At 39.7% G+C, this 105017-nt stretch overlaps 8 protein-coding genes and 1 long non-coding RNA gene across 20 annotated transcripts in view; 2 read left to right on the forward strand and 7 right to left on the reverse strand.

The window, feature by feature from the left end:
- Window positions 1-2497: 2497 nt before the first annotated feature.
- LOC113128586 (keratin, type I cytoskeletal 50 kDa-like) lies at window positions 2498-4851 on the reverse strand. The gene is made up of 7 exons (XM_026304028.2): window positions 4281-4851; window positions 4016-4098; window positions 3727-3883; window positions 3445-3606; window positions 3217-3342; window positions 2873-3090; window positions 2498-2723 (listed from the first exon to the last, which is right to left on the reverse strand). The coding sequence occupies exons 1-7, from the start codon at window positions 4740-4742 to the stop codon at window positions 2615-2617; spliced, it is 1317 nt and encodes a 438-aa protein (XP_026159813.1). The 5' UTR covers window positions 4743-4851; the 3' UTR covers window positions 2498-2614.
- Window positions 4852-9574: 4723 nt separating this feature from the next.
- LOC113128589 (keratin, type I cytoskeletal 19-like) lies at window positions 9575-14187 on the reverse strand. The gene is made up of 9 exons (XM_026304030.1): window positions 13838-14187; window positions 12333-12461; window positions 11650-11732; window positions 11191-11347; window positions 10844-11005; window positions 10606-10731; window positions 10218-10444; window positions 10020-10129; window positions 9575-9931 (listed from the first exon to the last, which is right to left on the reverse strand). Exons 1-9 carry the CDS (start codon window positions 14126-14128, stop codon window positions 9825-9827), a joined length of 1392 nt encoding a protein of 463 aa, XP_026159815.1. The 5' UTR covers window positions 14129-14187; the 3' UTR covers window positions 9575-9824.
- On the forward strand, window positions 11317-17265 carry LOC113128601 (gastrin/cholecystokinin-like peptide). The gene is made up of 3 exons (XM_026304047.2): window positions 11317-11367; window positions 16782-17051; window positions 17189-17265. The coding sequence occupies exons 2-3, from the start codon at window positions 16784-16786 to the stop codon at window positions 17263-17265; spliced, it is 345 nt and encodes a 114-aa protein (XP_026159832.1). The 5' UTR covers window positions 11317-11367; window positions 16782-16783.
- A 158-nt stretch (window positions 17266-17423) lies between these two features.
- On the reverse strand, window positions 17424-35290 carry hap1 (huntingtin associated protein 1). Its single transcript, XM_026303181.1, has 16 exons — window positions 35276-35290; window positions 34950-35193; window positions 34466-34654; window positions 27068-27144; window positions 26702-26818; window positions 26510-26604; window positions 25927-26035; window positions 25357-25435; window positions 25139-25269; window positions 24876-24950; window positions 24358-24569; window positions 21330-21548; window positions 20777-21114; window positions 20238-20426; window positions 19929-20031; window positions 17424-19068 (listed from the first exon to the last, which is right to left on the reverse strand). Exons 1-16 carry the CDS (start codon window positions 35288-35290, stop codon window positions 18666-18668), a joined length of 2595 nt encoding a protein of 864 aa, XP_026158966.1. The 3' UTR covers window positions 17424-18665.
- A 1229-nt stretch (window positions 35291-36519) lies between these two features.
- LOC113128603 (uncharacterized) lies at window positions 36520-44129 on the reverse strand. The gene is made up of 3 exons (XR_003295524.1): window positions 43913-44129; window positions 40988-41133; window positions 36520-36894 (listed from the first exon to the last, which is right to left on the reverse strand). It is a non-coding gene; the product is annotated as an uncharacterized LOC113128603 (long non-coding RNA).
- A 3259-nt stretch (window positions 44130-47388) lies between these two features.
- On the forward strand, window positions 47389-65230 carry jupa (junction plakoglobin a). 3 transcript variants are annotated; one of them, XM_026303008.2, is made up of 17 exons: window positions 47389-47522; window positions 47624-47653; window positions 57523-57572; window positions 57931-58095; window positions 58205-58458; window positions 58628-58866; window positions 59346-59547; window positions 59884-60028; window positions 60222-60325; window positions 60451-60789; window positions 61219-61371; window positions 61605-61724; window positions 61827-61977; window positions 62538-62659; window positions 62795-62834; window positions 64012-64147; window positions 64245-65230. In XM_026303008.2, the coding sequence occupies exons 3-16, from the start codon at window positions 57560-57562 to the stop codon at window positions 64143-64145; spliced, it is 2181 nt and encodes a 726-aa protein (XP_026158793.1). In that variant the 5' UTR covers window positions 47389-47522; window positions 47624-47653; window positions 57523-57559; the 3' UTR covers window positions 64146-64147; window positions 64245-65230. The 3 variants fall into 3 exon arrangements, with proteins under 3 accessions (XP_026158793.1, XP_026158792.1, XP_026158794.1); XM_026303007.2 differs by lacking the exon at window positions 47624-47653; XM_026303009.2 differs by lacking the exons at window positions 47389-47522; window positions 47624-47653 and adding an exon at window positions 57318-57339.
- Window positions 65231-66835: 1605 nt separating this feature from the next.
- Window positions 66836-74766, reverse strand: LOC113128230 (Kv channel-interacting protein 2-like). 3 transcript variants are annotated; one of them, XM_026303401.1, is made up of 9 exons: window positions 74694-74766; window positions 69399-69497; window positions 69078-69202; window positions 68816-68885; window positions 67975-68045; window positions 67781-67888; window positions 67598-67702; window positions 67033-67095; window positions 66836-66904 (listed from the first exon to the last, which is right to left on the reverse strand). In XM_026303401.1, exons 1-9 carry the CDS (start codon window positions 74764-74766, stop codon window positions 66857-66859), a joined length of 762 nt encoding a protein of 253 aa, XP_026159186.1. In that variant the 3' UTR covers window positions 66836-66856. The 3 variants fall into 3 exon arrangements, with proteins under 3 accessions (XP_026159186.1, XP_026159185.1, XP_026159187.1); XM_026303400.1 differs by having other exon boundaries at window positions 69078-69198; window positions 69395-69497; XM_026303402.1 differs by lacking the exon at window positions 69399-69497.
- A 4484-nt stretch (window positions 74767-79250) lies between these two features.
- armh3 (armadillo like helical domain containing 3) lies at window positions 79251-98225 on the reverse strand. Its single transcript, XM_026303870.1, has 26 exons — window positions 98138-98225; window positions 96875-96985; window positions 96728-96784; window positions 96032-96178; window positions 95192-95299; window positions 95008-95100; window positions 94837-94911; window positions 94631-94717; window positions 93909-93965; window positions 93739-93782; window positions 93150-93210; window positions 92971-93017; window positions 92432-92507; window positions 91523-91616; window positions 89965-90066; window positions 89719-89777; window positions 89566-89631; window positions 89015-89084; window positions 88326-88386; window positions 88156-88244; window positions 87385-87467; window positions 86878-87004; window positions 86385-86460; window positions 84721-84799; window positions 81293-81409; window positions 79251-80203 (listed from the first exon to the last, which is right to left on the reverse strand). Exons 2-26 carry the CDS (start codon window positions 96974-96976, stop codon window positions 80111-80113), a joined length of 2070 nt encoding a protein of 689 aa, XP_026159655.1. The 5' UTR covers window positions 96977-96985; window positions 98138-98225; the 3' UTR covers window positions 79251-80110.
- Window positions 98226-102015: 3790 nt separating this feature from the next.
- The window catches only part of ldb1b (LIM-domain binding 1b), a 21102-nt gene continuing 18100 nt past the window's right edge, over window positions 102016-105017 (reverse strand). For all 8 annotated transcript variants that reach the window (XM_026302425.1, XM_026302424.1, XM_026302427.1 and 5 more), the window contains one exon: window positions 102016-104216. In XM_026302425.1, the coding sequence (XP_026158210.1) occupies window positions 103986-104216 (231 nt within the window). In that variant the 3' untranslated portion in view covers window positions 102016-103985. The remainder of the gene's footprint in view (window positions 104217-105017) is intronic.

Consider the following 105017-nt stretch of genomic DNA (forward strand, 5'->3'; position numbering starts at 1 on the left):
TGCCATAATTCTTGAGCAAGGCGACTGTAGTGGACTGGCCAAACCTGTTGTGTTGCCAAGGGAGCAGGCAGCACTGTCAACACTAAAATGAATCAGTATGACAGACTTATTTTCACTCAACTCTCAGCCAGCACAGTTTCTTCTCACACACCTCTGTCATTTTTCTTTGTCTTGTATGAGAATCATCTTAAAGTATCTTTCATATCTTATTATGTTATATATCATTATAAGTTGCTCACCATTATTTTACACATCTTAAACTTAACATCTTACACATCCCTGCACGCTGAAGAGTAGCCTAGAAGTTTTTATGGCCATGCATGATGTCACTTGAGAACTGGCCTCGTTCAAGACTGGGCACAGGTCTGCTGGAAAGCTCAACACAGATGTGCCTCCAACTGTGTGAATCCCAACATTTAAACTTTTTCTTTAAATTTTAGATTTACTTCCAATACTGATCATGAAAATTAGTTATTTCAGACAATTTGCACACACAGGGCTGTGTGTTGTCACCCTTTCTATGTTCAGTTTACACCCATAACTTAATTTCCCAATGTGATTCTGTTAAAATGTTTAAGTTTGCATGACACAACCATGGTGGGCTTCATCTCAGATGGTGATGAGACCTTTGTGGGCTGAGGTATCCATTATGTCAAACTGGTGTCAAACTAACACCTTGAAGTTAAATATTTCTAAACCCGGGGAAATGATCATTGACTTTAGAAGAGACCCCACAAATATCAAAACTCTTACAATTAATGGGTAGGACATGGAGCAAGTGTGCAGTTTTAAATATTTAGGCACCACCATCTCATCTAATCTGAAATGGACAGACAACACTACAACTATTGTCAGCAAAGCTCATCAGAGACTGTATTTCTCAGAAAGCTTAAAAAGCAGGAGGGTTGTTTTTATTCTACAAATCTGTAATTGCTAAAGACTTACCTTTTCAATAACACTCTGATATAACTGAAAGGAAACAGCTGGATAGTGCACATGGTGTGGCATGGGTTCACACTGCCTGCACTAAATGAAATGCAACAATCCCAGCTGGTAAAAAAGGCCTTCGAAGTTATGAAAGACTCCTCACATCCAGCAAACCACCTGTTTGTAGCTTTGCCTTCAGGAAAAAGGCTCAGATCACAGCCTTCATAAACAATGAGACTTGTAAATAGTACTTATGTATTACCAGTTTCTTTTTTAAACAGAGTTTAAACAATCCTATGATTTTAAAATTGGTTATTTATTGTATTTGCTTTTATACTTTATTTTATTTATGGGATTAGAGTTTATCTGCTGTATATTTACAGGACTGTTGCATATACTGGTTCGCTTCATGTATGAATGTGTGTGTATGTATATCATATGCGTGTGTGGTGGGAACACTGAGACAAGGTCCAGTCAACTGTAAGTTGATATGCCAATAAAGTATCTTATCTTATGAGCTGCTTTACATCTATAAAAGGAATGACAGATTGCACATACACAGCTTTCAATAATAGAAACCACATGTTTTGTTTCATTGCTTCAGTTTTTTCAAACTTATCTCATGCATCTGCTACATGGCAATAAATTATGTTGAAGATACTGGTTACTTTGAAACCCCAGTAATAGATGAGATACTGTAATGTGCAGCTCTGTGGAGCTTAGTTACATGCACATTCTGTTTTGAGATTTGGTCCCCTTTGCATTTTTGTGCCATTTCTAAAAATTACACGTGTGCTTTGCCCTCTAGTGGCCAAACACTGATTAATGCAACCTTATCCACCGGGAAGGCCTGGACCTATTCCAGCATGCTCTAAATCCACCCTGGTCCTTGAAGGGCCACTACCCTGATTCTTTTACTAGTAACTCTGACCTTTCAGCTTCTGATTGGCTGAACACACCTGAGACAGAAAATCAGCAGTGGGGGGAGGAAGTGGCCCTTGACCACCAGGATTCCCCTCCCCTGCTTCAGGCAAAGCTAAAGAATATGCCCTAGAAAAGGTGCCAGTCCATCACAGTGCATGGAATTTATTATCAGTTTCAATCATATATGTGGACTGTTGGAGAAAGCAGATTTAAATCGAGGATCTGACTGTTGACGCTCTTTAACTTGCTTTATCTGTTGTTTCAATAAGAATTTACATCATAGGTATAACAGGACTTTTGAAAGTGGCTTTAAATCTATTTTTACTGGAAAAAAAACTTTCTGCTGAACATGCATGCTGTTTATTGTATGAACACATGGTCTGCTTCACTAGACACAATAGTACTGTTGTAATGCTGAACACAATGTGTAGTCACTTGTCAAGTTCTTTATCATTTTCTACCTAGCAGGTAACTTGACAGACAAACTGGGTATTTTAGCTGCAAGCTACTATCATTTGATTTTGAGCAGGTTTTGCACATACACACACACATATACATCTAAAGAGTCATATTGTCTTTTGTTTAGAACAAACTCTGCCACTGCTGCCATCAGGGCAGTTAAGTAGACACAAAAAAGACAAAATAGTAGTGAGCAAACTGAGCCTTTTTATTGCATTCACATGTTTATGGAAAACAGGTTTTGTATTCGGATGTTGAGCTTGTGGCCTTCAGGTGTTGCTCCTTGTGCTGTGATCACTGCAGCTTATTTTGAGTGGGTTTTACTGGAGGATATCACCTTGCCATCCTTCAGTTCCTCTGTGATCACTACCACGCTGGTATTCTTAGTAGAACTACTGCCGCTGCCAGCACCACTAATAGTGTGAGAGGGGAGAGAATAACAGTGTGTGCATTAAAACCATGACAGTGGCTCAGTTCAAAGGGCTAGATATTAGTTTATAATGAAATGACAGAATTGTTCTTTGCAGGTAAAGTTCCCTCTGTCCTGTATTTCTTTCCTCACCTGCCCTCTCCATCCAACAGCCTCCTGTATTCTGCGATCTCCATCTCCAGCCGTGTCTTGATGTCGAGCAGTATGTTGTATTCTTGGTTCTGGCGTTCTATGTCAGCCCGCAGCTGCATCAGTTGTCCTTCAAGGTTTGTTACCTGCATCTGCAGGCCTTGGAGCTTCATGGCATAACGTGACTGTGTGTCAGCTAAAGTGGCTTCCAGGGCCGCTTTCTGGAGGAGGCAGGAGAAGAGAAGAGAAGAGAAAAGACAAATACTTAATAAATTCTAAGGTTGGCATGGGGGAAGGATGTAAAGGCAAAGAAGAACAGATATTTGCTACAGATCATTATCATTTACCATGCTTAGTTGTGACTGTAGTTCAATCTCCAGGCCCTGCAGTGTTCGACGGAGCTCAGTGATCTCTGTCTTGGACGTTTGAAGACTTTCTGTGTTGGCTGCCACCTCTTTAGTCAGTCCCTCTGACTGGAGTAGATATGGGAGAACATCAGTGTCAACAATCTAAGCAGGCAATGAGGAATCACATAGACAGTAAATAACAGCACCAGGGTTTTGGTCCAATCTTACCTTTGCTTGGAACCAGCCTTCAAGTTCTTTCTGGTTTTTGGCAGCCAGAGCTTCATACTGATCACGGACTTCAGCCAAAATGCTGGTCAGGTCTGCCTGTGGCTTTGTTTCCACCTCCACGTTGATCTGTCCTGACATCTGGTTTCTCATAGCTGCCATTTCCTATAAAACAGACACTTTGCTAGGAGGTGGATCTTACTGAGTTGCATGAGAAGAGCTTGTTCTACATTTGAGACAGCAAATGAATTGCAATACAAATCCACTCATATGACTGTTACCCACCTCCTCGTGGTTCTTCTTGAGGAAAATGAGCTCCTCCTTGAGGCCTTCTATCTGCATCTCCAGGTCTGATCTGGTCAGTGTCAGCTCATCCAACAGTCTCTTTAGACCAGCGATATCTGCCTCCACTGACTGACGCATGGCTAGCTCATTCTCATACCTGTGATGCAGCAACAGATCAGACACATCCACCATCAGCATCATCAAATATTCAGGTGTTGGTTGCTCCAGGTAAAAGTCAGTTTTTTCATTTCAGTTTAAGATACTTTTTGTTTCTCATTCTGATACTTACTTGGTTCTGAAGTCGTCTGCTGCCAGTTTTGCATTGTCAATAGCCAGATAGATGCCTCCATTGACACGGGTGGCATCCTGGATCTGTGTGATACACAAATCTTTCATGTTACATCATTGTACAATTCTTTCTCCAACTGTAAATATGCTTTGTAAATAAGTGCGGATGCTGTCAATATGTCATTTTAATCCATTTTTTATCTGAAAGTTGCATTGCATGAGACAATGTAGTGTGATATTCAGGACTCAGAAGTCACGGGACATACCTTCCCCTGCAGATCAGCGATGGTGGCCTCGTAAGCTGAGTAGTCACGGGCAGCTGGGGAGGTTTTACTCTCCAAGAACTGGCGGATCTTGAGCTCCAGCTCAGCATTGGCCTTTTCAAGTTTGTGCACCTTGTCCAGGTAGGAGGCCAGACGGTCGTTCAGGTTCTGCATAGTGGCCTTTTCACTGGCTGCCACGCCGAGGTCCATGATATCACCTCCACCAAAGCCTGAACCCCCTCCCATGCCAAAACCATAGCCGCCACCTGCACCGCCTGCACCACCTGCACCACCTGCACCACCTCCAGATCTGTAGCTTACAGAGGAAACAGAGATTCTTCCTGCAGGACCACCTGCACCATGTACACTTGAAGCATATCCCTTTCTTATCATACCCCCCCCACCCAAGCTTCCACTTCCAATGGAGCGCCCTGAAAAGCTGCTTGTCATGTTTCTAAATGCCATTGTGAAGTTTGCTCTGGAGATCTGCCTGCCCTGGAGAGAAGGAGATGGAGTGAGATGCAAAGCTCTGCCTGTCTCCTTTTTATCCCTCACAAGGCAGCTGTTGCTTCTGCTGCCTCTGGTGTGGGTGGTGGTATGCAGGGTCGAAGGGAGGAGCATTCACTAAAATGGGTGCTTAGACCCACCTATCACACACACTCATCAGTTCATGTTGGGCAACAATCGGAATAAGAATCAAATTTCATCACCATAATATAATGGCTTTATTGTCCCTATCAGCCTTTATTCCTATCCCCTGTATCAATGTGCATGAAAACTGCGTATCCATGTGGACCTCTATCTTTTATTTCTACAAAGCAAACATGAGCCACACCTGTTTTACTAAGCCCCAGGTTAGTTATTCAGTCAAATCCAACAGGTTTTAAAGTTTGTCAGTGATCTGACAAGTGACAAGTGTCTTTATTGAATTTGTGCCATAATTCTTGAGCAAGGCGACTGTAGTGGACTGGCCAAACCTGTTGTGTTGCCAAGGGAGCAGGCAGCACTGTCAACACTAAAATGAATCAGTATGACAGACTTATTTTCACTCAACTCTCAGCCAGCACAGTTTCTTCTCACACACCTCTGTCATTTTTCTTTGTCTTGTATGAGAATCATCTTTTAAGTATCTTTCATATCTTATTATGTTATATATCATTATAAGTTGCTCACCATTATTTTACACATCTTAAACTTAACATCTTACACATCCCTGCATGCTGAAGAGTAGCCTAGAAGTTTTTATGGCCATGCATGATGTCACTTGAGAACTGGCCTCGTTCAAGACTGGGCACAGGTCTGCTGGAAAGCTCAACACAGATGTCTCTGCATGCTCCTCAGTTTTCTTGGCGTTATGACATTGGCATGTGCATCATGCCCAAACAAGAAAAAGCTTATTTGCAACTTTCCATTCCACCACAGTATTTTTTATGCCTTTAACGGTGTCCCAGACGTTTTTATCAACTGTGTGAATGCAGACATTTAAACTTTTTCTTGAAGTGTAGGATTTATTTTCAAATACTTATTATAAAAATAATTTATTTCAGACATTTTGATTGTAGTTAATTTCATGAGCTGCTATAAATCCAAAAAAATGAATGATTTTTGCAGATTCCACATACACAACTTTCAGTAATAGAAACCAGTTTTGTTACTCTGCTTCACTTTTGCAAACTCATCTCATGCATGTGCTACTTTGAAACCCGACTAACAGAGGAGTGAAGATAACACACAAACAAACACACAAACCTCTGTGCAAACTCTGTGTATGTCTCTTGCATTCACACTGTTGTTAAATTCATTCACATGTTGCTTGCATGTGAATAAACTAAAGAACTAAAATGCAGATAAAAATGAGCTAAATAAAAAGTCGATCTCTTTGAGATCTAGAGATGAGCAAATGTTTTACTAATAAACAAAAACAATTCCCAATATGCTTGAGCTCAAAAAGAACGATGAGTGATGAATGAATCTTTTGCACTGCCAGTGCAACCAATTGTTGGTGGAAATGTGAGCGCACATAGTCTGTGCACACATTTTTTTCAACCAGACATGCCTATAATAGATTAATATCAGGGTGTGGCAGCGGTGTGACATTCACACAAAGAACATTATTAGGGTACATTCTAATTAAACATTGAATGTTTTAAAAGAGGATGTTCTAGAGGAAATTGGCTGTTGTCAAAAATGATATAAAGCATGACTGAGACACTTTTCCTGAGGCTTTGGGCAAAGATGCATCAGGTCTTTTACGCTGTTCGACAAGTCAAAGCTTATGTTGGAGACATAGGTTCAGTCAACATTTTAAACAAAAGCTGTTTAGGCCTACTTCCATTTTTTATGAAGTGAAATTCCTGTTGTACAAATATCCTCAGTTCCCAGATGAATATGACTCATGCTCTAGTTTACTACCTGAAAACTGTGCTCATCCTCTCAGTGCTGCCTTGTGTTCAGGGCTAATTAGCTGAACAAACATTTTGAAGATGATAAAAACTGTACTTGCTAAACATCAGTATGCTAAGCATTGTCACCGTAAACACGTTAGCATTCTCACAATCTCAAAGTACAGCTTCACACTAGCATGGCTCACTCTTGTTTTATGTTGTTTATTAGCATGCAGTAGTTGTATGAGCTGCCTGTAACACTGTGTTACAGGGTTGGGATTTATATAACCCGTTAGTAGAGCCTGCCTTTTTAAAAGTAGCTCAGCAGGACAGAACAGATTCTGCAGATTGTTCCAATCAGTAAAAAGCTTTTGTCCTTATAAACCACAGAAGATTGTGCATTGCCTCATTAGAAAAAAATATCATAGGAGTTTTTTCCTGTTTCGATTAAATGACATAATTTCCAAAGTAAATGCACAAAGAGAAATCACCTACAAATCCCTCTGGGGCATCTGGGGTCTGGGCTTACTAACTGTCTGAGGACACTCGTCTTCCCTGTTGCTTTAAGGAGCTATTACAGAATGAGCTTTTACAAACCTACAAATACTTAATACAGTTGCAAATGTTTTCATTCAGCAGCTCTGTACTTATGTTTAGAGTTCATTTTACGATTATTGAGGATAATTCATATTACAGACTTTATGTAGCGGTTTAATACAGCCTGCACTGAATATCACCTTACAGGTTGCATCTCTTTGTCAGTAAGTTTCCCTGGTGTCATCACCCCGCACGCTATTCTGCTTTGATACAAATAATACATGGTTTCATGTGAGTTGAATGACTAATGGTGACGGTATGTGTGGTGGCATTGAGCAAGGTGCGACTGTGGTTTCTGTGTAGAGAAGTTATTGTATATACATTCATGACTGAGGTACTGCTGCAAACAATCTCCAGCCACTAAAAGACATATCCAGCTTTTCTGCACATTTCAATTAATTCAAACCTCACTGAGAACTATAATTGATTTATATCCTGTATCTAGTGAATGACGATCTGATATACAAAACATATTGGATAAGTGGGAGTTCCACTTGCAGAGCTTTTGCCAAAAAACAATCAGTATATCTTTCTGACACATTTACTGTGTCACATACCTCGTTCACGTTTTACCAAAATTGGGAATCACTTTTCAGTATGCAAATGACCCATTCAAGTCTGAATACAAAGAGCATCTGGTGAAAGCAGGAACACTATGTTTGAAATGTGCTGTGACATGAAAAATACCCCCGAGTGTTTTCGCCTGGGTGTGTCTTTTATCTGTGAGCCAGTGTAAAACAATATCCCATTTCCATGTCTTGTAGGAAAGACTCAGGTGGTGTTTCAGCAATGCTCCTCTGCCCTTTTTTTTGTAAACTATATTTCAGGCCTAGACGAGTTTCTGCTGCATCCAGATATGCCCTGCAGGTACTGATCACACCCTTTACAGCAATGAATAGTTCTGAAGTGCAGACGTGCCGAGAGGTCTGGAAATTTACCACAGAAAATTATAGACTCAGATTCACATTTTTGTCAGTATCTATAATCAGTAAATTTAATCAACATCTTTGCTGTCTCACGTTTAAGCAGTTAACTTGCTCTATCCACTCACCCCAACCGGTCGAGGCAGATGGCCGCCCAAACTGAGCCCGGTTCTGCTGGAGGTTTTTTTCTTCCATTAAAGGGAGTTTTTTCCTCTCCACTGTCGCCAAGTGCTTGCTCATAAGGGAATTGTTGGGTTTTTAGTTTTAGTTTTTGTAAAGTGCCTTGAGATGATTTGTATTGTGATTTGGCGCTATACAAATAAAATTGAATTGAATTAACTTGTACTTTGCTAACATTAGTGATAAGTGCAGTCAGCTGAAAGGAAAAAAAAATACATTTCCTCATGTGATGCATACAAATATGAAGTAGCATGAAGTACTGTATTTTCTGTTTCTGTACACGAAACATCTACACAGTAAAAGCAACAGTAAAAGTCACACGGGAACCTGGTCTTTTTTGCCCAAACTTGATATTGCTTTCCTGCACAAAGCTGCTGAAACACCATGAATCACTAATTACCTTTAATAACACTTTGCAACAATGTGTTTATAGAGTGGAGCACAAAAACGGTGAAAGTCCTACTGTTGACTCATGTTGACCAACAGATTAACTTACTAAGCAGATGAATCAGTGATGGTCGGATGACTGGAGGTCTCAAGTTCCCACATGATTCAGCTACACCCAAATGAAAACGCCTTTCGTTACTCAACCTACCTCACCAAACCTCACCAAACCAAATCTTCACTTCTGAAATACAAAGAACTATATTTTGTTGGGCCTGTCCCTCCCTTTTGGGAGCTTTTCTTTTCAGTATGTTTCTGGGCACCAGTGGCGCCAATGTTGTGCCTTAATTTTGTGCTTTTGTTTAATGCTATGTGAGTAAGATAAAATTATAAGGTTGATAAGTATCACTTGTGCTGTGACATTGTGTTTCCAATTAAATAGAACCATGAGACCCAACAAACTTGTGCCAGGAGTCTTAACACTATTACAAAGACAAAGGTGACACCTGGTGACCATGAGTTGACACTGACTCTTGCTGCACTATCCACATGGGGAAAAGATAGCCACTAACTTGTGCTCTTGCCACAAAAATGTTATTTTTTAACATTTTCTTTCAGTGACAACTGACTTGAATATGGGGCCTTTTGCAACTTGTGCTATTTGTAAAAAAAGCAAGACCCATAACAGAACTGGGATAGACTCCAGCAGATCCCTGGGACCCTGGTTAGGAATAAGCGGGTATAGATGACGGAAAGATGATGTTTTGCAATACACTTGTAATACACCTTTCTAATTAAAGATACACATCTCCATCTTTGTTTTCTGCCTTTTAATCATAGTTAGGTCTCACATATAACAGAGTCAGCATCCACCATGGAAAGATCATCACTTACTGTTTTATAATTGTATTCAAAGGAAAAATAAAGAAAATTTCAAGTTGACCCCCATTCAGAAATATTTAGGCGTAAACAGTCAACTTGAAATTGCATACAGCAACTGTTAAGTATTCATTAAGTATTTATTGATGATTTAGGGGCCAAATTATCAAAAAAATGTAAGTTTATTTGCAGCAGAGGTGTTACTGAAGGTCCTCCACAAGTGTGTCAACCTTGCTGGACACCACTTTTCCATCAACAATCTCTTCCACAATGGTCCTCACTCGCCTCTCGATGTGGGGTTTATGCTCTGGAGAGCAAGCAAAATGCATCAGACCACAAGAACAATAAGACAACAAGATCACAAAGCTGCTTTAAGGAATGACTAAGATTCTTACCCTCCACTTTTTCTACCACTTCCACTTGCATCTTAGTCTCCACTTTTTCTACCACTTCCACTTCCTTCTTACTCTCCACTTTTTCTATCACTTCTGTGATGGTCACAGACCTGTGGAGAGATTGAACAATTTTTAAAGCATTTGTAAAGGCATCAGCTGTTGGACTGCAGCTTTCAGAGTAAAGACTTAATGTCTCACTTATTTCCTTCATATTCTCCCTCCAGCAGCCTCCTGTACTCTGCGATCTCCATCTCCAGCCTCATCTTGATGTCCAGGAGAAGGTCGTACTCGGTCCTCTGCTGCTCGATTGAAGTTCTCAGCTCTTGCAGCTCTAATTCCAGCGAGTTGATGTTCATCTGGAGCTGGCTGATCTGAACGCTGTATCTGCTGTTCACCTCATCCAAATTCCGCTGCAGGAACTGAATCTGCAGGAAAAAGAACAGGAAAACTGTATGTGTGATCAGATGCAGCAGCCCTGGACAGAAACAGTTGTTCACTGATACGCACACAAAACCGATTGACTCGAAGTCTCAGCTAACTCTAAACAGTGAAACTCTTCATTCTGTCTGTTTCATCTGTGGCCTACCTCTGAGACGGCACCTTGTCGAGCTATCTCCAAATTCTGGTACTTCCTTTTCAGCTCGGACAGCTGCGTGTGAGATGTCTTCACCTCTGTTGTTTCAGTAGTGATTTGCATCTGGAGATTATCCTCCTTTTTTAAAGCACAAACACACAAATATTACAATTAATCTATACGTGCTTTTATCATTGTTTTCATATTGAGTTGTTGTGGAAATTTTAGGCATGACTCTATCCCTCCTCACCTTAGAGTGGTACCATTTCTCAACATCCAACTGGTTCTTCCGCACCACAGCCTCATAATGCTCTCTTAAATCCTCCAGGACCTTTGTCAGATCAATGGATTTTCCACAGTCTACCTGTACGTTTACAGTGCCAGCCTGCTGGATCCTCAGCTCTTGCATCTCCTGCAACATGAAAAAAGAACAGCACATTTTATCTCTTACCGCTCTGTAGATGTGTGTGTTATGGCTACTACTACCAAAAGATGGCGTTATTGCACTTGGAAACTGAGAAAACAGTAACTCACACAACATCATCAAACTCCAAAGTTAACAACAGATAAGTTCCTCTGCAACAGAAAGCTTCTCACCTTCTCGTGGTTGGTCTTGAGGTCAACCAGCTCTCTTGCCAAATCCTCCGTCTGCAGCTCCAGGTCACTGATTCCAATAGTCAGGCTGTCCCGGACCCCACGGAGACGCCCCACATCGGTCTCCACCATTGTACGCATACCCAGCTCCATCTCAAATCTGCATAAGTTCAAATAAAAGTAAGTGGTCACCTTATTGATTGTTGTTTACTGAACAACATTATTGTGGGCTGCTATAAAAACCATACAATTTACATTACGTTTAACAAAAAAGCCCAAATCAATGTTGTGCTGTTCCAGTAGCTGTAAAAATCACTCCAAACATTTACAGTGAGCCACTGCTTTTTAAGTATCAGTTACATACTAAAAAAACAAAACATTCTTCAAATCTGGTTGATGCATATCCTGATGAAATGATTGCAGGGTGTGTATGTGTGGTAACAGAGTAAGGTCTAAACCTACTTGACTCTGAAATCTTCTGCAGCCAGATAAGCATTGTCAATTTGCAGGAAGAGCCGTTGATTCTCTATCATTTTCCCTGAGATCTGAAAGGTGGGAAATAGAAAAACTATCACTTCATAGTCTCATAGTCACCAGTTCTTTATTATTCTTTAGATATTTACTATTTTTATTTCAAAAACTTGCAGCACACATTGTGCATTTTAATGACGTGATGGGTTTCCCAGTGTTTATACTGAGTTCAAACCCCCAGTTTTTTCAGTGCATAGCTGTAGCTGTTGGTGCTCTCTGCCTTTACTTCATTTTGAGAAAGGTTTGTTGACCTTTGGTGCAGTGTCTCTGCTGATTTATCTACATGTATATATCATTTAGTAGCATGCACAGGCACATTGTAAGTTGTTTGAGAGCACTGGGTAAAGGTTTGCTAGTCACAGTGTGATAAATGTAATTTAGCTCATACAAGCTGAAAATGACGAACAAACTCCAGTTGGTTTGTTAAACTGGTTCCTCAAACCAGATTTTGTGTTTACGTTTCAGCAATTAAATATTTGCTCTTTTCTGTGGAGCAGATGGAGCGGACAGATTTTTTTTAATAGTTGCTCACATGTTGGATTCTTTGAGCTCTAAACATGAAAGTGCAGCATGTTATCAATTCAACGTCACGCTGTGTAAAATGTGAGAGGCACCTGAGTCCGGAGGTTAGTGATGCTGTCAAAATGGCCAGTGAAGTCTTTGGAAGCAACAGCTGATCTCTTCTCACAGAACTCTCTGATCTGCAGCTCCAGCTTCCTGTTGGCGGACTCCAGGGTGCGCACCTGCACACAAAGGCAATTTGACACATTGCACAGGTGTAGCTCTCTGGTTCAGGTTCACACTTTATTTATTTATTTTACAAAGGGAAGTTTTTTGTTTTTTTTCTCACCACTGCTGAAGAAGTAACGTCTAGCTCTCTGTAAAAAAGATGTCCCTTTTACATAAACAATACTATAATCTACACTTTGCTCTCACTTTTATTTTATTGTCTATTTTATTGACTTGCATCTTCTCTGCCCTTTCCGTGAGCCTGCAAGGTGTGAATGTCCAGAAATGAGAGTGCTGGACTTATTGTGTGATCACGATTGTGACAGACTCAAGTCATCACTGCTGCACTGTTGCATTTTCCCTGCTGCCAAATATCTCTAAGCTGTGATGATTTCATTTGTGGCATTGTGACATGCTGGGAGATAAGATCAGATAAACTTTAACGATCCCTGTAGGGACCTTCAGGTGATCTTGTAGCGAAAGTAATAAGTAGTAATATTAAAAGTAGTCTTTAACAGACATGAGTGCATCTGTAATGAGATCAAGTGCAAACATTATTCCTGTATGATCTAATCTGTAACATCTCATTAATTCACTGTCATTCAGAGTTTTGAGCACATTTTTTTCTCCCTTTTCATCTTCCCGACAATTTCTCCTCTGCTTAAGAAACTCCTAGGCCTCTTAAAATTCCTCTTCCCTCCTGCTGAATGTTTTCCACTCCATATTTCTTTAAAGGGTTAAGATACTTCTTGAATAACTTTAATCTTGAAAAGGCTCTACACTTAAATTTTAAGCGAACTTGTTGGAAAACACCTACAATACTATGGATTTTCTTCAAATGTCCTCGGCAGGAGCTGCTTTTTTATCCAGATAATATGACAATGTAAAAACACTGCAAGTCCTGCTGTTTACTGAAGTCGGTGTTACTAAGTATAATGACCTATAGTACAAGCTATTATAGGATGATTACCACTGACTCATCACATGTTAACAGCATCTTAATCTGGTAGCTGGAGATAATTAGTGTCATTCTGAGCTGTTTAATTTGGTTTATAACCATGTACTGTATTTTAAAATCTGGAGTGATATGTAGTACTACTCAATCAAAGCAGTGTTACTGTGTAGTTACTTTCCTGGTCTATACGCACAGCTGGACAAACCGAGCCAGCCTTTAATGAGAGAGTTCAAATCCAAAACATCAGGCTGGACTGGACAGTAATAAAGTCACATGACAGGTTTAGCAGATTATTATATCTTCTCATTATAAATAACAGATAGGTCTAGTTGAGTTTATGAGCATCCCTGTGGGCTAAGGGCCGAATGTGAATAGAGATGGTTAATAATGTGCAGCCATGGAGGCGCTACATGCTGTCAGGGTGCTCTGAAATACCTTCTCCAGGTAGGAGGCCAGGCGGTCGTTGAGGTTCTGCATGGTGAACTTCTCATTGTTGAGTAGCGCAGTCTCGCTGGACGAGGTCAGTGACCCGGAGGAGAAGCTCAAGTAGGGCTGGGAGATGCGGGTCCCTAAACCACCGGCGCCGCCATACACGCTGGGCGCGTATTTCTGGACGGAGGCTCCGGTGACCGCGGTGGAGATGCGGGTTTGGCCGCTGAAACCGCTGGAGTTGGAGATGCTGCGGGAGCTGAAGCTGCTGCTCTGGCGTCTGACAGAAACAGACATGGTGACAGGTGGATGTGGAAGCAGAGGAAGCTGACCTGCAGGTGGTGACCACAGCTGGAGAGTCTGCAAAGAGTGTTGCTCCCTGACACAGCTGGGCATTTTATAAGACTGAGGGCGGTCAGGTCTATTTCGCAATAATGCAAAGTATGCAGGTAATAGTTTTTGTTTTGTTTTGTTTGGTTTTTTTTTAACTCATAGGTGTGCACAGTGGCTGCACTGATTCTGTGGAAGGCTGTAGATCTAGTCGGGCAGCTTGCTGGCTGTCCTGATGAGTGAGATGCAGTCAGGCAGGTAGATAAGTGTTTTCCCCCTGTCAGTTATAATTAGGATGTAGGTAGAAGATTTAAATGCAACAGACTCTGGTATTTCACATCACATACTCTGTTAAACTCCACTGTATTTAACAGCATTCCTTTAAAGTGAGGCTGTGCCACTTTCAAATATTTCTTTTGCAGATGAATTGAGAAATGAAACAAACCCTTAGACTGTAAATCACGAAATCACACAATTTGTTCTCCGTAACTCAGTGGGAAAATGTAAGTCTTCTTATTCTTAATTCAACTTAGAATATCAGCTTTTATTTAAACCTGCAGGTCTGAGAGTTCACTCAACTCAAATTCAATTAAGCTTTTAAATCGAAAACCAGCAGATTTCCCAGCATGCATTAAGACATGATGGCTCGTTTTCTAAGCCTGAGCATGGTTAGTTAGTACTGAAGCCAGACTGTATTTTAACTGACTGGTCACAGTCTGTCCAGAGTTGAATGAATTTCCAATGATTTCCTCTGTGCTCCCTTAAATATACTTAGTATGTAATTATTGTCCTGTAACTATCACTGGCTGCTGTTCAGCTTAGGAGTTTACAACTGGGCAGCTTTACTCTGACCTTTTGGGAGTTTTATGGGTCATCACCACAAAGCCACACCCACACACACAAACACACTGTCACACCTCTTTCGTAGGAAAATTATTTAACATTAAATTCCCAGATGTGATTGACACAAGAATTTAAAATCTGTCTTAAGTAACCAAGGCACACACCCATCAGGGGAAAATAACAAATACTCTGCACGCCATGGTTTTCACTTAACTCTCTTTATCTTTCTACTTTAAGAATAACAACATTTACACCACAGTCTCAATAAACAGTTTGTATTTAACCAATATTTTACCACAGTAATCAAAAAGTAAAAGTAATCAAAATCATTTTTTTTCTTTGTGTGCTTTATTGTGGTTTTTCCTGCAGTCAAATTAGTAAAATACATCAAAACCTTCTTTTAAAATAATTTTATTAATGTTATTATGTGTTTTCTGGAAAATGATTAGAAGATTTACCTGGAAAAAGCAGCTGCTGCCGCATTGATGATACAGAGAGTGGGAGTTTACTGACACCATACACAACCATGACCTTATTCACACTGTCAGTAAATGATTCTTCATAACCTTTCACCAGCCTTACATGTCCTGGAAAAACATTCTCTAAGTGGGTGTCAGGACATAGGTGAAAATAAACAAATAATAGTGATAAGCATCTGCTGCCCTCTGCCCTAACAGAATGGGTGTGTATGTTTGAATCTGTGTTTGAATAGAATGATTGAATTGAAAGCACAAAGTTCACAGGGGATTTGGGAGCAGCCGGCAGGGTGCACAGTTTAATTCGCTGTGAGGCTGCTAATATTTAGTGATTTGAAACATCCTAAAGTACTTTTTGCAGATGATCATATTCATGTGCATCCTCCATTGTGTTGCTGTCACTTATATAACCACTTATTCATTGCTCCATGTGACAAATGCTTTAACTGTCTGGTATATCTGAAGGCTGTGTTTATGTTGTTATCTGTTTTCACTTATCACGGTCAAAAAGGACAAGCAATAATTGAGCAGCTTATAGAACATCTTTACAGCATATAAACAGCTCTAATGTCAGCATGCCCTGTCATATATTTACTTAAAGGATACTGTAGGACGTCATTTGGAAAGTCCTGGCCACACAATGTGACATGGCATCCAAGCAATCATCACATGCACCTGCTGCCTTGATTCAAACGCTGTCTTCTTAAGATGAGAGTAAAAGTTGTCTACAGCCCATCCAAAGTAGAAAACAATTAAGCACATAGTTACTCCAAGAAAAAGGAAAATCATGTGACAGGATGTTAACTGATTGAGATCTCCAGAAAACTTTGTTTTCACCTTTCAAAGCCCCCTGGCTGCATAGTTAGATCGGATCTTTGGTATTGTTTAGAAAGGGCTCTAAAAGAGTATTGGATTTCTTACGTAAATAAATTGACATGTTTTATTGTTATTGCAGTGCAAAAAAGGTCTTTCCAGGTACATGAAAAGCATAATAATGGATTTGTCCATGCGGTGGTACATAATTTCCTGTACGCACATCCTTCCAATTCATCCATTTCCCAATCAATCAAAAGCTCCACAGTGAGCACTGTTATCAGTTTTAGGCCATATCGATATCATACCCTATAAAAGAACTGATCTGCTCAGAACCACCAGATTTCCACCAGAAGCATCACTCCTTTTAGGCTTTGTTGTGAACATATCTCATCCTATCCTCACAGGTACAGTAACATTTTCTTCTTGAACAGTTGTAATTAAAAGTCAGATTTCACCAAATATTCTTTCTTTCTTCTTGTAAACAGACATGCCAGGGAAGTTGATGCTGGTGTTTGCATTTTTGGCTGTGCTGCTACTGTCCAGTGCAGCCTCCTTGCCTGAGTCTTTCTTAGCTAGAGAGGCGCAAGACACAAATATACGACAGCAGCTTCTGTCCAAGACAGAGAAAGCGAAAGACCCAGCTGGCAGACAGAACCCAGCACCTCAGCCTCTCCCTGCGCGGATGGAGAGACGGGCACACCTATCAGAGGACGAACGCGAGATCGTGACCAAACAAATAATGCAAGCGATTTCAGGTATGCTGTGGTCTGGGGTGTGAAAGGTATTTTCTGATTAATTTTGTTTTGTTTGTCAATTAAATAGAGAGGGCAGAGATCCAAGAAGATGCACTGAAACATTGCGTGTGCTTCATGTATAAATGTTTTTTTTACAGAGATAATGAACTCAGAGTGCATGTCAGCTCGGGACTACCAGGGCTGGGTGGACTTCGGACGCCGGGATGCAGAATGAGATCTAATAACCTGAGTGATCACACTCACTGCTGCTTGTTCAGATTTTCTATTCAGGCAATAAATAAAACTGTTTTGCAGAATTATCACGATAATTTCATGTCTTCATTCCATACACACTGCTGTCTTGCTGTGGATCGATCAACGTTGAAAACTGTCCTGGATCAAAAGCAAAGTTTTTATTGACAGGTTGTACAATTTATACACACATCAACATGTACAGCAGTGATGCTAACACAGACTACAGCAAACAGTAGTGCAGAGAAACTGGCTTAGTTGATTAAAGTTGAACACAAATGATCATAACATGAATTTATGATTTCTTCCCTTTTTCTTCCTCAGTATCCTATGCCCTTTTTTTTAGTTGACTGATTCAGAAAGAAACATGCTGGTAAAAGAATTATGACCACTCTCGTCTTTAAATATGCGTTCCCATTAACTTGATGGAGAATTCATTTCCGAATGCCCCAAATTATTTTGATTTAATTTATATCTCGGTGGCTTCAAAAGTCCCCGATGACATGAGATACAGCAGATTTATACACAAGACTTCATCTCAAAATCAACAGTAAATACACATATTGTATCTAAAAATCTCATTCTTCTTTAATGCACTATTGTATTTGGTGAGGTTGGGCTCAGGATAATGAACCCATGAAGTGAAATATGTCAGCAGCTCACAGGTGCTGGTGTACATTATGCAGCCATAACAGCGTGTGCTATGTGAAAGCAGGTAATGGACTGTAGGCCAGTCAGCATTATTTAGTTCAGTCAGTGTATCATCTGTCCCAGTTTGGCACAGATATCATCGCAGTGCTTCTTGATCAATTTCTAAAGTGTTTAATTCAAGATACTTTACAATCTTATATAAAACATGCTTTTTTTTTTTAAGGTAGCAGCTGAAAAGCAGGAAGACCAGAGCATAGTTTAGTGCATTTGAAAGATTTTAGAGAGACAGCATTGGTTTGGTTTGTGGTTTTAACTCATAATAATTTACTACAGTCTTTCCCAAATGACAGCTTTCTTATATACATACTATAGAAGTGATGTTTCACTTTGGAAACTAAAAAAAGACGATGAGGATGAGGTTTGTTTTTTTTTAAAAACAGTGACAGGGAACACTGTAAAATGGCAGTATAAAAGGTAAAAGAAGCAATGTGTCAGTCAAATGCACTGGTGATTGTCCTGAGATGAAGATGTCACCCACAACAATTTATCTACTGCATACAAGCATATAGAAAAGAAGAGTATTGTATTACAGCCAACAACCCAAACTATGGCTCTACATTCTGTGGCTTTTGTTTTCGAGACACCAGTGCTGTGGGGCCTGAACTGCTCAGTGGGAATCACATGGCTTGATGCAAAGTCACTATGGTGAATGAGAGAGGACTAGGTGCTGGGTCAGCCCTCATCAGACCTTTGCTGTCTGTCTTTGCCATTACAAGCCGCCATCCCCCAGGCTGCCACTCTGTGCAAACCAAGACTGTGTAGCTTTCCCACTAAGTTCAAGCTGAAAATGTTCCTTCTTCCGTCTTTGTCCGACGGTGGACCACCACCTTTGTGTTTTTCTGTGACGAACTGAGGTTTTGTATTATAACTGTAATGCAGACTGTGGTGGGGATAAAGAGAGGCCGAGATGCCGCGTTTTTGCAGCAGCTGAAGGAGTCCCAGTGACGAAGTGGCTGTGTTAATGGTGGAGGTGATGGTGGTCTGGCCTCTGAAGTCAAAGTGCTGCAGGTGGGAGGAAGTTGAAGTGCTCACGTGCTCACAGTTCCGACAAGATGGCAGGCCGAAAGAGTGAAGGCTGCAAACAGGAAAAAAATGATTATTAAAAACAGAAACTATGACATGAGATTTAAAAAAAAAAACTGCTTTTTTTTTTTAAAAACAACCATGCACGTGCGCGCGCGCACACACACACACACACACACACACACACACACACAAAATGATGACGTAAACAGCCTGAGTCAGTATATTTGTTGTTAGTATCTATCACTGCTGATGTTAGCAGTGCTGAGAAAACAGGATCTGGCGGTTTGCTAAGATGAAAACATACAAAAGAGAAAGAGACATTAAAACATGTAGTGTAATGAGCCAAAAATATGAAGGCAGTGCAATCAGGTTAGAGCAGATCCAACAGCTCAACACCGTCAAGTCAAATGTTAGTAGACAATATACTTACAGAAGCACAGTACAGACCATAAATAACTTTTGCCATCTGAACCTCAGACATTATAGAAAGACCTTCTTTTGAAAACGTTAGGCTCAAAGTCTCCTGTAATTGTACTTTAAGGGTACTATGCCTATGTTGTTACTGTGAGGATGTTAATTGAGCATTCAGTGTGCATCCATAAAACCCCTAACTCTTACTTTGCTCCTTCTAGAGTTGGAAAAAGAGCCTGGACAGAGGTTTTCTGCCACTGTGGGAGTAAAGAGCAAAAGTTAAGAAAGAAAAAAAGCAGCGGGGTGGGGAAAAGAAAACCAACATTTACTGATTTGAAAGAAGTTGAGCTTAACACAAAACATAAAATAGCCTTTTTCAGGAGTTCCTTGTTCAGTGTAAGAGTAATTCAGGTCCTGCATGAGTACAAAAAGACAACACAGCACAGCTAAAAAACCCCTCCAACGCAGTGCTAAAATATAGGTTCACAGTATTCTTACCTAGTGCAGATGGAAGAGGTGGGGAGGGAGGGTTGGAGGGTTCGGCAGGTGATAATGGTATGTGTGGGGGAAGTCTGAGGGTGGCTGGGACTGGATGGTGAGACTGGGAGGTCATGGAGGGAGAAAGGGCATGTTTTACACATAAACGAAAACACATATTTATTGACAAACTACCAAAGTCAATGAAGCAAATGCAATCTTAAATATTTTAATATTTAAAGCAGGAAATTTTAGGATTTTAGGATTTTAGAGAGGATTTAATGAAGTGAATTGGAATGACAATGAAACTAACATGTGCATGTGTCTTACCCATGCCATGTGGTCCAGAGAGCTGCGATAGGTCCGGTTCATCCTCCTCCAGGTCATTCAGGCTGTATACGTGCTGTATGTCAACCTCCAGCTCCCTGAAGTCTTTAGTCAGGACGCCAGGACGTGGATGCAGGATACCTCCCAGGTTTGGCTTGGCCAGCTGCTGCCACTGGTGCAGAGTCACCGAGCCTGGTGATGATTTTGGAGTGAACTGTGGTTAAGTGTTGTATGTCCTAACACAACAGAGTTACATTAGAAAAAACTATGACTTATTTGTGATTGCTTTTCTCTTGACCTTAAAAAAGTCAAAAGTAGATGTGCACTTAGTTTGTGCATTTAATTAGATTTTAATTGTGATTTCACTTTTTAAAATTTAAATTTACAAGCTTTGCAGCTGTGGCTCTGATCAGTATCATTGAACAATGTCAACAATGACCAGACATCTTTGTTCATCCTGTTTGGATTTTTACCATTACCACTTTCTAATGCTTCATCGTGATGAACTGGGTCTGAGAAACTGACAATACACTATGCTTTACCTTCCAGAGGTTTGACGATTTGCAGGCGGTCGGGCAGGTAGGACCTGGATCCTCCAGAGGAGCCGCAGGAGTGTTGCGAGCTTCCATTGGAGTAGTTGGTGCCTGTTGATGCTGCAGAACTGGAAGTCATGCTGTCATTTGGTGTCAGGAAACCACTGGAACCGTCTCCGTCCTCACAGTTTGCAGCCAAGGCACAAAGCTTTCGCTCACGCTCAACGTCAAAGAAAGGCCGCTCAGAAGAGTGGCTCTGCTGGCGGGCTGACAGGCTGCACAAAGCAGCTTCAAGGTCCTGACCTCCAGGTGTGCCTGGCTGGCCCAGACGCTTGGGACCACTAACACTACAAGGTGAAGATGGACCATGTTAAACCTGCCTCGATCCCAGGGACTTTTTGTAGAGAAATCATTATAAACACATTTTGTTTATTAAGTTAATTATTTCGTCAGGTTGCCAAAAATACCAAATCTGCCATGTTGCAGGAAGAGAAATTTATCTTCAATGTGAAATTTTCCATTTGATATAATAGTATGTGCGCGCCTGCACTCTAAAACTCACCTGCTGTCATCTTTCTGAGCATTATTGGAGCTGGGCTTGTCTTCCAGAGTAAGGCTGGCATTGTCCGAGCCGTAGTAGCTGGTTCGGGGGGTGCTGGTGCAACTGGATTGGACAGACAATGGGCTGGAGCCTGGTAGCCCTGGGGAGTGACACCTAGAGCGCAGCTTCCCAGCCTTGTTCACCACCTTCACTGTTTCAAACACACGCCATGGGTGGTTCCTGCCGGGTGAAAACAGGGTAGAAGTGGTCATCAAATTGCACTACGATGTTCACAGACCATCATCTAAAAAACAAATTTACCATATAAACCCAAATGCAATTAGTCTCTTTAGAAGCTGCAGCAACAAAACTGCAACAACATCACTTATAGAGAACCAACAAAAATTCTGTACAGCATATAGTTAATTATTTATGTTTTCTTTTACAGTAGGGAAAGGTAGTAAAGACTGAAAAGAGATGCTCCAAGGGTGTCATGCTCATTCAGTTTGTTAGGGCACTCACTCAAACTTATGGGGCATAATGACTATTTGTATAATCTACATTGACTCAGCTAATCTCATAACAAAGTATTTGAGATAAGATGAGATAAACTTTATTAATCCCTGAAAGGAAATAAGTATGTAAGTAAGTATTTTCGAGTATTTCTCAGCATTGATAAATTCATAAGTAAATAAGCTACAACCTTAGGAAGCTACACAGTCCTTAGGAAGTATTTAACAATAAAAATGCTGTTAATCTGCTTCACGAGGAGGGTGACAGCATAAACAAACAAGCCCCAAAAATATCATACATTTTTCATTCAGGTGACACTATATCATGAAACGTGCACAGAAATCTCTTGTGAAAGAACTTTATTATTGTAAAAAGCTGATTAACAAAACAGGTTTTCAGGGCCTTTAATCCATGTCTGTTCTTAAGCTTAGAAACAACAGTTTGAGAAAACAAAACTAAAGTGCAGTGAAATGGTCAGAAAAAGCAAAGATATTCAGTGTCCTACACTGTTGTGACGCTGGTCAACAGTGACGCATGTGTGATCACAGCTCCAAAGACCTACTAACTGGAGCCTGTGGTCTTAAGAATAAACTGAGTCTTAACTCTAGAATTAAAAAAAGTTCCAAAGCATACAAATTCAAACATCAACAAAAACAGAAACACTTCATCTGGCACCTTCAGCACCATCACCTAGATACCTACTTCTTCACACACTAAATATGCTCAGTATGACAGGCAGACTCAGGAGAATATACAAGGTAAGATGTGTCACCTGACTCAAATAGATGAGCTATGTTGAATTTACTGAGTATGTTTGACACACTATTTGTATGTTTATGTCTATTACAACAAGCAGTATAGTAATACTGCCCAACAACACATCCAACATGGCTCCAGACCAGCTGTAAACAAACAAGTACATTCACTTAGACAAGCTTTTCAGTTTGCTAAGGAAACCAACAAGAAGCTGGCCTCAACCAACAGCACACTGAGGAATCGGGTTAAGTATCTCAAGCACAGGGAGTTCAAATGGTTGAAGGAGAGGCAAAAACTCCTTTACAAAAACAAACAACTACAACGTGTTCTCAGGAGGAGATGCAGCATGGCTAGAAGTGAGGTCAAAAGGTTGGAGAAGGTTCTGAAGGACACTGAGATGAAAGAGAATAAAAGAATCCGGCAGGCTCTCGCAAAGAAACATTCACAGACTGTGGTCAGAATGAACCAGAAAGAAGATGCTCATTGCCAGAGTGAGAGAAGGTGGAAAATAAAATGTGAGGTGCTTGAAGTCAGTCTCAGGGAGGAGCTGGATAAAGGTTTGCTGGTTTTTAACTTCACAGTGATCATTCTGCTTTGGAAAAAAGGCTCATTCATCCTTAGCAAATTGTTCAGAATCATCAATGGATAGCAAAATTAAAAAATAGTCTGTTCTGTACTTCTGGTTTTTCAGGACAATGCATCAAAAGATAGAAAAAATTCCTGTTTACAAGGAATAAAGAAAAATTAAATAAAAAAGTAATGTTCAATGTTTTAATCTCTGACTCCTATTGGTCCTCTCCTTTTTCTCACACAATCTAACACAACATAATGTTGTTACAGCGTATATATGATGACCATACGAACAACTGTCCCAGATCAGCAGAGGCAGGAAGAGCTACTCAGATTTATTACTTTAGTAAAAGTAAAAGTAAAAATAACTCAATCACTAATAAAAGTCCTGCATTAAAAACATTTATATTAATATAGTACAGCAGCATTACCAGCAATATGTACATAAAGTGTCAAAGCCTAAACTGCTCATGGCTGATTTATACACTCTACTGCTGTTACTAATATATTTTTATTTATGACACTACTACTATTATCATTATTATTAAATCACTGTATCATCATCTTCATCAATGTTGTTTGTGGAAGTAGTTTTAACTAATACTAATATATTTAGCTAAATATTTTCAATGTTATTACGTTTAAAATATTATATTGGTATCAACTTTTGAAAGTCCACAAATCATAACTACTGTCTAACACACCACAATTTGAGGAATAAATAATAGTAGTACTTATGTCACCCAATTCATACTCAACCTTATTACCGCTCAGTTTGTATTAACTCAAGCTAAACACAATGCCCTGATAAAAATACACAACATTGTACAGCTGCTGTAGTGAGGCTGAAGTTTTTTTCAATTATTATAAAACTTATTTCAAAACAATAAGTTTTCACAGTGGAAAAAGTCTCAAAAACCAGTCGTGCAACATAGCCCATTTACTGCTGTCTGTCTGTATACCCTAGTTAGTTTCCTCCTTAATTCACATGTGCATGTGCACACACGCACACGCACACACACGCGGCTCATGACTGTTTCTGATGGGTCCTGGTTTTGTGATTGACTGCACAATAAGAAAAAGCTTCTCCAGAAGACAAAAGGGGACAACTTTAGACAATGACTTATTAATATCATACATTATCTGTCTATGCGAATGGTTCAGAGAAATTCAAGCACAGTGCCCTAGAGATGACAGTACACAGACTCACTTGTACTCTGAGGGAGCCGGGGTGTCCAGGCCTTTGCGGAAGGTGCCTTCTATCTCAGCTGCCAGTGAGTCCATGGGGAGGACAGAGGCCAGTGCAGTGTACCGCTGCACCGTGCTGTTGGGTAAGCTCTTGTTTCGCAGGTTTTTAATGTCCTCCCGGGCCTCATGGAGCATGTCCTCACACTCTGAGTACTTGTCCTGCAGGTCCTTAAGCTGCAGACAGAGGGAGGCAAATCAGTCAAACTGCAAGGCAAAAAGAACATACTACACTGTAACACTCACAATGCACACAACTTTTCTGTTTCCGCATTTCTTTGCATCCACCACATTGTGGTTTACCCATAATTATACTCCAGGGAATTACTAAAAGTTGACTTTACAAAGGTCTACATTTCAGGCTTCTGTGTCATCTTGACAACTGTTCAGGCATTTAAGGAAAATAATGGAAATATGCTTGTGAAAAGACCATAATCTAATGTTTCTGAAGTCAGTGGGAATACTTAAGAGCAAGTGTCTTACCTCTGATTTAAGTTTTAGCTGGCTCTCACGGGAGGCACTCAGGTGTTGGTTCAGCTCCTCATTCTCATGGGTGAGCTAAAGGGACAGAGCAAACAGAGTTTTACTCTGATTAGACATTAATCCATTATTGAAATGCAATGGAAATGTTTGACAATAAAGGTAGGCATTTAATGATATCTATTACAGAACTCCTGGAGAATGTGTGTGAGTGTGAGTGTATGTGTGTGTGTGTGTGTGTGTGTGTGTGTGTGCGTGTCACTCACCCCTTTGCAGCGGGCCTGCAGGTCAACAATCTGAGCTAGCAGCGAGCTGATCTCCTCCTGCTGTCGGACAGAGTCCTCTACTCTCCGTGCTAGCTCCTCTGACAGGTCGACCACCTGTTTATTGACAGATGCTGAAACACACAGGTCTGATAAATGCGCCTGTCTCTGATTGACAGCTACGTTATTCCCATATAGTTAAACAAGACTGTGACACTTACAGAGCTCTTCCACACACACCATCATCAGCTCCTGTTCTTGCTCCTCATAGTTGGTCGTCTCTGTTGTGAGCTCACTGGCCTGTTAATGTTGAAATGTCATTTTTAATTTAAGGATAAGATACTGAAATAATACACATAACTCTATTATCCTGCATTAAACTGAACTAGACATTTTGTGAGTCATTGAGTAGTTTCATTTCATGCATGTGTTAAATTCAGCTGCAAACCTGCTTCAGACTTAACTTGTAACACAGACCAAAGCTTGTAGGTGTTATTACCCTGAAAACTTAATGACTTCTCCTTAGAAACACATTAGATTGCAGTATGAAGTGTGTAACAAGATTGTTTAAAATATATTTGTTATTTTCAAACTGTTTTTTGCAAATAAATGTTAGTGTATTAATGATTTTCAGCTCTTTAGGAATAAAATAGAGTATAGCAAGTGGTTTAAAACAATGTTAAAATCTAATATTTAAACTGACCATAAAAAAATATGATGACATTCTGTTAAAGTGTGTTATTTCATTTTGTATGTAAGAGCAACTGTCCTTTCATTTTATTCTAACTTACCTCTAGTCTCAGTTTGCGGTTCTCCTCCTCTAAACCTTTCAGTTTCTGCTGCAGGAAGTCGTAGTGAACAAAGTTGCTGAGAGAGCTGCACGATTCATTCCTTTTCAGTCTACAAGACAAAAAAATGTGTCTGCATTAGAAAAGCCACCTTTTTACTCCATTGAAAAAAAAATTACCTTTACAGGTAAGTTCTTTATTTAGTTTGATATTCAATCCAGTGGCAGAAAATGCCTGAATGAAAATGTACTTAAACAGCTGAACAGACAAATGCCAATTTTAGGCAACTGGAGAAAACAACCTGACATTGCATTTACTGTAATTGGTTTTAAAGTATTTATTACACCTTCAATACCAAGGTGACCAACTGCATTAAGAAATATCATTAATGAACAGGGATAATATTTCTCACATATGTTTAGTCACAAACAGACTGTGTACTGTTTATCCCATATCTAGACTTAGTCATAAACCTACACTTTTTTTAAAAAACAAGCTAAATACTTTAAGTTTTTCTTAAGCAAAATATTTCCAGTGGTTATTCCTAAACCTCTGTATGTACATGTGCATGCTGTAACACACTCACGGTGAGTGCGATTCAGCGTTCTCCATCTCCTCAGTGCTTGCGTAGAACTGAAGGAGGTCATCTCGCATTTGGAGCTCATGACGAAGTTGAGCAATCTAGAAAATAAGTCATGATCACTTGACTTCAGCAGACCATAATATAATGCAGATCACTGTTGTACTACAAGGTTGTTGTTTTTCTTTTATTTTATACCTCCTCTTTCGCAATTTCAAGCTGTTCATCCAGCATTCCATTGCGTGCTGTTAGTTCCTTGTTTTGTTTGAGGAGGGACTGACCAATCCGTGCTGCTAACTCCAGATCCCGTTCTTTCTGTGCAGTGAGAGAAGTACTGAGGTTATTTTCCTGAACAATACAATGATGATATAGCACATTTATATTTTATTTCGTTACATAATTAGAAATTCAGGAAACGAACACTTCTGATCAAGTTATAAATTACTTTCCACAGATGGCCTTGACAGAAATATGAGTGCTAAAAAGGGTGACAAACTAGTCAGTGAGGCAGATAAACTTAATCCCCTTTAAATCCTCTTCATCTGCTGTGTGTCTCTCTCTTACCTCCTCCAGCAGGTGGGTGACAGCTTTAATGTCGTGATACGTCTTGGTGACTTGGCCCACTCTGTCTGAGCACAGCACTAAAGGGAGGAGGGACAGAGGGACACAAAACTGAAGATGACACAAAACAGATACTGCAACAAAACAGCCCTGCTAAATATGATGATGAGCAGATTATGAGCAAGTGTTGTAGCTTACATTTTCATTTATCTCTTGCATGTTTGAATCCTCTTAAACGGTTAGTAATTTGGGTAATTTTGCTGTTGGTGATAAGGTACTGTAGTTTACAGAATACATTGGTGATCCAATCACTTGCCCTTGATGCTGTTAAGTCTCTTTCCCTTTGATTTTGTATTAAAAGTTTCTTGCTTTTTTGCTGCATTTTCAGACAGATTATAAAACTGATATGACTTCATAATCATGTAAACAGGTGGAGAAAGAAAGCCTGCCCTAACACACCCTTGTCAAAATGTATTATTTAATATGACTCTGCAACAACAACAATACAGACTGAAAACAGAATCTGTATGAATGACACCCATTAGAGCTCGTTCCCCGTTTAAGTTTTCAGAGCTGCAGACTACAACGTCTCTAAGTGGTCAGCCAGATACTAATCCTCTTAGCGTCATCCTTTTTAGCCCAGATAAGACACCAATAAACACCTGGTTCTCCTGAATACCAAGATAGCTCAATAAGAGACCTGGCAAAGTTTAGCCCTGACAGTCTCACCCAACAGGAGATGTACAGCATTGAAAGGATAACAGTGACTGGCTACTGACCTCAAACTTTGTTTACATCCTGGAAAACAATTTGTTTAGGGCCACTTCCGACTCATTAGGAGGTATGGAAGATTGATAAGATGTACTCAGTTCAGACCAATCTATTATTGATGTGGACAGGTTCTTAACTGAATCACTTCATGTATTCTGCATGATTCAAATGTTATAATGTAAACCTCCTTTTTTTTCTGATAATTGTCCACATTCATCAGAAATTCAAAGGTTATAGTTTAAGGATATCCAGAATTTTCCTGGACTTGCATGCCATTCTGAATAACTCTAAACTAAAATACTTTGTGTCACTTCAGCAGAAATCTTAGCCGGACTAAAGTGATGGGAAGTTGCCATACAGCAAAGTAATTAGATTGAGGTCCACGAACTTGGCCTGGAAACAACAACTAGATCGCTGTATCAGTGTCTAATCAGCCTAATGGAAAGAATCTAACCTTGAGCTGAAGTATTGCACTGTAAACTATGGCTGCATAACAAAATGGCAGAGCTTCTTCATTCTCATTAAATAAAGACAAAAACAAAAATGTAGAGTGATAGGGCACAGTATCATAAGAAACACATTTGAACCCGTGCATGACAAATGCCGGGAGAGCAGAAAACACTATGTCAAAATCAATCTGTAATTTTTCGCTCTGCAGCAGGCCAAACAAACGTCAGTACCAAATTTCAAATAGGATATTGTTGGGCCAACCTTGGCTTCAGGAAGCAGGTCATGGATACTGTCATTCATCATCATCTTCAATTATAAATCATAAAATATTCCACAGATCTGAAAAGCCAAAACTGAGCACGTCACAGTCTTATTCAAAAAGCATGAAATTGAAAACATCTGCAATTCTATGACAACTGGGCAAACACCACCTGCTAATGAGGGTCATGTGTTATGATCTAAATATGTTCTAAATTATCTAAATCTACCCAGAAAATAAATTAACTCTGACACTTCACTCTACATTCATTTTGCTCAGTGCACTGCTAAAAACCTACTCTTTGTAAAGGCATAATAGAAGTAAAGTACTCATACAATCCACCTCGAACGGCTAAATTGCCAAGACTGTCAACATGTTTATTTGTGATAATACGATAAGCTCTTGCTAGTTGGTTATCAACATTTATTAAATAACTTAGAACTTAAACTACAGGTCTAACTGCTTGCAATTATCTACACTGAAAGGCTAATTGTTTCACTGTCAATACATTCTATAAATAAAGAAAGGTTAGTCAGAAAATACTTCAATGTCCTTAAATCCTATTGTACTTAAAGTGGATTGTAGCACTTGAATCAAAGACAAATCAGCATCAGATTTTGCATGCTATCCTGTTACCTAGCCACTCTCACAGACACTATGTACTCCAAACAACTGAAGTTATTTAAATTGATGCATGCAATGCCTTCAGGAGATTTCGTCTCATGACACTCTGTGCAAAGTAACAAAGAAAATTAGAGCCGCTGTGGATTACTTACATGGAGTGCATTTCTGTAATTCATAGTCATTTAACTATAAGTTTATTTTGGACATTGTACATCATGAATCCAGGTAAGGGAACGTTTCTGTCAGCAAGAACCTAAACTGTGCATGCACCAAATGTCCCCTACCAAAACACTTGATCCATTTCCACTTGACCTAACTACTGGATGAAGGGCAAAGATAACACAATGCCAACAAGAGGTCTTAGGGTCTGAGTTGAACTAAATCCAGGTAGCTAACCTAAAGTGCTATTCCAATACTGTCCCTATGGATGAATGTTGTTGACTCAGGCATACTTACAACATGTATCATGTTATGAGCATCAGACAGGCAACGATGAGCTCCAAGAAAATCATTTTTAACTACATAAAAGATCCCAAGGAGGAAAAAAAATCCCCAAAACAAAAACTGTAGCATTAACATACAGTTGCCTAATTTTATGGCTTTGACCTCCCTATAACAGTAGCAGCACAAGAGAACACACACATCACAGTGGTGCCAATGACAACATGTACACAGAGCTTGGTTGGGCTGCTGCAGCATCCGTGGACACATGCACACACAGGCTCAGTGACCTTCACCACATCTAGAGGAAATACTCTAGTTTAATGTATTTTAAAACTTTATATTAGTTGTTGCCCTTTCATGCCAAACCGAGGGATCCTTTATGACAAGCGCTGCAAAAAAGCATTTCATTGACGTGATGTATTTTCAATGACTTCACTGGACCCTGCACTCAGTACATGCAGTGCACTATAAAGTATTAATGCACTTAGATAATACAGACCTTGACAATACAGCATACAACACAAGACAGACCAGACAGCAATATTAAGAGTTGCACAAAATCATAATAATGATACTAACATTTTACACATCTTCCTTTAGATTTCATTTTTTCCACACTTTCTCTCACCCTGGTTTGTGCATGGGTTCAGTATTTCATTGATGAGTCTCTGCATACTACCTGCCATTCCTTTTTCTCAAGCTCGTCACACACTGCCTCATCTCACCTTGTGTCACCTCCCTGCAAAGGCTGTCATTGTTGTTGCTATTATTGTTATTGCTGTTATGGAATTTCTTCTCCTCCTCTTCTACTTCATCCACAAAATTGGAAGTGTTCTTGTGTTCTTCCTCCTCAGATGCCGAGGAGCTCCACACCTCCATTGTGATTGCAGAAAAACTGCCCTCCATCTCTCCCTCCATCGGTTAAATCCCTGGTTCTTCTGATTCTACTGTGTGTTGGCTGTGCTGTGACACGCCAGCTGTGTCTCTAGCATCCTGCTGGCCTCTGTGCATGTGTGTGAAAACTATATCTGCTGGCCTACGTGAGTGGGTGTATACACCAGTGTTTGTGTGTGCAAGAGAATCTGAGCTGCTTGGTGTTAATATATAATCCCTCAGACTGTAAGGGCCATCTGTCGTCATGCCTGCCGCCGTTCACCTGGCCACTAGCGTGTAAGAAAAGGGGAGGAACAAAAGGAGGGGTGAAGGAGGCAGAAAAATCTTAACCACAAGCTAGATAAGATAATACTGATCGCATTGACTTTGTCTAAGCACAAGAATATAATTATCAAATGCGTATAGTTTAAAAATTAGTTAGGATGTGAAAGCTGATGCAATTAAAAAGGATGCTGCACAAAGCCCACCCACCCTTCTGAAATGCTGCAGATGGTGGGTTCTGCCCATGCCAATGGTTGCTCTAATTCTCCACACATACGTCACACCGGATAGAGAGAGGGCTCTGCGTAATACTGGTGCAGACTGAGCCGCACCCACTTTAGAGGGGTCTGATGGAGGCAGTGGAGTGAGTGAGATTACAGAGATTCTATGTGTTTTGATTTGGGATTATGATGATTATGTAGAAACCACAAGCAAAACACAAATATCATCAAGCTTTGGAGTCCATCTAATAAAATATATTTGTTTCCATATTAAAATAAAGGTTGTTTTAATGGGGCCAACTCCTGGACAATTTCTAAACATTTATGATTATATAAAATACAATTTGCATGTTCTGAGAATCAAATGGTTACTTTTAGTAAATAGATAAAATGTTAATATTACATTTTCAACAACCATATTGTATCATTCCATCCAATCACAATATGAAGTTTTCTGGTGAACTCTACTGCGCAGCACTGATCCACAGTAATGCTGTACCCCTTCATACCTTATGTCCTATCTCAGTCTGTCCCATTCATCCCAGACGCAGCAGTTTCCTACTATCAAATATTTAACTTGTCATTAAAGTTTTATGCTCAAACAGACTTTTTCAAGGTCAAAAGCTGCACACAAGAGACAACAGAGACCAAACTTTCATGCTATTGCATTACTAGTGCAGAATGCTGAATAAAATCTTTAAAGGCTACACCTGAAACACATTTTTTTAAAGTGAAAATCTAATCAAACTCAAGAAAAATGGTTTAATCTCTAGCAATATTACAACACCAGTACCAGTACTAAACCAATGCAAAACACAAGTGAATAGAGGATATAAGGAAGTAATGTCTCCAGTACTTTGACCACAACAACAAGCAAATACGTGACAAGTGCCCTGTGCTTTAATCCAGACTTCTTCAGGTATAATATCACCGAGATTAATAAACGTTGTATTAACTTTAACCACTAACATATTCAGTGTGGAAGTTTCTTATGAAAACACAGGCAATAAGGTACAGTTTCAATAAAATCTTGATAAAACATCCCTAAACCCACTGCTGTAACTTATTATGAGGATATAATAACTGGTACAAGCCTCTGCGAACAGCGATCTGGTAAATATTTGTCTGAGGGAACACCCTGAAAGGTCCACTGCCACCTATTCTAGTTTTGGCACACAGCATTCATCAATATACTGTAAAGCACTGCACAAAAATCACGCAGTGCTCATTCATTACTTATCTGATTCAGAAACAATCATTACTTTAAAGATCATTAATGATCAGTCATGCTCTACCAACAGTGTGCAGCAGCTCACCATACTAGGTGTGGCTTAAATTATTTCTCAAATGTCTCCATGCCTGCCATGTTATCAAACAAAAAATCATTTGTGGTGTCATCACTTTATAACTATAATCATGTCATATTAATAACTATGTTGACAGGCTATGGGAGATTAATACAGTGAAATACCAATAATTAAAATATGCATGGATGCATGCATCAGTCCATTCTGCTCCTCATAGCAACATGAGGATTGGCTGGGTACGCAATCTCATGAAATCCTCTCTGTAAACCAAGGACACCAAGGACGTCTTGCTGTGAAAAATCAGATCAAGAGATCTTTCCTAAGAAGTTCTTAAAAGTATTATAATTATTAAACTATAATTTTTTAGACTCCCACCAGGCAGTCTACTAAAAAAAGCTAACTTTTGAGCAGAAGAAATAAAAAAGCATGTAGATTACGGTTCATTATCATAGACAAGCACAATAATAAATTACCACAGTGCCATATTCCTTAACCTTTGGAAATATCAGTGCAAAGTACATATGGCAGATATTTACACATTCATACTGTGCTGAATGTTGATTTGTCAATGATTAACTGTTACTGATTAACTGACTCTATATTGTGGAAGTCACACCCATTCCAGAGTGAGGCCATGCCGAATATTAAAACATTGCTACAATGCTATTTGAAAAGGAAATTTAAGCATTTAATATGCTTGAAATGTCAGAAGACTGTACAACCCTTCAATGTAAATTTCAGAGCAGGGTTAGTGTTAGCTTAAGGTAGTTAAGGTGTGAATGTCAACCTCTCATAGCCCTACAAGTGTGGACAACCAATTCATCTAAAATAACTAAAAACCCTGTCTGGGCTGCTGCAGGAACCAATATGCCAACAATGTCATCATGATGCCAGAGTGGCTGCCGGGACTGTTCTGTCTGTGGAGTTCAAGAGGAAACTGCTAAACAAAGCCAAGGGACAACAGGTTAATCGGCTTGCTGACATTTGACATCTGTGACTCAGTGTCAAAGGCAGGAATAGGCACAACATACTCAGGTCATTATAAACACAGTTCATTTTCATTTGGGTACAATATAAGGATGTAGGAAAAAACAAAACGATCCTACTGATCAAGCAAACAAACACCAGTGACGATGGTTGCAACTTTTCAATACTGAATAATCTGTTATTATCAGGTTTAGTCTACAAAATAGATACATTGACAGCAAAAAGAAAATATAGTGTTTACAAATATTTCACATGTACTGTATTTTCTTTACTTGTGAATGTACTTTGTTTATCCAGTTTGCACTTGGAGATGCAACCATGTAAACAAACAGGGATGCACATACTGTATTTAATGAAGTCAGCAGAGAAAACTACAACCTACTCTTCAGTTGTAAATGCACTGTGAAGATGATGCTAATTAGATGATGTGGTTACAAATCTTTTTCCAGAGACTGAAGTTTGGAAAAGAAAACAACTTGAAGTGAAAAAGTGAATACATATGAAGTGAAACAGTTAAGGAAACGATCAAAAACTGGACTGAAACTTACTATTAGAAAACTTCTAGATTTTCAATTCTTACTGCCATCCTTATTCATAACTGGTTTGGTTCCTTTGGTAAAAGGTTGTTGACATTTTTGGGGCAGTTTTCACTCAACTGTGAAACTGGGCACACCCTCATGTGTTACTTGGCACTGAATTTTGTTCAAGCTTTTACAAAATACAATGCCGATCCATTTGTCAGTCAACCATCAAAAGTGATACATTAACTTTCAATAGAACTTTTAACTTGTGTAAAGGTTAAACTGGAAAGGACACAGACAGTATGGTGGGCTGCTGGGACAACCCCCAAGTTGTCATATTTACTTCCTTGTGAAGATACGCTGCTTGTGTTGTGACACACTACAGATTATTATGACCACAAAATCTGTATTCATGTAGTATTTTACTTAGTATAGTAAACTAGGTGGGATTTTTTTCTCAGCTATAAAATATCTTGGCACAAGAAGCCCAATAAGAATATATGCATCAAAGAGTAAATATCTGTATACTCTAACTCTAACTATTTCAAGATATTATTTGGTAGAGTTTTAAAAAAAACCTTGTAGTCACCCATTCCCCACCATTGGTAAATGCATCACTACACAGCACACACTATGTGCAGTGGAAATAAAACAGTACTCACAGAAGTAATTAAATGTCTCCTCAATCTGCTCATGTGTGAGTCCCAGAGCGACTTCTTGTGGCAGCAGGGGGGTATGCAGCCAGTCGTCATTGTCATAACCAAACACACTGTCTGCTCGAAGAGTGTAGTTGGGCAGACCCTCTGATAAGAGGCTCACTATCTCCAACTCTGGCAGGTCTGAACAGAGATCTGCACATGTTTGTGTGTAAATGTATGCATTTGTGTTTGTATATAGTTTCAAAGGTGTGTGGAGTTTTGTATGAGGAAAGAAGAACAAAGAAAGCAACTTTAGAAAACACAAGCAGGCTGACATATCACCTGCACTGCCTTCTACTAATAATAAACCTATTTCTTATGAATTGTACCATGTAAAATACTGGCATTAAAAACAATTTGCAAACTAGTAAATAAGTGAAGTTTCCATCTGTACACTTACATAAGCCACTTACTGTTTTATAATTAAGATTTTTTTTATGTGACCTACCTGTCAAAGTCGACACATCATGGCAGGATTGTTGTTCCAGGTTCCTGATATCCTGAGGAAAAGCATACTGAAGAGGCTGGGGGTCCGCATCCAGGGCCCCCGGTGCATCCCCCCGCCCCTCATGGAGGGAGAAGGTTGACGGGGAGTCCAGGTGGGCCTGTGGGAGCCAGGAGGAAGGAGAAAGAGGAGCAGGAGGAAAGGAAGAAGAGGGATGAGAGGCAGGGTGGAACAGCTTGACTGTGACCTAAGGGTTCAAGGTGAAGGCAAACTCCAAGCTGTGTCCTGCTGTAGAACTGAGGCCCCCTGGTGGCTCAGGGAGAAATCACAGGCTTCCAGGGCATCTGGTTCTGACTTGATGGGAAGAATATGACTAGAAAAAGAAAAAATACAAAGAGAAGTAACATAAAAATCTTTAAATTTTTGTGCAGGAAAGGATATACTGTACACCTTTAACACAACATGACAACAGACAAACAAACATATATAATTAAAAATATTTCTTAAAATTTTCTGTGTATAAAGAGATTTTAGATTTTTTTGCTTTAGCTATTTAATTAGATCCATAACTGGGAAACTATAACAACAACAACTCATACTCACATACCTTATCTTATTTGGAACTGCTGTGGCTCATTCAGTCATATTTTTTCTGTTATTTTATGAACATGCTGAAAAACATTGAACTTGTGACCTAGGCTACAGTTTCCAATACATTTACTTATTTAACTGAAAAAGATGAATTTATTTTTCATGAGATCTAAACTCTCTTTGCATCAATCCTTTTGTTTGATCAACAAGCTTTTCACCACAAACAAAGCAGGGCCTGGCCTCCTGTCTGGGTTTTAGGGTCACAAAGATAGAGTTGCTACAGCCTGAAGCTACAGGCAGATCAGGTTCCTCATCTCTGTAACATTCATAATATGACAGTACACGCATCCATTATCTAGACCCTGGATGGAGATATATATATATATATATATATATATATATATTGTGAGCCTATCACAGGGCTGACACATGAAGACATTTGGGTTCACTAATCTATCTTCGTGCTGTGCGGCAAAAGTGCCAAACACTGCCCCACTGTGCCGCTGAGATAAGGCAGTACATACTGAATGAATTACACCTTAAGCCGTTAGCACTTGTATTATTCCATTGACTGAGCTGCAAATGTTTGACTGCAATCAAAATGTCAGTCAAGATTTGCACTGATCAGTGATTAACTCATTTAAGTGTCTAGCATAATGCACTATACAGAAACTATATAGAAATTACCATAAATTACCATTTGTGCCACCTATTTCAAATACCCTCCAATAAAATTCAAATATAAAAAAGAACTTTATATGTTGTATGATATAAAACTTATTGTCTCTGCATTTGTACATATATGCATTTTTGTCTTTAAACATAATGGAAAGCTACATAAAGAAATAATTCCAGTCAACACAGTATCTGTTGGGGCAAATATTATACTTTTTACTATGATGACAACATAAGGTTGATTATATCAATATAAACAGAATCATTTAGGCAAAAAAAAAAAAAAAACACAGGGTCATGTCAATGACAAAGAATGTCATGCTATACTTTTTATAATATGTACTGTATCTTACAAAAGGACGTGTGATACCTTGACCTAGTTTTTGCAGTTGATAAAGTAAGCTGACCAGAGGGCAAAGGGCACAATTAAAGTAAAAGCTACTAAACTACAATAACGCAGACATGTGCACACATGACACAGAACTGAAGTCTACAGCTGTGTACACAGCACACCTACCTAATTACACATGAAATTATCTTGCAGCACCAGTGTCACTGTCACAGCCACCACCCAAAACCTTTTATGTCCCTCTATCATTGGTTTCCACAGTTCCCTCAGGCACATCCAATCAGCTGAGTGTCTTGGCTTGTGCCCCACACTTCAATATCATTCTTCTCTCTCCTATAGATGTCAGACACACACACACTACAGCTTTCATATTCACCCCCAACAGTCTGGCAATAAATATACAATGTGATTGGATAGAGTTTCTCATTCACACACCCATAAATTACCAGACACTGTCGGAATAAAACATTTCACATGCACACAAAAGAAAAGCTACACACTCAAAAAAATACAAAAAAAAACAACAAAAAAAAAACAGGCATATCCAAACTCCAACTTAGATGACTTGTTAACCATGCTGCCAAGCAAGTCCCTGCCAGCCACTCAGTGGTGACACTGGGGCACATGCTATTAGCCATCTCCCTCTTCTTTGTATTCTAGAGGGGGAAACTGTCATCTTACTATTCAACTTCATCATACATAAAAAAAAAACATGCTGCTGAAAAAAAACAAACACAAAACTCAGCAACAGAACAACTACCTAAAACTGACTTAAATCCCATCAGGGGTTTATGAAAACCACAATGAAAGAGAAATTGATGTAATAAAATATTAATGTAATCTATCACTTGAACTACAGTGACAAAAGGCTGGGGTTTTGTGTTACTGGCCTGAAAAAAAAAAAAAAAAAAAAAAATTCCCTGAAGTTGTGTAGCAGAAAATCCTGCCTTTGACCTTGGAGCCTGGACTGCCCTGAGCTGAACTCAACAGAGGTAAAGGGAGCTTAGAAAGCTCTACATTGGTTCTCTGTGCAAACAATGCCCTTCCAGGAGGGTGTGTACGTGAGCAGCAGCACACAGGAGCCAAAGGCAGATGGGGGTGGGGGTGACACGGGCACTTAGGAGAGAGGAGGGGGGAAAAAAGACACTAATTGTTAACACTTTCTTCCCAGCCTTTCACCAGCAGACTGAATAGGTCTGGTTGTGCAAGCAAGACAAAATGCACTTTTCTTTTGATCTCTTCAGTAAGTAGCTGAAGGGATCTATGACTGTGAACTCAGCTCTGCTCACAAAGCAGGGCATACAGTTAGTAGTTTATTTAAGCAGGAGTTCATTTGATCAGTTTTGTTTATAACATTGTGGCAGTGTAGGTCATCGTTATTATATACACAAAGTTTTACATGTATCAATGAAACAGTGCCCGTGTACTTAATTTGCTGTTCAACTCATGCTGTTTGATACATGCTCAGGAGGTGTCCGCTGCAAATGAGTCACTGCTTGTGCAAGAAAACCTTTCAAAATCAATTTTTCACAAACACTGTTTTTAACAACACACTAACAGGTATCAGTAGTAAATTACAAAAGTGGAGACTATAATGCAAAACAATAGATGAGGAAATGAGATGAAGTGTAAAGTCACACTTTTTCAACTCAAGAGTAGATATCAAATGCTTTGCTTTCACAAAGGGGTGTGTATTTATTTTCCTGTTTTAAATGAAGAATGAAGCTAACTTTAAATCTGCACAAACAAATTCACTTAACTTCCACATGCACCACAGTACACAGGCCTCCGGAGACTAAAGAATAATGCACGCATGGTCTGTACATTACTGATATTTTGGCGTGGTGTACAACTTAGTATAAATTACAACTGAAAAAGTACCTCGTAATATAAGAATACTGGCAGCTATTTAACAATACTGTATGAGATTTACACAGCTAGAACACAAAATCATTAAAATGTTTATGAGCCAAGCCAAATTCTTTAAAGCTCAAACTCTTCCCCTAAATTTATTATCATCACCTGACTTCTCAATGAAGAACACCAAGACGAAAAACATCAGACTAGATTAAATATTTGAGCATAGTCAGCTAAGAGGATGAGATGACCTAACAGTGCGTCTAGACTATGTTATAGTACAGAGATAAGCAGAAGAGCATCAGTTCACTATCTGAGCACACCATTAAGTCCACCTACAGTTCACAGCACCTGAAACCTGCTCTCATGCACGCACACACATACTGTTTTTATGGACTAATCTAACTGGAATATGTTTGACAAATACTGCATGTTTATCCACATCCCAACCAATGCAGTATTCTACTCCTCAGGATACACTGATATTCACACAGAACAGTCACACTGATTCTTTACACACTGCATACTGGGCTGTATGACCAAATTACAATATTAACCATATTTCTGGGGGATATACACGGTGTAATAAAAATCGATCAACTCTGAATTCATTTAAAACCTTCAGCTTGGAGTAAGATTTTTGCAACCGTATCTCAAAGAGACATTTATAATCCCATAAATTACATCATGTTCTTATTACTGGAAATAGCAGTTATCCTGCACCACTGTGTCTTCTATATCGTTGATTTAGGAGAATTGTTTGGTTAAGTATTAACAGCTCACATGCACTTTGCCAAGTTCCCATAAAAGGACTAGTTTATTAGTCATTCCGTGATATCAACCATAAAGGAAATGGAAGTAACACCTGAGAACTGGAAGGTTCAAGCTTACACAGCCAGTAAAGCCTGGCATCACCTTGCCAGCTTGGTAATGGGTCACCTTCTTTCCATGACATCCTGAAAAATGATGTCTGTTTTACAATTAATAACATCTTCTTAATATCAGACACCGGTCAACACAATGCAAACTCAAAGTCTGCATCATGACAAAAGACAGGATACAAAGCCTAATACAAAACAAACATTGAAGTTTGCCACAGTAAAGACAGCTGGAAAAGTCTGGGAAATGGACTGATAAAGAGAAAGTGGAGTTGGTAAAACGATGGAAAATGGCAGGAAAGATCAACTAACAATTATTTTAAATACTGGTTTAGTATGTCACATTTATAAATTTTGAAATTTATCATCTTGTATATAAGAAAACAAAAAAAATCTTTCATCTTTCAAAGCCAAAAATATTCATTTTATAATAAAAGTAACAAACCTTAAGCCACATATGAAGCTAAAAAACCAGTGGATGTTTGCCATTTTTGTGTTATAAGTGACAATCAATTATGAAATTTGAATGTAATCAATTAACTAGTTACTGAACTAGAAGAGTATGGTATTTAGAGAACTAATGGGAAATACAACCTAGCATTTCTACAGTATTAGATATAGAGATAAAACTGAAAGACAGGAGTTAATGAGCCTGGGAAACAACAGTGTGATGTATAGACGACCTTAACTTGAGCAAGAATGTAACCCTGGCAACTGGGAAAGCTATATCTGGACAGCAACTCTACATGAAAAGAAAGTGGTCAGAAAAACCCAAATACCAACCACTCACTTTCTAAAGAGCAATCTGCTCTGCTCACTCAACATGTAGTCCCTTAAATCTGCTCTAGGAGCTGGAAGAGGAAACAGAGAACTTTGGTTCAAAGCATCTGACCCATATTCCAACTTAATCATCTTATGGATTTGTGAGATTTAGACAGGAATAACAGCTAGTCTGACCTCTGAATGTGAAATCTGGAAAAAAAAAAAAACAAACAGAAAATGAATCACACATAACATTAACTAGCTCATGTGCACATCACATCAAAATGAGGCTTAGCTTTATTATACTTATTGTGTTACAAGTGTCACAACACTCATTCTGAAAGAAAACTAAACAAATTTTCAGATTTTCACATGGCCATGCTTTTTACACTGTACACATTTAAGCGAACATGTGTTTCTTTATATTCAACCTATTAACCTTTCACCGATGACTGACTAAATTATCAGTAATGACAGTTACACCAAGAGGTCTACAACTTGTCGCATGAACTGTTTTCTGTGTATTCTGGCAGCTCAAAGACAAACAGGTCTGTCAGAGGGCAAATGAAATAGCCTTGGGTCATCTATTCAGCAGGGTTGGTTCAAAGGTACAAAGAGACAGGCCTAAAGCTAATTTTAAAATTGGTATGACTACTTCAGCTCAGACAGACTTAAATAGAATAGGCCCATCATTTTTTTCCACACATAAAACGGTACAATTAGACTGATAAAATATCCTTTAATTCAGGTGTGTTGACGTTTACAATTCAGGTAGGAGATAATGTGCTGGATCAAGATTAATAAACACACTCTGAACACAGCAGCAGTGCAGGAACAGTGCAGGAGAGAAGCAGCATGCTAAAATGCTAAATACACTGGACAAGCCAAAGTGTCTTACTAATAATTAAAAAGCAGTGAAGAAGACTTACTGTGCTGATGCAGTAGTTAGCTTATTATGTGATGACTGTGTGTGTATGAAGGGTGTTCTCCCCTTAATCATATCCCCATCAAATTAAATGCTGTGTGCTGCTAGTGCTGCTTCACCGGCCGGCTTCTGTCGTGTCCTAAGTGCGTCCTGTCAGAAAGAAAAAGAAAGAGCAACAGTGAGGCAGGGTGGAGGTGGGGCTGAAGGGAGAATGAGAGGGGAGGAGGGACACGCAGAGAAAAGGCGTGCTATTTATCACGGTGTGAGCCTGAGACACAATGGATACATGAAGAAACCAAAAAGAAGAACAAGACAGTGGTCTGTGAGTCAATACTAGTCCGGGTTGTTGTGATACAGAAGTAGGTCGATATTTCCTCTTCCTTGTGAACACAGACATTTGCATCAGCCAAACAATGCAAAGCTCCAGGCTCCTGGTTTCTAGTGTTGTAGTCAAATTAGATTCACACCTATAGTTCAATCTTTATCACAGCAACAATGAAAAGTGTGTTTCTCGGCACTGCTGGTCACTGATTTACCAACAGTAATCAGCAATTAATTATCAGCTATCTAAAACTAAACAAACCTACACTATTTTTTTTACAAAGGCTCCGTTACACTTGTTGAATCAATTTTGTGTTATCCTCTTTATGCACTGATGAAAGCTTATTTTGCTAAACTATAACATTTAAGATTACTCAGTGTCTTGACACTAATTTCAATTTGAATATTTAATGTATATTTACACTGGAAATGGATTTGCAGTGGCAAGTTCAGACTATGTCTGGGGGAGTACTGAAACATAAATATTTACCTATAGCAAAAAGCTGTAGTGTGAACAGCGATAAGTTCAACACGTAGCTCACAGAGGCCACTTGTTTAAATCTGGATTAAGTTAATGCTGGAAACAAAATGACACAGTGGTGTATCAGTCATAACAACAAATTACTGACAGGACTACTGCAAATGTATGGTCACAAAAAACAAAGAATATTGTTGTTATCACTAATTATGTCTCTGTACAACATAACTATCATAATGTAGGACAATTTTCATGCCTTTAGCAAGAATGCACATTGGTAGTTAATTCTGGTCTGCTTGTTTTGCACAGCACTTTTAGGTCAGTCTAATTTGAGGATTGCATGTTCACCAAAAAAGGGCTTTGCCGCCTCCTCTGTTATCTAGCATGTAGCCTGATAGAATCATGACATCACAGGAATTTACAAAAAAATATTCAATTACATCACACAATGTGCTGTCCAAAAAGTAGGGAGTTTAAAGTCCTCTACTTTGCTCAACTCTCTAAGCTGAATCCATTTTCTTTTAAGGAATCACTGCCACACTCCTCAAATACATTTGCTGACTGACACAAACAACTATTTCGCAACGTAACATTTGAATTTTGGACGGCTTTAGAAGTAACTACGCTTAAAAATGAAAAATAAAATTGTAGTCAAGGCAATACAAACACTAAAACTAACTGTGACAACTGAAAACAGCTGTTATTCCAGTATGAAGTGCACGCACTGCAACAAGGGCCAAGAGAAAGTTGAAATTCCCCAAACACACACACACACACACACACACACACACACACACACACACACACACACAGTGTAACAGCCTGTTGGCAGGAGTGGCAAAGTTCACTGTAAACAATTCTGCAAATCTTTTCCAAAATAATAACACATTTAATAAATTCAGTCGTACAATCAAAGGAGTCCAGGTTTTATAGTACAATGTCATCCTGAACACTGGTTGTGGAAATTCAGAGCAAATGAAAAACTACAATTAAATTTCACGTCTGTTCTGTTTGTTTTGAAAACATATTAAATAACCCTAAACAGTTTTTGTATCAAAGAAAAAAAACTGACTCAAAACTGTTTTTTTCACCCATGTTTGCAAAATAAACCTTTACAAATATACAATGGAGAAAAGGAGTGAGAGAGAGAAAACCTGTTTAAACTACTGTTTTCCAACTGTGCCTAAATTAGCTAATTTACAATATATGATTTTTTTAATGATTGTGTTTACTTCCTTACCTTAGCCTGAGGATTATAAACATATAAACTGATACATACCAAATCCATCCAGTTCTATCAATAACAAAAATGTCAGTAGTGCCTTTGAAATATGTTTAAACACGTTGCAGTTTCCTTTAAGTGTTCTTTAAAAATAATATTAAGTGTTCTTTAAATATCTATACTGTCTATACAGTATTCCAAACTTAGTTTATATTTAGGTCAGCACAGTTTTTAGTCCTCAGTGATGTTGAGCACTAAATGCACAGCAAATCATGTGTAGTTTCTGTGCGGTACACAGTCTGTGTCTGCAGTAAACATGAAGCCCTACAGGAGCTAATCTTACTGTAAGACCAAGACATGCAGGGTTACCAGGAAGGAGATGACTTCTTTAGGGCATGTATTGGCAGCTTTTAGCCAGAGAGCACCTGAAGATTGCGTTTATTAATGCAATGGGCCAATGGCACAATGGGATTTTGTTGTGATGAAAACACATATCCCTAAACCTGACATTTGGCCAGAAACCTTTACTTTCACAGGGCGTTATGTTATTATATATGTTTGTGACAGACAGACTAACAGACTGAGCAAAACCACATCAGAGAGGGTGAGGCCAGAAGATGAGTAGCAGCTAGAATTATATTTACTGTTAAATACTGACAACTGCTTTATTCACGTCAGGCCAAAAGGCTGCGATTAAAGTTACACACACACAGTTAAAGCCGGTGTTTCAGATGATGTTAGAAACTGGACAAGTATCATCGACACTTCTAGCCAAGGAGGAGCAAGTCCACCCTGCTCCGTTATGAAAATCCCCCCTCACCGAGTCCCACAGTTTAAGAAAGAAACACCGAAACGACGTGTCAGTCCCCGAGCTGTGAGTGAAAGGACGAGGGGGCAGTTCAACTTACATTTTAGTTCATTCCTGCTTCTTGAAGATCGCAGTCGCTGAAGTTCCCCTCAGCAAACTTGGAGCTCAGCTGTCACAACGGCTCGTCGGATGGGTGTTCCATTTGGTCGTCATGAAAGCAAGGCATCATGGGATATGTAGTTCTCGCGACGAAGTTCTTTTCACGCCCTATTTTTTTGTCAACAGTAAACCTTTTGTGTTAGGTTTTGTGTTGGTTTTGTTAGGGGAAAAAAGGCTACCTCTAACCCCGCCCATCATATACTCAGACATCTATATAAAATGATGGCTGTAGCTTTCAGGTTGACTATGGCTTGACTTCATAGGTGTAGCCTACATATTGTTATAGATCATCGTGTGGAAATGGAGCAGGGCTCTATAGTTGCAACTGGTCACATGCTGAGTATTTTAAGAAAGAGCAATCACATCACACCCTGTGGATATTTTTGGTTGCTCTATCAGATACAGATCATACAGCTCAAGCCTGGGTGTATGTGAGGCAACAAACTGTCAGGCCTAAATCATTCCAAGCCTATATAATCTGATGTATCATCTGCTAATAAATAAACAGAAAATTAGCTATCATTGCTGATTACCTTAGCTGGGTCATTGCAAACTATATATGAGTGGGGCAAATGCTGAGCTATTTCAGCCCTGAGAGCCAAACCCACCTGAGAATGTGCATGGAAATACCGTGCAACCTTGAATGTACACACACACACAAACACACACACACGCATACACGCATACGCCGAGAAGACATAACAGATGTGTCCGGTCTTGCTGAGTGCAAACTAATTGTACGAGTCTCTGACAACCTCTAGTGGTAAAAGTCTGAATGAATGGGGAGAATGCAGTTTTCAAATGGTTCAAAAGATCTCTATAAAGTTTGTGGATATCATTTGATTCCGCAGTTTTCATTTTAGACCAGAACAAATAGGCCAGTCCTAATTTAATAGTCTGGAATATATATTTTTGGAATAACAGAAGCTTTATATATTACTGGAATAAATGCTTTTCTTTAAAGAGTAGCATATTTGACCTTGAGTGATTATTCTGTCTGTTGTTTCCAATCTCAACTTTTAATTCAACATAGAGTAGAGAATTCCTAAAAGTGCACCGAAATAACGAGAAGTTTGAATATCTACAGTTCCATGACAAGTGAACAAGTGACTCTGACCAAGTTTAAAACAAAACTGTTCTATTTTATGTCTTGGTTTCACTGTTTCTCTTATTTAAGTCTCACATGTACAGGAAATACCACAGCCACTAAAAGATGGGTTAAGTATGTACAAGTGAGCACATACAACTTTTCCAAAATATTCCTTAGCGGTCAGCCAACACAACAATGTTAGTGTGTCTCATGTTTGTAAGTGATGATTAATAATTTACCACGGTCTCCTTCAAGCCATTGAGTTAGCAGTCTGCTGCAGGCCACTTCCTCTCCCAAGCACAGTGGGGGGTGGTATTTCCTGTAGAGGATGAGACAGAGGGTAAAACAGGCAAGTATTGTAAAGCAGGAACATTATCTCAGTGTGTCCTGCCCTTGGAATGAAAGACATATTCAGCCGCGTAGTGAGATTCATGATCTGCTTGTTGGGAGGTTACAGGGCAAAGCTGGAGCCAAAGCAGCCAGACACCACTGCAGAAGCCTCTTTGACCCCTGCCTATAGGATATCTAGACAAGTTCTAGAGAAATATCAGACTCTATGAGTATATTTGTAATGTGATATTCTACGGAGGACAAGAACATATAGCTATCTGTTCATGTTTGTTCTCAATTAGAACAGCTTTAACAAAAAAATAACTATTTTATACAAAAAAATGACATCAATGATTTCACATTATCAAATGATAAATATTAAATCAGTGCTGAAACAAAGTCGGGGCCGACATGAGCTGCAGTTTCACATGAGTCCTACTCTTTCAAATCCTGGCTAATTTTCAAAATAAAGACGCTGCTGTGCTCAAAACAATGGCACCATTATGTCACTGCTGCCACTGTGTCCACTATCCAGACATATGAGAAAGCCAAAACAACTCAAATATATTCAACAAAAAGTAGATTCAGATGGTCGGGTCTGGGGAATGAGAGCACTTCCCCCCAGAATAGTCTAAAAGTAAAAAAGAAAGCCCTTAAAGTGACACATGAAAACCCAAGAGTGTCAATAGGGCCTGGAGCTATTTTTAAAGACAGGGCTGTCAGTCCATGCGCTCACACTGACAAACATAATAACATATAAAACCAGCAGAGGCATTGTCTATCTCCACCTCTTTCATCTAGGGTGCACAGATGATGACTGCCACAATGGCCACATAGGAGAGTTGACATTTACCATGAGGCATTGTCCAGCCTGATCTGAGTCCACTTTGGGTCCACTTTGAGTCACAGCAGCAGACAGACCTGCCTTTACAGCTCTAAAATGAAGGAGCTCAATTCTGATGACACATTTTGCTGAGTGTAGTATTTTTTTAATGACTCTGCCACAGAGAAACATCTTTGTCTGTTCAGGTAGGAGCACTGCTATTGTGCTGCAGCACTTGTCCAGTCTGTCAGCTGCCTATAAAGTAGCCATGTAGTTAACAGTTTACTCAGATCAGACAAATAATACATTTTAAACAAACCTATGGAGAATTTAAACAATTAGCTAACTCTGAATTTTTTAATGATAGTAAATGATATTTTTAGACCAAACAATCAGTTAGGCAGACAACTGTCAGACTGACTGAAAGTGTAAATAATCGTGTATTCTTGGCTCAGTCACTAAAATATGACACACACACACACAAACACACACACACAGTTGATGTCAGTTTCTATATAAGTGACATAAGCAGCCCCTCTTAGTGTACTGATTCCCGGCTGCAGTGACTCATTTTGGTCGTCTGGTTTCGTGTTGCAATCAAGGTGTGGTCGGTCGACACACAGGTGAACACAGTTTGATCCCACACGGCGACGGCGTATAGTCTTTGTATAGAAACACAAAGGATGAACCCAGAAAGTGTAACAGCAGCACGTCTAATGACCGGAAGTGACTGTAATGTGTTATAGTCAATGTTTTCTTTTGTTGTGTTCTTGTCCGTGACGGTTCTTCCACATGTCCGCGGTGAGCGTCGTAGTTTGTGCACATACAGTGTGTGTACAAACCGAAACACTGCGCAGGTGTATGAGACTGTACCGTGTGTATTATGTTGAATGGTGCATGGGTTATTTATAACGTGTAAAACATTAAGATATGTGTGATAAAGGTTTAAATAAACGGTGTTTTCTGTCTTGTGCTGCCGTGATGATCTTTTAAACCCTGTTACATTTACAACACGCTGTGTTGTAACTTTGGGTGTAGGACTTTACTTGTCTACAGCTCCCACCAAGAAGACAAGGAGCCTGTCAGTGTGCGGAGCTGGGCCAGGGTGGGGTCGGGGTGAGGAAGGCGGAGTCTGGGGCTGAGGTGACGCTTCTTTTACTCATTTTTTGTTCAGAGGACTGTGGCCAGCAGCAGCACCGGTAGCAGCAACACGGGCGGAGTGGAGTCAACTGAGGAGGAATTCAGAGTCCTGAGGAAAGCAGCACTAACCTGGACTCATTTAAAACGCACCAGCGTGTGTTTCCACAGGTGAGATTCTCTCAGTGTGTGTGTGTGTTTCGTTTCTGCGACAGGTTTTGTACACTCCTCGCAGTGTGTTTGTCAGCGTTGTTTTTGTTCTTTTTCTACAGAGCTGGTCTGTACCCTGCTTCTACAACTGTGTGAGTGTTTTCCTGGTATAATGTCTGCTTGCGTTGTTTTATCTTTTGCGTACCTGGGTGCAAAAAATCCAGCAGCGTATTTGGTGTAACTTACGTTTCCGCATGCCTCACACTGACCACTGCTGGTTTCGGTGTAGAGCCCGAGCTCTGCTGGGCTCGAAAGTTTGTTTTTCTTTCTTTAGACGGATATTTTTTGTTGGGCTCCGAGGCGTCAAACAGCTTTTTCTGCTAAATCTTAACGACGCTGAGCTCCGATATCGATCATTAAAGTTGACGTCAATAGGACCTCACAGTGTCATTAGTGGCGGCCAAGGGTGTGCGCGCGCCTGGATCCGCGCACCCGCGTGCGAAAGGGGCAGGTGACTAAAAAGAGACTATCAGCAAACATTTAGCAAACATGATCAATATCTGAAGTCAAAGATGTTATAGAATTAACATCAGTGACAGTGACAGTGTCACACAGAAATGTTTATTGACTGTAAACATGTTACCAAGACAACAGTAGTTTAAGTGTTTAGCTCTTAAATATAAAATAAAGAAGAAACAATTAGACCTTATCAGTAAGTGAATTGACAGAAAATTAATCGGGTATTATTTGGATTTTAGTTGTCTTTTTAGTTAGTTAGTTAGTTTATCGTACCACTGTGCAGTTCTCTTCAATACTTGCTGTTTTTTTTTAATAATCCTCTTTCATAATATGTTGATTAGATAAAGTTATTTGAACTTTTCTAACATGTTATAGACATTTACTGACAAAAAAAAATACCACATATTGGCATATTCATTGCTAATGGCAAAGAAGTACATAAATATTCGAGCTCAAACATCAGCAAATGATGGAATGAGCTCATTGTGAGAGTAAAATCATAAAATCCTGTTCATGCACATCTATAAAGTATGACATTGAATCAATCATTGTGTTGGTGTTACCCTAGCTCCCATCCACTCCCACACAGCAGTGATGTCTCTAGGTGTTGCCAAATCTCCCATGATGTCATTACTTTGCAGATGCTCCTGCCCTGCCAATGTTTCTTAGTGACTGAATCAATTCACTGAAATCAGCATGTAGTTGAAATGACCTTTTATCTTATCCACTTTTTTTTGTCATACGATTAAGTCATTCGCGATCGCTGGCCAATGTCTGTTGAAGTCAAAGTTGACGTGAGTCACGTTGGAATTAGAAGTTAAACAGCTTTCCTTCAAAACTGAGCCCCACCCTCATTACACACTAAAGTCACATCGCCTGTTCTTTTGTTTGAATTATCAGCAAGTCGCACAATCTCAGAACACTAAGACCAACACACAAGCCACAAGTTTGTGGCTCCCAACTATTCTAGACCAGTGCGTGCAGCTGAGGTTGATGAATGTGTGTCAGGTCAGCTCTCCCTGTGTCATCGAGTATTGCAGCGGCAGACAACACCCTGGTTGGAAAGCTGTTCCTGTCTGCCCTTAGGGAAACGGGTTGATGGGTGGTGGGACAGGGGGGGTGGCTTGACTTACTGTAGATTTTGCAGCTACAGCTGTGGTGACACGGTGATAATCTCCCCCCTCCTGCTTAATTCCCTGAAACTGTCCTACATTAGCAGAGCAAGGGGCCAGGAGATCCTTCAGTTTATAAATAGGTCTACACTTTACAAAGGGGATTGCTGTATGGAGCATGGCCTAACCTCTTCATTTACCTTGAGTCACTGTCAAACCTTGTGTCTGCTCCTGTCCAGTGGTGCCTGACCGAGCACTTTCCAGGGGCTTGGTTACAACCACTCAGCACGCGCGTCCAGTGACCTGCTCTTTGTTTGTATATCACCCTGCCTCTGGGTTTCTGTTCCCATGGAGAAGAGGATGCAGATAAGGTTTCCCCTCAGCAATGGTAGAGATGGTTGAAGTCCAAGTGAAGGGATGGTGACAGCATCAACATCTCCATGGGGGCAACTTCCAGAGACTTAGGAGGAAATTTTCACTAGACAATGCTGTTGTCAAAACAATGCAGGCTTATTCAATCCCATGGACACCCAGTGTTTGAGTCTTACACTCAGGAAAGTGAGTCGTTAATTCACTTTTGAAATGATTGTTTTTAGTTATAGTTTCTAAAAAAATGCTAAACATCAACTAAACATTAGATTCTGAGTAAAGACAGTATGTCAATCCAAAAATATTGTGTTTAGTATGAATACGGTAATTGAATTATTGACACATCATTTAAAATATCCAGTCATGCAAAATATTTTTAGCTGTCTCTGACTAAACATAAACTCTGGAGTAAGGCTGACACTGCCCAGCTGAACCTCACACATGGCAGCCACTGAAATTAATTATTTACCTTCAACAGTTATCTTTGTTGGATCAAATGAGGACAAGATACTGTCCTGTACTTAAAATGTCAAAGGCCTAATGGCTTTTTCTTTCTATCACTTTAAAAGCTGTATGAAAGTCTGCCAGGATGGTCAAGTCAGCACTTATCAAAACTCTTTCCAAAACACCCACACATCAGTCTAACAGGATGCCGGAAATAGCTGAATCCCACCGTTTTCTTCATGAATGCATTACCACTGATCATTTTTTCATTACTGGCGACGTATCTTAAGACAGGAGGGAGTGAACTAGATTCCAGCACTGAGTCAAAAGACAAAGTTTTCACAGTCTGATGATTTGGCTGAGCTGTATTTCTCAGCATAGTGACTGTGATGAGTCCTGTGGTGTCTGTTTTTCTCCTCCTCCTCCTCCTCCCTGTCCCCTAATTGCACTTCAACGAGAGATTAACGAAAGTGAGGACAGCAAGGGTGTGGTTGAACGAGAAAACAAATCACCAGGGAAGCTCGACTTGTTAGATATGCAACATGAAGAACATCAACATCTCACAAGGAAGTTCATTCTTGCACAAATAGATCTAGTGTGTAAAATCCCAGTTTTCATTGTTTTCTTGGTTTCACTGCTTTTGATTGTTATGCTCTCGCGGTTTGAAATAGTTGTACAATCCCCAGGCCTGTGAATATTTTACAGACCAGTGGATAAACTGAAAATGCATGATTTCTATTTTTTGTTCCTTAAGAATCAACATTTTGGAGGTTTTCGTCTGGCAACAACAGCATCTAAAAGACATGACTGTCAGAGCCAGTCCCTCACTTTTTAATAAGGCTAGCTTTCACCCTTCAGATATTTCAATTTTATGTTTTGGGTTTTTCTCTTTTGTTCTGGTTGGGGTCTGCATCCAGAGGAACAAACTGTGAACTTATAAGCAGAACTTGCTTTCTTCTTCATGGTCTTTACACTTTTGCCTTGCTCTCCAAAGCACCCCGCTCCCTCGTGCCTCTAATCTCCCTGAAAAATTAATCACTTGTCACATCGCCTCAGTGCTTAGCTGCCACTGATGCATAGTAGTGGCAGTTCAAGAAAAAAAGTCCCTGTCAGGACTTAAAAAAAGGCTTTGGCTGCAGTGTTGGCCTCCAAACTTGGCCCACGAACACACAGAGCCATCTTGATGTGCTTCAGCCTTTTCGGTGACATCCAGTGGGGATACTTGAGACTCGGTTTCCTTTTCACTGGGACAGCAGTCAGTGGGACAATGCAGCTACTCTTTTCCTCTCTACCCCAAAGAAAGTAACACAGATGTGCCCTATGCTGTATCAGAGACTTAGTTCATCCTCTTCCTTCCTACCACAGCCAAACAAAAAGGAAGGAACACATCCTACTCAGAACAGTCTCTGCACCCAAGAGCCAACTGGTTTGGGACTCTTAAGATCTAATGTTAAGATTCTGGGTTTTATTGTTAAAAAGTACAATGAGATCTAACCATTTGATTTCCATATCTTTACAATCCTTCTCATGACATGGAAGACGGTCTTTGTCCGTGCTTGTGTTCCTCCCCCACTGTCTGATAGTGATGGACTGTTTTGTGAACTTTGTTGCCGTGCGGGCCTTGCAAATGAGGGTTTATTGCCACACAGGGTACACCCCTTTTCACTCAATCCCTCCTCCTTTATCAGCTCAGTGTAACTGGATCCTGCTCTGCACTCAGCCACCTCCTCCGAGACAGCTCACATTTCTTTTGATTCACAGTGTGATCCCACTGGGAGTAAACAACTACACATCGCTTAATGGCCACTGGCCTGATTCAACTTATTTTTGTTAATTAACTGACAGATCTAGGGTGGATATCCATTCTGCAGTTTATTGTATTCATTGGCTGTGTTTGACTTTGTTTGGGATTGTCTCCAGATCAGGCAAGAGTGGGGAGCCAGGGATATGTGCCGCATTTAGACGCATTCAGTTTGAGTGTTGCACAAGTGCCCGCCAGCAATCATTGTCTCTTCTCTGTGGGCTCTTGGCACAGCCATGTTGCTATGGTCTGGATTTTATCAGCTGCCTGTTAGTCAATTGACAAATTCTCTCTCTCACACACACACACACAAAGAGTGCTTTTACAAAGCGTGAACTTCAAGCTTTGAAGCTATGGCTTGTATCTCAGCTTAGCACATGACGCGATACAGCGCGATGTAGTTTGTCACCATAGTTTTGCCTACACAGAATCTGTGACCAGTTGTGAAAGACAGTTTCTCCTAATAAACTTGCAGACAGCCCAGCAGTGTTATTGAGTCAGATAATGTTGACCACTACTTCCTGTCACCCACCACAATAAATCCATTAGCTCTGCACCACTTCACATCCTCCCTTATTGATTTATAAACAGCCATCCAGTTAGCCCCTGCTGCCTCCATTACAGTGGCATAACAGCTATTGCTGGACAAGTGGATGGATATGGGACTTGTGGTTTGTGGACCCGGAAGGTTAGTGGGGGTGTTAAGCTGTAACCTGGCGGGACAGCTGAACCCTGACTCTGTCAAGAAAAGATGCAGAAGACAACGTCATCTGCAGCCTGTGCTCATGAGGCTCAGCTGGTTGCACTGGTCATTTCCTGTGTCAGGAGGATTTGGCTGCATGGTGTTGTGTTAAAGTCATCTGGGAAATAGTTTATAGTGGAGAAGTATGGGTTGCAGTGGAACTGGATGTGCCAGGGCGTACGTATGTGTGTGACAGGACAGCCTATATGTTGAATAGTTGATCTAGTTCTGTGCAGATGGTGCAGGAAGCTTTACAGATGTGCGGTAAACATAATCTGCTTTATTTGCACATCAGCCCAAACATGACAAACAGAACTGCGATGTTCTGGTAAGACTGTGCAATTTGAGCAACAAATAGTACTATACATTCTTGCTATTTTTTTAAAAAGTGGTTAAAAGGAGTGATTCTAGAAAATAAGCTTACTCACTTTCTTAAACGAGTACGACGACACAATTGATAAGATTCAAACAACTTTATTGATCCGTGAGGGTAATTGTTTGCTTTTACAGTTGCTTTCAACTCCAGGACTAGAGGAAAAGTAGGAAGTATAATATGCAAATGTAAAAGAATATACAATATATAAATGTGAGAACTATAAAATGTAAATGTATGCAAATATAGAAGATATTTAAGAATAGTAAGGCCAGTTAGCTTTGCCAGTGTTTCCACTTGTTTTTTGCACAGTCTAAATAAACAAGAAATAACCTGGTAATTAGGGAGTTTTAGAGATGCTGTTAGATGAAGTTTGTTGTCTTCAGACTGTTAGCTGCTTATCTACGGCAACTGGATGCTGACTTCATCAATGTATTAAGCAGGAAAACATGACCGTGACATTCATCTTCCCATATGAACTCCAGGGAAGGAGGCAAGCAAGCCTATATTCTAAAATGCCTATTCAATTTAACTGGGATTCTAACTCTGCAATATTAATCTTCTAAAGCAGGCTTGTAAAGGTTTAGCAGCGCAGGCACCCAAAGGCTGATGAATTGTTATTTACACCCCTTCCTTCCAAACATGCATGAGGCGAAATAATAAATTACAGCAAACACTATGATGTATGTTAGTAGCCACTCTGCCAGAGTTCGTCTCCAGCCCCCTGGGCCTCTTCCCTGACCTGATTCATTCCTACTGTGATACAAAGAAGAGCTTAGGCCAGCTTAGACCTGCTGGAATGTTTCTCATAACTATAGTCAGTTTGCAGCCGCATAACATATTAATTATTGGGAGGATATACTGAAATAATGTCAGATCTACAGTTTAGCCCCTCTAGCCATTAGGTGTATTCAGCCTCACCCAATTCGCACATACACCCACATACTCTACTGCCACGCCCTTGTTGAGAGGTTGTCACTGCTGCAGAGACACTCCCTGCCTGACATGCCTGTGGGGGGACATGGTGGTGGATCTGTTCTCAATCATGAGTTACTCATCCATCGTCACAACAGCCATGAATCTGTTAGTTTCAGCAGTTTGTCAGTGAGTCAGTGAGTTTAGAAGAGTTTAGTGTTTAGAAGAATAAAATAGTGTGCAGTTTTTTGGGGTTTTTTTTTCAGGATAAGATTTGTAGTTGGACACAGGACAGATTGAACATAATATCTTAGCGTGGAATGTCACACCATTATTTCAACACTGAGTGCTGAACATCTATCTCTGCTTTTCTGTTGCAACTCGCTCACTGGCAGCATTCACTTATACGCATTCCTGCTTTTACTGCACAGGGGTTCTTTGGGGGGGGGGGGGGGGGGGGGGTGCATTTAAAGCCATTCAGAGTCTGTTCCTTCACAAGGCAGTGGAAGGTGATGGGTTGTGAGATGACTTTTCCAAAATAAAAACTATGGTTCAACGTTACCGTGTGTTTGTGCAGGTGGGTGGATGGGTGGTGGTTGTAATGATAATGATATAGTAAGGTACTGTACGACTGAAAGAATGTGTCACTTATTAACTGGAAGAGCAAAGTCTAGTCACAACTACACAATACTGAAGCCTTTCATCAGCACTGAACAATGGGGAGATTAAATGACTATAATAGTCTATACCAAGAGAAAAGGTTCTTTTACTTTTCTATAAATTATTATAAAACTAAACTTTAAATGATTTTCTTGCTTTTTTTTTTTTGGACTGCAGGTTAGGAGCACCAAAGAAACACACAAAGTAAAGAAAGCCCAGGAGGGAAGATCTTTTATCAACAAGTGAGCATAGCTTCAGACAGATTGGACAGCAGATAAAACCCTCAGAGCAAAATGCCTGAGCAGAGTTTCGGTAACCTAGGCAATATGTGGGGCGTGTCAGGGCATTGCAACAGTTGGCTGAACATGCTGCCTCGCCCAGGAAAACAAAAACTACACAAACACTCTCTCTGATTTACTGACAACAGAAAAGTTCTGTAGGAAACTGTGCAGTTCAGTATCAGCTGTATCTGTGCTTTTATTAGTGGATCAGTAAAATGTGATTTTTTTTTTTTTAAAGGCTGTGTGAAACAGAACTTAAACTGGGTTTTGTTTAATGTCTATCAGATTATGCCTATTGCCATGATCAAGAACATTTGATTAGCAACAAGCAGAAGCTCTCGTACTTGAGTTTTAAAAAGAGGCCACACCTTTAGTTAGAAAGGTGACTACAAGCATAGTTTGTGTTAAGTATTCTGGTGAGTCAGTGCATTATCTGCGAGGTAGCGTGTAGCTGCAAGTATAGACAGTCCTCTGGGGCCTGGTCTTGCAGGATCTCATGCCAGACTCACTACAGCTGAAACTTACTGAGCTGCTGCTCCCTGTGAAGGTGAGAGTGAGATTAATGTTGGGTCCTTACTGGTTTCAGGTGAATGTCACCCATCCACATCCAATGTAAGAAACATGTGGGGACTTGCAACTTGTTTCTGTGCCATTAAAGTGCCACAGAGAGAGCAGAGAACACTGAGTAATGAGGAATATGCACACATTTTGCTGATTCACACACTATTGTCAGTTTCTTTTTAATATAAATTGCAGGAGCTGCAATAATGCACTCACATATACACAACACACAGTATGGCGCCTGGGGAAAAAAATGGGTTGGGCCAGCTGAGAAAAGTGAAACACAACATGACACATCCATATACAAAGCCTGAGGGCAAAGAAGATAAAGCAGTAGTGTCTTACTGATTTAGCATGTACAGCTCCAGTGCAAGGCAGAGACGATTCATTTTCTCTTTGCACAGACTTCTTTCCTTCAAACCCACTGATCAACTCTGATCATGATACTTTAGGTGCTTAGGTGCTTTTTGACCGGATGAACTTGTCATAGTTCTTGGCACCTTTGGAGGAAGTTCTCCTTTTTGTGTGTCCACACCGCAGGAACTGAGAACTATAATAGCTTTTAGATTGCTTTATTTGGGGGACTTCTTTAGCTCCTATACCAGAAAAGGAACCACAAGTGACGCAAAGATATGTTGATTCATCAAACATTAACTTAAGCCAGTGCAACACCAACAATTGGGAGTTTTAAAAGTTAATTGTAGTAGTGTAAGGGCAGCTAGTTCCCTAGAACAGTTTGCTCCGAAAGCGCCTTTTGTTTAATTGTGCTATTATAGAGTTGTTTCAGGAAGTGTAATGTGAGCACAGGTAAAGTTGGTCATTTCACTATGCTACCAAAGTGGCTTGACATCCTGGCTTTTTAGCCCTGACATGTTTTATTAGTAGTAAAGACAGAAGATAAGTGGTTGCTTATTGAATCACATGGTACGCTATAACCAGCTGTCACACAAAGAGCTTCAAGGATGGAAATATGTTTCCTTCGTCAGTTGAAGGGTTTGTTGATTTTTGCAATGAGAGCACCAGTATTTCAAGTGCATCTCCAGTGTTTGCAGGCATCAGCAAACACACTATTATCATGTACACACACACACACACAAAAGCTCAGTGTACCCCAGCAGTGTGCTCAGAAAGAATCCTGTCAGTAACCGTCAAACATCTGAAAACACTTGCAGCCAGCACAGTGAAGGCATTGTATGTCACAAGCAGTGGCAGGCAACAGCTAGCTGCTATAAATGCAGATTTTTCTGTGATGAAGAGGATTTCTGTGGTGGATGGACATATGGAGCTAGAAAATATCTATGCATATGTTGACAGGCAGAAGGTTTTTTTTTTTTTGGCCCGTGGAGCCTCATCTAAGCACAAGGACTTTTTTTCCATATGGTTTTTGTTTTCAGGATGGACGTAAATATTGTAGTGATGAATGACCCTCAAAGATAGAAGCATTTGATTTTTGTTAGATTTTTGTCCCACGTTGTTTGGACATGAAGTAGCTTTGACATTTTTCATATTTGGATATGATGATGATTTATGATTGTAGCTAATGACACTAAAATGTGTTCATGAATCATGAATACCAGGGTAACTGTAGAGAGGAGGTGTAGAGTAAACTTGAACAAACAAGTATCGTGCAGATTACGCAATCTAGAGCACTGTTAAACTGAAAGTAAACAGGATTACAAGCCAGATTACTAGAAGTCCGTTTAATGAGACCCAGAAGGTAAGTGAGCATTATAGATGCTATGTAGTAGAATTTGATAAGACAAACAAAAGTTAAATTTAAGTCTCAGACATTGTTTTAAAGGTGTAGGCTCGTGTGTTGCAAGGAGTACACACACGCACACAAACAATCTCTCCCTCACAGTAAAGTCAAAACCTGATGAACAGGTTCCTGATTGTAGTGCGTCAGCACCAGGCTGCTCCCACGGCTGTGTGGGTGGAGGCCCAAGGTGAAAGGTCACATGGGATGGCTAGCATTCCTGACTCTACAGTTGTCTCTTCACTCACTCAGGCCTCCTTCCTGTGTGGGCCACTTCTACTGCTGCTGCTCTTTGCCATTTTCAGGTTAGGATGCATGGCTGGTGGGGTTTGGGACATTAATTGTGAGCTGCCATAAAAAACTGAATGGTAATTCTGTTCATTCTAGTTCATGAAAAATGTAGGTGTGTAATGATTGAAGCATCTCAATGTTTTCACTTTCACTTAATTATTCAGAATCTTGACTTTGGCTTTCTTCATATTTTTTAGGTGTGCTCCATCGTTGTTTTGATACCGTGAGGCAAGGATGGCTATGCAAAGTAAGTCATATCTGTTTGTGCACAGCTTATTTTAATAATGTATTGATTTGTGATGATTTTAGTGAGATTTCTTGGCTTAATTTGGCCGTTTCACCTCATTCTACTGTACTTTTAAAGGGAATTGTTGAATATTTCAATCATGACCTTTTGTGCTTCCAACTATTGTTTTCATGTATTTACATTATATTGCGTTCACTTCCCTAAATTATAACTAAAGGTCACTTCTCTGAAAGCGTTTGTTTATGTGGTATCAAACACATGGAAAGAGTTTGTTAAAACTGTTAATAAATGACTTTGATGTCCCACTTCTGATGTCCCATTGTTCTTCTCTTCTTCTTCTTCTCTTTGTGTTTGGTAGTGGGCGAGCGTGATAGTGGAATGGTGAAGGTGGCAGAGTGGCAGCAGACAATGTATGGCTTAGACTCAGGCATCCAGTCTGGAGCCAACACAGTCAGAGATGACGACGACTTTGTCACGTCCAAGCACTACACCATGACCACCACTGTCATGAGGGAGGAGCCTGGTAGGATGACAAGCAAGGGTCACATCACATCAGCTACTAGTTTTATTCCACTATAGCCTTTGCTTTAACTAGTGTTGTTCTGTTCTGTCATTATTGCAATTCCCCATAGATGTGGAAACCCAGTACACCATGACCAGAGCTCAGCGGGTGCGGGCTGCGATGTTCCCGGAGACGCTGGAGGAAGGCACTGCCATCTTGTCTACTCAGACAGACCCTTCTCAGATGACCAATGTCCAGCGGCTGGCCGAGCCCTCCCAGATGCTTAAGGCAGCCATCATCCATCTGATCAACTACCAGGATGATGCTGAACTGGCCACTCGTGCTGTGCCTGAGCTCACCAAGCTGCTCAACGATGAAGACCAGGTGATGAATCATGCTCAAACACACATGCACAGTTTGACGTTAGTATAATAAATTGTTAAAATTGAACTTTATTTGGTGTATTGATGGGGAAAAAAAACAGGTAGTAGCTTTCATTTTTATTTCTATCCGTAACAATAAACACTATTTTCCCCCCTTCGTCTCACATCAGGTGGTGGTTAACAAGGCGGCGCAGATTGTCAACCAGCTCACACGCAAGGAGGCATCACGCCGTGCACTGATGCAGTCCCCACAGATGGTGTCAGCGGTGGTGCGTGCCATGCAGAACACAAGCGACATGGAGACAGCACGAGCCACGGCCAGCATCCTCCACAACCTGTCCCACCAGAGAGAGGGTCTGCTCTCCATCTTCAAGTCAGGAGGCATCCCCGCTCTAGTTCGCATGCTCAGGTAAAGACAACAACAGATCATACAGTGCATTGATGAGGTTTTCAACTTATGTTACTTATCACAGTTTGAGCCTTGTTTATATATGTTGGAAAATTTTACTCTTTATGATAATGTTGGTATGAAAGCAAATATACACCCTAAAACACTGAAATAGTTTAGAAAGGACCTTAGTGCAGGATCTGCACGAAAATCTGACCTTATCTTCAGTTTAGGCACATTCTGTGTGTCAAGTGTGTTGACTTGAGTTCTGGGAAATGTGGGAAATCACAGACTCTAGAAATAAGTGAGACAAATGGACTAAATGAAATCCATCTAAAAAGTAAACAGCAAATAATATTTAAAATATCGCTTGAAAGGTCAGGAGTGATTTGATCTGTCAGTGAGCACATCCTGCCGCAGTGTTTTTTTTGTTTTGTTTTTTTAATTCATGGTGTCATTATTCTATGACACACACTCATCAGTTCCTCTCTCTCCCTCAGCTCTCCCATGGAGTCTGTGCTCTTCTATGCCATTACTACACTCCACAACCTGCTGCTGCACCAGGAGGGAGCAAAGATGGCTGTGCGTCTGGCTGACGGCCTCCAGAGGATGGTTCCCCTGCTGAAGAAGAGCAACCCCAAGTTCCTGGCCATCACCACAGACTGCCTGCAGCTGTTGTCCTATGGCAACCAGGAGAGCAAGGTGTGTGTATTTGTCAGAAGGATTTTGTGCAAACATGCATGTTATGAGAGCCTGTACACTTGATAGCAGCATAGCACTGTGCTGTGACACTGTTGCAGGGAGTTGAACTTCTGCTTGTGTGTACTTGTGTTTTGTTTTGGGTGTGTCATGAGAACAGAGTTGTTCAGGTGCTGGCAGAGTGAAGGGTATGGGTGTGGCTATTTGTTGAGAGCAAAAAAATAAGTAAGGACTAATTGGTTGCCTGGACTGATCATGGCTTTGATACCATAACAATGGAAAGTTATTTTCTCTTAATAATGTATAAGAACATACTCAGACAGACCCTCTGTTTCACAGCTGATCATCCTTGCCAATGGAGGTCCTGAGGGTCTAGTTCACATCATGAGAAACTACAACTATGAGAAGCTGCTGTGGACCACAAGCCGTGTGCTCAAAGTCCTCTCTGTGTGCCCCAGCAACAAACCTGCCATTGTAGAGGCTGGTATGTAGTATATGATTTCTCTCTCAGCACACACCTGTGTGCACAAGGTGTAATCTGTTGTTGTCTTTGTCATACAGGTGTGTCAGCTCTTTGTTACCTGACCTGTGGCCCATGGCTCCTTGTCAACTACAGTGCTACATGACAGCATGTTAGTAGATTTTACTGAGTGATTTACCTTTTTGCTTTTCTGCAGGTGGGATGCAGGCTCTGGGTCAGCACCTCACGGGCTCCAGCCAGCGTCTGATGCAGAACTGCCTGTGGACGCTCAGGAACCTGTCTGATGCTGCCACCAAGCAGGTCTGCCTCCAGATTTACTGTTTACATTTATTCTTCTTCCTCCCCTCTGTTGGAAGAGCCGACCTTTTGTACTTCCCATAATTCTGCACATAAAGAACTCATTCTGAAATCATTCTTGTTTCCAGGAGGGTATGGACAGCCTGCTGCAGGTGCTGGTCAGCCTGCTCAGTTCAGATGACATCAACATGCTCACTTGTTCCACCGGCATCCTGTCTAACCTCACATGCAACAATGCCCACAATAAAACCCTGGTCACCCAGAACAACGGTGTTGAGGCCCTGATCCATGCCATTTTGCGTGCCGGTGAGAAGGAGGACGTGACTGAACCTGCAGTGTGCGCTCTGCGCCACCTGACTTCTCGCCACCCGCAGGCTGAGGTTGCTCAGAATGCTGTGAGGGGACATTACGGCATCCCGGCCATCGTCAAGCTGCTCAACCAACCCTACTATTGGCCTGTCATCAAGGTAGAGGGAGGGAGAGGGATAAGAGTATGCTCCTAATGAGTTAAAGTGGTTTAAGGAAGATTGTGGAAAGTATCCAAGACAGGAAAGCAGAAACAGAGTGAAGGAAGGTCTTTGAAAATATAGGTTAAGAGCTGTAGTTAAACACATGAGTTAATGGGTTTCATACAAAGATAAAGACTGGGGGAACTGGGAGGGACTGGGCAGATGGAGAAAGAGGATGGCAGACAGGGCAGATGACCAAAGCGTCAGTCAGTCTGACAGAGCATGAAATGCACATGGCGTCAGTAACAGTGTGTGTCACAGAACCAAGGTTTAGAGAAAGAAAAATCAACTCATATTTCTAAACAGACAAAATATTGAAATGGTTTGCTGACCAATGATGATGAACAGTGTCATCATGATATTGTTGCATCTCTTCCTTGCGTAAAGGCTGCAGTTGGCCTGATCCGTAACCTGGCCCTGTGCCCAGAGAACCAGGCCCCTCTGAGAGATGCAGGAGCCATCCCCCGTTTGGTCAACCTGCTGATCAAAGCCCACCAGGATGCCCAGAAACATGGCACATCCAACCAGCAGACATACCAGGTACTCCGTGTGTCTGTCTGTGTGTGTCTGTCTGTGTGTGTCTGTCTGTGTGTGTCTGTCTGTGTGTGTGTGTCTGTCTGTGTGTGTCTGTCTGTGTGTGTCTGTCTGTGTGTGTCTGTCTGTGTGTGTCTGTCTGTGTGTGTCTGTCTGTGTGTGTCTGTCTGTGTGTGTCTGTGTGATGGAGAGATTGTGTATTTTTCTGTTTCCTTAATTAATTTTTATTTTGTTCACAGGATGGAGTGAGGATGGAGGAGATTGTGGAGGGCAGCACAGGAGCTCTGCACATTCTAGCCAGAGATCCCATTAACAGAAGTGAGATCGCCAACCTGCAGACCATTCCTCTGTTTGTTCAGGTAAAAGAGAAAACTGAAGGCCTCACATTTCCTTTCTTGTCTTCTTCTTGTTTCCTTCACTGATTTTTTTTTTTTTTTTTTTATCTTCCACCTCCCCTCCAGATGCTCTACTCTCCAGTGGACAACGTGAAGCGCGTGGCGGCTGGTGTCCTGTGCGAGCTGGCCCTGGACAAACGGTCAGCTGAGATCATTGACAGTGAGGGAGCATCGGCTCCACTGATGGAGCTGCTGCACTCCAACAATGAGGGCATTGGTAGGGCACTCCAATAATGCACTGCGATATGTCTGCTGTTATATGGCACCTTAGGTGGAAAGCAACAAAGTCAATTAACTCAAGTGCTGTACTTACTGTTAAGTGCTGTTTTCCAGGTACTTGCTCTGAACATTGTCCATTATGTCCATTTTGTGAGACAGCATACTTTAACTCCTGTGCATTTCATGTGACATGTTGTGACCTACATTTAAAGAAAATACATGATCATGAAGTAGACTGCAGTGTTAACAGACTGTCAGAGTAACACACAGAGATATATATTAATCCCAGATTATGATGTTAAAGCTTTAAATACTGTAACTACATCATGTCCACTCCTACTATAAAAATCTCTGCATGTAGTAATAATTGACATTAGCACTAAAAAAAATAACATTTTCAATAATACTTTTATATAAAACTGCAACTCTGAATGAGTGCATGCCAACCTAAAATTAGATTCATCTGTTTTGTCTTTTATTTCAGCATACAGTATTATTAAAAAGTCAGGCAATGTGTATTTTTTGCACATTGAACGTACCCTCATCCTCTCCCCTCAGCTACTTATGCTGCTGCTGTGCTCTTCCGCATCTCTGAGGATAAGAACTCTGACTACAAGAAGCGAGTGTCTGTGGAGCTGACACACTCCCTGTTCAAACACGACCCTACTGCCTGGGAGATGGTGAGTGTCTGGAGCTGCCCACTGCCAGGATCACTCATTGTTATATAATCATAAATGATGCTCACAGCTGGTTTTATCCACTTTGTGTTAGAGTTGACTTTATTTGACCTGTGCTCCTCTGTGACCTCTCTACAGGCCCACAACAGTATCCCCATGGAAGGACCGTATCCAGATGGTGAGTAACTATGGCAGAAATGTGCTGATATAGCACATTTCTCAGTGCTGGATCACTCCACTACGGCGTTAAAGTGCTGCAATGTGTTTGCAGGTTTCCTCCCTGTGCTTGCCTATATATTTTATTTACTTTCATTATTTGGTAGCCAAAATAACAACAGAGCAGGTTTAAAGTATAAAACACAGGTGCAAAGTATAAAACCAAATGTATATAATGGAATTGTTTAGAGTATGATTTGTGTTTTGTTCACCTCTCTCTGACTTTTCTTTGTGTGTAACACTTATGTCTTTTTTTATTTTTTTTCCCTTGATGCCTCACTACCTGTTCCTTACTTTCAAGCCTGTCTAGGGCTTCTCTGCATTAATCTCCTTCCTGGAGTTCCCTTATCTGTGTTTGTATCTTTCTTTTAATTCCCTTCCTTTCTCTTTCTCTTTCTTGACTCTTCTCCTTATATGGCCTTGGTATTTTCAGTCTCCTGCTCTAAGCAGAGGAAAAGATCAACTTCTCTTCTATGATTGCACTGTTCCAAAAATGTGCCTCAAATGTGGGAAATGATTTTCACTAGCTTGTTCCATTGTCTACACTGCTGTTTGCACTATCATGACAACTGCCATAAATAAACCCTCATCCAGTGGTGGAAGAAGTACAGAGATCCTTTTACTTAAGTAAAAGTATAAATACCACAGTGTAATAATACTCTCCAAGTGAAAGTACAAAAGTATTAGCAGCCAAATATACATCAAATACCAAAAGTAAAATTTGATTACAATTATTGATGCTTTTTTGTGTTCATCCATTTAGAGTTACAGCTGATACAGGTGGAGCTAAGGTTAAGTAACATATAATTCACATACTGCTGGGTAGCTTGTGAATTTTCTACTGAGGATCAATGAAATTTTAATAATTATATTGTATTTTGTTTTATTATCTGATTCCAAGAGGTAATTAAAGTTATAAAAGTATATTTTCCCTCGAAATGAAGTGAGAAGTAGCATAAAATGGAATAATTAAAAGTATAGATACCTCAAAATTATACTTTACAGTAGAATAGTAAATGTGTATAGCTACTTACCATCAGTGGAATTCGCCATGTACAAATTAAGCAAAATGGCAAAATCAGTTGGTCCTGAGTGCAACTAATAAAATTTTTTTAAAAACATAATGTAAACTCTTGCAGAGCTGGATACTGGATTCGCAAACTATGGAGGATTTCCAGGTGACGTGGCAATGGACGGCATGGACGGACACATGATGTATGATGAATTCCCAAGTAACATGCCCTTCGATAGACCACCATACCATGAGTCTTAAAGGTTAGTACATGCAAATGTTACCCTAACCTATCAGGATATGCTGACTATAATTGGAAGCTCCTTTGTTTCTAATATGACATTTCTCTTATGGACCCAGAGGAGAAGAGGAGGAGGAGGAGGAGTCAGAGGAGCTGAAATGGGACATAACGGATGAAAGAAGAGGGTGTAGTCATCAGTAGAGATTATATTCTTTTTCTCCTCAGCCTGATGTAATATATGGGACTCATAATCTCATAACAGGGCTCTGCTTTGTTTTATAGCCTAATTTAGCTGATTAGAGTTGTGACAATGATGATGCTTGTAGGTTTCTGTTAGAGAACCTTCTAGGAGTGTGTGTGTGAGAGTATGTGTTTATGCTTATGGGTGGGTGTTCTATGCCAAAGAGATTTTATTTTGTGACGATAATCATGTGGCTTATGTTTTTTAAGAAACGGAAACAAAAAAAAGAGAATAATAGTTGAAAACACTGCCAGAGGTGCACAGTGCACCTACTCACCACTTTCTTTCTTATGCCTTTGTAACACACATTGCTGTCCATGCTGTAGTTTTGACACTATATATCTTCAACTTTCTCCCGCTGTGAGCTGAGAGTCAGTGAAGCGTTAGGTAACACAGGCTCATTCTTCCTCGCAGCACTAATTCAGTAGGAGTGAAGAAACAGGAAAAGTGGAGGTCTTTATCAGACCTTTGAGAGCACGTGTAGCCCCCCCCACCCCCCTATGTAATCAGCTATAGGTAAACAATATAGTTGTTTTTGAAATGCTTCTCATCTTTTGTAAGTTATTTACTGGGATAGACTCTCATCATCCGGCATCACCCGAATATTAACAATGATGTCTTTGATTTTCAGCTGATTTTAAAGAGAAGCATGTATGATGTGACTAATAATTTGCAGAACAACACCACAGGTGAAGTGCTTTTACAGATTTGTTTAACAGACTGATCCATTAGTCAACGCATTAGAAACAATATAAAACTGGGGACGGCCCTACTGCCGGAGTACACTACTGACAGGGAAAATTGTCTTTCTACTTAAGAGTTTTTACTGAAAATTTGTTTAATAAAAATAAAGGATTTATTAAATGCATTGTGGTGTCTTTTTATTCAGTCAAAGATCAGAATTATAAAATCCATTAAAACAATTTTGGAAGCTGCAATTATTCTTATTATTTATTGCCATTAAAGCGGCAATATTTTGGATTTCTTGGTGTGTGTGTGTGTGTGTGTGTGTGTGTGTGTGTGTGTGTGTGTGTGTGTGTGTGTGTGTGTGTGTGTGTGTGTGTGCGCGCGTGTGTGTGTGTGTGTGTGTGTGTGTGAGAACATATATATATAGTGTCCAAATTAATCTCCCAACAGTAAGAGTGTTTTGTGTGTCAGATCTGTACATGAACCAAAGACTTCATGTTAATCTTGGGTGGAATGGGCCTATGTTATAAGGGCATTATTAAAATATTCAAATAATAATGAAAAAATAAAACAGTGTCTTGGAAACAGCCAAGCAATGGAAACATGGTCCTTTCAATTTTATGTACTGAACCAAATTTAATAATCACACTTCAAATCAGAAAAGAGACTAAATAGGAAAACATTCCTATTTAGTCTCTCTATGGCTCTGTTGGATGTTTGCTTGGCATTAAAATGAAGGATTTATTGGAGAAAACTTTTTCTTGCCTTTAAGGGTTATTGCCATTTTCATCTCTTCTGGTTTTGTGGATGTCAACATGCCTTTTCTGTGCTAATCTAAATTTTATTCCTGAATTATACAGAGATTACATTTCATATTTAAATAGCAATTGCTAAATGAAGTCCTATCTCACAAGTGACGTGGTTTACTATTTATTTACTAAAATGTATTATTATTAGTAGCAGTACTGGTAGTAGTATACTTTATTATATTGCTTGCAAGTGACTTTACCAAACCAAAAATCTTTAGAAAAATACTAAATACAAAACTCCCTCCCACCTCACCAACTAATCAGTAATAAATGTTTTGCATAGCAACTACTTGGTTTTATTCAATTTCATCATCATCATCATCATAATCATTATCATTACCATGTCTATGTATAAAATATATCAACATTTACATAAATCATTTCAATGGCCAGTTGAAGCAGACACATCATGCAGACACAATATACATTATTATAGTAAAGTGAGAAGTGAGTGGTGAAGACAAAGAAGAGCTGATAAGATTTAATAGATAAGACTTTAAGATTATTGCTTGATTATGAACTTAAACTTTAATTCAAGTCGCTACAGTCTAACTGTGATTATATAAAGTATGTGATACTCTACAACAGTTGGAGAATTTTCTCATTTGTTCAATGTGTCTGCACATTCAGTCACTAACTCTTTCTCTCATGTCTATTATACATGCAAAAGAGAAACTATAATAATTTCATGAAGTGAAAAAGTGAAGCAGTCTGCAACATCTGCTCTTTTCTCGGGCGTCTGTTCGTCAGTTCGTATTTTTACCCAGCTGCCTTTTGTACGTGAGTCCAACTTTTAGAAACAATCAGAAAATTTCATCTCACTTGAGTCGAGTCATTTTGGAGTGAGACTTCCTGCCAAATCCATTCATTGCAGAAATTTAAGAAACAGTAGTTTTAGGGTCTGTCATCACTCTGTTTAGATCCAGTAACACCAACCACTCTGGTTTGGGAGCTCAGAGGAACTGTAGTGGTGCTCAGGTGAGAACCCTTTCATTTAGATTGCATTATCAAACATGTGCAAAGACTGCATGATGTTCTCATCCTGGGTGGAGGAAAAAAAGAAGATCAAATGTAATAGATTTCAAAAGTTAACATAGCCTGAATTATTTGCATTATTAAATGTGTAATTGGAATTGAAAGATTGTTGAGGTAATTAAATTTTAAATAAACCTTTTGGCATGTCTCCAAGAACTCATCAATGGTGACCACGCCATCATTGTTCTTGTCCATTTTCTGGAAAAGGTGACACCTTAATCATAGATGTTTCAAAGTTTGAACTTAAAGATCCCCTGTGGAGTTTTCCTGTAATGTTGTTTATGTTAACGTTCAGTGTTTCCTACTTAAATGACTCATGTGTTCCCAGGAGCGTTTATATGTCGAGACCTTTTTCTTCACTGATTTTGAAAGTGTTTTGAAATCTATGTTTATAACTAGCAACTATAAGAGATGCAAACAAATGCATGCAGACTAGATCCTCAGTCCTGTCCTCTAATCAAATAAACAGTGCTGTTGATTAGCTTGACCTGCACATTATGAAGAAATGATCTGAAGTGATGCAGCTGAGCAGCTCTGAGGAAATATAAAACTCTTCCAACTGTGTAAACACACAGTTTATGGGCAAAATACTTTTTAAAGTGAAGTGAATTTGGAGAATTTTGAACAAATACTTTAATTCACTTTGAGTTTAGCGTTGAACGTTGCAGAGTGTGTTGATGTGCTCCTCTGTGTGTTTTACCTGGAAGAAGCTGTCGACATGATCCCTGGGAGCGCTGTCCTTCATGCAGGGGTAGGTGTACTTTCCCATCATGTCATAGATCGAGTGCATGATGTCTGTCATCTCCTGAGCAAAGAGAAGAGGAGGAAAAAAATGAGTAAAACCAGATGACAGCTGATACAAACAGCGAATGGTTTCGTGTACCTCTCTGGTGATGCAGCCGTCCTTGTTGAGATCATACAGATTAAAGGCCCAGTTGAGTTTATCAGTGATGGAGCCTCTCAAGATGACGGACAGGCTTACAGCAAAGTCCTGCAGTGGATGAAAGAGCACTAAGAAAACAATATTAACATCAGCACAGATGAGTCAAGGACATTTGCAGGCCGTGAAGCTGTCACCTCAAAGCTGACCGTTCCATGGCTGTGGGTGTCAAAGGCTTCAAACAGGAAATGTGCATATGTACTTGAATCTGGAACAGAGAGAAAATAAAGTGACCATTCAAATATTTCAATGTTGCTGTTTGACCAAGACTGTAACATACTTTTTTTAAAATAAAAGAATATGATATAGAGGGCACAGTGGTGTGGTGGTTAATACTGAGATTGGCTCCAGGTACTAGGATCAGCAGGAGATGATGGATGGATGAAATACAGACATTCCACAGTTATAGGCAATCATATGTAATTTTTATGGGCTAAGAGACAGTAATATAGTAGCCTTTGCAGAGATTAAAGGTTCAACGTATAATATGTATATTGATCCATCAGCAGACATGGAATATATCATAAATATGTTGTTATTAGTGTGTAATTGCTGGAAAAGTTTCATTTTCTTCATCTTAGAATGAGCCTTTTAAATTTACATCAGGAGCAGGTCTCCTTTCACAGAGGCAGCCATGTTGCTCTGCCATATTTCAACCATGGCCCAGAATGGACAACCCAAACACTGGCTCTAGACAGGGAATCACGTTTCGTTTGTCTTTGTGCTCTTTTAATTACAGTTAAAAGAGGGATCATCTTATGTCGTAGCTGAGCTTCAAGACCCATGGTCATCACGACACTAGCTCAGCTACCCTAAACACACTGCCCACAGGGATACAAGTGCAGATACAAGTGCTTCCTTATACACAGCTCCTCATGGTTTGAAAGCGTTTTCTCTTTCTTTCTTAATACTTCAAAGACCATTAGGAGAACTTTGCTAAAATAAAGGTTGGGATGAGAGGAAGTGAGTGTGACTGACCTCCTTGGGGGAAGAACTGGGAGTAGATGCTTTTAAAAGTCTCTTCATTTACCACACCGCTGGGGCACTCCTGTGGAAATCAGAAAACTACTATACCAACACACACAAATACTGTTTGCATTAACAGACACAGACACTTTCTCATACACATAGTAATAAATAGATCCACAGAGACAGTTCTATGCTACAGAACCTTTTCACGTCCATGCACATGCTTATCCAAGTGTAATGAATCATTAATTCAGACGACACTTTGACTGACATTTTTGAATCCCCGGTATAGGACCTGCAGTTCTTTTTTGCTGAATTTGGTCTGCTGTACGAGGCGGTCAAGCCCTTCCGGTCTGTAACACACAGTTGAGAGTTCCCCATCATCAGCTATACTTCCTGCAGGCAGGGATGGAGAGAGAAGTGAAATAATTCCTCCCTTAAATTCACCAGTGTCTGGATGAAAGGGTTGAAGTGATACAATAAAGAAAGAAAAAGAGACAAAAACAAAGCTGGTGTGTGCTCATGTTTTTCTGGGACTGAATTCATGTAAAGGGGCATCTGCATGACAACAGGTGTGTGTCCCGGCACTTGCTTTGATTGAGTGAAGAGCTGGAGCCAGAGCGACAGCAGGGCAGCAGTTTGAGGAACCGCTGCTTTATGGTCTTTTTATTGGGTCTGGAAAGTGGATTACCTGGAAACAACCAATCACAGCAAAGATTAGAGGCAGACAGAGTGGATACCATGTTAAATGGATAAAACATGAGCCAGACTGGACTCAAACACTTTGAATCACTTGGCATGCAACTTGATTTGCTGACCTGGCTTTGACCCAGTGTGACCCATCACATTAAATCTCTTTGTGAGGCCTGTCAAACAGTGTCATATATATATATATATCATGAGATGCACTCTTTTACCAGATCAACCTGAGGAATAATGCATTTAGTTTAGTTTGAGGATAAAGGGCATGTTTAGCTGACAGCAGCAGCTCCTCTAACTCACAGAGGTGGACATACTGATGTTTATCAGGTGTAGTGATCATGTCCACAGCCTTAGCTTAGCATGTTAGCATGCCTTCATAATTAGGAGTGGGCGACATACACACTGGGCAGCTGAGGCTGGTAGGGATTTCATTTGTTTAAAAAAAAAGACTGACAAATTAAGTGTTTGACCTCCTGGTGATGTCAGAGGAGAAGTCAGGGGATCAGCAAACTCAGCAGGATTTATCCTCCGGACATCATGGATTTCTCTACTAAGTCTCATCTCATCTAGTATTTACCTCAGTCTGGACCAAAGTGGATCCAACTGAGCAGCAAGTTAACAGTCATATCCATCGGGTATTTTGGGAAAACTAAAATTTAAAATTAAAGTTCTATGACTTTGAGTAACGTTTATCTGCACACTGGGTGCAGTGTTTAAATCTGAGAAAGTAGGCTAAAGATGACCAGCACAGGAGAGTTAGAGAGACAATAAAGGGACCAGACACCCACCGTCATGGTCCACTGGCCTTTGCAAACACCACAACACGACTTTGTCACTTGACCTTTCAGGAACAAGATAGGAATTTCATCCACCAGACCCACAACCAAACTCTATCTGTGTCTCCAATACACAACCAGCCATTATTAACAAATTGAAAAATTAACCAATTGTAGGGACATTTTATCAGTGCAGGCTACATGGAGCAGGATGAGGTGACACAATGTTTTCTGTAATTAGAGCAAAACAAATGTGACAGTACCTGTTGACAAGGTGCCAGTCAGCCATGTGCATCAGAAGCCTCAAAAAGCCTCTGCTGTCGTCTTTTCTCCAGTGTTTGACTGTCTCTGCTTCCCTCAAGTGCATGTGATGAGGTTCTTTCTCTGTGGCAGTCCTAAGGTTTTGTCTGCTTATTGTCCATGTGTTGATTGTCCTCTATGTGAGGGTGAGCTCCTTTTCTCCTCTGTTGTCTTTTTTCCCTATTGTCCTCTGTTCTTTGTTGAATTTCTAGTCTTTGCCCACTAATAGCTTGTTGTGAAGCTGCATTTGAATTAATCAGCAATATCGGTCTGATTTATCTCCCCATTTTCATCAAACTGATGATCCTACGAAACAGAAGCATGTTTTCCCTTTCTCATCTCAGGACCACCCTTCCACTCCCTCACCCCTGCTACAATAAACCTCCTCTCCCTCCATCCTTTGCTTCGCTCGCTCCTCAGATCTCTCTGTTCTGTTTCAGGGGCCAGCTTTGACCTAGCTTTGTAAAGGCATCCTGTTGTCTCCAGAGCCAAGAGAACAACACAAGGAGAGCTGTTGTAGATATAAAATGTTAGACAGTAGTTGAACAAGATAATGGATTTGAAAATATCGAAAACATATCCTGTAGGTGAAAAACAAGATGTGCCTGAAAGTATGTAATATTTTTTCCTGCATAAATTGTTTCCAGATGTGCATGTGTCCTTTTTGCCACCAGAGGGCAGTGTTGAACTACAGTCAGATTTCACTCAACACTGTTAGGTCTCCAATTTAGAGAAAGGACAAACAAATAACTGAGCACAGCAGGAGACCCAAACCATTTCTGACTACAAGAGAGAAAAGCTGTGAACCTGTTGTGTTTTTTTTTTAACTGTAGCAGTATAAAGTCTGATGCCTTCATTTGCAGTCATAGCTGAAAAGTCTTAACAGTACTGGACAAAAATCCAGGATGTTCTCATGAATATGTAAACCCACCGATGTTCACGTATGTATCTCAAACATATTTAATTATTTACTGAATGAAATCATTAATAACTAAAATGAACAGATTACAGCAGCAGTGTTCTGTGCCAATAACATGACTAGATAAGTTTTGATGTTTTATAGTTTTCCGACATTAAAAATAGATTTACGTGTCTTAACGTAGGTTTAAACAAACCTCTCTGCCTCCTTATGTTACATCACAGAGACGTAATTCTTATCTGGCAACTGTGTGCATAGAGCTACTATAAATAAACATAGATTATTAATAGAATTGAACCCAAAAAAAGATACATTTTTAACATTAATGACTTTTTTAACATCTTATATTTTGGACACTGCCACAGTTTATGTCACTGCTTATTTATTGCTCTAGTGCATCTTTCAAATCTGCTCAGATTGCTGACTGTATGTCTAGAGCCATATGTGCATCTGCTACCTGTAAGTGTACTTATCAGTGGCATCAGTAACAGTGGACACTGTGCATTTGTCAGTCAAACTATCAAAAACAGCAGCTGCTCACCCATGGAAAAACAAACAAGGCTTTACAGGGCCTCACACATCCATTTCACAGAGACAGAGGAAAAGAAATTCCCTGCTGTTTTCTTCCTTTCCAGCTGACATTTTGAGAGCAGCGCATTGATCACAGACACTTCCCAAATCCCTGAAATGCTTTCTAAGAGCAGCTGTTTGATGTGTCTTGTTCACACCGAAATCCATTAAAAATAGGATGAGATGCTGTTTTTAGAGACAACACAGCATATAAAGATGCGGCTCAGCTCAGGCATTATTCCATCTGCTTGTATGAGTTATGTAAGCTCAGAAACATTAGCTGGACATGATGTAAAAGTGCATGTCGCTCGCTCTCAGACAACATAAGTGATAAGCTTCTCCTCAGTGCTGTGCCCTCTGAGGCACACCAGTGCACTCTTCCTGCTGTCATTAACACATTTAAAGAATGTTTTATCCGCTCATTTTATCCAACGCGAGCCTAAGGTGCTGCAACTGAGGAGGGAGAGGTGAAGGCACTGAAAGACCTTTTAATGGTTGATTAAGGAGTTTCTGAAGTCCTGCTGAACTGATCAGCTGAGTTTGAAAAGCAATTTGTTGCATTTCAGTCTACTGTAAGAGCAAAAATAATCAGGGCAGATATCTGTGGCCAGTTCCTAATCAATGGGCTTTCGATCAGGTAGCTCAGGGAGCCAAGTGTCTGGCAAAAAAACACAAGTTGAGGCCTTTGAAAATATTGATTTGAGAGATACATTTAATCAAAGTGGACTGATTAAAGTCTTTCAAAGTGACAGCTGCATTTTTTTATGCACAAGGGTTTTTTGGGGGGTTTTAGCAGTAAAACGATAGTTTCATTACGTCATCATCTCAGATGTTAATGTTCCTTCATAACTAACTTGATGTGTGCTCTCCATAGTCCTCCAGAACGACATCATACAGACCATGGACCCACACACAAACATATTACATTATTATGAATGTTACCCTGGTTTATATCAGCTTTTTGTGTCTCCTGTGTCCTCACACACACCTCAACTCATCAGCTACATAGGACCAGCTTCAGATTTTGTTACGCAACATTGGCCTTAATACAACCAACTGTAGCACCTAAGACATAAAAGATATGTGGACCTTATTTTGACATAAACTAGGCAATGATATAATATAAATTGAATATTTGCATTCTGGACATTACACTAATAAAGAAAAAAACAGCTGCGCTACCAAAATGTCATAATAATCTATAAAAGCTTTGTTGAGTCCTAGATTCAGGTCCAAAGACATGAAACTACAAATTATACAAGTGTAGACAAGTGTAGACAGTGTTAGTTTTAAAATCCCATGAACCAAGACAAGAGATTCAATGCACACAACCTCAGATTAGCCCCCAAATGGAGACTTTCCTCCTGTTGAAGAAACTGTCTCTCTTTTCTTGTTTTGAAAAATCAAAAACACGTATGTTTATGTTCAACTCCCTCTAGCAGCAGTGCAAGAAACAGATAGGCTTGTTTCCAAAAAAGTGAAACTATTCCTTTAAAACCCATTCAAAACAATCTGTCCCCATGTCACCATGTCATCAACAAACCACAGCAGCAGTCAGGGTCACTGTAACATGGTAAGTGTAGTGTAGAAAGTGATGACTTGACAAAAGTCCAATATCTATAATATATAAACACCTTCAGCCTGAGGTTTTGGCTGGACTTAAAGGCCGCTGTTCTTCCTATTAATGCCTTTTGGATATAGCTAATAAATCTTTTAATGTACTTTTCCATAGGTGGTTGTTGGTTCCTTCATCAGTATGTTCAGCATAACTGCTTTTTGTTCATTTCACAGATACAATAGAGTAGTTAGTGCTGCAGTTATCCAGAGCATGGTGCCTCTGTAGAGCCTCTGTGCTCTGCTGTGTGACAGGAGGGTTTGGCTGGAGGAACATCACACTGGCTCTTGTGTCAGCAACAACCACCAGCCATTACAAAAATCTTCATCTGTACCATCCATCTGCTGCTACAGTGCATTGTATATTAGAAATGTCCTGCATGGCAACAGGCCTGTGTCTTTCTTTGTGTGATATGAAAGCAGTTAATTCAGTGCATTGATTTAGTTATTTTTAGAGTCTAGGACTATTTTGAGAAGTTGTTACAAGAATGACACATCAGCCTTACAAAGCAGTGTGTGTGTGTGTGTGTGTGTGTGTGTGTGTGTGTGTGTGTGTGTGTGTGCGGACTGATGTCTAAAGAGCTATGAGGAAAATAAAAGAGTGAAATGAGAGAGGAGCCTCTCATCTGATTAAACTGTGAACACACACTGACAGGTATATTTAGATTAGATGACAGGAGATGTTGAGTTCTCTCTCCTCTCTCCTTCAGGCCAAATTCAATTTTAGTAATACTTGTATTAATATGGCGACTACAAAGCTTTTCCTCCACTTCCAGCGCACAACCCCCCACAGACCTACACATTTTAGGTGTAGTTGGACATGGGTTTCTTTACAGACAGTAAGCAGGTCAAGGCAATGGTGTTAAGTTAACATCATAAATAAAGACCCTCTGACCTCAGTCGAAAACTGACGTAAACTCACTGGAGGTTTAAGCCAGGCCAGCAAACAGCGGGGGGTCAATCAACTGTTCCGAAGAAAATGTCATGAAGAAGAGCTTCCACTCACCTGTGAGCGGGTCGTACGATCTGTCCAGCTCTCTGGAGTCAGACAAACTCTGGTCCTGACTCCTGGATTTCATTTTTTTTCAGTTCTTACCAGACCACCGCGTCGTGCCTGTCGGATACGTGTGTGCGTCGCAGTTCACCTACGACTTCTGCGCCTTCATTCCTGTTTGCCTGCCACTTTTCTGCAAGCATCAGTCTGTGGGGAACGGCATCAGTCTGTGCGTCTCTCTCTGCGTCCCTCTGTCCAAACTGGACTCCCGCTCAGCATCGGTGCGCACAGTTAGCACTCCTCGCAGTCACTTTGAGTTTAAGGTTTAAATACAGTAAATGCTTTGGAGAAACATCCAGACTTTACTGCGCTGATTGGCCAAATATCCAGAACACGACAGAGTCCGAGTGACAGCTGGAACATCTGCATCTGCCCGAGCTGAGACCTGAATAGTGAGCTGAGAGGAGTGATGAAGAACGAGAGGCAGCGCAACAGACAAATAGTAGTGTGTGTGTGTGTGTGTGTGTGTGTGTGTGTGTGTGTGTGTGTGTGTGTGTGTGTGTGTGTGTGTGCGTGCGTGCGTGCGTGTGTGTGTGATCTATGCGTCACTGATGGATGGTCTCACCTTGGCTCTGGACTTCAGCAGCTTTGGCAGAAGTAATACCTGCGGATCAATACTCTGTCAGCTCCAGGTCCTTGAGCTGCATGGGCAGAATTAACAGATCACTCACTCATACTTCAGAAAACGCAAACAGAAAGATCTTGATAAGAAAAAAAAACATTTGAACATTAAATACACATAATAAGCTGCATGGAGACACCTGAGGCCACAGCAAATTTGTTTCCCATCAGAAACCCCTGTTTTAAACAACCTACCATGATACTGTGGGGATATAATCAAGGTGAAAAAACAGTAGCTTTGAAAAGTGCATTTAATTTGAGAATATTTTAAAATCAGTGGCCCAAGTCTTCTCTACTTCAAACTTTTGGGAGGAATAATTCTTTTGGGCAGACCTGAATAACAAGGTTGCAGCAATTTCAGCTTCACTGGGAGGAGACTCTGAAACTGAAGTTTGAAACAAACAGTGCTCATCACTGACCTGAGGGCAGCTGGACTGGCAGCCCAGGACACCACGTCCCCACCAAAAACCTTCTTCCATGAAGTCAGCGTGGAAAACCCATAAGACCTACATGGTGAACCCACATGAAAGAGACACCCCAGAACACTAGCAGGCAATTGACCTTCCAGAAAGAGAATGAAAAGGCTAAAAGCGAAGTAACAAGCCAGAGTCCATCATATAACTGATGGGGAAATCTTGGGTGTTCGGCCATAAATTACAATTAGAAAGTTTTTTGAAAATTGAAAGTTTGACCTGATTGAAATCATCTTGGACGTGATGTGAATGGTTGTCCCAAATTTCATGGATATCCATTTCTCAGTGTGGACAAACGAAGAGATTGATTTCCTGTCCATAGAGCCGAACCACTCACCTGGCTAAACACCTCAACACTGGCTTTCTGTTCAGGACTTCTCTGAACCCAGCCCTACAATACTCAAGCACTGCCTTCATACAGACAACCCAGGATGAAAATAAAACAACAATAAACTGTGTAGGCTTTTCATTAAATTACACTGTCACATAGAAGGATGTAATTGGAGAAAGCAGAACTCATCTTGCCAAGAAAATCTAAATAATGCTGGTTGGGGATAAACATTGCAATGGAGACAAGCAGAAAACTGAGGGATTATTGTGTCACCTGTCAGAAGACTGACGCTGAGGAGAAGAGAATATATCTGTTGGCTGCTGGAGAAAAAGCAGGACAAAGAAAAAAGACCCCGGTGAAGTGACGGTGGTGGAGCTGAAGAAGAAACGAAGCAAATCCGTGACAGACAAAAAGAAAAAAGGAAAAAAAAAACTCAAAGTGAAACAGAAAAGGACAGTGTGAACACAGTGAAGAGGTACGTGAATATATTATGTCCCTTGGGACAGTTAAATCTCGCAGTATTGATGGTGTTTATCTCCCACAGGGGTGTACAGAGGGGTTTAGCATCGCTGCGGGCTGGAAGTGGAGCTGACAGATAACCAGTAATGAGCTCTGATTGATGCCTAAAGATAAGTACAGTGTGGAGCGATGATACAGGTGACAAAACTCACAACCACGGAGGGATACAGCAGAAGTACACACAGATAGGTGAGCTGGTTGTTCAGATGATAATATTCAATAAAAAAGAATATCAAAATAGTGCCACATGTGTCCAGGGGATGTGTTTCTGCTTACATCCTTGGAAAGAGGCACTTTGAGCAGATTTTGTTTTTTCATTTTTTGTGCAATCGCAGTTACACACAGATAAAGAAATGAAGAGGTGAAGAGATGGTGGAGGGAGGGGGAGATTCAGCCGAGACAAAGTAGGCAATCTTCCCTCCAATGAATATTTGATGAGAAGGCTGATATGCTTAAGTGAAACGTTATAAATACACAGGAACGTTAATGGGTTGTCACGGCTAAACGGCCGAGCTTGGCTCAGTCTGAGCGTCGAAGCTGTCATCAGCTCACACACGTGAACATACACAGATTATATCAGAGCGTTAATATACTGCCCAATATGCAATACAGCCAACAAATTCAAGGATCTGCAACAGATTCCTGTCACAGGACTGAGATACACTATAATACAAGGACAGAAAGTAATCTCCAACAACCATAAATACTCTTTCACTCAGGCTCTTTTTCTAACACATATAAAAGCAAAAGCACACACTCAAAGGTCCACTTTCCATGCCACAACCTTATTGCCAGTCTGTACAAAAACCAAATGACCATCTCTGGATTAGGGTTTTTGCACTAACATGAGGTTTGCATGCTCATTAGAGGCTATCAGTACCATTTCCTTCAGCCGTCATGCAAACAATTTAATTAAGTGTTTGAGCGATAAGAGAAATACAAGAGCACAACACAGGAAAGGGAGGGGGTGGAGTCAGGTTGTTATCATTAATGTTTATGGTCCCTCTGCTGCTGCACTAAAGGAGCCCACAGGTGGCTCAGAACGTCGTACCACATCATCTACAAATGAATGAACTGCTCCTTTTTATTGCTAGAGTTATGCAGTCGTGAAGGGTGGCTTCTTTGAAAAGGATTTTGTGCTGGTCCATTCGAGCGCTTTAAGGATTGGAGGGTCATATGCTGAACAATTTTATTGTATTGTCACTCATCTGGAATTGGACCCAATGGAGATGGACTGGTTTGGAACATACATTAGCTTTCCCCCTAAAGAAAAGAATATTTGTCTGTCTGTCCTCTTTCTGATGGGCCAAATCTCTGCTGGTCTGACTGGAACAGTGGGTCACTGGGTCACCATCACACAAAAGCCTACATGAGGATGAATTTTGTTTTCTATCATCTGAAGTGGTTTGGGTTTATGATTAATGAGAATTGATGAATTTACTGATTCACTGATTTTACTGATTTACTGATTCTGTGTCTTTGGAATTTCTATATATTTTAATAGATTTTCAGGATGTGCAGTTCAACCAGCCTTAAACAGCTCAGCTTTTAGTCTGCTATATTGTCAGGGTCACAGCAGACAGAGGCAAACAAAGGATGAAACTGAGGCAGCAGAACCAGAGATACGATCTTTCCCCACACATCAGAACCTGGTGCCTACATTAACCATAATGCCATCTTGTGTGAAGCAGAGTTGAGGAACAGGTTCAAGGTCCATTCATCTTTTTCTTTTCATATCTCCTGATTCTTCTCTTTTTTCAAACTGACCCTGACTCAAGTGACATAAAATAAGGTCTGATCATCTACGTTACAATCATGAACAATCTGTTTAATCACTTTGTTCTTTTCTATAGTGAAAGCCATTCAAATATTAACAGCATAGATTTGAAAAAGTATGTAACCCCCCAGACTAACGATAAAAGATGTATGCATAGAGTCTAAACCGCCTAGTTATAAAAACTACTCCGAGGTGAGCTCATCATTTACATGCAGCATCCACTGATGTGAACTGTAGCTTTTCCCTCACAAAAAAAAGAAAATTCCCACAAGACATATGATCCAGCATTACTATTACTGTGGCTTCTCTCCCTAGAAGAGGCCACCGCGCTAAGATGACTCTATGGAGGCCCAGAGTAACTGAACTGAAGGAGCTCTGTAAAGAAGAAAGTCTAAAACTCATCCTGAATGTTGTATGTGTGATCTGAAAGAAACACAGTGGAACTAGACTAAAAGGAGAACGAACAATGAGACTGAAGCACAACAAACAAACACCACATATATCTAATCCTTGAGTTAAACTTGCCTTAATGAAAGGAGGAAACACTTGTTGAGAAGTAGGAAACCAACCTTTATTTAAAAAAAAAAAACAAAAACAAACAAAAAACAAAACAAATAATACCCCTACAGGAGTTAGAGATGAAAGAAAGACCCTACACAAAATTGCATAATTCAGATTTGCTTCCAGTCCCAAAAAAATAATCATTTCAAATGTTTTAAATGAGAAAGAGCAAGGATGAGTTCAAAAGGATGAATGTATAGTAATGGATGCTTTTTTCACTAAACACACTTCATATGTGGCAGAAACACACCAGCTATCATATATGATCACTTTTATAACTCGTAATGTTTAACCACTGAAGGAAAAGGTCGTCTACACTAACAGCTCACTTCAGTGCCGTCAGATTCAAAATGACTTGTGCAACGTACAGTAGTGAATGTTAATTATGGCTTTGTTAAAAAAAAACAAAGGCTTGCAACAACAATTACAAAGTTTTTTTTTATAACTTCAGTGTCCTCCACTTAATTACTTAAATGTTATACCCCTCAGCAAACATGTAAATACAAAATACTTGCAAATTTATTTTAAACATGTAAAGAACTAACATTTCACACAACAAGCATTGAATCAAAAATTAATTAGTTAATGCTCTAAACGAAGAGCAAGGGTTTAGGGGCACCATTACCAATGTCTTGAGGAAGGACATCATGCTGCACTCAAAGCCTAAATCTTCTGAAATAATTACTGGGGGATATAAATCTGAAACATGTACTGTGATGGTGAAGCTGAAGGGTTAAAAATACTTTGTTACCTTAAATCCAAACTTTCATGTGTCAAGTTAACAGTCCAGCCAATACTGCAGATTGCAAGCAAGGAACCAGTGCAAAACCTCCTTATAAAGCATCACGCACACAAAGGAAGCAAGTGTGGAGAGTCGGGTCTTTCCTTAAGATGCATCCAGCCTGTCAGTGTGTCTGTCTCTGTGGGTTCCATTGTTCAGTTCACAGGAGACAGGATGAGAAATCAGAACGACTGATTGAAGGAACAATCAAGAATTTTACTGGTGGGTGTTTGTGTGTGTCAGTGTGTGCATGTCCACACACAGAAAATGTACTGTGTATGTCCATCTGAAGGCTGTGTGCGCGTCTCAGGAGATGGTGGAAAACTCTTTGAGAAGGACGTCCTGACTCAGTGTGTTCAGAGAGACATTCTTCCTCACATTCAGACTGATGGAGCGCACCTGGAAACACAGACATTTATTACCAGGTCAAACATTTATATAAAACACACACACACACACACACACACACACACACCATATTTCAGTGTCTACAACCTGACCACATTAAAGGCCAGTCAATACAAATCTGTGTGTAACTGTGAATGAATATAAAGCCCTTGGACAGTGAGTCTCTTGATTTGTTACACTCCACCAACTCTAAATGCCTGCACATATACCAGAAACATCAAAAATCCTATTTTTGTTTTTTGGTACATTTCTCTTTGGTTCCTCCAAACAAAAACAACAAACAAAAAAAAACCCTAAAACATATTCTTTTTTTCTTCAACACAGTAGACTTGGGAAAATTTGTCACTTATCTTTTTAGCCATGACTCAATTAAAGGGGCACTCCACCATTTTACACATAAATATCCGATTACTATTTTTCAGCCTAAGCTGAACAGTTAACAGCTGTATGATGTCAACGTGGCTCTGGAGGAGCTTCTGATGAAGTCATTGGGGTTTTTGTAGATCAGACTCAAAGCCTCATATCATTGTTAGAAAGCCTGTTTCAAAATAACAAAGATCAAGTCTGCAAGACGTCATTTACCAATCAAACAGGGTCTAGCAGCATTACAGCATGTGCGTAATTGAGGTAATGATGCTTGAAACTAAAAACATCATTATTTTAAAAAAAAAGTCAAAATCCTATGGACCATAAATCAGTGAGACAAAATTGTAAATAAAATATAAATTTAAAAAAATATCATTGCAATGTAGATACTGTAGTTTAACAGTATATTTATTTTTAGACAATCATCTGTCAACGTAGCTGGAGGATTTTGTTGCAGAGACCAGTGTCATGCCGCAGTAGAAAACTCATCCAATTTAAGGTGCAGAGAAAAAAACAAAAAAACAAAAAAAAAAAAGAAGCTTGCTCCTTTTAAAAATGTGAAGTGCTTAGAATTTTAATACAGTGTCCTTCAAGTGAGGTGAGTTTGACTTATGCGGAGCTGTACAGTGGGTTGGATCAGTTTAGGGAAAAACATGAATCTTCGTGAACCAAATAAAACCCTCAGCACCCACAAGGCACTGCAGTTCATCTCACCAGTTCCTTGAAGAAAGCAGCCTCTTTGGGCTGCTCTGAGTATCTCTCAAACTGGTCCAGACCATCCTGCAGTTTGAGGGTCAGTGTGTCATAGTTGGATCGTACCACCTCCAGCACCTAACAGGGTGAGAGACAAAGAAAAGTCAAAATTGTTCCCAACCGTGAACTATTAGTTCAGTTGGTGTGACAGACAGATGATCTGCAACCTGAAGGATTTCTCTGCGTTTTATTTGCCGTTTCTTGTTGTTTTGCCACATTGTACATTCATACGTGCACAGGCAACACTTGCCTGAAGTAAAGTCCAGCTGAGATAATAAGATGGGCTGAGTGGTAATTATGTATAAATGCTCCACATTTCCACACCTCTGCCAGTCACCTATTCAGCTGTGAAACAGCCCCTAACCACAGCGTTTTCATTATTTTATTATGCCCATGCAGGATTCCACACAGCATGAAACACTCGCAGCTCCATACATAAGCCGCAGCTTGTCATTCTTGCCAGAGAAGCTCTATAAACACACGCATCTTCTAACCAAGTCCAGCTTTAATTCACATAAACAAATATGTCAACGTGCACAAACACGCATATGATCTTCATAAGCACCGACAATCGTCATTTTAAAAGTTATTAGTTTTAGAAGAACATTCTTTTTCCTTTTATGTTTTTCTAATAAATCTACAGCTGTGTGGTAGAAAAAAGTGCTGCTGATTTTCAATCACAGTCGCCTCTTTGTGGAAAGGTAGACAGAGCTTTGAATGGTAACCTCAGCTAATGTTTGTTTGTTTGTTTTTGTCAAGTCTTTTCCTCACCAGCGGCAAATATAAAAAGAGAAGAGGAAAGGGAAAGGGAAAGGGGGAGAAAGTGTGAGGTATGCCAAACCTGTTAGAAGTCAAAAATGAAAAATTGTGGAAAAGTAAACAGAAAATTTTAAAAAAGACCTTCATTGTACGCTGCTTTAGGAAAGACAGGGTGATGAGTGACTGATTCAGTGTTGTGCGCGCACACATACACAAAACTCAGCTGAGCAGCTTTCTGCATCAGTAAGCAGATATGATTGTGTGCATGCAGTTGTTTTATTGTTTTTCCTGAAGTGCAGAAACAAAAGCAGCCTCATGTGCTAAACTGTGTTTTGAATCAAATTTGTGTGTGAGGGACAGACAGACTGGTATTTCTGGTGCCACTGTTGGGAATGTAGGCGCACTGGGCAGATGTAGCGCAGGTGGTTAATGTGTGCATGTAAGGCTTGTATGACAAAAGACAATCCTATCTATTCTTGCCTCGTCTTCCACAGGTCTGACTCTACAGCTACTGATAAGAGGCTGGTTGTGTATTTTGGGGATGAATTTTCTTATTGTATTTTTTTTTGTTGGTTTGCTGTTTTGTTCAGCCAGAGGCAATATTAACTTGCCAACTGTTCTTGCCGCATTGCACTTTTTTCTAAATTTCACCTACATTTTATGTACTGGTGGTACTTTGACATTTACAAACATAAAAACAATTGCCAACACAGGTACTGTTACTGCATCTGTAAGAGACCTCAACTTACAAACATTCATGTTAGAGTATTCACTATATTCATAAATATCCAACAGAAAAAAAAAAAAAAAAAATCAGAAAGCATTATGATAACAGGAAATTAATGCATAATACCAATTCATAATAAAAATGTGTTCTGATTAAAGTCACTGACTGTATGATCGCCAAAATATTTTACAGTGCACGATAAGCTAAAGTGAAATTAGTAAAGCACTAAAAGTGTAACCACTAACACCTTTTCACCTCTAATATTTTACATAGTGTCCAGCAGTGTTTAGTATAATCTTGGTGGAGAGGTGAGTCAGTATGCAAATGTCGTGCCAGAAGGTTTGGACAGGCTCTGCAGCCTTTCACTGACTCACACCATCTGTGGATATCTACATTTAAACTAGTGACTACTGATTTTCGGTTCATGCTGCACTGTGGTCCACTCATTTAGGAGTTGGTGATATGGACCAAATCAATATTACTATGTTAATTACAGTATTTTGCTGCTATCTATACAACACAGGACAGTCAATGTATGCCAAATATGTAACAAATAAACTTAAATTCAATACAATAAGCAAAGAAAACACTATTTGTTATGTCTTTCTTTCTAACGGGTCATCAATTACATAAAATAACTTTCAAAGAAAACTACTGGAAACTACCAATCAACAAAAAACACTTCCTTTATCTAATTAAGAATAGTGTTAAAGCAAAACAAAAAAAAATAAGTGGCAGCTCACTCACACCAAAGCTAAAGTCTGCCTCCCCCACTGCTGTGAATAAATCTAGGAGATAAAAGTGGAGAGGTAATTGGGGAACATAATGACTAAATCCATCATTCTCTTATCACCTTGGACTCTTCCTATCCTCAGCAATTTGACATAAATAGTAAAGTTTTAAATGCAGCTGGCAGTGCTCATATCAACCTCCATCCAGTCCACAATCCACTAAAGATAAAAGAATAACTGAGCATTCAAAAGTTTTCTAGTTGCTTAATGACTTAATTCACATTGTGTGCGAAACAACAGGACAAGATTAGCTGAAGACAGACACTGCGGCATTAACTGTGTATTTAAATACATATACAAAAATCTTTACTCAGATTTGTTTAAGTAAACTTCAAAAGTGACAACAAATAAAATGTGTTCGTCACTATTTGTCATGTACAGTATGAAAAGATTAGAGTCCATATTTGTTGCAGTGTCCTCCCACCCACTTCTAATGTAAGCAATGAATCAGCCATTTACAAGCTTTAAAGATGCCATGAGGTAAATGTGAAAGACTTAGCGGCTACTAGTGGTGACATTGTAGACTGCAACCATCTGAGCACACCCCACCCACCATTTCTAAGTGAGAGGTAGGGTACAGTGGCCGTCACCTTTAAAACAAAATGTGATTCCCTGTCTAGAGCCAGTGTTTGGTTTGTCCACTCTGGCCCACTATTGAAACATGGCTGCCTCTGTGAAAGGAGACCTGCTCCCTATGTAAATTTAAAAGGCTCATTCTATGATTAAGAAAATGCAACAGTTGGTATTTTACAGTGATTACACACTAATGATAACATATTTATGAATACTATATTACATTTCTGCTAATAGAACCCTCTAAATATTACACATAAAGCCTTTAAGCTCCTTGGTGTGTTTGTGATAAGAACTGCTCTTCTAGGTGCCACATCACTAAAACCAGTGTTGGTGTCAGTCATCTCTACGACAGTTTTGATAAATAATGAACCCTTTCTACTTTAAAATATTTCCCACTGTGTACAAAAAAATTCATGATATACTTTTGAGAGTGATGTTTACACTGGAGTTCAGCCAAAACAGTCTGAAGGTGTTGCAGAGGTTCATTTTTATTTAGAAGCAAACTGTAGAGGGAGGTATGGTGTGCTGTGTTTTACCTGTTCTTCTGACAGCTGGGAGATGTGGTTTGTAGCAGCGTACGACTCAATCTTTGGATTAAAATGGTTGATGATGGCCCTTAAGATAAAAACACACACTTTTGAAATGACACCAGAACATATGGCTATGGGTAGAATGTACTCTGCATCAACAGTCGTATAGTATGTGCACACTGATGCGGTATTATATGTGACTGTCTTTAAAAACCTATTGCATCGAACTGTTGCTGTAGGATACGTCTGACCTACTCAGAACCACGGCGTGGCAAAATGGTCTTCAAAATGGATCACATTAAATTATCCATTTAGGGGTTTTAGTGTTTTTTCCGAGAAACTGAGGTTTGGTGATATTTGAGCCTGCCCAGTCAGTGTTGGAGGGGGGCAATGAACTGAAGAAATGTTTGTGAGTATTAACCTTAACAGGGCAACTCTTTTCATTATCCTGTAATTATGTCTACTTTTCATACAGTGTCATGCTCACAAAATAAGCTATGTTTAGTCTAAAACATAGTCATAGTCTAAAATAGTTTGTTCTCCTGTAGCATTAGGATTTCCCTCAAATGGCACCGAGGCAAGTGGGAACAGCTAATAGAGGGATTGGTGTGGAGCTCAGGGAATTGGCTCAAAGCCTGAAAAACAGTCACAGATCAAGCATAAGTATCATAGTATGTTGACAGGGTTATGTTTACGTTACTTATACAAGTATATAATATACTTTTCACAATATTTGTAGAACAATTGCAGTGAGCCTTTAATTCATTTTAGTGAGTGCAACTTTGTGACAGTGATTCTTATTTAGGTACAAACTAATAATAATTAAAGTGGTGAAAGATATTTGACAAGCAGAGCTCCAAACAACAGTTACAGACGGCCTCTTTAACACCACAACTCATTTCCATTTATTCATATTCTGTTCTGCCCCCCCAATACTGTGTGAGGTCACCAGGGAATTTCAGAGGGAAACCTTTTCAAATATTAGCATTAATTTTTAATATATAGTGCTCAAATGTAAGTTGAAACCATAAACACAGTTGGCTTGGACAGTGTCATATATCACATAAATTACAGGTACAAAAATGCAGATAATCTTCCACAGAGGTAATGCTCTTCTTGTTTTCATATGGGAAACTCAGGGAATAGAGGGATGAACCGGAATGGCTCTTTCATTTGAGTTAATTTCAATGCAGTCTAGGTACTTTGAACCTCCCTGCCTCTATACATTTAATTTGCCTTCCTCCTGGGACTGCCTATGTAAATTGCAGCGTCTGCTCCATCAGGAGCCCAAATTACGAGAATCCCACTCAGACGCGTGCCCTCAGGGAGCTACAAGTCAGGGTGACCTCAGGGGATCATCTCTTCAGAGAGGTTAGAGGAGAAATTACAGATTACAGGGAGAAATGGTCAAGGAGAGACCAAGTACAGTGTGTGTGGAGCAGGGTTTGGGCGATGGAGATAAAGGCTTAAAAGGTATCAAAAAGAAGGGCCGAGGGGTTGAGAAAAACGCTGGGGACAGAAAAGCCAAATTACAGTTCAGAGCACTTCATTCACTTTACATTGACCTTACCCCATCACATTCTAGTTTGCAGTGCCCTTCAATCCAGAAAGACCTTTTCTTATTCTTTGCTAAAACTATCTGTGTATTAAGAGTGTGTGTATGTTTTTACCGAACATTGACGAGGGCGTGCGTGACTTTACTGGCTGCCTCCTTCCACTGGCCCGTGTTTGTTGACACTCTCAAAACTGGAGAGAGACCAAAACAAACAGAATCAGATGCAGGTACAGCTACACTTGTACATGTCTGTTCACATCCCTCAGATTTAGAGCTGTAGCTATTTTCACTCAGTCAGTTAATTTGATTATTATTTTCTCTTTTAGCCAATTATTATTTGGTCTAGCTAGGGCAACAAATTAAATTGCCATTTGCCAAGTTTCCCAGGACCCAAGCAGATGTCTTGTTTTGTCCTACAAACCAAAACAACTGATATTAATTTAGATATATTAGACATATTAAATTTAAAGTGATATAAAATGAAATTAGTAAATCCTCAAAGTTAGTCCACCATTAGAAAGTTTCTTTCCGAGGCGTTTATTAGCTAATAATAGAAACGGGCTTTTATTTGAGCTATTGTCAGGTCACTGTAGTATCTGCTAACATACCCATACAGTAGAGGTTGTCGAAGACCTGGTGCATTCGTACGATTTCATAGTACAGCTCATCGTAGCTGTTGGAGGTGGGCAGGAACGTGTCGCCATATGTTATGAACATGTTGAACAGGTTTACTACCTGGATAAGCATACACACATTCAGTCTAAATATACCACTACATTTACTCGCTAACAGGAAAGACCGAACAAGTGAAACATGAATTTACAATAGGACTTCAAAGTGAAACCACATTTTTACATCCCCCGTGTTTTCAGATATTCGGGCTACAAGTCCTTGTTGCGAACAGATATGGTGCTCATGAAGTAAATCACTGAATAATAGGCTAAGATCAGGATTATGTGTTTTATGTGTAACATTTCTTTCAATGCCATCATTGCAAGAACAACTTCAATGACACTTTTTAAGGGTTAAGACCCGGTTTAAGGGTTCAGGTAAGGGGACTAAGGAATCACAACTACACTAAAACACATCTGTGTGTGTGCGTGTGTGTAAATCACCAGTAAGGCCAGATGAAAGATGTTATGCTTGGCCAGCAGTGTGGTCTCATTTGATAGCAGGAACTTCAGCAGGTTGATGAGAGCTGTGCAGAGGGAGACATGTTCACATAAATGAAATAATCTTGAGTGCTGCTGGTGTCTAGCAGCTGAGGGATATGGTAACACTGTGCATCTTTATTAAGGCAGATAATGGAAACACAGGAGGAGGGGAAACCTTTCAACACCAAATCAAGTCCTTTCGCCAGTATTTACTGAAGAAAAAAAAATAAGAACAACCAAAATGTGCCCAAACAGACACAAGAAAAGGGTTTTCGCATGTTCCAACACAAGCTGGCACAAGAATGTGCTAAAAGAAGATAAATGCATCTAATTCTTTAATTTGGCTCATTTTTTTCTCTACAGTTTTATTTCATGGTATGCTATTATCACCACCAGGAGGAGAAGCTCGGTGTTATTCAGGGAATTGAGCTGATTATGGGTCTGATTAGAGGAATCAGTATTCTAATGAGAGACAGTACGATGGGGCCATTACAAGCTGAGATGTTATTCTGTTGTGTGTTGACCAGGCTGAAAACAAGGGCACCAGGATTGATCGTACTTTCTTCAGAGACTAGTTATCCAGTCTCAATGATGCAATACATTGCCAGAACTACAGGCCCAATGACTTCACAAGGAAATTGATTTTGTTTTGCAAAAGCAGTAACAATTTGCAAAAGATGACAGCTAATCCTTGACAGAAATGCAATGAGAGAGAAAGTGAGGCATCTCTACCTGACCAGAGCTCTCTCCAGGTGTAGTGTAATCTGATTCTGCACTTCTTCTGGTAGCACAGGAGTTTGTGGATGATCTGCACACAGCGCCTGCACAGAAACACACAAAACAGTGATGACAGAGCTAGACAAGGGATGAGAATATAGTAGTGTGCATGCATGTGTTCTCACAAGTATAAATCCATGGGGAAGTCCTTCATCATATGAGTGACAATAAACTCCACCATCAGATCTAGACAAAGGGGTAAGAAAAAGACAGTGAAAGAAGAAAAACATTTGTTAATTGCATTTAATTGCAAAACACATTAACAGTAACATTTAACCTAACACACACACACACACACACATATATATATAAGCTACAATTATGTATGAAATGTCAATGAATAAAGAACTCAATTTTTTTCTGTAGCAAATGTTAAAGTGTAAAGCTTTAAGTAAAACTCCATCTATTACAAAACACTGCCATCAAACATGCAAGAAAAAACATACAATACCACCACGTAGTGACATTTCCAGTAAATAAATGGTAATATTTACCAATGGCAGAGTTTATCAGAATTAGCAAGAGGTAAAACACAGGGCTGCCTGCCCAGTCTGGAATTAAATATCACTAAGCAGGCAAAAAGAACACAGATGTACATAGATGTTTAACTAGATTTCAAAATTAAAATGCACACACAGCAGAAAGTCAAAACAACATCTCTCATAGCTGGGACTATCGAATCGCAAATGTTCCAGTTGTGTCAGCATCTGGTTTGTAGCTGCTGAATGGAAACAACATAGATTCAGAAGGTAGATCAGATTTTATTGATAACTAGTTAGCCTTCAAAAATGTTGCTGCCGGTTGTTCCTTATACCTAGAACAGCACACACCAGCGGCCGCGAAGGGATGTTCTTGTCCACCGCTTTTTTTCTGTGCCTCATTGGCTGAAAAAGATAAGAGGAGGATTTGAGCTTAAGGGTTCATTATTGACCTTGTGAATAGTATTGACAAGAAATTCACAGCACAAGGTCAGTGACTTTTCCTTAGCTCTCATGGAGACAGTTAAGCTGCTATCACATGAACGTGAACCATCTTCATAGCAAATAAACAGTATTGTTCTTATGGCACTTGGTGTTTAATACCTTCTGCCTGACCTAGCTACGCTTGCTTTGTACCTCACCTGTAAGTCACTTTGGATAAAAGTGTTTGCCCAAGGACAAAATGTAGCTGTAACAGCCGATAACTACTAATGAAAACCAAGAGTTGTGGCTGAAAGCAGTAGAAATCAAGCAGAAACTGCACATTATCCTAAGGACATTTACATATGTACACGAGTATGAAATCAGACAGCTGTGATGCTGTTCCTATACACACCTATACACACACATTAATTTCCTTGCTCCCTTTAACTCATAATTCGCTCACCATTCGGTGGAGATTTACTCGGAAGTTCATATTGTCATCATGAAGAAAGGCATCAGCATACTGGTCCTGTCGCAGAGAAAAGGATTAAGGACAAAGTTGATGTTAAAGACTGTCAGATTGCTGAAGAATATCTGGCTTTGTAGCTGCTCCTACCTCAGCTATGCAGGTGAGGATGATTAGGCACAGTCTGGCGCTGTTGAGTCGATGCTCATCTGTAAGCACACAAACAGGAAACTGTTAACCGTCAGAAAGAGCAAATGTAAAGGATAACTGAAGGACAGAGGAGAACAGTATTCATTTGCCACTGGTGTCAACTAGTCTACTACTGTGGAGAACTTCAGGACATAGAGATTGCAATGTAACAGAATGAAGAATTACAGGAAAGATGTGAAGGTTTACCTTTAGTATCCTGCATTACAATGGAGGCATATTTGAGAAAGGTGATGAGAAGATTGCTTGTCTGCAGATTAGGATCCAGAGGCAGTTCTGGGTTGCTCATCACTACACAGCAGAGGCACAAATCAAACTTCAATGAAGCATAATCACTACACTTACAACTCATGGCAATATTTAATTATTATTAAATAACTATGACAAACCAAACTTTAAGTCTAAAAAACTGCAGCCAGTCACATCAGTAATTCCATAAATAATGACGTACTGGAAACCTGAGTCTAAACTTAAAGTCTAGCGTCTAAAAGTGTAAGAGGAGCTGTTGTCCTCATTTGGACAGAGAGTGCTCATTCAAGCAGATAACAGCATTACAAAAAAAATAATGTCTTTGCCCCGTTACTGTACCTACTGTAGCTTTCTGTGCTGTCTAGACAAGCATTTTCGTCCATTTAAAAATCCCTGCTTGCTGAAACATACAGCTTCTTTCATGGATAAATGATGAGTCTGTCATTTCTATCTCCTTTCTCCCTATAAACGGTCATTTATTTCTTTCATCCTCAGATCAGTGAATGTCCAACAGAAAAGAAAATTTCACACTGTCAAGAAATGTACAATCACATGGGGCTATACTGTGGAAGGAAAATGTACATTCCTGATATATGTTTTTAGGGACGTGCGTGAAAACCATTTCTGGCCTGAGCAGAGGGCCTTTTAAGTGCTGATGCTCCCAAGACATGGCATAATGCACACAGCACGTGAAACTTTCATCTGTCTCTGAAGCTGGATGTTAATATTTTAAAAAAAGAAATGGCTCTTAGGGTTGAAGCCATGCGGGGAGAGCTAGCCAGAGATAGAAACATGTACCTTTTAACCACTGCAAAACATGTGCATATTAAATGCACTTCCTTCTGAATGTATTTCGTACACAAAACCTCAAGTGACACGTACTCAGTTTCAAAATACGACTTATAAGTTCTTGGGTTAGTGTTATAAAGTGATTAATGTGCTGTAATAAACCCACATTAGAGCTGCAATTTACAGCAACACTCTTCTGATACCTAATCCTAAAAACCTAGTGAATGTTTGAAAATGCTGTAGAACAAATGTCACGTTTTTGTATTTGCACACAATTTTGTTGAAGGTAACAATTGGTATACACAGAAATGACAAGGTTAACACTGTGTTCGCTGCTAAGCTGTGGTGCCATTCATGTTGAAGAGCTGAATATTAAGGTCAGTGTTTCTGTGATTGTAGGTAAAGCCTTTGACATTACTGACTCTAAATACATCCAGCTAAAAGGAGCTAAAGCTAACTTCATAATCAATTTCAAGTCTTTAACCATAACAACTTATAACTTAACATGTTATTCTCACTAAGCCCTAAACACTAATTCTTTCCACTCACTAGCTGCTGTTTTCAATTCTTCCCAGGTTCAAAAAACATGGTTCCAAACACTGACATGAAGGCAGATCCCTTTAGAAACCTAGTGTCATAGGCACTATATATACACTGTGAGACTGAAGGTTCATCTGAATAAAAACACGCATTAACATGCATCACTTACTGTCTAGGGAGGGAGGTGTTGTGCCAAGTGGAGTTGTAGGTGTTGTAGGAGTAGGAGTGATTGGTGTGGCAGCGATGTCAATTTCAGGATGGCTCTGTTGAGCAAAGATTTAAAAAAATAATAATAATAATCATTAAAAGTGAATAACTGCTCCATGTTTTCTTAAATGTACTGAAAAATGCAACAATGAATGCTGGCAAGGAGGAAAAAAATGAGATGCCTTTTAGTTGACAGCAGAAGAGGAGATAATACTTTTAGAAGTGCAAAACAAAATGGAGCATTAATCACTGCTGCTTGTTTATTTTAAGCCGTGTATCCAACGGTGCTCTTGTAAATAAGCAGCACCGTGGTTTAGTAGCCTCAGAACTGTAGTTGGTTCTGATGCACAGTGATGTGATCACAACCCTAACAGCAGGTGGCCCATCCTTTTTGTGTTGAGTGAGTCAGGATGGCTCACACAATGAGTCTGAAAGCCCCCACAGGTATCAATTATGCAGAAGCCTGGACTGAATGATAGTGGGGAGGTGAGTTTTGAATCCAGTGCACTTTTGAAGAAACATTAATACAGTACCAATGAAAAGTCATGTTTGCTGCCGATGGATTTAGCAGTATGCTCTCCAAGCAGCTGTTCTGAATGTGAAGGTAAAGTCTGTCCCCTCCCTCATTCTATTACTATATCTTGTCCTTTACATACATATATCTGGCAGTGTTCTTTTGCAAATTGTGACTTGTCCTATTGTGGTTTTCAGACTGCACATACTGTTAACAAATCTCTTATTTTGAAAAACCCATGAATCTCAGTTCAAAAAACAAATGTTCATTAGATAAACACCTGGATGCTCCTGCCCAGTGTTGTATAGGAATAGTAAGGGGAAAATTAGCCTCAGCTATATAAGTAAAATGTCTTACTTGCGCTAACACAGTGATAAAGTTGCGGTTCAGGTGCACAGCCTCATAGAGTGCCAGGAGAATCGCTTCATTTGTCCTTGAGGTGAAAGAGAAGTAGTCTGAGAGAGCTCATTCATTTATGAAGTAAAAACTGAAAATCTTCACAAAACATTAGACTGAGCAGGAAAATCCTTAGGCATTGATATAGTAAAGCACAAGGAACACGTCAAAATGCACTCTAGTGTGTATGAATTTATTTATCGCCCCCTGCGTCAGCAGGTCACTTTTTTAATTTTCTGTGTCATTACCTACTGCACAGTGTGTGTACTTACTAATACATCATGTGAAATTTCTTTACATTACATTTTACTGCTGATAAATGACTTAAAATTAACAATGTAAAGCAGCAATACAGTCCACTGAGTAATCACATACTATTTGGTTACAGTTTGCTTACTGTTACTATTACTGCAATAGATGTTCATTTAAACCTTGATTTCCTACTGAAATAAAAAATCCATGCAATTAAGGTTGAATGAAGAACTTAATTTTGCACTTACTGTACAGAGAGTTTCTCGTCAGCATCTGCTATAAACATGCTGCCAACCTGTGGAACAGAAGAAGGACCAAGAAAAAATAGAAGTGACTCTTTGAATACCAGATAAATCTAAATGGAGGAAGCTGCAATCCATTTAAAACATTTCTACTGTAAAACTATAAAGTGAGAATGAGATCGTACCATACTAGTGAGGGTTGAGAAGAAACCACCCTGGTTCTCCTCCTCTTTGTCTTTGTACTGCCTAAAACAGCAAAGAAAAACAAGAAAAAAGACACGATGGACCGAAAGTAGAAAGTACTAAAACAGTGTAGAATGATAAATTGAAGACAGAAAGGTCTGCACAAAGAGCACAGGCAGAGATATATGTTTTCACATAAACACAGCACTTGTAGCCTAACATCTCCATCTATTCCATGCAATTTATGATCTACAGGGCATTCAGTTTATACACAAAAACAATGAACTGTGTGGAGCTGTCATCCATCACTTTGATGGCTCTGTCTATGCATGCAGACAGACAAGACCTCCTTCACAAACAGCATTGTAATTTTCATACCTTCCCTCATCCAAAGAACATTACAGATTGTCAACAAAAAACTGTCAGATATAAATAACTAACAGCATAAAGGGCTGTTTTTTTTTCAGCAAATAGAAATAGAACATTTGTGGGAAACATCAAACTAAATTGATGATGCCAGTCGCCCCAGCACACCATGCAGTAGATCATTAAAAACATTTTTTTTGACACATAGACACTTTTGGATCTCACCTGTTATATTCTGTTAGTGCTTGGTGGACAACCATGCCCATTCCCTGGGAAAGAAAACACCCAAGGCTTCAATCAAATCTTTGATAATCTGCTTGATATGGAGGTCAGAGCCTACATCAGACTTTATTATATTGCAGGTAAGAAGGTAAAGTAAGCAACACCGTACTTACATCCAGGGTTGGCTCATCATCGACAATGGAGAGCTTCACAATGTATGGATTCACAGACTAACACACAGAAGATTAGGTGTGAGATTGGGAACTGTTAAATTTATGACAGGTATTAAAATGAATACTGGGACTTTTTCTTAATTTTGTCCCCTACCTCAATAAACTCATCTTACCCTGAGGGCTCACTAATTCAACTAAAATCGCAGTGTATGTTTTAGTTGCATTTTAGTAGTGGTTTTCATGGAGGAAGTACATAGTACAGTCGTATACTTTTTCAGTTTTCTATATGTTTTACTGAAATAAAAATGCAGAAAGCCTTGTGTTGTTTCCCACTTTTCCTACATACAGTATAAAGGTATATCCAAAAACACCTCCTTTTTTCCTCACTTACACTGCCAATCTTATCCTATCAGAAAATAGCTGGAAAGGGAAGCCAACTGGAAGCAGTTTCACACAGCATATTTACTTCTCTGACATCAAAGTAAGGTGCACATGAACCTCTGATAGCTGACACAGACCAAGTCATAGTTTTTACACACATCTGGAGTAAACTTTTTTTTTTTCCTCAAGCTAAACTGATTTTACTCATCTAGGCCTCAGAAAACATTCACTTTCTTATCAAAACACCAGATTCATTTCTTAATCTCTTATTATTCCCTTGTGTTTCCCATGAGCATGGTGCAACAAAACATGTGCAGTTCAATGACAGTATATGTACACACCTCATATTTCCTGTAGTTGACCAGAAGGGCCAAGAGGACCACAGCATCATAACCGTGCTGCCCTCTACTGGACACATCTGACAGAATCTGAGGAAGGAAATGACCAGATTTAGAGGAAATATTGTTAAATTAAAAAAAAATTAAAAAAAATAATAAAACAAAAATCACAGAATAACAGGTGAAATAGTCTTTGTTCAATCACTTACTTGTAGTATGGCTTCAAATATGCTGTTGATCATGACATATTCCAGTATGGTGTTCTGGCTAATATTGTCTGTTACCTGTAAACACATTTTGTTTAAATATTTGAACATGTACAACAAACATTTAAAGCCAGACACATTATAGCTGCTGTTACTGTTTTTGTTCCATCTCACCGTAACCAGACACAGCAGCAGTTTAAGACACAGGCTCTTAAGACTTTCTGATCCATCTCCACAAAGAAGGCTGTCGAGTCTCTCCATCAGATCCTACAGAGGACATAAGTACAGGAAAATATGTGAATGAACACAAATCAACATGCCTTTATTTTACATTCCTTTCACCACGTTCTTCATGTACCTTCATCCTTTGCTCAGCCTTATCAAATCCCATAAGCATGTTGATGATATCGAAGCCAGACGCTGATTTGTTTTTCTGATGGACTCCTCTGAAAAGTGCACAGAGAGTCTGTGAAGAGAAACACAAGAAACACAACTAAAACAAGTTTCAGTCACACTCAGAACAGTGAACATAATTTGATTGTAAGTACAGTCTTATTAAGACACTTTAGATGCTTCTGATGGGATGGTAACAGTTCCAACAAACTAGGGATGTTTGATTATGGAAAACAATTATAATCCCAATTTTGGTCAATATGGAAATCATGATTATTTAACACAATTATTAATTGACTTTGGAAAGATGTTGTATTTACTGAACTTAAAAAAACACCTTCAGGTGGTTGAAAAGACTCATTGCTACCCAGTGGTGCAGACACCCTGTACCAAATCTTCCACATAATATTTTTGATCCACATCAGATTCCTTGAACCCAAACGGTTCCCTGAAAATGGAAATGGTTCTTTTTTGCTGACCAAACTGCTGATGCTGCTCTTCTCCTTCCACTCCATCTTCACTTGTGCTGATTTTTAAATACCACCACATCACACACACAACTTGCTTTGTTGACAGTATAGGCTGAGTGAGCTTAGACTTCAGGAGGGGTGAAAGTGTGTGTCTTATTCAGAAGACAAGACAAAAAAATAACCAAAACAGAATGTGGCTAAATAATTATATTTTCTCAATTATATTGTTTTTGTGATGGTTTGGTGTCATAATCAAAATTAAAATTTGATTATTTGCACAACCCTAATGCAACCTGCAGGTGACAACCTTGGTGATCCTCCTGAGCTGTTGTTACCTGCAAGGCATTGACCACTTTGATCTGGTGCTCTTCTCCCAGAGCCTGAACACAGTGGTGGAACAGAGAGTTGATGTTGTCCTGGATTCGCTGAACCTCCTCCCCATCTACACTCTCCAGCTTGGACTCCAAATACTCTAGGTTTACCTGAAACAGAGGTGGAAGGACAGCAGTAACAGAACTGACCAGGAAAAAAAAAAGACGGTCTTTGAGAACATAAGGCGGGAACAGATAAGTGTGGATGACAATCAGAGGACAAAAGTTATAGGGACATCGCCATTCGACAATTTCAAGACCCATCTGTTAAAACAGCAGCACCTATGCAAAGTTCACCACCTGAACATTTTCACAGACCTGTGCTGTAGACTAATCTGTGCAGCATTTGATTACATTCTGTCTGATTTGAACAAATCAGTACTTCCCCTTTTTCACCACATACGCGCTCATCAGCACCTACAAATATGTAAATATTCTGCACATAGATCAGAGAATCCCATTAATGGATAAACAAATTTTTATTATAATAATATTATCTCATCTAAAGCAGTTTTAAAAAAGGATCTACATATGAAAAAAAAAAAAACTCAGTAAGTATTGCTGCTACCACAGCTGCAAGTCTACACACCCACACAGTACCATGAAAGACTTCCTGTTATACTGAACACACTTCTACTTCTATTATTCCCTTTACTGCACCTTCATAAGAAAGAGCTCGTCCCAGAAGCGAGGGTTGTTTTTGGCTGGATCTTCTTTCTAAATCAATGTATAGAGACAATCATTAACACTTAAACAATTTATTTCTCTAAGTATTAACCACTGGCACCAATCCACTGTGATACTCACTGCAAAAATCTCATCATACATCAAAACCACCTTCTCTTTCAAGGGTTTTTTAGAGGATGACGTCCTCCTCAGCAGCCCTGCCTTCTTCTCCACCTGAGACATGACTACAGTCTGAGAAAAAAGACAAAATCAGTGTGAAAAGTGTGCACACAAATAAAGTGTGTCTGTGGATTAAGATTAAGGACAGCGCTATAGTTTTTTAAACATTAAATCTAATGAAAAGGTCCATCTAAACACTTCCCTAATTGTCTGTGCACCTCAGTCACAATCACTCCTAGTCAAGATGTAATTTCTTTACATTAACAAAAAGGAAATTATTATATACATATATTTAAAAAAGAAAACTTTCTCAAACAGCTGGGCACTACTCAAACAGTGGCAGGTCCATGTTTATCACCATAAATAAAAATAAGTCAGATACTGTGGATCATTGATGCATTTTCAATAGCAGATCTGTGGCTCAGAAATAAAACATAAAATATATACAAGGCTTTTCAAGGATAAGTTCCTTTTTGACTGCCATTTGTTCTCCTTGCTCCAGGAGCAGGGGGTCGTTTTAATACAAACCTCTTGGAGCTGACATGGATTGACCATATCTCTTATCATGAAGCATAGATGAATATTAACTTGCTTTCTTTGACCAGGTCACAAAGAACTACCAACCAATAAAGGGCCTAACAACCTGTGTTAATGATTATTTCACTACTTTAGACAGAGTTAGTTTAGACAGGAAAGCACAGTTTATCAGTATTAGCGTCAATAGCAGCTACACCATGTTAACAGCTAACTGATCAGCTGGAAGGTTTGGTTAGCAAAGTATTTGGTTAAGTTATCCAACTTATTCATCACTGACATGATAATAATAATTGTAATAATGATAATAATAATGACCAACAGGGGCGGGCTAACGTTACTAGTTAGCTAACAACAGCTAGCTGGTTAGCTAAACCTAGCTACCTGAACTATCGCCACCAAACAGGCGTCGACAAGTTAACAGCAGACAGCGACCTGGTCCCGATAACAAGCAGGTTTTGTTGTCCAGTCCACGCTTGGTGAGTTTTTTTTTGTGTATTAGCAGCTCGGTCAAAACCTGAGTCTGCTAAAACATTCAGTCCTCGGAGCTAAAGCTAACACTAATGCCTGTCTGCATGTTAACATGTACCGTTCTCCATCTAATATTTGGGCTATGTGTTATTGACAACGTTGCTGTGTCGTTTTATTTATGTAGGTGACAATTTAGATGAGAGTGTGTTTTTTGCTTACCTCAATTCAAGTGTTTTAATCTGTGTCCTAAATGTAGTTCATGAATCCTTGTGACAACGCTAGCCTCTGTTAGCATACTGCCTCCTGCTGGTCCTCAGGGTCTTAGCACCCCACAGATACAAGCAAGTTGTTCACTATTCGTAAGAGTAAGAGTAGTAGTACTATTAAAATATGATACGATTATTAATGTAATCCTCACAATAATATTTAATTTAGCTTAATACTAAAACAACAAAAACATTTTAGGCCTAAATGAAAGGAAAAGACAGAACAGTGACTGGCTGCTGATTGTAAACTGGCCTGTCGTCAGAAACAGTCATTAATTTGTATGTGTTCCCAATAGAAAGAGAAATATAAGGCACAAAAACTGTCCAGGAAATATGGACTGTCATAGAAGATTATGTGACGTTACGTATCAATTCATTCACAAAAAACATTTTTTAAAAATCCATGTTTTTAAATGTTACTATGATGAAGTTAGAAATCTGCAATTGAATGTACAGCAGAGAGACACAGTCACATGTGGCCACAACATGTGTACATGTGTGTCTCCTCAGTGAAGGGTGGCGTAGGCCATGAAGGATGTAGTCCTCTCTGTATTGCCTGCTTTTCTCAGCATATTGCCTTCAACATATTCACTCAATGAAGAGACTTCAAGTGTAAAGACTAAAAGACCACATGTTTTTGAAAAGTTGTCTACTGGGATCATGGCTTGAATGCTAAGGTGGTCCTCCGTCTGTATTCCACCATATCTCCTCCTATGGTCTTTGCATTAGCATGCATGTTTACAGTCCATCCATGTCATGTCTGTGTCTGAATGGCAATGCAGGCCTGAAGTGATTGAATTTGTGTCATCAGTGAAAGGAGATTGTTTGGCTGCTGTCTGGAGTAGCCTGAGGATGCTTGTCTGCAGCAGGCCTTAGAGAGCAAAGCGTATACTTTGTACTCTCATTAACGCTGCTGATTGAATGCTGCCTGATTCCAGGAGAGGCGAATTTAGGTAAATTATAGCAATAAACCATATATGTGAAACTGACAAGAGGGTGCATCTTCTTGTTTAACTGGTGCAATGTTTACCCCAGTCTAAATAGAATCAGCAAGTCAGAACTGGGTATACAAGATGTTATAAAGACATGATCTATAGAGTTATGGAGGAGTTGCATTCATCTGTGACCACTTGGTGCCGACGCAAAGCACCCGGGGGTAGAAGATAACTGAGATTTCTATTTGAGCTGCTTACCCGCTCAAATGGATACTTATAAGTTAACTAACTTCATGATATATTTTCAGTATTTGAAATGCTGGAGCTTCATTTCATCTCCGATGATTCATTTTGCTCCAATTACAGTTTTAAAGTCAGTTTTCTAGCATTTTTAACTGACTGATTCGTGAAGAGAGGATGTTATATAAATCACTCAGATGCAAAATATATAGCTGCTGTTTAATCACAACAGATTCATAGTTGTCTATGCTAATGGGAAAGAGTATCTTTTTCTGGGAGACACATATCTCTGCACTTAGACAATAAATTGCCCGATGTTTTTGGTTCCAATTTAACAATAGTCACAACAAATGCTTTCATGTTTTGACCTTATGAGTTCCTTGGTCAATTAACTTTACCATCAAGGGTGCAATATTTCTGGTAAAGACTACATAGAGCACCTCAATTTCTGGAATAAATGAGACGATCTCTGCTTTTACCGTGTCATTAGACAGAGAGTGAGATGAGGCAAGCGAGAGGAGGAAAATCAGAATATAATGAGAAGGAAGTAAAAGAACTATAATGGTTGCAAAGTGTAAGAGAACATTAACTGACTCACCCAAACACGAGGTAGACAAAGTTACACACTTAGTATCTGTTCAAATATACACAATCTAAACATTCACGAGCCAGCTCCTTTTATACTTTTCTCTAGGTAGAAAGTTGGCTCATGGTTGTGAACTGCTTCTTACTCTGTATATACAGTTTGTCTTGTGATGAAACAGAAACAGGTCCGACTTAAGGAGCATATACGTGAAGAGAACAGTGTGATGCTACTGTGGAGATATAAAAGTACTTAATGCCAGTGCAGCTTGACAGTGCTGTCATTATGTACAGGAACACGTCTGCAAACATAATGACCTTTGAAAGACAGCGTTCCGCCAGATTTCACACTGGTGTAAAGTTTATCTCGACCCGTCACGAGCATCTGACAGAGATCTGTAAGGTCAGGCTGGTATATTTCTCTGTGTAAATCTAATCCATTTCTTCAGCCTTTCATTTGACAACTCAAAATGAAGCCCAACAGCCTGTGAATGATCTTTTTGTCAGTACTTGGTTATCAGTACTACAGAGAGCTGCCTACAGTTGATGCAAAATCTGACCAGTTTTATTAGACAAACATGAAGACAGACCATTTTGTAGTAACTAGATGTGTTAAGTAGCTCTCGCTCTCTCTCTCTCCCTCTCAGTATATATATATATATATATACTGAATATAATAAATTACTAATCGAGACACTACTTTCAAAATGTGACTTAAGTCATTACAGATGTAGTAGCAGAAAACTTTAATTTAGAATATGAAGTACTTATTACATAGACTGACAGCTTTCTATTGTTTTCACATAATTACTGATTTACACATCATTTAGGTTGCAATGGGTCAAGGTGAAGCTCATTTGAACCTTTTTATGTACTACTTTATGTGTGGAAGTATAAATTAGCAGAAAAAGGAAATACTAAGAAAAGCGTCCCTGAAAGCTGTACTTAAATACAGTACTTGAGTACTTTATTACTTTCCACCAGTCAGTATATGGAAATCTTATTTAAAATATAAGGAAATTGTGCTTTCATGGAAGCAACATCAGATAATGGCATTTCCATGTTTGGTTATTGGTTACTGTCACCACACCAACTACTTCTAACATGAAAAAGAATCATTTTGAATAGGAGATGGAGTGAGGTAGCAAGTGTCAATTACTTATATGTAGACAACATAATTACATTGGCAGTCAAGCACAGAGCCCAGGTATACTGTATCCTATCTTTCCTTCTCTTTCTGAGCCTGAATGAGGACAAAATACCATGCACAGAACACAAGAAAGGACTGCTCTGTGATCTGGTCCTTTGTCTGGTGTCAGAGTCTATATTCTCCCTGTCTTTGTCAGTTTGGCTTCCTATCCAAGGTTTTATGTAGCTCTGGATCAACAGGTGGAAGCAATTAACTACATAGTAGGATGGAGTACCAGCAGACGGCAACACTGTAAGGAAGATCTGAGGAGCACCAGGATGCCCGGCAGCATAGCTGGAAGCCTGTCTGATAGCTCGATGTCACAGGTTGTAACAGCCAGACTACAGATAGGGTGTGACTAAACAGAGGAGAGGTTTGTTTCAAGGCGAGGAGAAGAGTGATGTGCTGTATAAATATTTAATAAGAGAAAATAGGCAGGAAAGTATAGAAAGCTTTACTTTCTACAGCACCACTTTCTCATCTTGATCCACAGCTTGAAGATCATTTTATTCACCACACCCATCATGCTTACCTTGTGCAAACATTATTCAGAGGGTAGAAAGCTGTGCTTTTTTCATGCTGCAGTAAATTTGGGGACTTCACTAGCACCTTTGTCTGTGTAACTGAGGTGGCCCAACCATCACGTCAGCTTAAGACAAACCTTGGAATACATTTTTGTACAGATTTTGAAGCTCACGTTCACTTGCATTAGAAGGAGGTCTGGTTTTAAGACAGACCTGACAAATTGTAAACCTTTCTTCTCAAACATCTGTCAGAAATACACAGCAAAATAAAGTTTTACAGTTTCAGTGTCAAACCCCCCAAACTTCAGGCCAGCACCAACTTACCAGCTGTGTTGCAGAAACAAAAATCAACTCCACAATCTTTTAAAGTGAAAATGTATCTTTTTATTGGTACCATACATTAATTATCAAGGGCAGAAACTAACCAAATCAAAAAAATATATATCAAACAATGATTTCTCTACAGGGTTTGGAGAAGGTACAAGTCACCATTCAAACTCAATCATAACTGCTGCTGAAATCAAGTGTAACAAAATTAGCTTCAGCTGTTTTTAATCAAACTTGACAAATTCAGCATCACTACCAAATGTGTCAACCAAACTCAATGTTAAGCTGGTTTTAGATGTGAAAATGATTGATGGTATCGCACTGCTGGTTGTGAAGGTGGTGACAAATCAAAAACAATTTAAACAAAATCTATTTAAAAAAATGCAACCAGTGTTTAAACATGAAATTAACTAAAAGTCAGTGAGCACATTCACTTGACATCAATTCGATAGTTGCAGTACACAAAAATTGTGATCAATGTTAAGTGAAAACTGATTCCTGCAGATAAGAAATTCATAAGTGGATTTCTGCCAAAATAAATTAAGGGGAAAAAAAAAAAAAAGAAGAATCAATCGAAATAGTAAAATCATCTCTCCATGGTGCCAATGTACCCCTGTGGGTTTTGTAATTTAATTTACACAAGTTTTAAAAAAGAGGGAAGAGGAAAGAGCAGGTGAGAAGATAGAGGGGACGGGGTCATGAGTGTTTTTTCACCTTTTTTCCTATTTTTGTTTCTTTACATTGGGATGGCTTTAGGTAAATCTAAGTAAGAATACATTTTATTACAGTCAGACAGAACTTTGCTACTACCTTAAATATACAAGCACAAATACACAAAAATTCAAATCTCCAAAAAAGGAACAAAAAGACAAAATAAAAACATCCACACTAAATTATTTCTCTTTTATAAACATAAAAGATAAAAACAATATATTTTAGAGAGGGGAGGGATAAAAGTCCTGTGTTGCTCCTTGGTCTGTAGCTTTTCAGTATTGGTAGAAAATAAAAAAAGTAACAATTGAAATGAAGGCGTTTAATACAAATTAAAAAACATTCTAGGGAAATATATACTGTATAAAAACTCTCAAAATGTGTAACTGTGTTTATGTATGTATTGTAAATGCTCTCTATGAAAGACTGCATTCACTGTAGTCTAATCAGAGATGGCTCGGGCACTAGGAGACCCAGAATCCTTCAATCACTGTTTGTGTGCACGTGTGTGTGTGTGTGTGTGTGTGTGTGTGTGTGTGTGTCTCTGTGTGTGGGGTGTCAGCTCTCCTACTAGTGTGTGAATTTCAATGGTTTTACAGTCTGATTCTCAATTCTGGTCTGAGCACGTCAGCAAAGCCACAAATATGCTCAAACTGCCTTTTTTCACTCTCCACATATTACATATTTCATACACACACACACACGCACACGCACACGCACACACTCGTGTACACCACACAAACATACATATACTCTATTAACAAAGACCAGAAATGACTTCTGCGTTAAGTGCAGCAGACGAGAATTGGGAGCCATGTTTAGAGGACAGGCAGACAAGTTGTCCCTAAGCAACTCGCCACCATCTCAAAGACCCGCTAACCCCGCCCCCTCCACCCCACCATTCCTACATGTGAACTTCAGTATGGACAGTTTAGTGCACAGTTCCGCCCTGGATTAAATCCCTGCTCCTGCTTTGTCACATCTGCCTGGTCACCCTCCATACTGAAATTAGCAAAAGCAGATGAGACATATTGTGATTGAGATGAGGAAAATGTCAGAGGTGGACGCGCCACCTAATATTAAAAACTTGTAAAACGTCCTCTGGCTCAGTGAAACTGTGTAAGAGGACAGACTGAGCTCCTCAGGCTACCTGCATGTAATGTATCTGTACTCTACAGTGATGTCTGGGTTAGTGAGTGGATGCTGAATGTTGCTGTTGCACTAGTGGCTGTTGGGGTGGGGTGGCTGTGGACTGACAGAGGGGTTTGTGTTGAGGTCACAGGGCTCTGGGCTCTACTGCGATGCCTGTGAGGTTGGGTTGTCGCTCTTGCTCTCCTGGCTGGAGGGGGCCTTGTTGTTCCAGGGCGAGTTGGAGCCCAGCGCCGGAGAGTTGTTGAAGCTGTCCTCGTCGTCGAGGCCGTTGGCCGCATCGAACTGTGTGTTCTCCAGCCGCGTGATCAGACGCTCGTCCTCATCACCAAACTCCCCTCCCATCAGTGTGGGCTCTCCCACCACCATCACATCCTGCAGAGGCACAGAAGAAGAGCAGAAAAATTACTAGTGGGGAGCTCTTTCAAGTATGTGTTACTAAGTATTAGTTTGTATTATTTTTACCTATTGTTCTGTCAAACACAAAAACAGCTTCTCTGGTGAAGAACTGCAGTTCGAGTGTATCAGTTTCAACACAGCATCAGGGCCTTGTTCTAGATTTGTGGCTTAACGGATATGAAAATGAGAAATGCTAGATATAATTGTGAATAAGGATATTTGGATATTTTATGTTGGTTCTTCAAATGTTGGGACACCTGTAGCAATTGTTAGCATCAACTTTCAAGAATTTACTTCCATTGCTGCAGAACAGGGGTGGAAGTAAAACTGAGTTGTTAACTCATTGCTTCTTCCCTGAAAAAGTTATTATATAAAGCAAACTGCCACTTGCTAAGAAGTGTAATGAACACTGTGTAATAATGTTTGATTCCTTTTCCTTTGCCATTTAATATGAGGTGCTGAGAGCCACTCAAGTAGATGATGCCCTCTCGACTAAATCTATTGCAAACGTCAGATGAGCAAAAGGGCCCTGCTGATCACGCAGCATGCTCCGTGTTCTAAATGCTTGTCTTATTATAATCACCCCAGTGTTGATGACCACTTGTGACAAAATATTGCATCCCTAGTTGAATGGACTTGGTCCAACATTGATCATATCTGAGAGGTTATTCTGTTTACAATGACTGCTCCTGAGAAGGTTTGAGACTGCAGATATGTAGCCAGGACAACAATCTCACCATGGCTTTGGAAGAACCAACAGACCCAAGGTTAGGTCAA

The sequence above is a fragment of the Mastacembelus armatus genome, chromosome 1 (assembly GCF_900324485.2).
Source record: "Mastacembelus armatus chromosome 1, fMasArm1.2, whole genome shotgun sequence".
Taxonomy (NCBI): Eukaryota; Metazoa; Chordata; class Actinopteri; order Synbranchiformes; family Mastacembelidae; genus Mastacembelus; species Mastacembelus armatus.

Coding starts and splice junctions, on each gene's coding strand:
- LOC113128230 (XM_026303401.1), bottom strand. CDS start 74,766: ATGAAATCCAGGAGTCAGGACCAGAGTTTGTCTGACTCCAGAGAGCTG. Junction 69,498..74,693: donor ATCGTACGACCCGCTCACAG/GTGAGTGGAAGC, acceptor GGTTGTTTCCAG/GTAATCCACTTTCCAGACCC. Junction 67,889..67,974: donor ATGGAACGGTCAGCTTTGAG/GTGACAGCTTCA, acceptor CATCCACTGCAG/GACTTTGCTGTAAGCCTGTC.
- LOC113128601 (XM_026304047.2), top strand. CDS start 16,784: ATGCCAGGGAAGTTGATGCTGGTGTTTGCATTTTTGGCTGTGCTGCTA. Junction 17,052..17,188: donor AATAATGCAAGCGATTTCAG/GTATGCTGTGGT, acceptor TTTTTTTTACAG/AGATAATGAACTCAGAGTGC.
- armh3 (XM_026303870.1), bottom strand. CDS start 96,976: ATGTCTCAGGTGGAGAAGAAGGCAGGGCTGCTGAGGAGGACGTCATCC. Junction 96,785..96,874: donor TGTATGATGAGATTTTTGCA/GTGAGTATCACA, acceptor ACATTGATTTAG/AAAGAAGATCCAGCCAAAAA. Junction 93,966..94,630: donor TCAACTACAGGAAATATGAG/GTGTGTACATAT, acceptor TCTGTGTGTTAG/TCTGTGAATCCATACATTGT.
- jupa (XM_026303008.2), top strand. Junction 58,459..58,627: donor TGCTCAACGATGAAGACCAG/GTGATGAATCAT, acceptor GTCTCACATCAG/GTGGTGGTTAACAAGGCGGC. Junction 60,029..60,221: donor ACCTGCCATTGTAGAGGCTG/GTATGTAGTATA, acceptor GCTTTTCTGCAG/GTGGGATGCAGGCTCTGGGT.
- hap1 (XM_026303181.1), bottom strand. Junction 26,036..26,509: donor AACGCTGAATCGCACTCACC/GTGAGTGTGTTA, acceptor TTTGTCTTGTAG/ACTGAAAAGGAATGAATCGT. Junction 20,427..20,776: donor AATCGTCAAACCTCTGGAAG/GTAAAGCATAGT, acceptor AATCATCACCAG/GCTCGGTGACTCTGCACCAG.
- LOC113128589 (XM_026304030.1), bottom strand. CDS start 14,128: ATGTCTGTTTCTGTCAGACGCCAGAGCAGCAGCTTCAGCTCCCGCAGC. Junction 12,462..13,837: donor TGGCCTCCTACCTGGAGAAG/GTATTTCAGAGC, acceptor CTTTGTGTGCAG/GTGCGCACCCTGGAGTCCGC. Junction 10,732..10,843: donor AGAAATGGTACCACTCTAAG/GTGAGGAGGGAT, acceptor GCTTTAAAAAAG/GAGGATAATCTCCAGATGCA.
- LOC113128586 (XM_026304028.2), bottom strand. CDS start 4,742: ATGGCATTTAGAAACATGACAAGCAGCTTTTCAGGGCGCTCCATTGGA. Junction 3,884..4,015: donor GCAGACGACTTCAGAACCAA/GTAAGTATCAGA, acceptor GCTGCATCACAG/GTATGAGAATGAGCTAGCCA. Junction 3,343..3,444: donor AAGGCTGGTTCCAAGCAAAG/GTAAGATTGGAC, acceptor TATCTACTCCAG/TCAGAGGGACTGACTAAAGA.